This window comes from Chlorocebus sabaeus, chromosome 26 (assembly GCF_047675955.1).
Source record: "Chlorocebus sabaeus isolate Y175 chromosome 26, mChlSab1.0.hap1, whole genome shotgun sequence".
In the NCBI taxonomy this organism is placed as follows: Eukaryota; Metazoa; Chordata; class Mammalia; order Primates; family Cercopithecidae; genus Chlorocebus; species Chlorocebus sabaeus.
Window position 1 is genome coordinate 54,659,627 of NC_132929.1, and position 142,466 is coordinate 54,802,092.

At 45.9% G+C, this 142,466-nt stretch overlaps 3 protein-coding genes and 2 pseudogenes across 12 annotated transcripts; 1 reads left to right on the plus strand and 4 right to left on the minus strand.

The window, feature by feature from the left end:
• The first annotated feature begins 353 nt into the window (after window positions 1-353).
• Window positions 354-28,195, plus strand: CHRNA5 (cholinergic receptor nicotinic alpha 5 subunit). Of its 6 annotated transcripts, none has more exons than XM_008015703.3 (6): window positions 354-693; window positions 16,573-16,730; window positions 20,641-20,685; window positions 22,426-22,535; window positions 23,928-24,759; window positions 27,520-28,195. In XM_008015703.3, the coding sequence occupies exons 1-6, from the start codon at window positions 588-590 to the stop codon at window positions 27,679-27,681; spliced, it is 1,413 nt and encodes a 470-aa protein (XP_008013894.2). In that variant the 5' UTR covers window positions 354-587; the 3' UTR covers window positions 27,682-28,195. The 6 variants fall into 6 exon arrangements, with proteins under 6 accessions (XP_008013894.2, XP_008013895.2, XP_008013896.1 ...); XM_008015704.3 differs by having other exon boundaries at window positions 16,573-16,724; XM_008015705.3 differs by having other exon boundaries at window positions 356-693; window positions 23,928-24,174.
• A 1,557-nt stretch (window positions 28,196-29,752) lies between these two features.
• Window positions 29,753-56,575, minus strand: CHRNA3 (cholinergic receptor nicotinic alpha 3 subunit). Of its 4 annotated transcripts, XM_073012370.1 has the most exons (7): window positions 56,230-56,575; window positions 54,264-54,418; window positions 54,105-54,149; window positions 52,530-52,639; window positions 43,794-44,029; window positions 43,018-43,553; window positions 29,753-31,190 (listed from the first exon to the last, which is right to left on the minus strand). In XM_073012370.1, the coding sequence occupies exons 1-7, from the start codon at window positions 56,291-56,293 to the stop codon at window positions 31,062-31,064; spliced, it is 1,275 nt and encodes a 424-aa protein (XP_072868471.1). In that variant the 5' UTR covers window positions 56,294-56,575; the 3' UTR covers window positions 29,753-31,061. The 4 variants fall into 4 exon arrangements, with proteins under 4 accessions (XP_072868471.1, XP_072868469.1, XP_008013897.3 ...); XM_073012368.1 differs by having other exon boundaries at window positions 43,018-44,029; window positions 56,230-56,567; XM_008015706.3 differs by having other exon boundaries at window positions 43,018-44,029; window positions 54,264-54,403; window positions 56,230-56,565.
• Window positions 56,576-59,045: 2,470 nt separating this feature from the next.
• CHRNB4 (cholinergic receptor nicotinic beta 4 subunit) lies at window positions 59,046-76,925 on the minus strand. Of its 2 annotated transcripts, XM_008015701.3 has the most exons (6): window positions 76,464-76,924; window positions 71,111-71,259; window positions 67,030-67,074; window positions 66,818-66,927; window positions 64,710-65,670; window positions 59,046-61,000 (listed from the first exon to the last, which is right to left on the minus strand). In XM_008015701.3, exons 1-6 carry the CDS (start codon window positions 76,516-76,518, stop codon window positions 60,842-60,844), a joined length of 1,479 nt encoding a protein of 492 aa, XP_008013892.3. In that variant the 5' UTR covers window positions 76,519-76,924; the 3' UTR covers window positions 59,046-60,841. The 2 variants fall into 2 exon arrangements, with proteins under 2 accessions (XP_008013892.3, XP_008013893.3); XM_008015702.3 differs by lacking the exon at window positions 71,111-71,259 and having other exon boundaries at window positions 76,464-76,925.
• LOC140710351 (uncharacterized) lies at window positions 71,731-73,989 on the minus strand (annotated as a pseudogene).
• An 18,270-nt stretch (window positions 76,926-95,195) lies between the features above and the next one.
• LOC103245244 (large ribosomal subunit protein eL18 pseudogene) lies at window positions 95,196-95,946 on the minus strand (annotated as a pseudogene).
• Between the last annotated feature and the right edge of the window lie 46,520 nt (window positions 95,947-142,466).

Below are 142,466 nucleotides of genomic sequence, written 5' to 3' on the forward strand. Positions count from 1 at the left end.
GCACGGAGCAGACATCAATGAATAGCTGTTATCTTAAGGTGTGCAGTGACTTGGCCAAGGACACCCGGTTAGAGAAGGACGCGCCTGCGATGCCAGCCTAGAGTCCTTGCCTTCCTGGAACTCTGCTCCAGCACCTGCCAGAAGGAAGGCCTGGAGGCGGGGGCCAGGGCGATGGGGCGGGGCCAGGGGTGGAAAAGGAGGAGCTAGGAGCAGACAGGGTTGGGCCAGAGGCGGGGCCGGGGGGGAAAAGGCCCGGTGGGGATCGGAGGCGGGGCTATGAGTAGACCGGACAGGGCCAGAAGGAACAAGGCGGGGATTGGGCGGGGCAAGAGAAAACAGGGGCGGGGCCGAGGTGGTTCTGGGCGGGGTCAGGCGCCGCGAGCTTCTACACGCGTCCCGAGCCCGCCTGAAGCTGCTAGGCTGAGGCTGCTGTCCCGGCGGGATCTGAGGACCGGAGCGGCCCTTCTGCTGCGTCTGCCCTCGTTTTCTCTCACGACTCACACTAGGTGCTCCATCCCCCAAGAGTCCGCGTTCCCCGCACGGCGGTCGAGAGGCGGCTGCCCGCGGTCCCGCGCGGGCCCGGGGCGATGGCGGCGCGGGGGTCTGGGCCCCGCGCGCTCCGCCTGCTGCTCTTGGTCCAGCTGGTCGCGGGGTGCTGCGGTCTGGTGGGCGCGGCGGGCGGCACGCAGGGAGGTAAGTCCGGGCGGCAGAGGGGCGGGGCGGGGCGGGGCGGGGGGCCGCGGGCCAGAGCGGGGACTGGCCCGGCCCCCAACCGCGGTGCCCAGGAAGCCGCCAGGCCACGGCCGCCGGAAAACCTGGTTGCGAGGCGAGGTGGGTTTTTTTCTCCTGGGGGCTTGGAGTGAGGTTTCATTTTAAATGCCCAGATTTGCTCATTTAAATGCAGAGAAAAGGCCATTTGGGTGGGTTTTCGTTGTTGTTCCACGACCTGCATCGCTGGAGACTACAAGGCTGGCTTAGCGTGTACTTCCACACAACTTTTTCAGTAAAAGATGCCACTGTTGTCCAGTAGGGCTTTCCTGTCGTGGTGGCAGCCAGGCTTACCACTTTGTTGCCTATTCACGGGATATAGGGACTCTGGGTTTTATTCTAGGGGTTGGGACTTATCTTCCACCTCCTGCCCGCCTCTTCCCCAATTCCTGTCCCCCACCCACCGCAGCATTTGAAAACCTTTCCTTTCGCTGGAGATGAAAAGTGTGTGTTGTAGCGGGCTAGGCGGCCGACTTCCCTGGCTTCTGGGCTAATCGTTTGCATCCAAAGTTCCTCACTAGCTCCTTAGAGCACAGCTTTTTTCAGCCTGATGTTTTTCAAGAGGTTTTGGACAGGAATGGAAACAACAAAAGAAATCGCGTAGTCCTACATGTTTCAAGTGCCTGGGAAAGTTTTAGAGTCAGTTCTTTCAATACCTTGAAGAAAAATACGTTTGTGGAGCAGCTATGGTGTGATCTAAACATAGAAAAGCTAAGCATCCTTTAAGCAAGATATGATTGCAGAAGTTCAGTACGTCTGTATTTCAGGTTTTATGAGTGAGTTTCTTAAGTAGGGGAAATATTGCAAGAACCTTTTCTTGCCTTTCCTTTGTTAAGGTTTTTAATCTATGGCTCCTGATTTTAGGAAGTAATAAGACTAGAATAAGTCATTGCAGGATGTATTGCTTAGTGTAGACCGAAGAGAAATAAGATGGAGGGTGATTTAAACAAATTAAGAGAATCCTGGGCAGAGAGAGTTAAACAGAAAGAAAGGAATGTGATGTTGCAGCCAGGCATTTAAATTATGGCTCTGGTGCATCCTGCCTGGACAAACTTCTCTCAGCTCTTTTCCTTCTTTAAGAAATGGGGGGTAACCGTGCTTACCTCTCAGAGTTCTTTTGAGGATTAAATAATGCATATAAAATGCCAGGTACAGTGTCTGACATGCGAGAAAATGGTAGTTTTCTACCCCTTTTGATGAAACTGAATTTTAAAAATCTGTTTCATTTCTTTTAATATAAAACACTGTAGCCAAGCGTCAAATAGTGTAAATAGCTATCTCCCTTCATGCACGGTGTTCAGTAACAAAGTGAAATTGATTAGTTCCTACTTTCTGCCCCACTTAGTTAATATCTCTCTCATAATAACCATCTGGTTGTATTGCACTTATGTTTCCTCCTTGTTCCACGTGAGCTCCTTAAGAACTGTGATTCTTGTTTATCTTTGTATCCCCAACACCTACCTTACTGTAGGAGCCCAGTGAAGGTTTGCAGAAGGAGGGAGTGGAACAGTATTACCTCTCTGGATATTAGTTTCCCCATCTGGTGAGGGGCCATTAAAGGATTCCCCTTTCCACCTCGTAAATTGTAAGATTCTGTGTGCTCTTAGAAGTGATCATCTTGAAGAACAAAGTGATATTGAATGGATGATGTAATTGCACACTTGCTCTTAACTGTTAATGTGCATTTGTGTACAGCTGTCGTTGCATGTGGGTGGTTGAAAGTACTGTCTGGAAATAGGAGACCTGCCACTCACTGTCTGTGTTTCCTTGGATGTATTACTTGACCTTGCTAATTCTTTATTTCTCTCTCTTTAAAATGAAAGGGTGGTAGTAGATGTTTTTAAAGTCAACTTTAAGTTTTTTAAGTTCAAGTATAATTACCTTTATTTTTACAATTTATTGTTTTCATATTCGTCTTAGGTTCTTAATAGTAACCTTTCTCTATGGTTTTCTGTGAGCCAGTCCCCAGGTAAAGAGAATATCTAGACAGTCAGCAGCCATTATTTGACTGATGAACAGTCACAGAGCTGTGGAGAGTGGCTCAGGAGACAATTAAAGTATAATAAAGTATAATGAACTAGTACATTAAGATAATACAAGCATTTTAAACTGACCTGTGATTGGGACAGTGATTATGGAAGTTAGATAATCATTAACTATCTAATTATATTTCTTAGCTACGTGACATTTTAAAACTGATGGTCATATTTCTTAGCTGTGTGACATTTTATTTTTTAAATTTTTTTTAAATTTTACTTTAAGTTCTGGGATACATGTGCAGAACGTGCGGGTTTGTTACATAGGTATACATGTACCATGGTGGTTTGCGGCACCTACCAACCTGTCATCTAGGTTTTAAGCCCTGCATGCATTAGGTATTTGTCCTAATGCTCTACCTTCCCTTGCCCCCAACCTCCCGGCAGACCCCGGTATATGATATTCCCCTCCCTGTGTCCATGTATTCTCATTGTTCAACTCCCACTTATGAGTGAGAACATGCGGTGTTTGGTTTTCTGTTCCTGTCTTAGTTTGCTGAGAATGATGGTTTCCAGCTTCATCCGTGTCCCTGCAAAGGACATGAACTCATTCTTTTTTGTGACTGCACGCTATGTGACATTTTAAATGGTTGAAACTTAATTAGTATATGTAGTGGCTGAAAATAAAATAGGAAAATAAAATAATTCGTAGAAAATGAGAGCTATCAAAGATTTTTTTCCTCTCACTTTTAGTCATTTTCATTTACATTTTCAGAAGCTAACAGAAGTACACACATAGTGACTGTCAGTTTTACTTTTGTTATGTATGTCCTTACATAAACTTTATACACAATTTAATTTGCAATTTAAAATTATTTTGATTTCCAAGAAATACTAAATATGCTCTATGAACTAGACTGAGCAACTGGAGGGCAGGATTTCATTTGTCTGTGTATTTCCTGATACATTGCAGATGTACCTGTATTTATTTATTTATTTATTTTTATTTTATTTTATTTTTTTTTTGAGACAGAGTCTGGCTCTGTGGTCCAGACTGGAGTGCAGTGGTGTGACCTTGGCTCACTGCAAGCGCCGCCTCCTGGGTTCACACCATTCTCCACCATTCTCCTGCCTCAGCCTCCCGAGCAGCTGGGACTACAGGCGCCCGCCACCTCGCTCGGCTAATGTTTTGTACTTTTTAGTAGAGACGGGGTTTCACCGTGTTAGCCAGGATGGTCTTGATCTCCTGACCTCGTGATCCACCCGCCTCGGCCTCCCAAAGTGCTGGGATTACAGGCGTGAGCCACCGCGCCCGGCTGTACCTATATTTATTAATGTAGCATATGGGCTGAACTCTGAGGTTTTCAGTCAGTTGTAAGAATAGCTTTTTTTAAGGTTGAGTTCATGTCCTTTGTAGGAACATGGATGAAGCTAGAAACCATCATTCTGAGCAAACTATCGCAAAGATAGAAAACCAAACACCGCATGTTCTCACTCATAGGTGGGAATTGAACAATGAGAACACTTGGACACAGGGTGGCGAACATCACACACGGGGGCCTGTTGTGGGGTAGTGATGGGGAGGCATAGTATTAGGAGATATACCTAATGTAAATGATGGGTTAACAGGTGCAGCACACCAACATGGCACATGTATACATATGTAACAAACCTGCATGTTGTTTGTTATGCAGAACTTAAAGTATAATAATTAAAAAAAATAAAAAAGGAAAAATATCAGCATTGATATAAAGGAATTAATGCCCCAGATCATTAATTCTTGGGCTTCAGAGGGTTTCTGAAATAAAAATTTGCTTATAAAAAATAGCATTTTTTTCAACTTATAATCTACAAATTAGATCTAGCAAGTAATTTTTTATAATTAGGACTTGAAGTTTTAGTTCAGTAATTTCAGTACAGAACATTTTTTTCTAATAGCATTATTTTTCTTCTCAAAGCATTGGAATTAAATTATCAGATGATAGTTTAAGTTCACTCTTAAACAAGCATGTCTACTGTTAGAGTTGTTAAATACTGGAATTTTTTTTTTTTTTTTTTTTTTTGAGACAGAGTCTGACCCACCTGCCTCGGGCTCCCAAGTGCTGGGATTACAGATGTGAACCACTGCGCCCGGCCTGGAATTGTTTTTGCAAGAAGTTTGGAACTTGTTTCTTTAGACATCTGTTCCACAGAACAGCATGGGTATAGTGTTTTTTTTTTTTTTTTTTGGAGACGGAGTCTCGCTCTGTCACCCAGGCTGGAGTGCAGTGGCATGATCTCGTCTCACTGCAGTCTGTGCCTCTGGGTTCAAGTGATTCTCCTGCCTCAGCCTCCCAAGTAGCTGGGATTACAGGCATGTGCCACCATGCCTGGCTAATTTTTGTATTTTTAGTAGAGATGGGGTTTCTCCACTTTGGCCAGGTTGGTCTCGAACTCCTGACCTCTGGTGATCTGCCTGCCTCGACCTCCCAAAGTGTTGGGATTACAGGCGTGGGCCACTGCGCCTGGCCTGGCTATAGTTTTATAATGACAACATGATGGAAAGGATTATTTAAAATTATCCTTTTCTGTTCTATGATGAAAAATGTTAATTTAGATGTTTTGTTCTCCTTTTGAGGAAACATGATGTTGTTTGTCCTACTGTGTTTATTTATTTATCATTTTTACTGAGGCAGAGTCTTGCTCTGTCACCCAGGCTGGAGTGCAGTGGTGTGATCTTGGCTCACTGCAACCTCTGGCTCCTGGGTCCAAACGATTCTTGTGCCTCAGCCTCCCGAGTAGCTGAGATTACAGGTGTGTACCACCACACCCAGCTTGCTTATTTATTTATTTATTTATTTATTTATTTATTTATTTATTTATTTTAGTAAAGACAGGGTTTCAACATGTTGGCCAGGCTGGTCTTGAACTCCTGGCCTCAAATGATCCACCCACCTTGGCCTTGCAAAGTGCCAGGATTACAGGCATGAGCCACCACGTCCAGCCCCTCCTATTGTGTTTCATTCAGTGACTTCATGCTCTTCTCTTCCAAAGTGTGATTATAAAATATAGCCTTTTACCAGTAAAAATAGGAGTTAAATATGAATATTTGAATTCTGACAAAAAAGATGATATGAACTTTTAGGTTTTATTTTTCTCTGGTTTTATTTTCGTTTTTATTTTACAGTCAACTATATATATATGGAATTAGGCAAAACTCTTTCCTCTAGGTCAGGATTTCTCAACCTCTGAAATTTTGTACTGGATAATTCTTTGTTGTCAGGAGGGGGCATCCTGTGCCTTGTAGGATGTTTAGCAGCATACTGGTTTCTAGTCATGAGATGCCAGTAGCACCCACTGAAAAATGTCTCCAGACATTGTCAGATGTGCCCTGGGGGCAAAATTGTGCTTCACATTTGCTACCCCTTGAGAGCCACTTCTCTAGGTCTTGTTGACCAGGGCTTCTGAAACTTAGATGTACACAGGAATTCCCTGAGAATGCAGACGCTGATCCAGTAGGTCAGAAGCAGGGCCTGAGACTCTGCATTTCTAACAAGCTCCCAGGTGATGTGAATACTGTTGAGTCAGTGTATCACAATTAAATAACGAGGTTGTAGAAAATTCCACATTCATACCATTGGGAAAACTCTCAAGGGAAACTGATGACAGTAATTATGAAAATAGTGAATTTACAGTGAATTGTAGCCCAAACAATGTAAGGTTAATAAGAAGCTAAGAAAACAAGCATTATCCTGCTGTCTTAACAAAGCAGCTGTCTTCACTTTTCCATATTTTCTTCCAGTGCTTAGTATTCATTCATAATTGCATATCTCTAAGGGGGAAATTGGCAAGCGTCTTTTCAAGGTCATACAGGCAACCTCATGCACCATTAGGTGTTTTATTCCATAATACTGTAAATATACTAGCTCGTAATACATATTTATTGCCTGTTGAGAGATCTATAGCCCCAAGTTAAGATAATGAACTCTGCATTTACTTGATCTGATGATGCTCAGCGTTTTTTTTTTTTTTTTTAAAGTGTGCAAGTTGTCTCATCTCCTTGAGAACTATTGACTGCACCTAAATTAATACCACCTAAGGTCATTCATTTTCTTACTGCAAGTGTTCTGAGAGTCAGGGTAAGATATTAAGTTTACTAAAGCATAGCAGTTGCAGTGTAACTTTATCCTGTAATTCTGTGATAAAAATCAATATAAAATATAATGAAAATCCTAGAGTGAAAAAAAAATCCCTCTATATTTTATCTGTAATACTTAAAATAATGATTGGTAAGCATTCTTGTTTGTCACATGGAAGATGTTGAATATAGTACGCATTTCCCCTCGTTTACAAATGGTTATGTTCACTGCTTTATCTTGCTGTTGCTTAAAATAGCCCTCCTAGGACTGCTGCAAAGAGGATTTTTTTTTTCAAAAGAGTACAAGTCACTTTTTGCTAACTTATAAAAAAATACAAGGAGACTTCAGGGATAGATTAACTGCTCCAGGAATGCCTTGATTATTAATTGGGGAGGTATAATATACATCACTCTTCAAATCTTTTTTAGATATGTTACCTTATTTCCTTCTTATGGCAGCCTGTGAAGAAGAAAAGGAAGCTATTGGCAGCACCTAGCAAGATTTAAAATGTGCATCCCCTTGACTCAGCAGTTTTACTTCTGAGAATCATTGCTATAGAAATCTTTGCATCAGTATGGAAAAAGAGATTTGTTAATTATAGCATTTTTCCCGTTGTAGCATTATTAGAAATAACTAAAAACTGAAGAGTATAAATGCCAATCAGTGGTGAAATCTCAAATAAAGTCTGATGCACCTGTAATGAAGATCACTTTGCAGCTTATGAAGGAAGACTGGAGATGGTTGGACATCTACTGGTATATAATTTATACAGTTTTGTTTTGTTTTGTTTTGAGATGGAATTTTGCTCTTGTTTCCCAGGCTGGAGTGCAGTGGCATGATCTCGGCTCACCGCAACCTCTGCCTCCCGGGTTCAAGCGATTCTCCTGCCTCAGCCTCCCAAGTAGCTGGGATTACAGGCATGCATCACCAGTCTAGCTAATTTTGTATTTTTAGTGGAGACAGGGTTTCTCCACATTGGTCACGCTGGTCTCGAACTCCCGACCTCAGGTGATCCCCTGCCTCAGCCTCCCAAAGTGCTGGGATTGAGTACAGGCATGAACCACCACACCTGGCTGGTGTATAGTATTGAATGAAAAAAAACAAGTTGCAGAACTTAGAGAAAAACATGTTTCCATGTGTGAGTGAGCATGCATGTAATTTAAAATATCTACACATCAAAATTAACAATGGTTACCCTTGGAGGGAAGGGGAAGGAGAGGAGGAGAGGGAGAATTCTTACTGTTTTTTTTTTTTTTTTTTTGAGATGGAGTCTCGCTCTGTCACCCAGGCTGGAGTGCAGTGGTGGGATCTCAACTCACTACAAGCTCCGCCTCCCGGGTTCACGCCATTCTCCTGCCTCAGCCTCCCCAGTAGCTGGGACTACAGGCGCCCGCCTCCATGTCTGGCTAATTTTTGTGTTTTAAGTAGAGACAGGGTTTCACCTTGTTAGCCAGGATGGTCTCGATCTCCTGACCTCATGATTCACCCACCTCGGCCTCCCAAAGTGCTGGGATTACAGGCGTGAACCACCGCACCCAGCCAGAATTCTTACTCTTTATGAGCTTCTGGATTTGAATTTTGATAGTGATCACACATTACTTTTGCAATTATAGCATTATTTTGAGAAAAACCAAAATAAATCTGGGTCCGAGGTCTACTTCTGCTGCTTATTAGCTACTGGTGTTACAACAGTGGTTTGCAAAAAGGGTCAGTTTTGCTCCCCGCTCACCAACATTTGGCAATGTCTGGAGACACGATTGGTTGTCACGTGGGGCGGTGATATGTCTAGTGGGTAGAAGCCAGGGATGCTGCTAAACATACAGGGCACAAGACAGCCCTCCAAAACAAATAATTGTCCAGCCCAAAATGTCAGTAGTGCCAAGTTGAGAAATCCTGTGTTAGACTGCAGTGGTGTTGGAATATGCAGATGATGCACTGTGCAGTGGCAGGGGCGCCATTCTCACTGTGGGTTGTAGTTTGTATAGCCATAGAATTATAAGTATGATATAACAAGGTAAATAAATGTGCAAGTTTGTACCCCAGGAAGACAGCACCAGGTCTTTGTCTTCTGCTCTCCCTCCGGCATCTGGCACAGAGGTTGGCACAGTAAGCAGCTAATTTGACATTTGTTGAATTAATGAATGAATTGAACGAGATATCACATTAGGCTCTAGTGTGGCTAAGTTGTAGCAGATGCTAAATATTTAAGAATAATTTATGAGAAAACTTAAAATTATAGTTAATGTCTGTTTTTATCTGCAGGTTGGCTAAAGACTGCTAATATGCACATTTGGCTGCTGACCATGTTGGTTGACTTTTTTTTCCAAATCATTACCTTTTGATAAGAAAATCATGATTCTTCATGGAAAAATGCCAGAGCAAAGCACTATCAAATGTTCCTAGAATTTTTTTTTTTTTTTTTTTTTTTTTTGACAGTTTCACTCTGTCACCCAGGCTGGAGTGCAGTGGCAAAATCTCGGCTCACTGCAACCTCCACCTCCCAGGTTCAAGCGATTCTTCTGCCTCAGCCTCCTGAGTAGCTGGGACTACAGGTGTGTGCCACCACGCCTGGCTAATTTTTTTGCTTGTGTTTTTAGTAGAGACAGGGTTTCACCACGTTGACCAGGATGGTCGCAAACTCCAAACCTCGTGATCCGCTCACCTCGGCCCCTAAAGTGCTGGGATTACAGGTGTTGAGCCACCGCGCGGCCTAGAATTGGTTTTTTAAATCCTCAGGGGGAGGCCAAGGCAGGCGGATCACCTGAGGTTGGGAGTTCGAGACCAGCCTGACCAACATGGAAAAACCCCGTCTCTACTAAAAATACAAAATTAGCCGAGTATGGTGACTCATGCCTGTAGTCCCAGCTACTCAGTATACTGAGGCAGGAGAATTGCTTGAACCTGGGAGGCGGAGGTTGCGGTGGGCTGAGATTGCACCAATGCACTCCAGACTGGCCAACAGGAGCGAAACGCCGTCTCAAAAAAAAAAAAAAAAAAAAAAAAAAAAAAATCCTCAGGTATCTTTTTGGCTACATACTATATTTAGTGAAGAAGATTTTTAAAAAAACTTAAACTACTTAGACACTATCCAACACAGTAAGATAATGTACTTTATTTCATTTGATCCAGATGAGAGTGAAGCAGATAAGCAGACGTTCTCCTTTGTATTAATGTTTTATAATGGAAAAATAAAAATGTTCACAAGAATGGTCCAATGTAGTGAATTAAAAAGTTGTTGCCATACCCATTTAACAATTATTGACATATTGCTAACAGATATCCTTATTTTATATAGGCTAGAAAATTATGGGCCAGACGCGGTGGCTCACACTTGTAATCCCAGCACTTTGGGAGGCCGAGGCAGGTGGATTTGTTGAGCTCAGGAGTTCAAGACCAGCCTGAGCAATGTCTCTACAGAAAAATACAAAAAAATTAGCTGGGCACGGTGGTGGCAGGAGGATTGCTTGAGCCCAGGAGATCGAGGCTACAGTGAGCCAAGATCGTGTGCTGTACTCCAGCTTGGGCGACAGAGTAAGACCTTGTCTAAAAAAAAAAAAAAAAAAAAAAAAAAGGGGAAAAGAATAAAAAATGTGGGTTATGGAGGTTAACGGCTAATTAATGGTGCCAAGTATTCAAATTAAGGTTTTCAGCTTTGCAGTTCTGTGTCCTTTCCTTTCCACCATACTAAAACTAAGAAGCAAGGTTACATTTCTTTGAAAATAAATGTGGTTTCACCAAACGATTTGACTGTGATTTTTTTTTTTTTAAATGTCATTCTCCCAGTTCCTCAAACTTTAGGCAATGAATGATAGAGTTAAAATTGAATTTGTAAAACCAAAATATAAATATATAAAAGTGTTAGTGATATTACTCTATACACATTTATACCTTTGTTAGGTATTCAGCTTAGTTTTTCTCTTAGCAGCTGTACTTTTAACTACTTTAGAAGAATTATCCCATTAAATTTTTTTTTGTTCTTATCCTATTTTTAGTGTGCTTCACTGCTTGGTTTCCTTTGTTTTTCTGAGATATGTGGTTTATATGCTATTAGCAGGTTGTATTATAATTACTATTATTTGGTTTCAAGAATAGAGACTTGAGGAAAGCTTTATAGTGACCCATCACTGCACTGTGTTAAGAGTACCCAGTGCCACAAGCACATTCTTCCTTTGTAGTTTTGCAAAGTTCCTTTGGCTAGGACTGTCTGGAGACAATCTTTGTTGGTCTGTCGGTTACCGTTACTTTAGCAATCATTTATGGAAGAATAAGAACGACCCTGTGCTGGCACTTCTATCTACACTTTTAGCTAATCCTTACAATAACCTTATAAGGGAGGTACTTTTTTTATACCTATGTTACAGATGAAGAAAAGTCATCTGCAAAGTTGAGTAACTTATCTGTCGTTTTGGTTATAGCCAATCCTATTAGGTGTGAAGTGCTATTTCATTGTGGTATTGATTTGTGGTTTTCCTGATGGCTAAAGGTGTTGAGCATCTTTTCATATACTTACTGGCCTTTCATTGGAGAAATGTCTAAGTTAATTTAGATCTCTTGCCCTTTTAGAAATTGGATTATTGAATCTTTTTATTATTGATTTTTATAATAGTTCTTTATATATTTTAGATACAAGTCCCCTATCAGATATATGATTTGCAGATATTTTCTCTGGGTTGTATATCCTTTTGATGTAAGGGATCTTTTTAAATCAAGTTTTTTGTTTTGTTTGTTTTTTGTTGTTGTTGTTGTTGTTTTTGAGATAGGGTCTCTCTCTGTCTCACTGGCTGGAGTGCAGTGGCACAATCTTGACTCACTGCAACCTCTGCCTCCCGGGTTCAATAGATCCTCATACCTCAGCCTCCCTAGTAGCCAGGACCACAGGTGCGCACTACACGCCCAGCTCATTTTTGTGTTTTTAGTAGAGACAGGGTTTCGCCATGTTGGCCGGGCTGGTCTCGAACTCCTGGCCTCAAGTGATCCATTTGCCTCGGCCTCCCAAAGTGCTGGGATTACATGCGTGAGTCACTGCGCCTGGCCCCAGTCAACTTTTTTTTTTTTTTGAGATGGAGTCTCTCTGTGTCATCCAGGCTGGAGTGTGGTGGTGCAATCTTGGCTCACTGCAAGCTCCGCCTCCCAGGTTCAAGCGGTTCTCCTGCCTCAGCCTCCTGAGTAACTGGGACTACAGGCGCCCACCACCAGCCCGGCTAATTTTTTGTATTTTTAGTAGAGACAGGGTTTCACCGTGTTAGCCAGGATGGTCTCGATCTCCTGATCTCGTGATCTGCCTGCCTCAGCCTCCCAAAGTGCTAGGATTACAGGTGTGAGCCACGGCGCCCGCCCCAGTCAACAATTTTTAAGACAAGAAAGGGGAAGAAAACTAAAATGTAATAATGTAATAAGGCCGGGCGTGGTGAATCTTATAGCACTTTGGGAGATTAAGGCAGGAGGATCGCTTGAACCCAAGAGTTCAAGACCAGCCTAACCTGAGCTACAAAAAGAGACCCTGTCTCTACAAAAAATAAAGAAATTAGCTAGGTGTGGTAGAACATGCCTGTAGTTCCAGCTGTGTGGCAGCTTGAGATAGGAGGGAGGCTGAGGTGGGACGATTGCTTGAGTCCAGAAGTTCCAGGCTGCAGTGAGCCATGATGGCGCCACTGCACTCCAGTCTGGGTGACAGGGTGAGACCCAGTCTCAAAAAAAAAAAAAAAAAAAGCAATTACTGTCATCAGCCTATATGCAGTGCTATAGCGATGCCAGAAAAACGTTCATTTTGAATAGGATGAGCAAGTGTTAACTATTTAAAACAACTTCTAGAAAGAACTTTTCCATTTAATTCAGTTTATTTAGAATTTAGCGCACATATAGTGTCAGTCTTTCCTACTGGACTGTAAATGTCGATGTTGTCTGTTTTGTTTACCAGTGTGTTCCCAGTGCCTGTCTGATAAACGTTTGTTACATTAATGAATAAGTAAACATCAAAGTGGGCTAGAGCTATTGGGGGTGTGGCATTCATTAAGTTAATCTAGAAAGTTGTCACAAGATGGAAGATGTTATTGTGACAAGAGCATGAAGCCAAGGGTGCCCCTCAGAGCTCTGCAGTTAATGAGCTCTGTAGCAGCAACCCTTCTGGTCATACATATATCCTGATTTGTAAAATGAGGGGATGCATTGGATTGTCTCCTTTTTAACATGCTGAGGTTTGTGAACAGTGTAAACTTAAAACATTTAGAGCCAGATAAAAAAGCATGACCACTAAGAATTTAAGTGCACTATCAAAGTTTTATGCTAAAATACCTTTGACATTTGCACCAGACACTGCTATAAAGTGTCATAAGAAAATGGTATTTCTAGTATGGGATGTATTGTGAAGATATTCACAAAGCAGTATCTTGAAGATTCTCATTAGGTAGAATGTTGAGATTAATTTAGTATTTTATTTATACCCTGTCTACTTTCTTTCAAACAAGATTTGAGATAGCAATTGCAAGCTAATTTTTTCCCCACTCAGGCAAAAGTTCCTTAGATGCGATTGAAAGACATTTTAGGCTGGGTGCAGTGGCTCACACCTGTAATCCCAGCACTTTGGGAGGCTGAGGCAGGCAGATCGCTTGAGCTCAGGAGTTTAAGACCAGTCTGGGCAACATGGTGAAACCCCATCTCTACCAAAAATATAAAAAATTAGCCAGTTGTGGTGCATGCCTATGGTCCCAGTTACTCAGGAGGCTGAGGTGGAAGGATCGCTTGAGCCCAGGAGGTCGAGGGCTGCAGTGAGCCAAGATGGCACCATCGCACTCCAGCCTGAGTGACAGAGACCCCGTCTCCTAAAAAAAGAAAAAAAAAAAAAAGATTTTATTTATTAATACTTTTATCTTTTAACCCTTAAATTTTTGGTATTTCAGGAACTATAATTAGGATTAGAAGAAGAGAAATGGTTCAATAATGCTATTTTAACTTGAAGCTCTAAAATTAATGGCTTTTAAACAATAAGAATGACTCTAGTGTATAATTTTCTAAATGAGTCTAAATATCTTCAATGCTGTGCATTTCAGCATAAGGAGATTTACAGGTGTCACCACACAAACTCCATAGTATTTGTAGATTAAACTAGGTATCTTAAACTAGTTACTGCCCGGCGCAGTGGCTCACGCCTGTAATCCCAGCACTTTGGGAGGCTGAGGCAGGTGGAACACCTAAGGTCAGGACTTCAAGACCAGCCTGACCAGTATGGTGAAACCCATCTCTACTAAAAATACAAAAATTAGCCAGGCATGGTGGAGTGCACCTGTGGTCCCCGCTACTCGGGAGGCTGAGACAGAGAATCACTTGAACCCGGGAGGTGGAGGTTGCAGTGAGCCGAGATCACACCACTGCACTCCAGCCTGGGCGACAGAGTGAGATACCATCTCAAGATAAATAAATAAAAAATAAAATAAATATTTTTTAAAAATTAAACTAGTTATTCAGGGAAACAGGACACAAACTCTTGAGGAGTAGGTTATTTATGAAGAACTAGGCAGCAAAGGAGAACTGGGAAATAGGTTTCCTTGAGCTAGAGTACCCGGGTATTCGTTCATATCTCTGCGTGGAAAACATGGTCTGTCATCATAAAGAGAAGATTTTGTGAAAGTGTTAATTTCTCTCCAACCATTTCTTTTAGGTTGGAGAAGAACCTTCACTAGCTACTGTAATCCTCGTGCGTATATTTGCTGATTAATAAGCCAGTGACATTTTTGTTTCAAGTAAAAGTGTTTTTTTTCATAATATCATTAGTCTTAAGTAAATGTCATGCTTGCATTTTATGCATTTCACATTTCCTTAAGTGATCCCAGGCCAGACAACACTGAAAACTCATTTCTTCAGAGAGGCTTATTCGAGCTCTGTAGGAGTATAAACATAACTGTGATCCCCAAATCTAACCAGTCTTCGGCCATGGTATCCATTTTTATATTTTGACTTTTTTTTTTTTTTTTAAACAACTTAGGTCCTAAAATATATTTTTTTTTGAAGAAAAAAGTTTATTTTAGTATATTTAATGGCACATGTTTCCTGATTTTTGAACAGGAATTCCTCCTCTTCATTTTACATTGGGCCTTGTGAATTATTTAGCCAACCATGTTCACATTCACACACGAGCATACATACGTACATACATTTATTTATTTGTTTTTTGAGACAGAGTCTCGCTCTGTTGGCCATGCAGAGTGCAGTGGCATACTGTAGGCTCACTGCAACCTCTGTCTCCCGGACTCAACCTATTCTCCTGCCTCAGCCTCCTGAGTAGCTGAGATTACAGGCGTGTGCTGCCATGCCTGACTAATTTTTGTGTTTTTAGTAGAGACAGAGTTTCACCATGTTGGCCAGATTGGTCTCAAACTCCTTACCTCAGGTAATCTGTCTGCCTCGGCTTCCCAAAGGGCTGGGATTACAGACATGAGCCACCGCCTATTTATTTTCTTACTGATCTTGAAATAAACCTTTCTTGACTTTTTATCCTCAGTATCCCTATATCAGCGTAACTTTTGAAAGAGGTCATTCCTGTGTTTGCACTCTGTCTTAAACATACTCCAAGTCATGTCTCTTCTCTTCCCGTAGATGGCGTTTGTTAGATTCACCGTCGACCTCACTGTTGCTAATCCAGCACTCAGTTCTCAGCTGCCTCTCCATGGCTCACCAGTAGCATCAACAGATTGGGAGGCTCAACCCTTCTTGCTACATTTTCTTCATTTAGCTTCTAGGACAGCATGCTGTCTGCTATCTTTGAGTTCTTCCTTCCTTATTCCCTAAAAAGCAGTTTTATACAAATGTTTTATACAAATATAACAATATATTATACAAATATAGTAGCAAAGTATGTCAAAGCTAAATAAGTCACTCAATATTTATATATTTCATATTAAGATTATGCCAATAAGGTCAGGCACAGTGGCTCACATCTGTGATCCCAGCACTGTGGGAGACTGAGGTGGGCAGATCACTGAAGGTCGGGAGTTCAAGACCAGCCTGGCCAACATGATGGAACCTCGTCTCTACTGAAAATACAAAAGTTAGCCCGGCATGGTGTTGGATACCTGTAGTCCCAGCAACTCGGGAGGCTAAGGTGGGAGAATTGCCTGAATCCCAGTGGCAGAGGTGGTGATGAGCCAAGATCGCACCGCTGCACTCCAGCCTGGGAGACCAGGTGGGACTCCGTCTCAAAAAAAAAAGGTTATGCAAATTAAAGCCATTTTAACATTTATAATTGATAAATGAACTTTGCTTTAGTGTATCTGTTTTCTAGGTTTAGAATTTCAAGATAACTCCTGCCACCCTGGCAATTTAAAAGCTTTTATTATTTAGATTTGAAATTATTCTGTATTGAGTACTGAATGTTTCTTAAGGAACTCAGCATATTCCATAGTCAGCATAATGTAAGACATATCTGAGCCAGAGTGTCCCTTATTCGATCAGAAATACTTATATTAATACTTCATTTTAAAAGCTGCATTAATAATAGCCTAAGTTGTAGTTTGGTTCATTATTAATAATGCTGAACTTTTTTTTTCCTATTTTTTTTTTTTTGGAGACAGTCTCTCTCTGTGGCCCAGGTTGGAGTGCAGTGGCCCGATCTTGGCTTATGGCAACGTTTGCCTCCTGGGTTTGAACTTTTGTTTGAAAATATAGGGATCTGGTGGGAGAGAAGCCAGTACATTAACTTTTAGAAATTTGTTATACAGGATTATCTGAACCTTCTTCTATTGCAAAACATGAAGATAGTTTGCTTAAGGATTTATTTCAAGACTACGAAAGATGGGTTCGTCCTGTGGAACACCTGAATGACAAAATAAAAATAAAGTTTGGACTTGCAATATCTCAATTGGTGGATGTGGTAGGTGTGCGTATCCTTCTATACTCAATTTCTCACAGATTTAGTGAGAGCCTGGTGTGTGGCCAGGCACTGTGCTAGGCACCAAGGGTTACAAAGGTGATTGAGGCAGTCCTTTGCCTGAAGGAACTCACCAGGGAAAAGTAATGATTGTGTCACATACATGATAACACACTGTGTTTATATATTTTATAGTTTAGAAACTGTTTATCTCAATTTGGTAATTATAAGTCTATCTTTAACAAATTCAAAGATCTAAAACATTGTATATTTCTTAAATGTGTTAAAAATAGGTTCAAAAAGTTTAAGAGTAACTTGTTAGCTTGAAAGTAAGGAAAAGAAAAAAAAAAATTTTTATGTTTAAGAGAAGAAGTCCAAAAATAGAGTGGTAGATTCTTAGGACCTAGAAGTATCACAAGGGATCATTATCTTGGGCTCACACTTAAAACATTTCAGAAATTTTTCCATGTGACATTCATAAGTAGAATAAGTTCCCTTGATAAATTGTTCTTATTGCCAAGGGATTCTATCTATTTAAACTAAAACATTCATGCTAATTTTTAAACTAGTTTCTTCTTGTTCTGAACGTGTAAATCAATAATTATTTCCCTGTTGTGTTCCCAGAATAACCAAGTATATGTATACATACATATATATATGTATGTTTTAAAATAACATTTATAGATGTACTTTGTGTTCTGATTACAGAAGCAATGGGTGATTTTTGTAGAGAATTTGGAAAGGGCAAAAAATTACAAATGAGAAGTTAAAAATTGACTGTAATCGTACTACCCGGAGATGACTAATATTAATAATTAGTTGTGTTTCTTGCCAGACTTTCTTTGTGTGTATGTTACAAAATTGGAATAATATTTTAGAAATCATTTGATTACTGCTTTTTCTCTACTATGACATAATGAACATTTTCCTACGTCATTACATGCTCTTCAAATGTAATTTTTAATGGTTACATATTTCATCTATAATTTATTTAAGCATTCTCCCATTTTGAACAGAAACTTGTTTCCAGTTTTTCTTATTATAATTAACAATGATGAATATATTTGTATACAAATGCCTGAACATCTCCTTTCCTTAAGAAAGGCAGTTAGTGAACCAAAGGATATACCTTTTTCAAAGTCTATAGCTATGTCATCTTACTGCTTCCAGAAAGGTTAATGAATATATATGGACTGTGCACTCAACCTTTGGCTAGTCAATATGGGGAGATTTTAAATGAAAATAGGAAAGTGGAAAAGTAAGGTGGTGGCCAGGCACGGTGACTCATGCCTCTAATCCCAGCACTTTTAGAAGCCAAGGCGGGTGGATCACTTGAGGTTGGGAGTTTGAGACCAGCCTCGCCAATATAACAAAACCCGATTTCTACCAAAAATACAAAAATTAGCTGGGCGGTGGTCCGTGCCTGTAATCCCAGCTATTCAGGAGGCCGAGACAGGAGAATCGTTTAAACCCCGGCAGGCAGAGGTTGCAGTGAGCTGAGATTGTGCCACTGCACTCCAACCTGGGCAACAGAGCACGACTCTGTCTCAAACAAAAAACAAAAACAAAAACAAAAACAGGAAAAGAAGAGTAAGGTGGGTGGGGCTTGCTCTCAAAGATCTTTCTGGTTGAGGTCATTGGCACACAACTGGTGTAGAAAACTGTAGCACTAACTCATGATACCAGAAAGAGCTGGGAATTCAGATCTTGATGAATGACCTTATCAAAGAAGGTAGGGTAGATGAGGTGGCACCTGAGCTGGCTTTGTAGGAAGTGTAGGGTTTGACATGGCAGAGAGGAAAAGTATTTAAGTACAAAGGAACAATATAATCGTAGGTATGTATGATAACTGAGCCTTGCTATACAGCTGTTTAGATCAAAAGATGAATGTTGGGAGCCCTGGCATACAGGAGTGGTCTGACTGGATGGTGGAGAAGATGAGGAGGATCCCTGCATGCCACTTTGTCTTTGCTCCTGCCATGTTTACTTCTTGGGAGAGCTTTCCAGCCAGCACTAGCCATTTATGATTCAAGGCCACATTCATTTGTCAGACCCTTTGTGAAATCTTTCCAGACTGCATAAGACAGCCTCTCCTGTGTTCAAACTTTTTTTTTTGCACTTTAATATGGTGCCCATTACACTCACTGGTACTCATGTGCTCTGGCATTTCATCTTCAAAACTGGGTGAGCTTTATTCCTTGTATCTGTCCTAGAGCCTAGTACCGTGTCTGGTACATAGTAAATGCTGATTGAGTGAGAGACCTGATAGGCAACAGACATGATCAAAGCAGTACTTTCAGAAGATCAGTAAAACAGTAATGTACATGATTTTGAGGAGTGAAAGAGAGACTAGAAGATGAGAGGCAAGTTAGAAGACCACACAGAAGGAGCAGGACTTGACCACTGAATATGGAGGGAGGCATCACATTTTGAAGCCTAGGTGATTAGAGTGGAAGAGTAACACATTTGAAAAATACTGTTGGCCGGGCGTGGTGGCTCACGCCTGTAATCGCAGCACTTTGGGAGGCTGAGGCGGGCAGATCACGAGGTCAGGAGATCGAGACCATCCTGGCTAACATGGTGAAACCCTGTCTCTACTAAAAAATACAAAAAAATTAGCCAGGCATGGTGGCAGGTGCCTGCAGTCCCAGCTACTCGGGAGGCTGAGGCAGGAGAATGGCGTGAACCCGGGAGGTGGAGCTTGCAGTGAGCTGAGATCATGCCACTGCACTCCAGCCTGGGTGACAGAGTGAGACTCCATCTCAAAAAAAAAAAAAAAAAAAAAAAAGAAAAAGAATCTTCATTGTTATGGGAGTAGGGCAGAGAAGATGATGAGTTTGATTGTGGTTTGAGGTGTTAATTCCAAAGAAAATGTTCACTAGCTTTTGGGAAGTCAAGACTGGCTCTGAGATGACAGATGAGAACAAGGATGTCCATCTGGAATTGCTGGCTTGGAGGTGACTGTTGAAAACTTTGATGAGTTTTTTTGTTTTTGTTTTTGCCCTTGCCTCTCACCTCCCACTTTGATGAGTTTTTAAAGTTAGTGGGAAGAGCAGGAACCTGATCCTTGAGGAACATTTGTAGAAAGTGGTAGAAGGAAGGGCTAATCAAGCAGAGAAGTTGGAGAAGGGTTGCTTCTTGAGAGAAGAGCCCAGAAAATGAAATGTCAGTGACTACGAACATGGAAGAGGACTGGAGTCAGGGGAGATGAAGGGTGAGGGCCCTGGAGATGGAGAATGGAAAATTCACTGAATTGTGTCTGAGTTATTTTAGGTTCCTTTTATCGCTAAGCTCCCTGGAATCATATTTGGTGGATTCCTACCTTATTTCCCACATATTCTGTCTTTTTTTTTTTAAATCTCATTTTTGGCTTGTTTTGATTTTAAAGATACAATCTTTTTATAAATATGATTACCCCTGAAACTCTTCTGCTATGCTTACACTTGTAGTTAACATTTTTCCATTTATTAGTGGTTTCCTCCTGGGGATCATCCTACATTTGTCTGTCCGCATTTTAACACCTCTGAAATCATGATGTGTCTTATAATTCATGGCAGCTTGAAATTCATTGACAGCTTTTTTTCTCCTCAGTGCTAAGCACATAAAATAATACTGTGCTTATATCTTAGACTGCATCTTAAATTTGAGGAAATATAGTAGTTGAGATGATTAATGTTAAATGCAAAAATGCCAAAGGTATCTTTTAGTGTAGTTTATCTGAAATAGAGAGTATGTTGAAAGGAATAATGTGAAATTAGGCTGGAAGAAAGATCCTAGCTTTCTAGAGAACCAGACTGATGAATGAAATGTGGGTACTATGTGCAGAAGAGTGTTTATATAACAATATGAAATTTATTATTTAAAGAATTATTGTTTCTGTAATTGAAATCAACCTTATTTAAATTTTTGCTTTTTAAAGGATGAGAAAAATCAGTTAATGACAACGAACGTCTGGTTGAAACAGGTATGTATAAAATTCAAACAGGCACCCAATTAGTGACTGAGACACCTGTTTTTATTATATGTCTTGTAGCAGAAATACAAGAGGATGTATATTTGTGAATATGAATGAATACGTGAACATATGGCCTTGGTGGATTGGCAGGATACAGAAAGATGAGGGTAGATGGAGTTCTTGTATTTATTCAGCTAGTATTTTTGGAGTGCCTATTATGTGCCAGACAGTGTTATGTGGAAACAGCAGTGAACAAAACAGACAAAAAACCCTGTGGTATTAGTCTGTCTTCACCCTGCTATAAGGACATACCCAAGGCTGGGTAATTTATAAAGGGAAGAGGTTTAATGGATTCATAGTTCAGCATAGCTGGGGAGGCTTCACAATGATGATGGAAGGCGAAGGAGGAGCAAAGGCATGTCTTACATGGCAGCCGGCAAGAGAGCGTGTGCAGGGGAACTGCCCTTTATAAAACCATCAGATCTCATGAGACTTATTCACTATCACAAGAACAGCACAGGAAAAACCGTCTCCCTTGATTCAGTTACCTTTCACTGGGTCCCTCCTACAACATGTGGGGATTATGGGAGCTACAATTCAAGATGAGATTTGAGTGGGGACACAGCCAAACTACATCACCTGCCCTCATGGAACTTCATTCTAGTGGGGGAAAAATAACAAGTAAGTTGTATAGTACCTTAGAAACTGATAAGCTTGGGGAAAAACACTGGAAAAGAAGATAGGGAATATTGGGGGGGGGTGTACTTATAAAAATGGTGGTCAGAGAAAACAGCATTAAGAAGACAATGTCTGAACAAAGTCTTGGCAGAGAGGAAGCAAGCCATGTGTATATCTGGGGAGGAGTGTTCCAGGCAGCAGGACCTGCAAGTGCAAAGGTTTCTGAGGCTGGTGTGTGCCTAGTGTGTTTAAACAGTTGCAAAGAGGCTGGTGTGGCTAGTGGTGAGAGAACCATTGGGGAGAGGGGGTGTAGGAGATGGGGTCAGATAAGCAAGAAGAGGCTGGTGGAGTAGCAGCTGCTTATAGTCCACTGCAAGGATTCTGACTCTCTGAGGTGGAAATGGGCAAGAATGAAATGAATTTTTTTTTTTTGTAAATAGTCTCTTTTATATAAAGGACTTTTGTTTTTTTCTGGACCACCATGCATATATCCTAACTGCTGTTGGATGCTTCCTTTTGTTTTCCTTTATCCCTAATTTTTATACCTACTATTTGTTTCCTAACCCCAAACTCCTGAAAGGCATATATGCTTTTCTCAGGCTGCAGCTCCTAACTTGATCACATAATTGTAACTGCATGGAGGGTAGGGCAAGGTGTTGAAATATGCAGAATGTGCAATAAATCCAACTCCCTTTTGCATGGACCAGAACAGCCAAATTGGGTGACAATACATCTGGAAAAAAAAAATGTTTCCCTTGAACCTGGGTATTAAGCGTGTGTGGCTTCAAGTACTGGATGTAGTCAGTCAGTTGATGGGAGAAGAGCTGCTGAGCAGAGCCATGAACACATCTAGCTCTGGTTCTCACCTGTGTCTCACAGGGACCATGGTGAGAACCACCACACAAGGGGACAGGGTTATCTGGTGCCCATAATAAGAAAGATAGGGAGGTGTTCTCTATTGGGGGTAGAGGTGATCTCATGTCTAAAATCTGGTGTGACGAAAAAGTATAGTATTCACTGTTTTTGACTATTAGTTTTATTGAAATTGAGGCAGATTTCTTTGTTTTAAAGGAATGGATAGATGTAAAATTAAGATGGAACCCTGATGACTATGGTGGAATAAAAGTTATACGTGTTCCTTCAGACTCTGTCTGGACACCAGATATCGTTTTGTTTGATAAGTAAGTTGTATTCTAAATATAGTTTCATATTTCCAAAAGAAAACATTTGTGTTTCTATTAGGCACTAATAATTTTTCTCCCTTTTGAAAATTGTTTAGGTATAAAAATCAAATGACATGACTGCATGTATTGGGTGTGATTACATGTTTTATAGATGAGGAAACAGAGGCTTAGGGTGGTGGTTCACAGAGCTATCACGTGGCAGATCACAGAGCTATCACGTGGCAGGGTAGGGGGGTCACACCAGGGGGACTGATACTTCCATTTACCCTTTGATTTACTAGACTATATATTTGGCAGACTTCCAGATTTTTTAAATATGTTTTTTACATCGTTGAGGTCATATTTTATGTTGAATTGTACATCCTTCTAATTGCGTTTAAATACTGTATTGTCATTTTCCCACAATGAAGAATGCTGGGTTAATTATTAATTCATCTTTAGAGCCATCCTACCTAGGTGTGTTTTGAGGATTTTTTTTTTTTTTTTTAAACTTAGGGGAGAGGATAATTCTGGCTACCAGTTTTATTTTTTTCTAAGACCACTCCTGGGCAAATCTGGGAATTTGTGCTTATCTTAAAGCACTTTATCTAACTTGAAAGAAGGCCATTTGGCATGAGGACAGGGCAACTGCTATGCAAAAATATCTTTAATCTTTTGACACCTTTTACCTCCATGCTTCTTAAGAAGTGAACAAAGCTTGTAAGGACACATGATGCAGCTTCCTGGAGCATCATTTTATTTTCAGTAATTGGAAACATTTTTATATTAAACATGGATATATTACAGAATAGTGTGCAAAAGCCACATTAATTTGAAGACAAAGAGCAACATTTTAAAGAAATCTTACGCTGGTGGTGTGCTTTCCTGCTAGACTTTTCTAGTATATGAATTCACTTGGTGGGAGAGCTTGAGAGGCACAGCTGCTTTTCAGGGTCATGCCCAGCTTGGTGTTGATGGTCTTTCCCCATCAAAGTAAAAAACGGCCAGTATTTGTGATGAAGGAAGAAGAGCACTGTGCAGGGAGTCTAGGAATGTGGATTCAGGTTCTGGCTGTATGCGTGCCCATTGTGTAAATAGCCTGAGTCTGTTTTGTGTGTAAGGTGAGGTCTTTTCAATCATTAGAATCTCAGGCTTCTGTGAAATAGAGATTTGTCAGTTCTGGAGTAGATGCAGAAGAAGGGGTTCAGTTCTCATAGAGTTAGATATTTAAGGAATATATTCCTGGAACAGGAATATCTGTGTAGCAGGTATATCTTATCTGAAGTATAGTAATTTAAAAATTATTTCATGCAATCAGTGATAGGCCTGCATTTATATTAAGCTTATATTAATACAATTCATGTGCATTGTTTAATTTCTGCATTGTTATTGTCTATGTGTGTATTTTAGTGCAGATGGACGTTTTGAAGGGACCAGTACGAAAACAGTCGTCAGGTACAATGGCACTGTCACCTGGACTCCACCAGCAAACTACAAAAGTTCCTGTACCATAGATGTCACGTTTTTCCCATTTGACCTGCAGAACTGTTCCATGAAATTTGGTTCTTGGACTTACGATGGATCACAGGTTGATATAATTCTAGAGGACCAAGATGTAGACAAGAGAGATTTTTTTGACAATGGAGAATGGGAAATTGTGAGTGCAACGGGGAGCAAAGGAAACAGAACCGACAGCTGTTGCTGGTATCCATATGTCACTTACTCATTTGTAATCAAGCGCCTGCCTCTCTTTTATACCTTGTTCCTTATAATACCCTGTATTGGGCTATCATTTTTAACTGTACTTGTCTTCTATCTTCCTTCAAATGAAGGTGAAAAGATTTGTCTCTGCACTTCAGTACTTGTGTCTTTGACTGTCTTCCTTCTGGTTATTGAAGAGATCATACCCTCATCTTCAAAAGTCATACCTCTGATTGGAGAGTATCTGGTATTTACCATGATTTTTGTGACACTGTCAATTATGGTAACCGTCTTCGCTATCAACATTCATCATCGTTCTTCCTCAACACATAATGCCATGGCGCCTTGGGTCCGCAAGATATTTCTTCACAAGCTTCCCAAACTGCTTTGCATGAGAAGTCATGTAGATAGGTACTTCACTCAGAAAGAGGAAACTGAGAGTGGTAGTGGACCAGAATCTTCTAGAAACACATTGGAAACTGCGCTCGATTCTATTCGCTACATTACAAGACACATAATGAAGGAAAATGATATCCGTGAGGTCTGTGATGTGTATTTACAAACGCAGATCTGCTTCCATTCTAAGTTCAGAAGTTACTTTCATTAATTTTGGCAGAGTAAACAGCATGACCCTTAAGTAAGACTAAGCATAGATTGAGGGCCAGAATGGTTGACATAATTTTCTATAAAAGATCTTTACTAAGGCTTGTTTCAGTTAAAACACCTGCAAAATGGGGCATCTACACAAATCGCACTTCTCCACTTCCGCCATCAGCATCTTGGATAACTCGAAAGAAAATTTAGTGTTATATATTCTAAGGAATAATAATCCTGCCATATTTCTTGGCTCTGACATGATGAATTTTTTTAATTTCTTGGGGTGAGGGCAGTGGGTGAGCTGTTTTAATTTTGTCTTCAGTAACTTTGTTTCTAAATTGTGACAATCTGAAGGCAGAACTCGATTATAACAGTTAATGGAGTTATCAAAAGTTATTTTAGGCTGGGCGCAGTGTCTTCACACCTGTAATCCCAGCACTTTGGGAAGCTGAGGCGGGTGGATCATTTGAGGTCAGGAGTTCGAGATCAGCCTGGCCAACATGGTGAAACCCCGTCTCTACTAAAAATACAAAAATTAGCCAGGTATGGTGGCACATGCCAGTAGTCCCAGCTACTCGGGAGGCTGAGGCAGGAGAATCGCTTGAACCTGGGAGGCGGAGGTTGCAGTGAGCCGAGATCACACCATTGTACTCCAGCCTGGGCGACAGAGCAAGACTCCGTCTCAAAAAAAAAAAAAAAAAAAAAAAGTTATTATAAAGAATGAGCCTAATGTGGAATTTATAAATATAGCCAATATATTTTTCTAAAACAAATCTTTTTGTTCATTTATAAGAGAATGTTAGGAAAATTAAAAGAAGTAAGGTGTTCTTTTGTGTTGTTATATATCAGAGGATTCATTGAAACTTAGTGTTTACTGTGCTTAATTTGCCTAAAATCAAAAATTTGCTTAAAACTTTTTTTATAGAAAAATTGCTCTGTCTCCTTAAGGTTAATATTTAAAATTCAAGAATTGAACATGAATACATTTTAATTTTATTAATGCGATCACATTGGCCTGCATTTTCTTTCAAAATGTGTAAGATTTCAGTTTTGTCACGGTTATTTCTTCTATTGTGTATTATTTTAAATCTATGACTATAGTAATATTTTCATAATTGAATGCACATTAAAATTATGTGAATTATAATTTGTAGAGCTATTTTAAATGGAAAATCTTCCATCAAGTATGAGGAGACAGAATAAATCTGGCAAAATAATAGCCTTTACCCCAAAAGGGACATTTGATGCATATTTTTTTAAAACTTTTTTTCATATTTGAATGATTTAATTTTAATAAGACTTTCCTTATTTATTAATTTCAATAGGTTTTTGGGGAGCATGTGTTTGGTCACATGCATAAGTTCTTTCATGCTGATTTCTGAGACTTTGGGCAACCAACATAAAAACTTTTTAATGCTTGTGGGTTTGTGAAGTATCTATTTGGTGGTAGCATAATTAAATTAGTTTATAAGGTTTAGAGCTATGAATGGAGTTTTCAAAAGTACATTATATTTATTAGATAATGGTTTAGACTGAGATGGAATTTAATAAATGTCTGCAAAGTATTGTGCAAAAGGGCCATGGCTCATACTACTAGGATCAGGAAGGTTGGCTTTATTTTCAGAGGAAAACTTAGAAGCAGAGGTGGCCAGGTGTGGTGGCTCATGCCCTGTAATCCTAGAACTTTGGGAGGCCAAGGCAGGTGGATCATGAGGTCAGAAGTTTGAGACCAGCCTGGCCAATATGGTGAAACCCTGTCTCTACTAAAAATAGAAAAATTAGCTGGGTGTGGTGGTGTGCGCCTGTAGTCCCAGCCACTTGGGAGGCTGAGGCAGGAGAATCACTTAAACTTGGGAGGCAGAGGTTGCAGTGAGCTGAGATTGCACCACTGCACTCCAGCCTGGGGGACGGAGTGAGACTCCGTCTCAAAATAAAAGAAGCAGAGAAGTAACAGAGTGTTTACAATGCCCTAAATTCTAAATTATCCTACACCTTGGAGGCATAGTTCCTATAGAGGAACTATATAGACACCATCCTTCATAGACGCTCAGGGCCAGGGAAGCCCCTGGTCAAGGAAATGGCCTGGTAGAAAGGGCTGCTCAGTGGCTGGGCTCATCCTTCTCTTTCCTTGTGGTGGCTCTGAGCTGTTCAGCCAGCTCCCTACTAAAGCTGGCTCCAGGGAGGACCGTTCTGTGCTCATGAAATTAGACTGAAGTGGTCCCTAGGAAATCCAAAAATAAATAAAGTGTGTATGTGGGGAAGATGAACAGCTTTCTAACATGTATTATTCCGAACTAACTTTTAATTTGGCATGAAATTAATCTCAGGCTAGAGTCTCTCAAAATATTAAAATAAGTAAACACTGCTGGGCAAGAATAAATAGCAAGAATAACTACATAGTAAGAGTAACTTTTAGTTTATTGTAAAATATCCAAGTAGTCTATTTTAATCTATCAAAGTAAACCACATGTAATATAAGTTGATGTGTAAATGAACATATTTTGTAGTGTCTTTTAAAGCTTATATCTATAACAGACCATCAGGCTAGTGTCTGTCCCTGAGCTGAGTATAGGGTCAGTTACTGTTTACAGGCAGCAACGGGCGGCAGAAATTGATTTGGCTTCTAACTCAGTGTGTTTGTTATATGTTAAAATATGTACACAATTTACAATTATTTAATGCATTTTTATTTTTTTCATCACAGGTTGTTGAAGATTGGAAATTCATAGCCCAGGTTCTTGATCGGATGTTTCTGTGGACTTTTCTTTTCGTTTCAATTGTTGGATCTCTTGGGCTTTTTGTTCCTGTTATTTATAAATGGGCAAATATATTAATACCAGTTCATATTGGGAATGCAAATAAGTGAAGCCTCCCAAGGGACCGAAGTATACCTTTAGTTAACACATATATATCTTATGGCACTTAAAAAATTATGAAAATGTAAGTTATGTGTTAAATTTGGTGCGAGCTTTAACAGACTAACAGTTGCTAACCTCAACTTATGTTAACAGATGATCCATTTGAACAGTTGGCTGTATGACTGAAGTAGTAACTGATGAGATAACATTTGATCTTCTAAAAATAGCAGCAAAATATTATCTGAACTGTACTAGTGAAAAATCTAGTATTTGTATCCTGGCAAATAATACTAATTTATAATCCACAGTAAAAGTTCATCCTTTGTGCTAGAGAATTCCAGTTGTATTTGAAGACTGATTTTAAAACTTTTCTGCATTTGGTAAAGGTATATAAACTTTCCTGTACTCACTGAGTAACAGCTAATCTTTAATATATTATACTGCTATATTTAAAAAGCTGACTACTTGATATAATTACTTAATGTGATGCTTGATATAATAATTACTTAATGTGGCCGGGCACGGTGGCTCACACCTGTAATCCCAGCAGTTTGGGAGGCCAAGGCAGGCGGATCACCTGAGGTCAGGAGTTCAAGACCAGCCTGACCAACATGGAGAAACCCCGTCTCTATTAAAAATACAAAATTAGCCGGGGTGGTGGTGCACACCTGTAATCCCAGCTATTTGGGAGGCTGAGGCAGGGGAATCGCTTGAACCCAGGTGGTGGTTGCGGTGAGCTGAGATCACGCCATTGCACTCCAGCCTGGGCAACAAGAGCGAAACTCTGTCTCAAATAACAACAACAACAACAACAACAACAACTTAATGTGATGCTGCTTTTTCATAACCAACGTTTTTAAAATAAATGAAAAACAGGAATTGGGAACTCCTTTAAGGCTTACTTTATTCTTTAGATGCTTAAACTTAATAATTATTGTGTTAACTATTTCTGTAGCTTACCTTCCACTGTAAAGTCATATAGTAGACAACTCCTGTGGACACGCAGTAGCATATCCTTAACATTAATTTCAATCCTGTTGTCCACATTTCCCACAATTCATAGAACCATCTTCTATGTAAATTGTGGTAGTATCTCTTTATCCTTGATCTTAGAAGTCAGTCCACTACAGTCACATGAACCCCACTTAAAAAACATATTTAGGGCCAGGGGCAGTGGCTCACATCTGTAATCCAAGCACTTTGGGAGGCTGAGGCGGGTGGATCACTTGAGGTTAGGAGTTTGAGACTAGCCTGGCCAACATGGTGAAGCCCCGTCTCTATTAAAAATACAAAAGATTAGTTGGGCATGGTAGTAGGTGCCTGTAGTCCCAGCTACTCAAGAGGCTGAGGCAGGAGAATCGCTTGAACCTGGGAGGTGGAGGTTGCAGTGAGCCGAGACTGCACCATTGCACTCCAGCCTGGGCAACAAGAACAAAACTCTGTCTCAAAAAATAAATAATAAAAAACACATTTAGGTCTAACTCATTCTGTGAGAAAAGTCTTCTAATATTAAAAATAGTATTCTAATTTGGTATAAGCACACTGTTACATACTTGTAATATTTCAACTTTCTCTCCTTCATTCTAACAATTACAATAACAGAATCTTAGAGTTGCAAGGGCCTTTAGATGTAATCTTAGTCTATTAGTACAGCATAAATGATTTAGTACAGTATAATGTATCAAGGATAAAAGTTACATTTCATTTCTAAAGGTCACCACTTCAGGTGTGACCAGGTAGCAAACGCTGACAAAAACCCTGCGTTCAATTTAGGACTCTTAGCTGTTGAGATCACAAACACCTCATTTATTTATAATAAGTAACCTATCTAAGTTCAAGCTAATGCTCTTTGGAAGACAGAGGAGACCCTGTCTAATTTGCATTTAATTGTAGGCAGGTGTTTAATGCCATTTAATGAGTGAAAGCCTGGTGTGATGAATTTAAACTGCCTGTTAGCTACCTTAGCTTGTATACATCCCTGATCTCTCTTATACTGCCATTACTGTTACGATTTTTATATGTAAATAAATTTTGTTGACACCTTTCTTTTGACTTATTGAAACATGAGTCACAGCAGGCTGCAATTCTGTCCATTTTATTTTTGCATAGGAAAAACAGCTAGTGAGACAAGATTCAAACAGTCTCTGAATCATCCGTCAGTGATGATGATCATGTTAAGATTCAGAAGTGTAGTACATGATACTCTTTCTTAACAATTTGTCTAAAGCAATGTTTCTCAACCAGGGGCAGTTTTGCTCCTAAGGGGACATTTAACAATGGAGACATTCTTGGTTATTGTAACTGGTGAAGAAGCAGGGTATGTCATTGGTATCTAGTGAGTTGAGCCCAGGGTACTGCTAAAGATCCTACAATGCATAGGATACCCCCACTCTGTCCCAACACATACTTATCCAGCCCAAAATGTCCATAGTGCTAAGGCTGAGAAACCCTGTTCTAAAGGTTCATGCTATGGTCGGAATGTGTCCTCCCCAAATTCATATGTTGAAACCTAATCCCAGTGTGATTGTCTTAGAAGGAGGGGGCCTTGGAGAGGTGATTAGGCCATGGGGGCTCTGCTCTCATGAATGGGGTTAGTGCCCTTATAAAATAGACCCCACAGAGGTAGCTAGTCCCTTCAGTCATGTGAGGAAACAGCTAGAAGGCACCGTTTGAAGAAGAGGACCCTCACCAGACACCAGATTTGCTGGTGCCTTGACCTTGGACCTCCTTCAAAACTGAGAAATAAATTTCTGTTGTTTATAATCCACCCAGTTTATGGTGTACTAGGGCAGTTTATTAACAATGAAGAACTAGGTATGATTTCTCATGGTATAATTTAGAATTATGCAAGAGAATTAGTTGAAGCTCTCTGAAATGGAGGCACAGCCCTTTAGACCCAATAAAGAATGAGAAATGCATGGTAAGAAAATGGGTAACAGTAGGAGATTGCTGAATTAGTATAAACCTGCAAAGAGATTATGGGCTAAATAAGAAAAACCACTGGGAGATCTGCAGTGATACTGAACTGAATGACTTTTCATATTTCTCAACAGCATTTTTCTATCCAGTTTTGTCTTAAAAGGAAACATTTTTACACGTATATTCCATAGCACAGCACACTACTTATCACATAGAAGAATCACATTTTGACATCTCTTTACCATGCCAAAAAGGCTAGTTAAATGTTCATTTATCCATAATAAATATTCTACTTTTTTTCGCATGATTCTTTTTTTGACAAAAACCAAGATAACTGGAAAATAAGTAAACCTCGAAATGCCAAACACAAAGCTGGTAGCTTGATAACAGAAAGTACGTTCCTACTAAGAAGCAGCCTCCTCCTGCCCTGACACACGGAAGTCTCCCAGGCAGGCACACAGCTTAGTGCCTATGCATCTTCCCTGGCCATCAGGGGTTGCAGAAACAATCCTGCCGTCCCTAGAATACACACCAGGGTGAAAACCCACAGAAAAATACGATCAATCACCATGGCAACATACTTCCAATCATCTTGAATCTGCAAAACAAAATGATAAAAGAGAAAAAAAAACACGGAGAGAAAGGCAAAATGAATACATTTTCAATACTGAAGATTTAATAAATACATTGCAGTAGAAGCCATTTTGTCTCTAATATGCAAGAAGCCCTTTTTTTTCCCTAGGATGTAGTCTGAGGAAATCTACCATTCTCAAGTTTCTCTTGATGCAGGAGAGAAACAGGTGTAAAAGATTTGTCATGTTAGAGCTGTTTCAAATCAGAAGTTTCCTAATATATGCATAACCTAGTTTTTCTAAATTGAATGCCAATTTTATAAAGTTAGTGAAACCAGTTTGGACTTCCACGGAAGGATTCTGGGCCTTGGTTAGAATGCCTAATATAGTCCAACATAATCGACCAGTGCTTCAAAGTACTCCTTATCCAGTTTTAGATATAAATTTCTGGCTGGGTGCAGTGGCTCACGCCTGTAATCCCAGCACTTTGGGAGGCTGAGACCACCTGAGATCAGGAGTTTGAGACTAGCCTGGCCAACATGGTGAAACCCCGTCTCTACAAAAAATTAAAAAAATGGCCAGGAGTGGTGGTGCATGCCTGTAATCCCAGCTACTTGGGAGGCAGAGGCATGAGAATTTCTTGAACCCAGGAGGCGGAGGTTGTAGTGAGCTAAGATTGCACCACTGCACTCCAGCCTGGGTAACAGAGCGAGACCCTGTCTCAAAAACAAAATAAATTTCCTTTTAACATCTGTTCCAAAAATGAGCACACACATCAGGGCAAGTCCATCCTCATCAGCCTTTCCCTCCCCACTGCCCTTTCCACGATGCCCAGCTGATCAAAAGTAATTTTTAGTGTAAGGCCAAAGTATCATGGAATACTGTGCAGTTGGAGAGCAGGTTGAACATCAGAAATAATTGCTGACAATAAAGTAAAAGATGGGAGAAAAAGCAAGACCAATTGTATATCATACAGCTTCAATTTGGGCTTGAAACAGGAAGGAAAATTGTAGGGTAATTATACTCCTAGACAATTCAGAAAGCAAAGAAGCCATAATTGAATTGAGAGAGAGAACCTATGAATCAGCTGATTTTAAAGCAATAATCAAAGAGGCAGCATGTAATTTATTAATTTAAGTATACTGAAATGGCCCTGGGAGACGAAGATTTTACATCACTATTGTGAGCTTGAGTAAATGTGTCCTCTTGGTGACACTACTGTCATAGGTAAAATTAGAATTATGATGCCATATTTGCCATAAGGTACTTTATTTGAATTCCTAAGACTGGTTTGTGTGTGCTTCAGATACACCTTGAGATGTGAGATTCCTACCCACCCCCTACCAGCCACGTCCTAAGGCTCTAGGAGGCCAGAGGGGTGGAAAAGCAGAGACTTGGAGACGAACTGATTAGAATCCCAGCTCTGCTCCTTTCGACCTGTGAGAATCTGGGTAAATTCCATGACCGCTCTTAGCCTCATTTTCCTCATCTATAAAATGGGGATAAGAACAGTGCCTCCCTCAGAAGGTTGTTTCAGAAGAGTCCTTAATGAATAGAGCCTAGTGATACTAATGTTGATTTATAAAATGACCCTTCCTTAAGCCTCATGAAGAAAGATGACACTTGGGTCTTACACATGAATATAAATAGTGGTGCAAAAAGAGCTGGCTGGACGGAAATTTTTTATCTTTTTTTTTTTTTTTTGAGATGGGGTCTTGCTTTGTTGCCCAGGCTGGAGTGCAGGGGTACGATGATGGCTCACTGCAGCCTCGACTTCCTGGGCTCAAGTAATCTGCACTCAGCTTCCCGAGTAGCTGGAACTACAGGTGTGTGTCACTACACACAGGTGACTTTTTTGTTTTTTGAGACACCCAGGCTTTTGTTGCCCAGGCTGGAGTGCAATGGCATGACCTCGGCTCACTACAACCTCTGCCTCCCAGGTTCAAGTGATTCTCCTGCCTCAGCCTCCTGAGTAGCTGGGATTACAGGTGCCTACCACCATGCCCAGCTAATTTTTGTACTTTTAGTAGAGATGGGGTTTCATGTTGGCCAGGCTGGTCTCAAACTCCCAACTTCAGGTGATCCACCTGCCCCGGCCTCCCAAAGTGCTGGGATTGCAGGTGTGAGCCATCTGCAATTTTTCTTTTTTTTTTTTTGAGATGGAGTCTCATCCTGTCACCTAGGCTGCAGTGCAGTGGCACGATCTTGGCTCACTGCAACCTCTGCCTCCTAGGTTCAAGCAAGTCTCGTGCCTCAGCCTCCGATGAGTAGCTGAGATTACAGGCTCATGCTACCACCCCCAGGCTAATTTACTGTATTTTTAGTAGAGATGGAGTTTCATCATGTTAGCCAGGCTGGTCTTGAACTCCCAACCTCAGGTGATCTACCCGCCTCGGCCTCCCAAAGTGCTGGGATTACAGGCGTGAGTCACTGCACCTGGCCTGATTTTTAATTTTTTTGTAGAGACAGAGTTTCCCTGCGTGGCCCAGGATGGTTTTAAACTCCTGGGCTCAAGTGATCCTCCTTCCTTAGCCTCCCAAAGTGTTGGATTACAGGCATGAGTCACTGTGCTGGACTTATATCTAACTCCTAAAGTCTTTAAAGCACTTGATATTGGCTATTTTCTGATGAGTCACAGATAGATGAGTGTTAGGCAAAATGGTGAACTAGCCTAAACTGACAGCTGGCCCAGAAGCAAGAGAAGACTACTTTAAAGGCCCAGAAACTGGGGAGGTGTGGCCGGGGACTGGGGATGGCAGCCCTGGGCAGGAGGAGGGGCTTGGTGGAGGGGAGGGCTAGGGAGAGTTCTTTTTTCTCTCGCCTCTTTGCCTCTTTAGCTTGCCACTCCCAGCCCAGAGATGCAGGTTCAGGGGGTCCCTTCGCAAGCCCAGCGGAGCCTGGCTGAAGGGAAGTGCAGAGAACTGAGCTGCCCATTGACTGGTAGAGCCCAAGGCTTTCCTCCTCCCACTTGTAGCCCCCGGATTTGTTTCTCTTCTTATTGGCATGCTTTCTCAAGAATGTTTATGGATAAATGTTCTTCTAAGGACTCAAAGGGCCAGGTGTGGTGGATCACACCTTTAATCTTAGCACTTTGGGAGGCCAAGGCAGGAGAAATGCTTTAGTCCAGGAGCTCAAGACCAGCCTGGGCAACACAGTGAGACCCCTGCCTCTTCAAATTAAAAAAAAAAATTAGCATTTGGGAGGCTGAGGTTGGAGGATTGCTTGAGCTTAAGATTTAGAGGCTACAGTGAGCTACGATGGCTCCACTACACTCCAAAGTGGATGACAGAGCAAGACCTCAAAACAAAAACAAAAACAAAAAAACAAGAAGGCTAAAAATTTTATTGCAGCCTCACTTTTATTTATTTATTTATTTTGGTAGAGATAGGTTTTCCCCATGTTGCTCAGGCTGGTCTTGAACTCCTGGGCTCAAGTGATCTACCCATCTCAGCCTCCCAAAGTGCTAGGATTACAGGCATGAGCCACGGTGCCCATCCCCTTTTATTTTATTATTTATTATCTTTTAAGACATGAGGTCTCATTGTATTGCCCAGGCTGGTCTCTAGCTCCTGGCCTCAAGCAATCTTCCTGCTTTGGCCTTGCAAAGTGCTGGGATTACAGGTGTGAGCCACTGTGTCTGGCCATTGCCTCACTTCAGAGAGAGTAGCTGGATACAAAACTCTTCAGCTAAGACTGAAGTTCCACACATCAAGGACCAAACAGCTTCAGTCCAGCAGGAGGTACTTGGAGGAGATCAGAGTCAGGGAGATAATGAGACATTCTTTGAGGGACAAGGTCATCTGGAGGGGATGACCTTGAAAGGTGATCTAGCAGAGTTTGTGGCTGTGTGGACCCTCAACATTCTGAAAGCCTGGATTTCAGCCCCTTCCCAAACACAATTCAGAAAGGATGACTGACACCCCCAGGAAAAATGAGTTTACAGGCCCCAAATATACCAACTCAATTATTTGAAAGAAAATTCATAGATTTAAAATAAACACGAGATAAGGGACCACTGGAAACTAAGGAACCTGCAGTTTTACAGAAGAACCAAGTGGAAATAACAGGTGTGAGAAATAGAAAAGTTACAATCAAGAACTCAGGGGATGGAGTAACTGGCAGGATAGATGCCACTCAGGAAAGAAGCAGAGAGGTGGGAGGAGAGACTGTGGAAAGCTCCTGGGAGCAGCCAGAAGTAATGACGAGATGGGAAGCGTACAGCATAAGAGATGGGGAGGCTGGACGCTGACATGTCGCTGCAACAGGAGCTCAGGAAAAGAGAAAAGGAAGGGGGTGGGAAGGAGTCTTTACAGAAATCAGAAGCGGAATCTCTCAGAATTAAAGACAGCAACTTCAGAATGAAATGGCTCATAACCAGTGCCAAACAGAGTAGGAGAGACCCTACTCAGACACATTCTCTACAAATTCTAATAGCTCCTAGGCAGAATCCAGTATTCACAAAGGACCAACACTCAGACTCACTTACAACCTTTTTTTTTTTTTTTTTTTTTGAGACAGAGTCTTGGTCTTGTCTCCTGGGAGTGCAATGGCACAATCTTGGCTCACTGCAACCTCCACCTCCTGGATTCAAGTGATTTTCCTGCCTCAGCCTCCCGAGTAGCTGGGATTACAGGTGCCCGCCATCATGCCCAGCTAAATTTTTTATTTTTAGTTGAGATGAGGTTTTGCCATGTTGGCCAGGCAGGTCTCGAACTCCTGATCTTAGGTGATTGGCCTCCCAAAGTGCTGGGATTACAGGCATGAGCCACCGCGCCCGATCCACTTAAAACTTTTCAAAAGTGACACAGGTGAAAAAGACCGTGGAGCAATATTTAAGTATTTACAGAAGAGAATTTCAACCCTAGCTGAAGTATCCAACCTTAGCTGAAGAGTTTTGTAGCCAGCTAAACTCCCTCTTTAAAGTGAGGCTATAATAAATTTTTTAGCCTGCCAGGCCCCAGAAGGTTTACCCTTAAACACTCTTGAGAAGGCATGCCTGTAAGAGAAGGAATTGGCTGGGCATGGTGGCTCACACCTGTAATCCCAGCACTTTGGAAGTCTGAGGCAGGAGGATCACTTGATCACAGGAGTTCAAGACCAGCCTGGGCAATATAGTGAGATCCCATCTCTACAAAAAATTAAAAAATTAGCCAGACATGGTGGCGTCTACCTGTAGTCCCAGCCACATGGAAGGCTAAGGTGGGAGGATCACTTGAACCCAGGAGGTTGAGGCTGTAGTGAGCCGTGATCGTGCCACTGCACTCCAGTGTGGGAGACAGAGCAAGACAGCGTTTCAAAGAATTTTTTTTTTTTTTTAAAGAAGAGAAATAAATCCAGGGGGACACCATGCAATGTATGTGAAGGATAAGTAAACTTGGCAAAGTTCATTGTAGACTAAAAAAAGGAATGGCAAAAATGAAAATGTACATTCATAAAAATCCAGAACTAGGAATAACTGGGGTGGCTAAAGGCAGTTCCCTTTATTCTATGGGAAGGTAAGAGGGGAAGGAGAGTGGATGGGTATAAGATACAGATATTGAGACATATAAGAGACTGATCGAGATGGAAAGGGAACTGGGGGATGGGTTTAAATCAGGAATAGCTACAGGAGAATAAATATAAAACACACGTGGCACATTACCTGTTCGATATCAAAAAAAGAGTAAATAGAAAATGTGACATAACAAATGTAATCCTGATAAAGCAGTAATTACAACACATGCAAATTAATAAACAATTGATCAAAGGCCAGGTTCCAACTGGAATGAAATTATATCTATACCTATATCTTTCTGTACCAAATAGAAAAAAAAAGTCTCAGAATTATCAGCTCAAAATATCGTAGCTGGGTTGCTCACGTCCATAATCCCAACACTTTGGTAGGCCGAGGAGGGCGATCACTTGAGGTTAGGAGTTTGAGACCAGCCTGGCCAACATGGTGAAACCCTGTCTCTACTAAAAATACAAAAAGTATCCAGGCATGGTGGCTTGTGTGTGGTCCCAGCTACTCAGGAGGCTGAGGCAGGAGAACCGCTTAAGCCCAGGAGATGGAGATAGCAGTGAATGGAGATCATGCCACTGCAATCTGGCCTGGGGGACAGAGTGAGACTCTGTCTCAAAAATTTAGCTGGGATCGGTGGCCCCTCTAAGATCTAGGAAGCAACTCCTACAGTGTGCCAATCACTGAGGGATCAGCCATCAAAACAACTGTCAACAAAGTGCTTCCATGCTACCACAAACCAGCTCCCTAACTAGTTTTCTAATTTGATAATCCAATCCTAGTCGTAACTCTAAAATTACAGTATTATTGCTAATTAAATTCCTTACTAATAAGACCAAGTATGAGCCTATGGAGATGACCAATGTGAACTTTTTTTTTTTTTTTTTTTTTTTGCAGAGCTAGCTGAGGTTTTATTTTTGGGGGCGGGGGAGGGAAAGCAATTGAATTGTTTTGTAGCTGGAGGCATGGGCAAGAGGGGTGCCTAGGCAGTGAACTCCCCTGCGGGTGGGCTGAGGGCTGGGGGAGCCTCAGGTGGGTCTTCCGTTCCCTGTGCCCCTCTGCACATGGGCCTCCCTCCCAGGCTCTGGGGCAGCCACAGAAAGGGCAGGTTGGGAGGGGCTGCTGTGGCTGTTCACTTCGGCAGGGTGTCAGAGGACTTGGACACCAGCTTCTCATAGTCTTGATCTTCTTCACAAGAAGAAGTTGACTGTGACAGCACTGATGCCTCCCATACTGCTGGTCCCGCCACAGCCTCCGCCCAGGCCACCCCAGAAGCTGCTGCTACCCACGGGAAAAACTCAAAGAGCTGATGTGGGCACTGGGCCCACTTGTGTAGGAGTGGCTGCTGAAGGCGTGGGGGGCAGAGGTGGACACCTTGGACGTCTGGGTCACCCTGATGGACATGGTGGAGGCAGGAATGGAGGCAGGCAGGCTGAACTAGGCGGAGATTCAAGAAGGAGCAGAGAAGCTGCTGCTTGGTGTGAACAATTTTTTTAAAAAGAACAGCCAGGGAAGGCTGGACACTTCCCCTACCTTAGGAGCCCATGAATGTGTCCAGGGATCGGCATTCACAGGCTCGCAGCACCCTCAGGAGATGGCTCTGGGAAAACAGCCTAGGCTTCAGTCTAGGCTCCTTAGAACCAAGGACAGTTAAAACCAGCCAAGCTGGAGCCAGAGATGTAGGAAATTAAAATATCTCTGAAAAATTCTGTGTAAACAGCAGAGCGTCAGTCACTCAGGGAAAGAAGGAATCCTTCAGACAGCTCAACTTTCTCCTCCAAGCACTGAATTGGCACCTTTACTCTAACACTCGCTACTTTCTCATAGACAATCTGGTGGCTTGCTGGCCAGATTTCTGCCTTCTCTGAAAAAAGCAGGAAGATCTAGCAACAATGGGCTCACAAGCCCATGTGGAGACATGACCAGAGGTGAGCAGTGGCTGCCTCTTGAGATGGACTATGTGTCACTAGTTTGCCACAGACCACACCACTCCCTATCGCTGCATTCAGGCCATTTCACCAATCTACCTGCCTTGTATTTAAGTTTGTGACCCCTTTTAATTACAAGTTTTTTATATGTCTGTCTCCATGCCTTAGGCCCTTCTAACACCTTGTATGGTATCTAATAAATAACTCTAACACCTTGTATGGTATCTAATAAATAAGTTTTAGAATAAAAGTAATTTCTAATAGCCTAACAAAAGCTAGAGTATGGGTACTTAGATCTCGACCTTTAGTAAAGAAATAATTATTTTTAAAGTGGGTAAAGGATAGAAGATGTCTGCAAAAGTTATCAGTATTAGACAAATAGATTTTCACTGATCATTTGCTTTTTTTTTTTTTTTTTTTTGAGACGGAGTCTCGCTCTGTCGCCCAGGCTGGAGTGCAGTGGCCGGATCTCAGTTCACTGCAAGTTCCGCCTCCCGGGTTTACGCCATTCTCCTGCCTCAGCCTCCCGAGTCACTGGGACTACAGGCGCCCGCCACCTTGCCCGGCTAGTTTTTTGTATTTTTTTAGTAGAGACGGGGTTTCACCGTGTTAGCCAGGATGGTCTCGATCTCCTGACCTCGTGATCCGCCCGTCTCGGCCTCCCAAAGTGCTGGGATTACAGGCTTGAGCCACCGCGCCCGGCCCCTTTTTTTTTTTTGATGTGGAGTTTTGCTCTTGTTGCCCAGGCTGGAGTGCAATGGCGCTCTAGCTTGGCTCACTGCAACCTCTGCCTCCTGGGTTCAAGTGATTCTCCTGCCTCAGCCTCCCAAGTAACTGGGATTATAGGCATGTGCCACTATGCCCAGCTAATTTTGTATTTTTAGTAAAGACGGGGTTTCTCCGTGTTGTTCAGGCTGGTCTCAAACTCCTGACCTCAGGTGATGCACCCGCCTCGGCCTCCCAAAGTGCTGGGATTACAGGCATGAGCCACTGCGCCCGGCCCTGTTCATTTGTTCACTTCTAATTACTCATGGTGTCCAACAACTGCTTCAACTGAATTTAAAGGAGTGCCTGACTCTTCAGCTAAATTACTGGGTCAGCTGGAGGTTTTGCACCATTATGGTCACAAGACATACTCATAGTTGCTCAGATGGGTGGGGGTGAGGGGATGAGGGCAGCTGTGGCTGTCTCCCTCCTGTCCCATCCACTTTGGTATGCCACTCACAGCTGAATAAAAGAGGCTCCAGACATACCTTATCAATATTAATTACCTACAGTGGGTCAAGAGATGAAGTTATCTGGTAATTACCTCTTTGCTGATAAACAACTTAAGGCAGATCCACTTAATTTTAAAGCAGAACTTCTCATAAAGTCATTAAGTGTGATCCTGGTAACCTTGGTGGTATACAGTCATGGAATGACCAGGCACATGACATTATTTACAGTAAGTCTTTCCTATTCTTATTACTTGACATAAGTTCCCAGTTCTTAAGTTCAAGCATAAGATTTTTGGAGAAAACAGAGCTAAGTTCACTCAATTAAAAAAATGGGCTGGGCATGGTGGCTCACGTCTGTAATAACCCCAGCACTTTGGGAGGCCGAGGTGAGTGGATCATCTGAGGCAAGGAGTTTGAGACCAGCCTGACCAACATAGTGAAACCCCGCCTCTGCTAAAAATACGAAATTGGCTAGGTGTGGTGGCATATGCCTGTAACCCCAGCTACTTGGGAGGCTAAGGCAGGCGAATCACTTGAACCAAGGAGGCAGAGGTTGCAGTGAACTGAGATCACATCCTTGCATTCCAGCCTGGGCAACAAGAGTGAAACTCCATCTAAAATAATAATAATAATAATAAGACAAATTAAAAAATGGGCAAGAACTGGGTGTGGTAGTACCTGTAGTCCCAGCATGCAACTTGGGAGGCTGATGCAGGAGAATCGTTTGAGCCCGGGAGTTTTGAGACCAGCTAGGGCAACATAGCAACGCCCCATCTCAAAAAAACGGGCAAAAGAATGTGAATAGATACTTCACTAAAGAAGATATCCAAATGACCAATAAGTATATGACAAAGAGCCCTAATAATTACTCAATGAGAAAATGCTAATTAAATCCACAGTAAAATGCCACATCACACACGTTAGTGAGGGTGTGAAGCAAATGGAACGCTGAAACATCGCTAGGGCAGTGTCAAATGATTCCATCACTTTGGAAACCTTACAGTATGCACTGAAGTTAAAGACATCTCTCCAATGATCCAGCAATTCCACTGCTAGGTATACATCCAGGAGAAATGAGCGCATACATTCACCAAAAGACATAAATGTTTGTAGCAGTTTTATTCATAATAGCCTCAATCTGGAAATAACCAAATGTCCAACAAATGTAAAACAAATAAACAGAAGGCAGTATTATAGTCATATTATGGAATATTACACACTAATAAGAAAGAAACAGCAACAAAGATAAACCTCAAAGACATTATGTTGAATGAAAGGAGTCAGACATGGGAGAGTTTATATACTATGTGATTCCATTTATATGAAACTCAAGAATAGGTAAAACTGGCTGGGCATGGTGGCTAACACCTGTAATCCCAGCACTTTGGGAGGCCAAGGCAGGCGGATCACCTGAGGTCGGGAGTTCGAGACAAGTCTGGCCAACATGGCCAAATCTCGTCTCTACTAAAAATACAAAAAATTAGCCAGGCATGGTAGCAGGCAGGCACCTGTAGTCCCAGACACTCTGGAGGCTGAGGCATGTGAATCACTTGAACCTGGGAAGCAGAGGTTGCTTGCAGTGAGCCGAGATTGTACCACTGCACTTCAGCCTAGGTGACAGAGCAAGACTCCACCTCAAAAAAAAAAAAAAAAAAAAAAAAAAAAAGGTAAAACAGATCAATTATCAAATAAATCAGTATAATGGTTATTTTTTAAAAATTAATTAATTAATTTAAGAAAGGACTTCACCCTGTCACCCAGGCTGGAGTGCACTGGCATGATCATGGCTCATTGCAGCCTAGACTTCCTGGGCTCATGATCCTCTCACCTCAGCCTCCTGAGTAGCTAGGACAACAGGCACATGCCACCATGCCTGGCTAATTTTTGTATTTCTGTTAGAGACAGGGTTTCGCTATGTTTCCCAGGCTGGTCTCAAACTCCTGATCTCAAGCCATCCACCTGCCTCAGCTGCCTAAAGTGCTAGGATTACAGGTGTGAGCCACTGCGCCTAAGCCAGGATGGTGAGTATCAAGCAGGGAAGGAGACACTGACTGGCAAGGGCATTGGGGAACTTTCTGGGGCACTGGGAGTGTTCTACATCTTTACCTGGATATTGGTTACATGGTTCTATACATGATGTAAACATTCATTGAGATGTACACTGAAGAGGTGTGCACTTTACTCCACATAAATTCTTCCTCAGTGAAAACACATATATAATTAGAAAGTAAAAATAAAGGCCAGGTGCAGTGGCTCACGCCTGTAGTCCCAGCATTTTGGGAGACTGAGGTGAGCAGATCGTTTGACTCGAGGAGCCTGAAACCAGCCTGGACAACATGGCAAAACTCCACTGCTACAAAAAAATGTCAAAAATTGCCGGGCGCAGTGGCTCATACCTGTAATCCCAGCACTTTGGGAGGCCGAGGCAGGTGGATCACAAGGTCAGGAGATCGGGACCATCCTGGCTAACACGGTGAAACCCCATCTCTACTAAAAATACAAAAAATTAGCCAGGTGTGGTGGCAGGCGCCTGTAGTCCCAGCTGCTGGGGAGGCTGAGGCAGAAGAATGGCATGAACCTGGGAGGCAGAGCTTGCAGTGAGCCGAGATTGCACCACTGCACTCCAGCCCGGGTGACAGAGCGAGACTCCGTCTCAAAAAAAAAAGTAAAAAATTAGGGCATGATGGCAGCGCACCTGCAGTTCAAGCTACTCAGGAAACTGAGATGGGAGAATCGCTTGCGCCAGGAGGTGGAAGTTGCAGTGAGCCAAGATTGAGCCACTGTACTCCAGCCTGGGCGACAGAGCAGGACCCTGTCTCAAAAAAATAATTAAAAATAAAGTAAAAATAAAAATATAACCTCAGTTAACCAATTCCAACTTGAGATCATCTGGCCCCATGCCCTTTTCCAGCCTACATCCTAATCTACTCTATTGGCATCAAGTGTTTTCATGGTCCAGCCTGCTGGCAGCCTGGTGGCTAGCTTCTGGGTACCACATACTACATGCTTGATCATCCCATTTTACAGATGAGAAAACATGCTCCGAGAGGTGAGGTAACATACCCAAGGACATATAACTGGTCTTAACACAGGCCACTGACTCCAGAGTATAATTTCTTAACCCCTACCCTATGCCTTGCCCCACAAGGAATCTGTAAATGTTTGTTGAATGAATGAATGATCAATATAATAAGAGCCATATCCTTACCTCTTTGGCTTCATTTTGTGCTTTCATATTTTCAGCAATATACTTGACACTTTGGATGGCTTCTTTGATTTCTGGTGACAAAGCAGAGAGGGACAGCACAGCATCAACAGATTCAGAACTAGAGCTTCTCGTGAGGTTAGCACTGAAATTGGAGATTTTTATCCTGCGGTGGTGGCAGTAACCACACATCCTGTCCTGGCAGGGGTAGCCCTCCTTGCAGCCTTTGGACTCTGCATGGCTGAAGCAATTCAGATTTGAGAGCTCGGCACCAGAGAGGGGCCTCGGCTTCTGAGCGCTGCCCTCATTGCTTGTTGGCCTGGTCATGAACATGACCCTGGGGAGCAGGTTCAAGAATACGGTCTTCACCCATGAGGGCATTGTGTGTGTAGTTGGGGTTCTGTAGTGCACGTTGAGCACGAAGACAGTGATGACGATGGACAGGGTTACGAAAATCATGGTGAACAGGAGGTACTCTCCAATCAGGGGGATGACTAGCGAGGTGGAAGGGATGGTCTCAGTGATCACCAGGAGAAACACTGTCAGGGAAAGGAGGACGGAAATGCACAGGGTCACCTTCTCACCGCAGTCAGAGGGCAGGTAGAAGACGAGCACAGTGAGGAAGGAGATGAGCAGGCAGGGGATGATGAGGTTGATGGTGTAGAATAAGGGCAGGCGCCGGATGTACAGCGAGTATGTGATGTCGGGGTAGATCTCCTCGCAGCAGTTGTACTTGATGTCATGTTTGTAGCCTGGGGCTTTGATGATGGCCCACTCACCGCTCTCCCAGTAGTCCTTGAGGTTCATGGAGGAGCCGATCAGGACCAGATCGATTTTTGCCTTGTCGTAGGACCAGGAACCGAACTTCATGGTGCAGTTTTGGTAATCAAACGGGAAGTAGGTAACATCAATTTTGCAGGAGCTCTTAAAGATGGCAGGAGGTATCCAAGTCACCTCCCCAGTGTACTTGAGTAAGGCTTTGGTCTTGTCATCCACCTGGAAATCCCCAACAGCACTGCAAAGACAGATGGGGGGCACAGTAACACATGGTCATTAACACTGGGTCATATAGTGGTCATCTCGACCAGCTTCTCACAGTAATGATTTGGAAGGCAGCGGAAGATGAGAGCTGAAAGTGCCATAAAGTCACCTGATTCCCAGCCCCATTTACCAACGGGGATTCTGAGGCCCAAAATCCCTCCCCAACAACAATCTGAGATGTTGAACACGCCCCAGGGCATGCCACCAGTTCATCCCACAACACAGGTCCCAAACTGATAGACTCCCAAATGCCTGGATTGTTCCCCCTTTAATTAAAGAAATGGGAGGAAGATCATCCTCCTGGAGCCAGGTGCTGAAGCAGCCTTTGGGATTATTTGCCACCCAGGGTCCCTGAGGCTTGGCCCTCTCATTCAGTCTGCACTGGGAGCCTAATGTGTGTGTGAAACCTGACTGTGGAGCTGGAAGGGGCCGCACAGACCACACAGGGGAGTCCACCCCCATTAAACAGAACCTCATCAGATGGGTTTATTTCCAAACCCTATCTCTGGATCCTGATTTGACCATTCCCTGTACCCTCCCCACCCCCATTCTTCCCAGTACTGTTTTATAATAATCATGTTTTTGCTTCCTTGTCTTTTGAATTCAGCATAACAGATTTCTTCACTTTCTGTGTCCCTGTCTCCATTTTCTCCCCATGTTTCTTCTCCCTTCCTTTTCACTATGTACATCCTGACTTTATTTTCACACAGAAATATGTTTTTCTTTTCTTTTTGAGCAGGCTAGCATGCAGTAGCTCACTACAATCTCTGTCTCCCAGGGTTCAAGTGAGTCTCCTGCCTCAGCCTCCTGAGTAGCTGGAATTACAGGCATGTGCCACAACGCCTGGCTACTTTTTGTATTTTTAGTAGGGATGGAGTTTTGCCATGTTGGCTGGGCTGGTCTCAAACTCCTGACCTCAAGTGATCCACCCACCTCGGCCTCCCAAAGTGCTGAGAATACAGGCTTGAGCCACTGCCCGGCCTTAGAAATGTACATTTTTCTAGGAATAGTCTTGTTGGTTTGCTCGACAGAAAATCAGTTGATGATCCCTGTTGAGTCTCCCATTGGGCATTCCATTCATGATGGCCAGATGGTCCATCTGAGAGCAAGGCCGGTTGCTTCCACAATGGGCCTGCCCAGGAAGGTTCTTAAAAATTCCTCAGATCAGCCCTGTTAAGTTTCTTAACCTTGTGAAGGCATTTACATCCTTCAAAGGGAGCAACCGCCACACTCCTTTGCCTTGTAAACAAAGAGCTGAAAAACCTAAACATCTAGCGATATCTTTGTGCTGCTGTAATTGGATGAGAACCTGTGAAAACAGAAGGGGAATGTTCTGGTGCGTGTCCTTCTTCCTTGCTAGTTTCTCCTGGGTCTCGGCTGAGGAGGATAATCATTACCCATGAAGGTTAAATGCCAAAGCCACTACCTGTCTTTCCTCTGGTTGGCTGGTTTGCCCCCAAAGGTGCCCTGCTGAGTTTATACATTCTTTGCCCCCACTTCACTCCCACCATGCCCTTAATTTCCTACAAGAGTATTCCTGCCTCTGGCTGCAGCAAAAAGGGAGAGGTAGGAGGGTGGGGGTGGAGGTGAATATCCACACAGTCTCCAAGTGGACTCAGCCCATGTTCAGCACTGAGGGGCCCTGGAGAGGGCTGGGCTAAGCAGAAGGTTGAAAAGACCCTTGGGAAGGAGAGGCCTCCTGAACCAATTCCTCGCAGAATCCTGGATCAACAAAATGTCAGAGCAGCAAGGAAGCTTCAGAGCCCAAGGTCTGGACCAGGGATTGGCAAGTTGCGGTCCTATTTCTGTAAATAAAATCTGGGGGGAATAGTGCCACTGCCTTTTGTGGTCTATTATCTGTGGCTACTTTTGAGTTCCAAGGGCAGAGATGAATAGCTGCGACCGTGACTGTACGTACGACCCACAACGCCTAAAATATTTATTCTCTGGCCCTTTAGAGAAAACATTCGCTAGCCCCTGCTCTAGTCCAAAGGCTTCATTTTGCTGATGAGAAAACTGAGGGTCAAAGGACAGGAATGATTTGCTGGAGACCCCAGAGAGTTCATGGCAGAGGTTAGCTGAGCTGGGCTGATGGCTCATTTCTGGGGATCCCTGGTCACTGCTGCTGCTGCCCACGGCACCCCTGGGGTGTGTCTGCCCAGATCAGAAGGACTGTGTGCTGCCTGGGGCAGTGTCAACAGTTATCTCTCTGCTAGGAGGAGACACAACATGCAGACCCAGCTGGAGACTGGGGTCTGGCACAGCACCAGCCTCATAAAGGGCACTCAGTAAATATTTGTTCACCTAACGAATGACCAAAAAATAAAGGAAAGCTGGGCGCGGTGGCTCATGCCTGTGATCCTAATACTTTGGGAGGCCGAGGTGGGCGGATCACCTGAGGTCAGGAGTTTTGAGACCAGCCTGGTCAACATGATGAAACCCCGTCTCTACTGAAAATACGAAAATTAGCTGGGTGTGGTGGCGCACACCTGTAATCCCAGCTACTCGAGAGGCTGAGGTAGAATTGCTTGAACCCAGGAGGTGGAAGTTGTAGTGAGCTGAGATGGCACCACTGCACTCCAGCCTGGATGACAGAGTGAGATTCTGTCTCAATCAATCAATCAAACAATCAATAAACATCACACCCAGAGATGGCTGGCAGCAAGGGACAGCAGAGGTGGGAGGGGTCTGAGCAACATACTGCCAAACCATGTGAGGCAATTAAAAAAGAAAAGGTAGTATGGGTGCAAATGATCAGCCAAGGTAGCACTATCATACAGATATTTTAGAACAGAAGTGGGGTGGGGTGGTGAGGGCTATGAGAACGATCATGATGGCATGGGTTTTTAAAATCTCTCTAAATTTCTTCAGAAAAATAGGGCAACTAGGATGACAGAAAAATAACAAACCTTCTGATCACATCGTCAACAAAGTTAGGTTACGCAGCACCTCAGGATATGAGAGTGTGGGGTCAGACCACCACCACCAGCAGGACCTGTGGGACCCCCATGCGATTAGCTGCTGGGTAGAGGCAGCCAGGGGAAAAGAAAGATGGGTTCTCATGTCCTAAGATCCTAAAAGTGCCAGACACAGAAATCTCCAAGAAGTGGCTGCCCCTCAAAAGACGAGGACGCCACTCTGCGCTGAATCCTCGGCAAGAGGAACAATGGAGCAGAGAGGGCTCCACAGGTTCCGATTTGTGGGCAAGAACAACAAAAAACCCCACGGGAACCCACTTGGGGTCTGCAGAGGTCAGTCGGCTGGCGTGGGCTCCTGAGGATGTCAGAAATGCCTCCCAAAACCTCCCTGCCAGAAGGACAGAGAACCACTCAGAGAAAAAGCAGCTTATGGTAGGATCCAAACTCAATGGGGTAAAAAGTGGGGTTGAGAAGAGAAAGAAGGTTCAGAAACTGAAGTCAGCATCCAGAGACAGCAGCTCATGGAGGTGCCATGACTGTGGCATGTGGTGTGGTGTCATGACATGTCATGGCTGTGGTGTCATGGCTGTGGAGACTGTGGAGGTGTCCATGCAGAGAGACAAGTGTTACCTCAAGGTAACCACCTGTTTTCTCCTATTCCCTCCAGCAACTTGCCCTAAAAGTACAGCAAGGCCATCTATTTAAACAAGAGCAACAGAGCCTTATGAAAACATACTGTAAGAAAAACACAAACTGGGTGCAGCAGCTCATGCCTATAATCCCAGCACTTTGGGAGGCTGAGGCAGGCGGATCACCTGAGGTCAGCAGTTTGAGACCAGCCTGGCCAACATGGTGAAACCCCGTCTCTACCGAAAATACAAAAAAAAAATTTTAGCTGGGCGTGCTGGCAGTCGCCTGTAGTCCCAGCTACTCGGGAGGCTGAGGCAGAAGAATTGCTTGAATCCGGGAGGCAGAATTTGCAGTGAGCCAAGATCATGCCATTACACTCTGGCCTAGACAAGTAACTGAATTAACACACACGCAGATTAACGGCAACTACAAAAACAGAGTCACCAAGCAGATGAAGCTGATGATAATCTGATATTACAAATTAAGTGAAAAGAAACTAAGAAATTTTTAGAAACTGTGAAACAACAACAGAAATCAGAAAAGACAAGGGATAATTTGGTTAAACAGAATGTATAAAGAATTAGTAGAATTAAGGCCGGACGCGGTGGCTCAAGCCTGTAATCCCAGCACTTTGGGAGGCCGAGACGGGCGGATCACGAGGTCAGGAGATCGAGACCATCCTGGCTAACACAGTGAAACCCCGTCTCTACTAAAAACACAAAAAACTAGCCGGGCGAGGTGGCGGGCGCCTGTAGTCCCCGCTACTCGGGAGGCTGAGGCAGGAGAATGGCGTAAACCCGGGAGGCGGAGCTTGCAGTGAGCTGAGATCCGGCCACTGCACTCCAACCCGGGCGACAGAGCAAGACTCCGTCTCAAAAAAAAAAAAAAAAAAAAAAAAAAAAAAAGAATTAGTAGAATTTAGGAAAGAATTAGGAAAAAGAAAAAAATCATTCTAGAAATAAAACCAGATGAGGCCAGGTGCCGTGGCTCATGCCTGTAATCCCAGCACTTTGGGAGACTGAGGCGGGCGGATCACGAGGTCAAGAGATTGAGATCAACCTGGCTAACATGGTGAAACCCCATCTCTATTAAAAATACAAAAAACAGGCGTGGTGGTGGGTGCCTGTAGTCCCAGCTACTTGAGAGGCTGAGGCAGGAGAATGGCGTGAACCTGGGAGGCAGAGCTTGCAGTGAGCTGAGATTGTGCCACTGCACTCCAGTCTGGGCAACAGAGTGAGACTCGGTCTCCAGAAAAAAAAAATATATATATATATATATGTGTGTGTGTGTGTGTGTGTGTGTGTGTGTGTATATATATTTAAATTTCACTTAATTTTGTGTGTGTGTATATATATAAATACATATATATACACATACACACACACATATATATATACACACACACAAATTAGCCGGATGTGGTGGCAGGCACCTCTAGTCCCAGCTACTTGGGAGGCTGACACAGGGGAATGGTGTGAACCTGGGAGGGGGAGCTTGCAGTGAGCCAAGATCGTGCCACTGCACTCCAGCCTGGGTGACAGAGCGAGACTCTGTCTCAAAAAACATAAATAAGTAAAACCAGAAGAAACATAAGAAAAAGCAGGCCAGGCATGGTGGCTCACACCTGTAACCCCAGCACTCTCGGAGGCTGAGGTGGGCGGATCACTTGAAGTCAGGAGTTTGAGACCAGCCTGGCCAACATGGTGAAACCCTGTCTCTACTAAAAATACAAAAAATTAGCTGGGCATAGTGGCACACACCTGTAATCCCAGCTACTCAGGAGGCTGAGGCAGAATAGCTGGAACCCAGGAGGCAGAGATTACAGTGAGCCGAGGCACTCCAGCCTGGCCAACACAGCAAGACTCTGTCTCAAAAAAAAAAAAAGATTTTCATGGAAGGTAAAAAGGAGCCAATGATTTTACACCCAGCCAAGTTACCTAAAAGTATTCTCTAAAAAGGTTACAATGAATTATGAACTTTCCAGAACACAGAGTTACAGTGTCCATGAACACTTGGAGGATTCTATCAGGGAATGAACTTTAGAAAACAAAATATCATAGGTGAAATTTTGGTATATGAAAACACATGTTCCTACTGTGTTAAAAAATGAAGAGAAATCCTTAACAGAGGGTCAATCCTGAGCAGTTGAAATTCTAACTAGGAGAAGAGAGAGAAAATGAGTTGGATGATTTTTTCTAAATGTTATTTTCAGCTTCAGATTTCAAGGAAATTCCTTATGATATTCGCTCCTCTCCACATCCAATTTGAAACATTTTGCTACGCCTCTCATTATTGCTAAAATCATACATCCTATAGTACTCCAGCTGTTCACTCAAGATTGCCAGCAAGAAAATGGTTATAAAACCCAAAACATAAAGATTAAACTTTCTGCTCATTTTCTTAATTCTAGCTTAGCAAAAATTCTCTACACCCTGCCCAGTTCCCTTAAGAGCATTTGAACTATGTGATTCCTATGACAACTCACAGTGAACAACAACAAAAAAAACCCTGTAAGCCTGTTAAGTTTATACTGTGTCCCAGTTCTTTGATGACCAGTTTACAAATACAAATTACATAGAAGAAACATTTATAAGTGCTATGTTTCCTTGGGAAAATAGTAAATAAAACATGGACTGTCTTCGGAGTGAGTCAAGACCCCCTTTTGTTTTTGCCAGAGTCCAGAAAGTGTGATTCAGTATAAAACCTAGCTTCTCTAGTTCTGACACTAACTGTAAAATCAACACTACTACTAAGAAAACATTATTTTGTACTAATATGGCATAAAAACCTAGACATATTTTTAGCGTTAAAATCAGAATAGACTAATTCTATATCAAGTGTTTTGCTGAAAATTGTTTAAATGTAAATGTAAAATGTTTAAATGTTAAAACATTTTAACTCCAAAGCACAGGTACAAAAATGATATTCTTCAATACCTACAGAACTAACGAGCATACTGTAAAATATCAACTAAAATTTATGTCAGTCCAATGAAAGAGCTTAAATGTGAAAAGTATTAGTTTTGAGTGGACTTAGAGAAAAGAGAGGGGTTTTGGAGGTGCCATGATGAGCAGGACCAGTCTGGCAGAGGAAGAACCTTTACAAGAGAGAAAGAGGAGAGGCCTCCCAAAACTGGTGGCAAGATGCGCATTCTGGATCCAGAGGAGACTGGAAGTAGCCCATTGTGAAGGACCGGCCCAAGAGCAGCTTCTTTGGAAGGCAGTAGCCAGGGATGTCTTTTTAGTCCTAGACTCACCCTTCTCAACCATGATCTGGATGTAGCCACCCAGACAGGCTGGGAGCACGGGGCCCAGAAAGCTCACGCTACTCTGTACATGGGAAGCTCGCTTCACATACTTGGGGGAGCATCAATCCTTTCTCCAAGGCCCAGACCTTTTCCCAGTGGGAGGAGTTCTGAAGGGTACACCGTGTAGCAGGGTAACTGTCTGACGGCAGGTTTGCTGCTGAGACAGTAGAGGTTTGGGGACACAGGCAGAGACAGGCTGGGGTGTCCAGCTCAGCCCCTGATCACAGCATCAGCCTCCTGCATCCACTGCCCACAGTGGCCCGAAAGCCACAGCAGATGGCTGAGACTACCCCAGGCCCGGCTGTGCCACACATCTACTCTGGGCCTCAGTCCTTATCTGTGAAATGTCAGGGATGGGCCAGATCAGGGATCCTCAAAACAAGCTGGTCACACAAGTCCCCAGAACAGCTTTGTGACAACACCCATTCCTAGGCCTACCCAGAGCCACTGACTCAGTGTTTCTGTGGGGCAGGACCTGGGGATAGGTATAGAGATTTTTTTGATAACGTAATACATATTAACTTTAGAAAAGACAGTGAAGAACAAAGAAGAAAATATTTTGAATGCAGGCACCTGTATTTTTTTGTTTGTTTGTTTTGAGATGGAGTCTCACTGTCACCCAGGCTGGAGTGTAGTGGTGCGATCTTAGCTCACTGCAGCCTCCACCTCCCAGGTTCAAGTGATTCTCCTGCTTCAGCCTCTGGAATAACTGGGATTACAGGCACACGCCACCATGCCTGGCTTTCTTTTTTTTTGTATTTTTAGTAGAGATAGGGTTTTGATACGTTGGCCAGGCTGGTCTCGAACTCCTGGCCTCCAATGATCTGCCTGCCTCAGCCTCCTAAAATGCTGGGATTATAGGCATGAGCCACCATGGCTGGCCAAGACCTGTATTTTTAAAAAGCTCATCGGGGCTGGGTACGGTGGCTCATGCCTGTAATCCCAGCACTTTGGGAGGCCAAGGCAGACAGATTGCTTGAGGTCAGGAGTTTAAGACACCAGCCTGGCCAACATGGCAAAAATCCATCTCTACTAAAAAATACAAAAATTAGCCAGGCGGGGCCCACCCAGCTATGATCTCCAACACTCTCATTCTCTTTCAAAGAAAAGGTGAGGAGGGACCATTTACTCCATTCCTGTCTGTTTGCACAGAGCTGCTAACAGATGCTACATTCCAGGTGCCCCCAGCATCTGAGCCTTCCCCCTCCACACATGGGTTTGTCCTTGGCCCATGGATCTTTCCATCCTTATGTCCCACAGTCCAGCCAATGAGGTCACCTTGGCTGCCCATGACATACTCTCCTGCCTCCCCAGGCCCTCGTCTGCTCCATGTCCTGAGATCCTGCACAATCTTCAGGACTCACTTCAAATGCCAATTCTTCCCCGAAGCTTTCCTCCACCCACCCATGCCTGTTTTGAAGCCATTCAGCAAACTGTTGCTATCCACGGCTTTCCAACATCTCTGGTCCCTGGTATACAGCGGTTGCTGAATATGTACCTGTGGAATAAACAAATGAATGAAGCCCTCTTGGAAAAGGCCAAGTTTTAAGCACAGTGGGCCAAAAACCCAGAGCCCAGGCTGACAGCCCTGAGAGGGCATGGGCCCCCCAGCACCTTACTTGTTATACAGCACAATGTCTGGCTTCCAGATCTTCTGTGCAGGGACACGCATGAACTCTGTCCCACCATAGTCAGAGGGGTTCCACTTCAGCTTGTAGTCATTCCAGATCTCGGGGAAGGAAGCAGGGAGGGAGAAGGAGACAGTAAAAGAATCAGCCTGGTTTTACTTCTCTTGGCACCACCCATCTTGGTGAGTCCTCACCCGTGCTGCATGTGACGGAGCCACATCCATGCCATGATCATATAGTCCAACTTCTCCTGTGGGTGCAGTGGGGAGACAGCACAGGGCTGGATCTGCAGGCCGCCTCCTGGCACTAGGGAAGCCACTGCCCACATAACCGTGAGCAAGCCCAGCCCCTCATTAACCAAACAGGGTCTACTGGTGCTTTCTCTGGTCACTTCTAGTGCCAGGCGGAGCCTCCTGGACTTCTTGCACCATGTCCAGGTCCATGTGCCTGCTGTTTACAGCCCCTGAATGGTTCTCCAGGGGTGTTTTCCAATACAGACTCTCTTTCACCCCAAGGTTAAGCAAGGCTGGCCTCTGAAAGGTTCTGGGGGAAGAAGCCATGATCCCCGCAGGGCCCAGGAAGTGTCTGGGAGGTCTGAGTCCTGAGCACCAGAGGAGAGAGGGGTGAGGCTGCGGCCACAGAGGGAATGTGTGCATCAAGTACTGGGTGGGGCACTGTGCCCATCTGGCTTTCCAGCCTCCTGGGGATGAAGGCTGTGTGTGCTGAGTGCTCAGCTGGCAAGGCTGGCAGAAGGGTCACCAGCAGGCCAATGGGCCATTACGTCTCCTGGCAAGTCTTGACAAAGCCTCCCTGGGGAGGACATGTGGAAGCCAATTTCTTGGCCTCAATGTGAACAGAAAAATCTACTCCCACGCTACCAACAACAGCAGCATCTGATTCTGACTTAAGAACGAGTTTCTGGGCTAGGTGCAGTGGCTCATGCCTGTAACCCCAGCACTTTGGGAGGCCGAGGTGGGTGGATTGCTTGAGCTCAGACATTCGAGACCAGTCTGGGCAACATGGTGAAACCCTGTCTCTATAAAAAATACAAAAATTAGCCGGACGTGGTGGTGCATGCCTGTGGACCCAGCTACTTGGGAGGCTGAGGCAGGAGAATTGCTTGAACCCTGCTGGTGGAGATTGCAGTGAGCTGAGATGGCACCACAGCACTCCAGCCTGGGTGACACAGCGAGATCCTGTCTGGAAAAAAAAATTGAGTTTTTAGCAAGGAGAGAAGGAGGTGTCTCAGGCACCACCCTACGGTTTGGGGGCAGGGCTTCAGTCTCAGGTTCATACTGTTCTGTTGTTTGAACATGGAGAATGTCTTTCACCAGGCTGCAACCTGTCCAACTGGGACTTGAGGGGTTGGGCCCTACAGTCCTTCCAGGAGGACTGTTGGCCAGTGCACGTGACCTCAAGCCTTAGAAGAGATAGATCTGCCAGTCAGTCCAATCTGGGTTCTACAGAAGTAAATGAAGTCTGGTCGTTGGGCCCTTCTTGGTTCACCTGAAGCAAATAAAGCAGTCACCACCAGGGAGCAGCAGTGCCTAGGGTCTGGTCACTTACTTGCTTGAGCCACAGGTTGGTCTCCATGATCTGGTTTACTTCATCCTAGAAAGAGGGATTAAAGTAGACAGGAGAATTACATAAACAAGGCTCACTCTGGGAAAGGCTCCTTCAGAAGCTCCGGTCCCCATAGCCACGGCTCGTGGCTCCAGCACTCACCACCTTCACCAGCTGAGACATGGACACCTCGAAATGGATGATGACTGGGTCGGACACGTTGGCCACAGGCCGGATGATCTCATTGTAATCTTCAAACAGCCGCTCAAATAGACGGTGCTCGGCCTCTGAGGCCCTGGCCACTGGGGGAAGCAGCCCTGTCAGTCCCGGGGAAATCATTACTTAACCTCCCCCACCCAGCCCACCAGAAACATCACCCATCTACAGCGTCCCCTCCACCTGTGGAGGGATTCTGTGGAACCCCAGACTTTCAGGCTAGTCTTATCCAGTGGGTTACAGAATGGGAAACTGAGGCCCAAGAGGGGCAGGATTCTACCAGGCCACACACATTCAGTGAGAAGCACAGTGGTTGCAAGCCTGGGTTCTGGAGTTGGACAGATCTGGTGCAAATCCTGACAAATCACTTGTGAGCTGTGTGAGCTTAGGCAAGTGGCTTAACCTCTCTGAACCTCAGTGTCTTTACCAGTCAAAATAAGGATTATAAACGTATCCACCTCAAAGGGTTGTTGTGAAGGAAGTGCACAGCTTGGTGCTGTGCTAAGAGCTCAAGAACTATTTGCAATCCTTTCCTGGGTTGTTACCGCAAGGCAGGGGTGTGGTGCAAATGCTGTCTGCCTAGATACAGCCACTTGCTGCTTCCACTATGGAAAGATGGCCAGTCCACCCCCAGGGGCAGGGACACCCACGGTCACCCAGGCCCAGGTCTTCTGCCTCCCAGCCTCTGGGAGAACGCAACCCAGGTCTGGGCCTCTCCTGCATTCCACCCTGTAGGGGTTTGGCCACCAACCCTCTTAGAAGCCAAGGCACTATGTGGCTCCCGTGATCTCGTGTGACCCCCAGCTCTTGTTGATGCTGCCTTCACATCCTGATCAAAGACTCTAACATCCCTGCAACCCTTGGGCACCCCTCTTTGTTCCTAAGCCACACCCCAGTACAGGTGAGGCATACAGGGGTCGGCTGTCTTCTGATTCCCACGTACAGATCCGGGGGCAGCTTGGGGAGGCGGGAGGGGAATCCTCCGGGAAGTTGAATCCAACTTCGTCAGGTCTTGAAATGAGATTTTTCCTGCTCCCCCCTCCCCTTCCCCAGAATGAAAGGAGGGTCCCAGGCAGGAGGTCGGTTGAGAGTGTATGGCCGTTCTGAATAGTAGAGGCCTTGGCACCGAGGGCAGAAAGCGCTCTGAGCGCACAATCGCACAACAGACCGCCCGCCCGGGCCCGCCGGAAATTCCCTGCAGCCCTGCCGGGTCCCGGACCCTCGCTATCCACCAGCCCTCCCAGGCACCCAAGAGCCTCCCAGCGGCTGGCCAGGGCCGGCTTCCCTCAGCAGGCTCCTCTGGAGAGCGGGAGGAAGACGGGAGGCACTCTCCCGGTGGAAGGTCCCACAGCGACACGGCCAGGAGCCCTGGGGGCTAGGACCGGAGGAGAGGCTGTCGCGCCGGCTCCAGCCCCAGTCCCGAAGCGACTCTCCTTTCCCCCAGGTGGCCTTGGCCGAGTCTTTAGCCACCTCTGGATACAGTTTCCCTATCTATCCGTCAAATGAGGAGGTGGGCGGGGTGCAGACGGTGGAGCGGGTGGCTTGGGCGTGCCAGCTTTGGAGCCAGTGCGCGGGGCAGGGCGACGGGCAGCGCTGGGACGCGAATCCCCAACTCCTGCGCCCAAGACGAAGGACCCAGTCTGGACCTCCCCATTACCCCGCGCCTACCAGCGCCCGCTCGGTGACTCCCAGGTTTGGTGGTGGCTAGGGGGAGGGGGCGAGCCGAAAGGGAAAAAGCCACCCCACCCAAGTCGCCGCCGGGCTGGAGCGAATTTGCGCGGGTTCCGAGTTCCCGGCTACGGCGCCAGCCTTCTCCGCTCGCCCGCGCGGTGCTCTCACCGGCAGCCCCTCCGGATCCCGCGCCTCCTCTCGGGCGCCCGTTCCTCCGGAGTCCTAACGCCCGTGAGCGTACCTGGCAGCAGAGACAGCAGCAGCAGCAGCCGCAGCCGCGGCGGCGACAGCGGGCGAGAGCCCATGGCTAGTGGCCGGGCTGGCCGCGGACCCGGACAGTCGGGAGAGGGCGCGGCGGGCGCAGCGACGGCCTCTGCCCGCGCGGCTCCAGAGCAGACCCCAGACCCGGAGTCCTACGGGCGGAGACGCGGGGGGCTCCTCTCTGCTTCGCAGCCGCCGCGTTTCCGGCGCCCTCGGACCTGCGGGAGGACAGGAGTGCAGCTGCGCCAGGCGAGGGCGTGCGTGGGGCGGGGCTGGGCGTACGTGCGGTAGGGGAAGGGGCTCCGCGTCGGAGTCCCCAGCGCTGGGCGGGCCCCTTCTGCACCGGGCGGGGCGCTCTGGACGGCAGCGCACAACAGATCCGAACAGGTGCTGTCACCATCGCCAGGAAGGAGAGGGACCCAATCTCTGTCCCTGGCTTCCTGAGCGTGTGTAGCTCCCGCAGGGGGTTGGGGCCACCGGGCTAGGTGGGCGCTGTAGGAGAGGCGCCAACACACTCAGAAAGGGGTTTCATGTATTTAATGCTATTAAGTAATTGTTAAGTGTTTTAGATATAACACTGGTATTTTTTTAAAAGTCTTTATAGTTTAGGGGTGGGTAGGAATTAGTTAAAACAATATTGGCCATGAGTTGATAATTGTCTAGGCAGGGTGATGGTACCTGGAGGTTATACTGCTCTTAACTTTAGATTATGTTTGGCTTGTTCCTTAATGAAAATTTGTTGGGGTGATCGGACCCAACACCAGGCCGTGGGGGCAACGAAGTCCAGCGGAGTCAAAGGAATGAGAAAAGGCAAGAGAGAAAGTGGGACCAGGGGGCCAACCCTAGTATGGAGGCTGGGAAGGCCCTGAGCGCAGGGAGCCCATGCTATTTATTGATGATCAAAGAAACAGGTGGTGAGGATGTGGGAGTTGAAAGGAAGTGATATATGAAGCGAATGAACTACAACTGTGATGGTTTGGCATTTTTCTTTGAAACATATGGCTACTTAAGATAATGGGAGTGCTAGAAGCAAGGAGCTGGCAAGTCTAGACACGTTTCAAAGGCCATGAGGGGTTTTACCCTGGACCCAGGACATGTTCCAAGCCCTGCCTCAGCTTCTCTCCCAACACAGCTTTTCTCCCAACAAAACTAAAGAAAGATAAGACAGAATTTAAAATGAGGCTTCATTTGTTCTTTTTCTTCTTCTTCTTCTGAGACAAGGTCTCACCCTGTCACCAAGGCTGCAGTGCGGTGGCTCCATCTCAGCTCATTGTAGTCCCCACATCCCCGACTCAAGCGACCCTCCCACCTCAACCTCTGAAGCAGCTGGGACCACAGGCAGGCACCACCGCGTCTGGTTAATTTTTTATTTTTGTGGAGAGGGTCTTCTCCCTGTGGTTGCCCAGACTGGTCTGGAACTCCCGGGCTCAGCGCTTCTCCTGCCTTGGCCTCCCAAAGTGCTGGGATTACAGGCATGAGCCACTGTGTCTGGCCTCATTTGCTCTTCTGATGGAGCAATCTGAGAGGGCATTGGGGTTCCCACCCTAGTCCCCCACAGAACCCCTCTGTCCCCTTCCCCACCACCATCTGCAACCCTAAGAATGTGCACTGATTGGCTAGGCAGTGTGCCCTGGAGCCTCCTGCCCTCTCTGACCACCCACCAGGGATGGGGGTGGTGCCTTGATGTTGGCTTCTTTGACATCCCTTTATCGCAGGAGGAAGTTCTGTCATAAACTCTCCTCCTGGCGTTCAGATGGTGAATTGCCTTTATTGTTTCCAGAATGTGCTGCTTACCCATATTAAAACCAAACAAAAGGAGACAGTTTGTGGAATGGAAGATGTTTGTAAGAATTGGGACCCACCTCTCAGGCCCCCAGTTATAGCATTCTCATCTCTTGGCAAATGTCCCCCATTGGGACAATACTGTAAGTCATATATCCAACAAAGGTCTTGTATCCAGAATGTATAAGGAACTCTCAAAACTCAACGGTAAGTATAGATGCATATGAAGGATCTTATTGGGTGATGCAGATGTTCTAAAACTGGATTCTGGTGATAAATGTATGAAAATTCATTGAATTGTACACTTAAAATGGGTGGATTTTATGGTATGTAAATTATACCTCAATAAAGTTTTCTAAAAATAAGTCTCAATGGTAAGGAAACGAACAATTAATTTTTTAAATGAGCAAGAGGTAAACAGACTCTTCACCAAAGAGGTATACAGAAGACAAAAAAAAAAAAAAAAAAAAAAGCACATGGAAGATGTTCAAATCACTAGCCATCAGGGACATGCAAATTAAAACCAGGGTGGAATCCAGTTGCTGAAAAACTGGATCTCTCATACTTTGGTGGGATTGCAAAATTGTACAGCCACTCCAGAAAACAGTTTGACAGTTTCTTTCTCTTTTTTTCATTCATGTTATTATTATTATTATTTTATTTATTTTTTTTTTGGCAGAGTCTCGCTCTGTCACCCAGGCTGGAGTACAGTGGCACAATCTTGACTCACTGCAGCCTCTGCCTCCCAGGTTCAAGCGATTCTCCTGCCTCAGCCTCCCGAGGAGCTGGGATTACAGACACACACCACCATGCCTGGCTGATTTTTGTATTTTTAGTAGAGACGGGGTTTTACCATGTTGGCCAACCTGGTCTTGAACTCCTGACCTTAGGTGATTCGCCGCCTCAGCCTCCCAAAGTGTTGGGATTACAGGCGTGAGCCACCATGCCTGGCCTCAACAGTTTCATATAAAGTTAAATATACACTTACCATATAACCTAGCAATCACCCTCCTGAGTGTTTAAATAAATGAAAACTTTTATTCATACACAATCCTATATGTGAATCTTTATATCAGTTGTATTCATAATTGCCAAAAACTGGAAACAGCCTAAACATGCGTCAACATCATACAACTGAACATTCCTCAGCAGTACAAAAAACCCCAGCTTGATTGAATCTTGAAGGCACTATGCTGAATGAAAGAAGCCGGTCTCCAAAGGTCACTACTGTATGATTCCATTTAAATGGCATTCTTGAAAAGACCCAACTGTAGTGATGGAGAAAAGATATGTGGTTGCCAGGGGCTAGGAGTGCAGGGAGTCAGGAGTCTAAAGGAATAGCAGCAGGGAGTTGTTTTGGATGACAGATCTTTCCTGTGTCCTGATTGTGATGGTGGTTATCTGTACACGTGTTACAATTCCTAGAACTATATATTTAAACGTCAATTTTATTGTATAGTAATTTTTAAAATAGAATTTTTTAGAACGCCCTCCTCCATTCCACCAATATTTTGAATGCCTACTACATGCCAGGCACTGTGCAAAAGATAATATGTGTGAGGAGTGAATCAGAGCATCGGTGTGGGAGACAGACCTGAACCCAGCCATGATAGAGAACTGCAAAATGACCAGCGCCGTAGAGTCATGGAGGAGCAAGCCATGCCTTTCAGATGGGGAAACTCGGGATGGCTGCTCAGAGGAGGGGCATTTGGATCTGAAGGAGGGGTAGGAGCCATTCATTCATTCAGCAAACATTTATTGAGCACCTACTGTGTGCCAGGCTCGTCCTAGGCCCTGGGGATGCCACCATGAATGTGAAGGAGCAGGTCCCTGTTCTCATGGAGCTCACACTCCAGTGGGTGAGTTGTGGATGACATATATGCCACCAGATAAAAGTGGCAGGTACCAAGGAGTGCTTGAGGAAGGAGGCAGGGTAATGTGATCATAGGGAGGCTGCTTTAGAATGATTGGGTGGTTAGGGAAGGCCTCTCAGAGGAGGTGACATTGAAGCAAAGAATAGATTGGAGCCATGCCCTGACTGATGTGGCTGTGGAAAGAGCTTGGGAAGCCTGGGGGAAGAGGAAGAAGGCTCAAGTAGAAGATAGGGAAGGCCAGGCATAGTGGCTCACACTTGTAATCCTAGCACTTTGGGAGGCCGAGGCAGGTGGATCATTTGAGGTCAGGAGTTCGAAACCAGCCTGGCCAACAAAAATATAAAAATTATCTGGGCGTGGTGGTAGCTCCCTGTAATCCCAGCTACTTGGGAGGCTGAGGCAGGAGAATCACTTGAACCTGGGAGGTGGAGGTTGCAGTGAGCCGAGATCGCGCCATTGCACTCCAGCCTGGGCGATAGAGCACGACTCCATTAAAAAAAAGAGAAAAAAAAAAAAGATGATATGGCAAATGCCAGGCCTCTGAGCTGGGAAGAAACTAGAAGTGTGTGAGGGACTGTACAAGGGGAAGTGGAGAGAGATGGCGATGGAGAGGCAGGCCGGCACCATGGCTGGCGCATAGTAGGTGCTGCTATGATATCATCTTTATCCCCATTGCCCGGTGCAGGGAAGGAAGACAGGCCAGAATTGAACTGTCTGAAGCTCCCTCCTGCTGGGGCTTCCTGGGATCCCTCCAAGGCATTCAGAGAGGACAGTCCAGGCCCCCATCCTTGCCTCTTCCATGGCTGTGGCTGGTTTGATGGGGTTGATGGCCAGTGGTCCAATTTATTTAGGGCCTCATCAGCCACAACCCAGAAGGAAGCAGCAAACTGCTCACCCGGCCACTCACATCCTGTCATCCCACAACCCAGGGGGCCCTCAGTCACGCTGGGCAGCGTAGGGCCCTTCCGAAGCTGTGTGGGTCTGGAAGAGGGGCGGTAGGAAGAGCCCAACAGTGCCCAGTACGCACACAAACACGAACACCCACAGGAACAGCCGGTCTACCACCATAGCCACGTACTTCCAGTCCTCAACGACCTGCAGGCAGAGAGAAGGTCTGGTCACAGGTGCCAAGTACTGGGGTCCCTCCTTTCCCCAAGTCAGGCCCTTCCTATCTGGCCAGGGACTCCACAGGCCACAGGTGTGGAACTGCGTACTAGTGGGGCAAGTTCTGAGTCCCAGACTGGCCTGTCAGCTGGGCAGCTCTGAGCCTCTCTGGCTGTTCTCCACCTCCACCCCTGCCTGTCCCCCACAGCACTTTAAGGCCACTGGGAACTTGGGCTATACAGAAAAGTTAGGAATGTGAGGACTTGTTAATACCACATACTGTGATTTGAAAACAAAATCTGGTTATAAATAGGAGATAGGGCCTGAGGATCTTGAAGCCCCATCTTCTCACTTTTACCCCAAACTCACTGCCTGAGCTGGTTCTAGCTAAAGAAAGAACTAGGTGGCTCTCACCTAGTTCAGTGGGAGCAGGGAAACGGGGGCTTACAGAACACCTGGAAATCCTACTGTTTAATTTGTTCAAGTCTGTTCACAGCAGCGTCTGTTCCCTGTAATTAAGACCCAGCCTCCTCCTGCTGCATCATCCAGGTCTCTGTGGTCTTCTTAGACCCTGCTGCAGGGTATAAGGTTGGCAGAGACCTGGCTGGCCTCCAGAGGGGCCACCACAGATCGGTCCTGTCTCCTTTGCACTGGGGGAGAGCCCAGAGAAACGCCCGTGTGCCCAGGATCCTGGCCTCCCTCCCCTATGCCTGCTTTCACACCCCTGGACTGGCTGGCTCACACTGCATTCATTCCCTGGCAGAGACGGGCTGGATCAGAAGGCTTGGGAAATCAGCAGAGGCTCTGGAGTTGGAAATGTGGGCAGCAACGGGCATGCTGACGTCAGTGACCCAATTTGTCAGGGCCCTGTCAACGGTGTATCTAATGTGCAGGATAATCCTGTGTCAAGCCAACCCCAACACCTGCAACCAAGCATGACTGGCACCTGTCCCCAAGACTCAGCAGGCACAGCACAGCTCTCTCCACAGAGCACTCCTTGGCTTTCCTGGGTTTCTTTTTAACAGCCCTAATTTCAAGCGGTGTGCGTGTGCGTATGTGTGTGCGCGCACATGCTTTCCCCCCTTTTAATATTTTTGTGCTATTTATAGTGACCAGTTAATCACCAGGGTGGGTGAAAGTACTGAAGATGAGAAGCAGCATGGGCTGGTTTAGGGGCAGGCATGCTCTGGAAGGGAAGAAAGCCTCTTTTCTCCAACTATCCATGAGAAAGTCAATCAACCAATAAGCCGGCCATGTGCTCAGTGCAGGGCAAGAAACTAGGAAGGGCAAGGGAGTTTAAGGATGTCAGGTAGATCTGGGTACAGAGCCTGGCACTGCCCTGGGCCAGCTGTGTGCCACTGGTCAAGTCAGTGAACCTCTCTGAGCTTTGCTTTGAAAGCTTCCTTATTGTAAAATGGGGGTTCTACTAAAAGCCACTTCACAGGATTCCAGGGAGGGTTAGCAGTAATGTATGTCAGTTCCTGGCAGAGCACCTGATGTGTGGCTGGAGCTTAATGAACACATTATAATAACAGTGGTCCTGCCTGGCTCCTTCCCTTAAGAGGCTTATAATTAATTGAGCTAGAAAGAGCAGAAGGTACGTGAGTGCCAAGGGGGTGGTGAGGTCTTTAGAAGGGAGTTCAGGGTGGGTGCCGGCTCAGCCAGGGACGCAGGAGACCAGTACTTCTCAATCTAGAATGTGCACATGAACCACTAGGAATTGGTTAAAAATGCAGGCTCCAATATGCCTCCCTGAGAGATCCTGGTTCAGTCAAGAAAGGGTGGTCCTACAGCATAGCCCATGTGGTTCTCACTTAGCCAGCAGGGCCCCAGGCTGCATATTAATGTTGGGAACCAATGAATTAGGTGATGCTGACCTACGGAATGGTTTAACCTAAGTAATAGCATGATCAAATTAACGTTTTAGAAAGTGAAATCTGAGAATCCTATAAAGCTGTGCTTCTCAAACTGCAATGGGCCTGGGAATCTCCTGGGGACCTGGTTAAAATGCAGGTTTGGAGCCAGCAGGTTTGGACTGGGGCCTGAGACTCTGCATTTCTGATAACCTCTCAGGTGATGCCAGTGCTGCTGGTCCAAGAACTACACCAGAAGAATATCTCATGTCCTATATTCCATTTGTTTGCATTTCTCTTCTTTTCTTGGCACAGTGTGATTCTGGAGCTGTTCCTGCTCTTTTCTCTGTGGGCTAACTAATGGAATGCTGGTGCTTCTCCTTGAGAATGCAGTGAGTGGAAAGCAATCTTGAAAAGATAAGAACGAGGAGATGTCCATTTTTGTCCATGCAGCTGCATAGGGGTAGACACCATGTTGTATAGTAAAAACCTGCCCAAAAAATCTGATCTGAAGGTGTTGATATGAGAACATTCACAAGAGTATGAAACTTGTTCTCCCTCCTGGTATGGAAATGGGTGTGAAAATTTCTGTCACCACCACATTCTGTGTTGTTACTATGACATTGTCCTTAGAAGTGTTATTTATTCAAAGGAGTCATGTGAAATACCCAGACTCCAGCACTCATTGCTTTGTCCTGTGAAAGTAAAGTAAACCTCTTTTTAAAAAATCTGTAATTCTAGGTCAGGTTCGGTGGCTCATGCCTCTAATCCCAGCACTTTGGGAGGCTGAGGTGGGCGGATCACCTGAAGTCAGGAGTTCAAGACCAGCCTGGCCAATATGGTGAAACCCTATCTCTATTAAAAATACAAAAATTAACCAGGTGTAATAGCCAGCACCTGTAATTCCAGCTACTTGGGAGGCTGAGGCAGGAGAAGCACTTGAACCTGGGAGGCAGAGGTTGTAGTGAGCCGAGATTGTGCCACTGCACTCCAGCCTGGGCAACAAGAGCAAAACTCTGTCTCAAATAAAAAAATAAATAAATAAAATAAAAAATCTGTAATTCTAGTTAGCACAATTGATTAATTCATTACCGTGGTAGTCATAGTATATTTACTGACGTTCCTAAAGCCCTGAAAGCTATAAGTGCTTGAATGGCTTCTTTGCAAGTCTGAAGAGGATAGGGCAGATGCGGTTGGTACCCCAGCCCACCTGTGTTCCCTAAAGCCTGCAGAGTCACTTCCCAGCCTTCCGTTTCTGGTGCCTGCATTTCCTCTCTCCTCTGCCTCAGGGCTTTCTCCAGCACCAGGGGCGCTTTCTCTGGCAGGCTGGCATTACCTGGAAGCGCAGGGGAGTTAATGTCCTGGGGCTACCCTCATCCTTTAGGGAATGGGGGCTGCTGGGTAAATACCTCAGCCTCCTTCCAGGGGGGTGATCCTGAGGCTTGTTCCCACGGGTCCTCAGAGGGTCTGCAAGGGTACTGAGTCCCGGGCACCCATGGCAGTATCCTGCTCATTCATTCTCCTTTCCCTGTCTCACTTTCCCTCCTTCCTCACTGTGCTTCCCGGGATCACATCCCAAGTAAACCACCTGTACCCAAGTCCCCATCTTAGGGTTTGCTTCTGGGACACCTAAAAAAAACAAACAAACAAAATCACTGGCACTTCCTTCCTCTCCCCGGATGCATGAAGCTATAATATTTAATACAAACTCATTTCAATTTTGGATTCCTTATTCAGAGTTTGAGAGTTCTTGTCTCCTGTGAATTAACTGCAGGAAGTGGGAAGCTGGTGCTACTATCTGAGCCCTTTCTGTTGGGCAGGTGGGCAGGGGCTGGCTAGCAACTTACACTCTGGTCTTCATTGTCATTCTTCATGTGCTGGGTGATGAAGCTGACACCTTCTAATGCCTCCTGCACATCCTGTCGGAACCTCCCAGAGGACCGCAGCCAGAAATCCCTGGAGCCGGCTGGAGACTTGGGAGCTGCAGAGGCAGGGTTCACAAAGTACATGGAGTTCCCATAGAGTTTGGAGGGGCTGGTGGAGGTGGTGGTGGCCTTGGGCTTGGTCACGTGTGACTTGCTGGGCGGGAAGGCTCTGGCCAGGCTGCTGTCAGGGCCAGGGCGCTTCATGAAGAGGAAGGTAGGCAGCTTGTGCAGGAAGCAGCGCTTGACCCAGGGTGCCATCGTGTGGGTGCTGGGTGAGCGGTGGTGCACATTGAGCACACAGACGCTGGTGACGATGGAGAAGGTGACCAGCACCATGGTGAACATGAGGTACTTGCCAATGAGAGGCACATCGAGGGAGGTGGGTGGCACGATCTTGGAGATGAGCAGCAGGAAGACTGTGAGCGCCAGCAGCACAGAGATGCACAGCGTCATCTTCTCGCCGCAGTCGGACGGCAGGTAGAAGACGAGGATGGCCAGCGAGGTGATGAGCACGCAGGGGATGATGAGGTTGATGGTGTAGAACAGAGGCTTGCGCTTGATGATGAAGTCGTAAGTCACGTCCACATAGCTGGGGTCCTGTGGGTTCACTGTCCTTCTCCCTGGGAGGGCCACTATGTCCCACTCACCACTGGGAGTAAAGTCATCCATGCTGGCTGTGGGTGTCATGAGGACCATGTCTATCTCTGTGTGGTCATAGGTCCAGGAGCGGAACTTGAGGGTGCAGTTCTGCTGGTCGAAGGGAAAGTACTTCACCTCAATCTTGCAGGCGCTCTTGTAGATGGCAGGGGGCAGCCACAGGACACTGCCGTTGGACCGGACTACCAAGTTGGTGTAGACAGACACCTCATAGGTCCCGTCAGCACTGGGCAGGGTCAGGGCATGAAGAACATCGTGAAACCCATACACAAGGCCTGGCCTGTTCTCAGAACTCACTGAAGAGCCCTTTGGGATTATTTCCCACTAGTCATCCTTCCACCCTTCCAGTCCCCCAGGCCCTCACTGAAAGGGGCCTGCTTTTGTTGGCAACTATGTCATGGAGAGAGCCCTACCATCAAAGCACCAAAGCATTCTTTTTTTTTTTTTTTTTTTTTTTTTTGAGACGGACTCTTACTCTGTTGCCCAGGCTGGAGTGCAATAGTGTGACATTGGCTCACCGCAACCTCCACCTCCCAGGTTCAAGCAATTCTCCTGTCTCAGCCTCCCGAGTAGCTGGGATTATAGGCATGCACCACCATGCCCGGCTAATTTTGTATTTTTGGTAGAGATGGGGTTTCTCCATGTGGATCAGGCTAGTCTCGAACTCCTGATCTCAGGTGATCCACCCGCTTCAGCCTCCCAAAGTCCTGGGATTACAGGCGTGAGCCACCATGCCCGGTCCGTCAAGCACTCTTAAGGCTTCCCATGGAATAGCTCATTTAAGCCTCTCAGTAGTCCAGTGAGGCAGGTTTTATTATTATCCCCATTCTACAGATGGGAAAGCCAAGGCCCAGAGAGGTTAAGTGACTTCTTCAAGGTCAGAAAAGTTGTAAGCAGGACAGCTGAGATTTGAACTCAGGTCTGTCTGACCCCAGACCACACACTCTTAGCCATTACATGCTACTGCTGGTATAATCATGACTCAGGGAGAGTCTCTTGGGCTTCCTCCACCTGCCTAAGATATCTATGCATAGTAAGTCAGTGGTACCAACACCAACACTGGCAAAGCAAGAGAGGCTCGAAAGGATAGTATGGAGCACAGAAAGGGCACTGGGCTTGAGGTCAGGACACTGCTCTGGTCCCAGCTGTGCTTCAGTGAATCAGACAAGGCCCCTCCCCTCCCTCAGCCTCGAACTCCCCATCTGTAACTGAGGGCTCTGCTCACCTCTGTTTCTCTTCTAGCTTGATGGCCTGGAAGGCTGGGTAAAGCAGAGATGGGGCTCAGGGTTGGGCTCAGGCCTGGATGACTCTTAGGGCTGGGCCTGCTGCCCTGGCCTGGCTGTCACCAGGCCTCCACCAACCCTGCCACTCACTTGTTGTAAAGCACGATGTCAGGCAACCAGATGCGCTTGGCGGGGATCCTCAGGATGTTCACACCCTCGTAGCGGGAGCTGTTCCAGGTCAGGCGGTAATCAGTCCATTCCTGGACAGACAGGCAAGGCCCTGTCACTTGTAGGTCCACTGCCACCAAAGGGCAGCCCTCAAGAAAAGATCTCTTGGGCTAGGGGCCCTTCAGGGCACTTACCTGTTTCAGCCAGACATTGGTGGTCATGATCTGCTCTCGCTCATTCTGGGGAGGGAAACAGGGCTATCAGTTAACCAGGAAGGGGGAGCCTCACAAATGGATTTCACTTTATTGTGCAAAAGGCTGTGAGCTCCAGGCCCATGTGACCAACTGCCACCCCAACATCTCTTGGATGGCCCAAAGGTATGTCACACTCAGCACCAACATCTCTTGTATGGCCCAAAGGTATGTCACACTCAGCATGTTTGACACAAAGCTCATGATCTTCCCTAAAACCTGATCCTCCTTTGGCTTCATTGTCTCAGTGAATGGCACCCCTAGCCATTCAGTTCCACAAGCCAGAAGCGTGGACATTGTCTCTGACACTTTGCTCTCTGATCCATCCATCACTTAAGACAAAAACTTAAGTCTTGTAAGTTATATCTCCTAAAGCATCTCATATTTGTCTGCTTCTCTCCACCGCCACCATCATCTGTCACTTAGACTACTGCAGTAGTTCCCTAACTGGGCTTCCTGCTCTGCCCTGGCCTGCCTTTAGTCTATTCTCTACATGGTAACCAGGGTGATCCCTTTACAATCTCAATCCCTTCGACTAATTGCTCTGCTGCTGCATCTCATTCAAAGTAAAAACCAAAGTTCTGCTTAGAGTCTACAAGGTGCTAATGATCTGCCTCCCCACCACCCCTCATCCCATTAGTTCTATGACCTCTTATCTCAACACTCTGCCATTTGCTCATTCCATTTCCACTGCACTGCCTCTTTGCTCCCACACAATGTTTCCTTTTCCTGGAAACCCACCGGGATGCTTCCACACTTTCTTCTGTTCTCAGAAATGTCATCCTATCCGAGAAGTCTTCCCTGACCTACATAAAATAGCATCTCTGTCCCTGCCCTGCCTTATTTTTCTTTCGTGTGTGTGTGTGTGTGTGTGTGTGTGTGTGTGTGTGTGCGTTTTTCTTGAGACAGGGTCTCACTCTGTCACCCAGGCTGGAGGGCAGTGGCGTGATCTTTGCTCACTGCAACCTCCACCTCCCAGGCTCAAGTGATCCGCCCACCTCAGGCTCCTGAGTAGCTCAGACCACAGGCACAGGCCACCATACCTGGCTAAATTTTAAAAATTTTTTGTGGAGATGGGGATTCATCATGATGCCCAGGCTGGTCTCAAATTCCTGAGCTAAAGTGATCCACACATCTCAGCCTCCCAAAGTGCTGGCATTACAGGTGCAAGCCACATCACCAGTCTTCTTATTTTTTTTCCATAGCATTTCTCATACCTAAACACCATCTATCTATCTATCTGTGTATTGTCTGCCACCTCCCACTAGAATCTAGTGGCTATGAGGAAATAAGGCAGCTAGAAGAGTATGTGACATGTTGGATACTCCATAAATCTTTTCTGAGTTAATACATGAATCCTACCATAATAAGCCAGGCCACCATCATCCACGTCTCACCTGGACCATGTAAGACCCTCCTAACTGGTCTATGTTCATTCTGTACACCGCCACCACACACACACACACACACACACATCTCTTCTTCCTATGCAGCCAGAATAAACCTTCCAAAGTTCCTGTCATTTCCTCCCTCAATTTTATCCCTATTTAGATTACTTTTTTGGCTTCCTTCACTTACAGAATAAAAATCTTGCTCCTTCACAGGGTCTACAGGGCCTTGCCAGGTTTCCCAGCCACACTTCACCTCTTTATGTCCCTCTGTTCTGTACTCCAGCCCCCTGGCCTTCTTTAGTACTTTGGATAAGTCTTGTGTTCTCAGTCTGTACTATTTTTGCTGCCTCTCCTTCATCAAGATAACTTCCAGCATACTGATGTCATTTTGGGAGACATTTCTCCAAGGAACCTACAACTATATAAGATTACCAGTAAGATAGGGTTTGGCTGCCAGTAACAGTGATCCAGAGTAACACAGGCTTAAATAAAGTAGAAATTCCTGTCCCTCTCATGTTAACACTTTAGACATATATGGCAGTTCTGCTCTACAAAGTTCTGATAGGTACCCAGATTCTTTCCTACTTTCTTCTCCACTATACCTACAGTGTGACCCTTGTAAGAATGGACCAAAATAACTGTTGGAGCTCCAACTATAAATTCCACATTCCAAGCTGTTGGTGGGGAAGGAGAAGGGAGAAGAAGAATGCATGGCAATTGTCTCATTTTGATTAGAATATTTAGGCCATTTACATTTAATGTAGTTACTGATATATTTGGGTTTAAACTTACCCCCTGAGCTTCCATAGCCTCAGATCTGCCCCCTGTATACCCCTGATCTCTTGCCAAGTGGTATTTGGGTCTTTATGTCATTTCCCTCACATGTCTGGGAGTAAAGGTGAGGTTCAGGGACTTGAGCTTATGTACGCTGGTGTTTTCTAGGAGAAAGTGTCAAGTACAGGGGAAATGGCTTGGAAATAGGGAGACTCAGAGGAGAGTCAAGGACCTGGAAACAGGCAAGCCAAGGAGCAGGAAAAGAGATGAGAGTGAGCAGAGGAAACAGTGCTGGAGCAGGGGAGCAGGTGGAAGGGTCAGGGAATAAGGAGGGCTAGAGAGGTGAGGGTGGGGATGCTGGTGAGGGAGCGCCTGGCTCGCCAGACTCAGAAGTCAATTACAAAACAGGTGCTTTGACAAGCCTGTTTGCCCTACCCAGCACTAAATCCCTACATGTTCTCTAAAGATTTCCATCTTTAAACTGGTTGTACCTATAACCCTCCCTCCTCAAATAAATAAACCCTGAAAAATAGGAGGAAAATACCCTCTCCTGGCCTGGCAACCCACAACCTAATATTTACTGTATACATAAGCTTTCAGAAATACAACTTGCATGCCTGGGGGCTGGTAGTTGCATCCCTTCCTCCTTCTGGTAGCCTCTATCACCCTATAGGGCCTGCAGAGCAGATCTGACCAGGCAGCCTGAGTCTGGAAGTGCGGCAGAGCCTCCCGCTTGTTCACCCTCACTAGGGCGGCAGCTGAACAGCAGCAGCTGGGCTCACCTCATTAAGCAAGAAACACTGGACTGGACAATAACACTCAGACACCAGCCTGAGCAAGCCTGGCTGAAAGCCCTCCTTTCCGGTCTGACTATGGAGGGAGAGGGGCAGAGAGTACACAGCTCTACAGCCCTCCCCATCCTGGGGCTGTGTGTCCTCCCAGGAGATGGAGCCAGTCATTAATTTAGCCAAAAGCTTCCTGAGGGCTGTAGGTCTGACAGGCTGGGTGTGTGTGGGCCAACCGTGTGAGAGAGAGAGTCTGGCATTTCAGAAGGCAGCCACCTGGCCAGAGGAGGGTCAGCCCCCTTAGTGATCTCTTTCCCCTGGCTGGATACAGCGCCCTGCACTCTCCCCTTGTGAATGATCCCCCAGAGCTGCTTCCAGGGACGGGGTTCTAGCCCTGTGGATGGGGACATGGGAAGGTTTACAATAGGCCATGGTTCCCTCTGACATCTTCAACTCAGAGGCAGCAGAGAGAAGAGAAATTCCCAGGCACCTCCTCTCTCAGCACCCCCGCCTCTGCCCCACATCCACATATGGAGAACCTGACAACAGTACCACTCCTCCTTTCCATGCCTGCAGCAGCCACGCCCACCGTCCAGACCCTCACCCACCCGGCTCTATAGGTACTGCACTGCCTCTGGTCCTGCCCCTACACCTGGGCCTCTGTATCCATCAGTTCCCCCAGTCTGGTTCTTATTTCTCCCAACAAGTAGGAAGCATATAAGGTTATCTGAGCAGGCTAGGGGAGAGAATAGGGTGAGGCTGTGAGGACAAGGAATAGAAGCTTATGGTCACACTGGAGACCCAGCTGAGCAGAGTCTATGGCAGGCCCATTGGCTGCCTACCCAATGTCACTCCACTCTTACCCTCATTTCTTCTTTGTTATAACAAAACCATGCCTTCATTAAATATTGGACACCTATGAACTTCATGGACCCCTCTGCAGCCTCCCCGACGTGTACTGGTAAGTCTAAGTCAACTATAGTAGTTTCATTCCTCTGGCCAATGATCACCTGGGGCTTGGGCATGAGCAGCCTCTCCACCTGAGCCTGAGCCACAGCTGCCCTCTGCACCTACCACGCTGATAAGCTGGGCCAGGGAGAGCTGCAGCTTGATGGAGATGAGCTGTGAGGAGCTGGTGGCTGGGCGGATCAGGTTATTGTAACGGGTTTTGTTCAGAAGGTCGTCCATCAGCTTTTCCTCTGCATTGGCCATGCGGCAGTCCCCTGCGAAAACACACAGTCAGACCTGCTGGGCCCTTGTGCACCTGACCCCCACTGCAGCCCGTGGCAGCGAAGGGGAGAGCTGAGAGGGAACACAGGTGCCCTTAGGGCTGGCTGAAGCAGCGAAGGTGTTGGCAGGCCTGTCTCTCCTTGGGGACTTCACATTAAGTACACTCAACACAGAGCTCCACTGTCTCCTCCCATGCCATACCTCTTCCTCCTCCTCTTCCTTCTAGCAATGAATGGTATCCCACACTCTACATATCTGGCACAAAAATTGGGTGTCTCTTCTTGACCTCTCCCTTGGTTCATCGAAGTGGCCATTTAGTCCTGCCTTTTTTTTTTTTTTTTTTTTTTTTGAGACAGAGTCTCACTCTGTCGCTCAGGCTGGAGTGCAGTGGTGTGATCTTGGCTCACTGCAACCTCTGCCGCCTGAGTTTAAGCAATTCTCCTGTCTCAGCCTCCAGAGTAGCTGGGATTACAGGCCTACGCCACCCCATCCGGCTAAGTTTTGTGTTTTAGTAGAGACGGGGTTTCACCATGTTGGCCAGGCTGCTCTAGAACTCCTGGCTTCAGGTGATCCGCCCACACTGGCCTCTCAAAGTGCTGGGATTACAGGTGTGAGCCGCCATGCCTAACCCTAGTCCTATCTTTTACCTTCCAAGTCCTTCAGTCTGTCCTCCTTATCTCTAATGCTACAGCCATGTCCCCACCTCCCCACCCCTGCCCTCCTTCTGGTCTCTCTACCCCCAGTCTGCCCCTGTTATCCATGTACCATACATTGCCAGAGTGGTCTTTCTACAGCAAACTGGTCTAGGGCACTTCCCACAACTCTCAGAGCTGTAGGTGGATTTAAAAATCAAATGTTTTGGCCCAGCTTTCAAGGCCCTTTCCCTGCTGACACTGGCTTATCTTTCTCAATCTGATTTTCTCCCACCTTTCTACCTCTACCCCAGATACTCAGATACTCTCTCTTCTGGCCGTAGCCTACTGTTTGCCTTTCCCCCTGTGACCTTCACTGTCTCACTTCCTTTTTTTTTTCTTTCTTTTAGAGACAGGGTCTTGCTATGTTGCCCAGGCTGGTTTCAAGCAATTCTTCCTGGATTCAAAGGATCCTCCCACCTCAGCCTCCTTAGTAGCTGGGACTATAGGTGTGCACCACCACACCCAGCTTGTCTCACTTCTTTGAACACACTCTTTCTTCTGCCAGGATTGCCCCCAGCCCACCAGTTATGAATTATCTGAGGGTCTGTCTTGTGCCAGGTACTTTACTACATTTTGAGGATAATAGCAAGCAAAAGCCAGAAATGGTTCCTGCCACCAGAGCACTTACAGTGCAGGGGAACAGCCCCATTACTCACATGTGAGTTTGGGTGCAGAAATGGGTATGAGGTGGTGCTTTCCCTAAGAAGAAACAGAGCTGAGACGGGGCAGGGGGGATTTTCCAGGTTCAGACTTAGACCTACAGAGTGTAAGGTCCCTCTGAGACACCAAACGGAGGGGTCCAACTGGCAGCTGGCTCATCGTCTGGAGTTTCCAGGAGAGGTCTTAGCTCAGAGCCACATTCAAGACCCAGCCTAAATGCCGCCTCCTGCAGGGAGCCCCCCTGAGCTTCCATAGCCTCAGATCTGCCCCTCTGCACACCCCCGATCTCTTGCAAAGTGGTGTTTGGGTCTTTATGTCATCTCCCTCACATGTCTGGGAGTAAAGGTGAGGTTCAGGGACTTGAGCTTGTGTACTCTGGTGGCTTCAGGGAGAATGTGTAAAACAGAGAGGAAGTGGCTTGGAAAAAGGGAGACTGAGGAGAATCAAGGACATCTGAGGAGGCAAGCCTGGGAGCAGGAAAAGAGATGAGAGTGAGCAGAGGAAACAGTGCTGGGACAGGGAAGCAGGTGGGAGGATCAGGGAATACGGCGAGCTGGAGAGGTGGGGGTGGGGATGCTGGCGAGGGGCTGCCTGGCTCGCCAGGCTCAGGAGTCAATTACATCTTCCCGCAAGGGCCATTTCACCTAGTTGCACCAAACCCCTCCCTCTGTGGGTAGGGCCAGAGGGCCCAGAGCACAGACCAACCCAATTAGGCAGGCCTGAGGTGGACTCAGGGGTGGGTGCTGGGCTGGACTCCTGGTTGTGGGGAGAACCGCCACCCTGCCTACTCCAACCACTTTCCAACTCGCTGCCTATCTGGAGCAGATGCAATATTTAGTGCCTTGTGAAAGATGCTCCTAGTGCACCTGCTGCCTGCTGCCCCTCCCCCAGGCTGCCCTGGGCTCTCCAGATGGGGGACCTATGGATGCTTGGCCTAGATTCTGAGCCCTGCCTCTTATACTCAGGACCCCTTTCCCAGAGGCCAGCTGCTTGAGTACCCTGGAAGCCAGTCTGTAGCCCCAGGCTAGAGCTGGGTCCCTCCCACAGCCCTTCTTTAGCATGTCTGTTTGGACCGACTTATTTCATAAAGAGGGGTGTGTCTGGCCCAAGCCCATCTGGCATGTCTGAGGCAGCTCTGGGGTCAGAATCTGCAGCTCCCATGCCCCAGCCCTGCAATACTAGGGGAGGCTGGAGCCCACATCTCTGAAGTCCCACTGGGCTGGTCCGACTGAGCTCCCAAGTCCAGGGCTGCTCTGTAGGCTGTTGGGCTCATGCTCCAGCTCCCAGCCCACCTGATGTGCTCAGGTGGCTCACCTTTGGGCCTGCCCTGCCTCTCAGACATTCAGCTGACCCAGAAGGACTCCCCATCTTGACCAACAGCTGTGGGCTCGAGTTAGAGGTTCCCGGAACCTTAGACCATCTGGCCCAACCCCCTGTTTCTCAGCTGGGGAAACTGAGACCAAAGAGGGGAAGAAACTTTCTCGAGTGCCCCCAGCAAGTCAGAGGAGGAGCCAGGTCTAGGAGCCTCTTTCCGACAGAGGTATTCCCTGACCCCTGTGCCTTCTTCAGTGCCTGATTAGCTTCCCTGTAAGGAGACTGCCCTGCAGGGGCTGGAAATGGTGCTGTCCCAGGCAGTGTGTGCCCATGACTGCGCCTGTGTTTGTACTTGTGAGTGTATGGTGGGGGGCGGGAGGGTCGGTGAAGGGTGGGAATAAACAACAGGGATACTGGCGGCTGGAATGCACCCCACTTGCCTCCCCAAAAGGGGGCGGTGGAGCCGAGCCCAGCACATGCTTAAATTTTCCAATGTACTGAATGCCTGTGAGGCTTGCTGGGCTCAAAAGACAAGTAACAGGCCTTTTGCCCCCAGATGGCAGAGATGGCCCCGGATGGGTGGAAGCTTCTGCAGCACGGTTAGGGGTCACATCCCAGCCCATGGGCTGACAGTTAAACAGAGAAGCCACCACTAGGCGTCAGTCACGATTCAATGATTCTGATTAGGAGTGGGCCCCCCTCAGCCTCTGTCCAGGGTTTTGTCTTCCAGGCCTTCTTGGGAAAAATTGTTCCCTCCCAGAAAGGGGCTAATAATCCGAGAGGAAGCCATAGCTGGACTTCTAAACTGTGTGAGTGTGTGTCCAGTTTGGAAAGGTATATCCAACCTAAAAATTTATATTGAAAAAATGGAAAGATACACCCATTGTTTTGGAATACAAGCTACAGAAAGTAACAGTTAACAGAATCTTATTGGAAAGATTAGATTCTGCATCTGGAAAGACAGAGTGATTTTTCAACTGGGGTGTATGTCCTTAACTGACGAAGGGAACATGATATTTATATTTATTAAAAGGCAGCTATGATTTTTTTTAAGTAAAGAATTTATCTTTTATAAAGAGCTTATAACATATTATTAGTGTTTCTTCAATCATGTGTATTAATCACCTGGATTCCTAGGCTTTATTCCCAGAGATTCTGATCCTGTGAGCCTAGGGTGGGGCCCAGAAATCTGTACAGGGTGATACAGACCACCCCAGAAGCACACCTAAGAAACACTGCAACTGGCCCTCACACACATCCAAGTCTCCAAATATGTAGGCAGGGCATATTATCTCCATAGAACAGATGGAGAAACTGAGGTCCAGGATGGTGAAAGAAATGGCACAGGGTCACCCAGCAAGTAGTAGCAGAGCCATGACACACGGACTGCCTGCAGACACCATCTTTGGTGAGAGCTCCTCTTCTTTATAGGAGTAGTACAAACTTACTTTCTGTAGTTTGTATTCCAAAATGATGGGGATATCTTTCCATATTTTTCAATATGAATTTTTAGATTGGATATGCTTTCCCAAACTGGACACACACTCACACAGTTTAGAATTCCAGCTATGGCTTCCTCTCAGACTATTAGCCCCTTATATATTCCCTGACTCCTACCTCCTTCCACCACTATGGTGGGTCTCTATCCAAGGAAGAGGTAGCCCTGGTCCTCTAGGCTGACTGGGGCTTGGAGGAAGAGCCTGGGTGAGTGTAGGAGCTAGGAGGGCCCTTGGAATTCAGGTGGGGAAACTGAGACCCTGAGAAGGCAGTCCTCATATTTGCACTCTACCTGGAGAAGGGCTGGGGTCTCCTTCCTGAGTGGCAGGCCTGACTTCACCAGCCTGGCACTCAGTCAAGCTGGCTGTCCAGGCCCGGCACACCTTGGGTGGGTGACCAGAGGCAGTGGTGCCAATAAAATGTGTTTCCTGGGAGATCTACCCGCAAAGCACACAACATTCCAGGGCTGGTGATTTGGGCAAGCCCCCTTCCCTCTTGGCCCAGTTTCCCCATCTCTACCACAGCTGTGTTGGAGGAGACTTCTCTCTAAGGCTGAGCAGCAGATTCACTCCCAAGTGCCTACACCGCCCAGGTGGCCGGCTCCTCTGAGCCCACGCTTCAAGAAAGTCACCTCTTAGGCAAGGAAGGAGCCTCGGCCCTGTTGGGAGTGGGAGTCGGTGCACTTTCAGCCTCCCAGACTACTGGGGATGACTCGCGGTGCCTGCAAAGCCGGTGTCATCCAGCCCCGCTGCCCAGCCCACAGACACACGCTCGGGAGGGTGGCCCTGGCCCTCGCAAGGGCTCCGAGAAGAGGCGGCCTCCACTCCAAACCTGGCAGACCCACCCACGCAGGCCCGCCCCCGCTGCTTCGGCGAGTGGGCTCAGCCCTGCCCACGCCCCCATCTGGCCGGGACAACCTCGGGCCACTCACCCGGGCGCAGGGCACCCTTCCTTCCCTCCCACCTGTGGCCAGTCCAGCCCCGTTCAGCCCAACCCAGGCACCCCTCCCTCCTTCCCCGAAAAGAACTCACCGCGCCCGCAAAGGGCGACCAGGAGGAAAAGGACCAGGGAAGGCGCATGCCTCATGGCTGGCAGGGCCGGGTGGCAGCCGCTGCGAGCTCCGCTATGGGGTCACAGGGCACCCGTGAGCCGCGCGGTCGAGTGAGCGCCGGTCCTGGCCCCGGAGCTTTGCTGGCGCAGCGGCGCTCACTAGGACCCCGCGGAGCGCCCCGCCGAACCCCGCCAAGCCCCGCGTGGGCAGCAGCTGGGAGTCCCGCCCACTCTGGGGATGAACTGGGCCCGCTGCTCCGCTTCGACGCCGGGGGTGGTCTGGACCCCACCCGCCACCTGGCTTCCCGATCTCCTCGGGCCTCGCAACCTTCCCCCAAGGAAGGCAGGCAGGACAGTGCGGGCACCCTTGGTACAGCTGGGGAGAGTGAGCCCTCGAGGGCAGCAGACGCTAGCGCAGGATCCCTCTACTGTTGGGGAAGGAGCATGTGCTTGAGCCGGGAGGTCCTTGGCCTTTGCCTTCCCTCACCTCGAAGAGGCTTTTAGGCAAATGAGTCATCTCAAGTTCATTCGCATGGGGTTTGCTGAAAGAAACGACACTGCGGGGTGAGCCGACACGAGGGAGCGCTGCTCTTTGCAGACTTCGCAGGGAGGGCGTTTAGGAAAAGTGAGTGGAATCTGGGAGGGTGAATAGCTCAGGGCCCCTCACCCAGCTTGGGGGCTGGGGAAGGAGCAGAGTTAAAAGGGAGGGGATGGGGCTGGAGTGGGCTGGCCTCATCCTCCCCCGTGGGCCTTCCAATCTGGGCTGAACAGAGGCCGCTCAGGTGATTCAAGGAAACAAGCACATCCCTCTCCTAGCCCTCTCCTTGACGCATTTTTGGAATCAGTACCATTCTCTTGCGGGTGGTGGGACAGTTGCCACCTCAGGACCTGGCTGGAACTGCTGCCTCAATTCTGGATCCAGAAGGGCCTCTGGCAGCATCTCCCTCTCCCTCTCAGTCCAGTCCTCCTACCTGCTCCCGTGTGGGCCCTAACAGGCAAATCTGACAACTGGAGGAACAAGGCAGGAAAGGGCAGGGTCTGAGGGAGTGACACCTGTAAAAAGGCAGCTTTGCCACCTTATCTCCAAGACTCTCAGTCTTGCTTTCATATTGCTCCCCCCACACCATGTTGCTATAATCTGACATGTTGTCATACAGTCTTCAAAAACAACACTGTTGAAGTGGAGCAGATTTCTCCCTTTGGGATGCTTTGGAGAAGTTAGGCTTGAGGGCATCCTCTCTTCTCCAAACTGCAGCAGTAATAAGTGAGATATATAAAGTAAATAAAAAAGACATGGCAAGGCTGGAAAATAAGATACTCATCTCCATGAATCAAAACCAGAAAAGAAATGCAAAGCAGTTGGAGGCTGAAGAGCCTGGAGCCTGTTGGGCTTTGGAAACCAAAGACAGTGGCAGGTCCTTTGGGATAGATGGGGACCAAAAGACTCTTGGCTAGAAGCCGGGAGCTTGGGTGTATGCCAGGACTTGAAAGGATGCTGGGAGCAGGGGACCTGCTGCTGATCTGTGTTCTGTATCCCTGGCTTTATAGGATGTGTACATCCCCAATATACCCAGGACAGGAGCTTGGAAAGGACATAAAATCTGGAGGCCATTGCAAAACTGTAAAAGTTAGGTTAGCAAAGGGGATAGGATGAAATAGGTTTTTATAGAAGTTTGACATGTGTTTTCTTTAAATAAAAAGAGCAGCTGTCTAATTATCTATTGAGAATAATATAATCTTGGTACAAAACTAGAACAAGGATGTACAAGGAAAGTACATCATAGAACAATCTGAATTATGAGTCTTTGTCACAGAGAGACAGCACAGAGCAGTGACCAGTGCATCGCTTCTGGAGCCAGGCATCCAGATTTGTATTCTGGTGCCACTACTTATCTTCTCTGTGACCTTAGGGAAAATGATTTGCCTTCACTGTGCCTTAACTTCCTCATATATAAAGGGGGAAAATAACCTTCACAATAAGCCTTCTAGGATAAAATGACATAATTCATGGAAAGTAACTTAATACCCAGAACCTAGAAAACCAAATAAATATTAGCTACTATTAACTTTTATGAACATGGATTCCAAAATTTTAAATAATACCAGGTTGAATATAGCAATGTACACACACACAAACAATGCATCATGATGAATTAGGTTTTATTACAATAACGCAAGGGCAGAGTCAACATCAGATAATTCACTATTAGCAAGCTAGCTTCTTTGTTTTTGAGACAGGGTTTCACTGTTGCCCGGGCCTGAGTGGAGTGGTGGGATTTTGGCTCACTGCAACCTCCACCTCCCAGGCCCAAGCGATCTTCCCATCTCAGCCTTCCAAAGTGCTGGGATTACAGGCATGCAACACCATGCCTGGCCCTATCTTTCTTAATGTGTAGTAATTATCATACTTAATGGTAAAACTTTAGAAGCAATTTCCATCAAAGTTAGGATGTAGACAAGGGTGTGTTCTATCACTGTTTCTATTGAACATGGCACTGGAGGTCCTAGGCAATGTGTTAGGCTAATACGTATGAAAATGCCATTTTTTAAAAGATTATGAGATGCCTAACATCAGAAATATATGTGATTCAACCTATAATAGAAATGAAGGAAATAAAGTTTTAAAATTGGAAAGAAAAAGAACTACCTGTATTTGCAGACAAGTATGATTGTCTATGCAGAAAATCCAAAAGAATATACAGATAAATTATTAAGACTAGTAAGAGAGTTAAGCAAGGTTGTTGAATTCAATATCATCTTTTAAAAAAACCTATTAGCATTCCTAGACATCAGTAATAACAAATTAGAAAATGTAATAGAAAAAGAGATTCTAGGCCCGGTGCGGTGGCTCACGCCTGTAATCTCAGCACTTTGGGAGGCCGAGGCAGGTGGATCATGAGGTCAGGAGATCGAGACCATCCTGGTTGACATGGTGAAATCCCGTCTCTACTAAAAATACAAAAAAAAAAAAAAAAAAAAAATTAGCCAGGCGTGGTGGCGGGCGCCTGTAGTCCCAGCTACTCTGGAGGCTGAGGCAGGAGAATGGTGTGAACCCAGGAGATAGAGCTTGCAGATCACGCCACTGCACTCCAGCCTGGGTGACAGAGCAAAACTCTGTCCCCCCCAAAAAAAAGAAAAAAAAAAAAAGAGATTCCATTCACAATAGCAACAAAAACCTGAGAATATATCTAGCAAAATATACGTAAGGCCTTTCATGAAGAGTATTGCTATGGTCTGAATGTGTCTCCCAAACATATTTGTTAAAACTTAATTGCCAAGATAATATTAAGAGGTAGGGCCTTTAAGGAGTGATTAAGTCATAATGGCAAGTCCTCATGGATGAGATTAGTGTCTTATAAAAGGGCTTGTGTGGGAGGTTTATCTGTTCCTTCTGCTGCATGAGAACATAGCATTTGTCCCCTCCAGAGAAGCCAGCATTCAAGGCACTGTCTTGGAAGCAGAGACCAGGCCCTCACTAGTCACAGTACCTGCTGGTGCCTTGCTCTTGGACTTCCCAACCTCCAGAACTGAGAAAATAAACTTCTGCTGTCTGTAAATTACCCAATCTCAGGTATTTTGTTATAGTACTACAAAGACAAATACAAAAATTACTCAGGAAGAACTGACTAAATTGAAATATAGACCATATATATTATGAATGGGAGAACTCAGTGCTATAAACATATTACTTCTCACCAATTAATCTATAAATTCAAGCAATTCCCAAATCCAAATAGATTTTTTTATGGAACTTGACAGACTGATTCTAAAATTCATATAGTAATTGAGGGGTCAAGAACAGTGTCCATACACTGCTGGTACCCTCTCCATACCCCTTGGCATTGCCAACCGCATACATGCCAGGGAGCTGATGCTTTTAAGAGTACCCTCAGTGTATTCATCGTGCCTTTTCATTTCCTGATGTTTTGACAGCTGAGGCCTTGCTGATTCTGGAGAGACTGTTCCTCCCAGGGCTAGCCAATTCCCCGAGACAGTAAGGGACTCACCTGCAAATGCACCTTCCATATGCAAACCAGCTAATCCATAGCCCATACCCCCAGCCACCTCCTTCATCCGACTCTTACACTGGGCCACTGTCCATCTGCCCTCATCATCCCAGGGCCATGAACCAGACAACTAGGGACAGCCCTATGCCCCAGAGTCAAGTGAAATTATTTAAACTATTAATAGCTAATCTTGTGCCTGCTTACCCTGGCTTGACTTGCCTTTCTCTTGGATGCCACAAATAAAACTCTTGCCCACGTTTCCCCCCAGCTCCCTTTACTTATTCACCAACCCTGGTGCTTCCCCATGTATCCCTGCCTGGTATGCCCTGTCTCTTGTTTCTAGGGACCTCTGAATATAAAAAACTCTTTCTTTCAAAACAGTCATTTCCATATCTGTGTGTCTTGCCATGTCTGATGAAAATCTTGAGTGCATTTTAAAACAGTCATGAGGAAAGGGAGTTGGTGGATAAATACCACAGCTTCCCCACCCCTCAATTGGAATAACTGAAGGGCTCAGTGAGACTGAACCCCAGTTACCTTTTGTGGCAACCTGCTCATTCATGCACCATCTATTGGCTTTCTTCCCTTCCCTATGTCACTTCTCACCCTCTTACCTTGCTTCCTGGAATCATCTTCTAAAAACATGCTGGCACCCAAATCCTTGACTCAGGCTCTCCTTCAAGCAGAACCCAAATGAATACATTTTTAAAGAATAAGAATGACAAAGGCTGGGTGTGGTGGCTCACGCCTATAATCCCAGCACTTTGGGAGGCCAGGGCAGGCGGATAATGAGGTCAAGAGATCGACACCATGCTGGCCAACATGGTAAAACCCGTTCTCTACTAAAAATACAAATAAATTAGCTGGGCATGGTGGCACATACCTGTAGTCCCTGCTACTTGGGAGGCTGGGGCAGGAGAATAATTTGAACCTGGGAGGTAGCGATTGCAGTGAGCTAAGATCACGCCACTGCACTCCAGCCTGGGTGACAGAGTGAGACTGTCTCCAAAAAAAAAAAAAAAAAAAAAAAAAAAAAAACCAAAAACAAAAAAAGGAATGACATAGAGGTCAGTAGGTAATGGAATGTTTAAGATTTGTGTACATATAATAATGTCATAGGAATCAGGACAGTTAAATGTTGTTGAGGGGGATGTACAAATTGACCACTGGAAGAGAACAGGAACCCAGCAAAAGATCCATGACACGTAGAAACTTGAAATAAGACAGAAGTTGCCTTGTAGATCATTGGGGAAAGGATGGAATATTCTAAAAATGATGTTGGCACAATTGATTATCCATATGGAAAGTAAATACAACTAGATCCCTAGTTCACACCCTACCAAAAATAAAATCCAGGTTCATTAAAGATCTAGTTTGAAAAATGAACTTTGAAAGCATTTAGAAGCAAATATAGGGGGATATCATTATGACTGGAGTAGTGTCTTAGTGTGGGCTGCTCTAACAAAATGCCATAGACTGGGTTTCAGAAATCAACAAACATTGATTTCTCCCAGTTCTGGAGGCTAGATGTCCAAGATCAGGGTGCCAGCATGGTTGGCTCTTGGTGAGGGCCCACCTCCTGGTTCACAGAGGGTCATCTTCTTGTATCCTCACATGGCAGAGAGCAAGACAGACAGGAAGCAACTCTCCTGCATCTCTTCTTTTAAAGGTGCTGATCCCATCGTGAGAGCTCCACCCTCCTGACCTAATTACTTTTTAAAGGCCCCACCTCTTAACACCAGGATATTGGAGGCCAGAATTTCAACATATAAATTTAGAGGGGACACAAACATTCAATCCACAACAAGAAGAAAGTAATTTCCTAAACAAAATACTAAAAGTGGCTGGGTATGGTGGTTCATACCTGTAATACCAGCATTTTGGGAGGCTGAAGCAGGAGGATTGCTTGAGCCCAGGAGTTCCAGACCAGCCTGGGTGACATAACAAGACCCCATCTCCTCTCTATGTATAAAAAATTAGCTGAGTGTGCTGGTACGTGCCTGTAGTCCTGGCTACTTAGGAGACTGAGGCAGGAGGATTACTGGAACCCAGGAGTTTGAGGCTGCAGTGAGTTGTGATTGAGCCACTGCACTCCTGCCTGGGCAACAAAGTGGGACTGTCTCAGGAGAAAAAAATATTAAAAGCATAAGCTCAAACGAAAAATGGTAATAGACTTGACTTCACTAAAGTATTTAAACTTCGATTCAACCAAACATACCACAAGCGAAGTTTAAAGAGAAACCGTAGATTACAAGATATTTGCAATTCACATAATCAACAAAGGATATATATCTAGAATATTTAAGGAATTCCTATAAATATCAATATTTTTAAAAGTCAACCAACCAAAAGAAAAGTGGACAAACAATATGAACATGTAATTCATAGAAAAGAAAACTTGAATGACCTGCAAACATAGGAAGAGGTTTAATATGGATAGAAATGAGGGGAATGGACATAGAGATGACCATGAGATACTAGCATTCCTATATATCAATAATAACAGGTTAGAAAATGTATTAGAAAAAGAGATTTGGCCAGGCACAGTGGCTCACACCTGTAATCCCAGCACTTTGGGAGGCCGAGGTGGGTGGATCATAAGGTCAGGAGATCGAGACCATCCTGGCTAGCACAGTAAAACCCCATCTCTATTAAAAATACAAAAAAAAAAAAAAAAAAAAAGAGAAAGAAAAAGAAAAAGAAAAAAGAAAAATTAGCCAGGCGTGGTGGCAGGCACCTGTAGTCCCAGCTACTTGGGAGGCTGAGGTGGGTGGATCACAAGGTCAGGAGTTTGAGGCCAGACTGGCCAACATAGTGAAACCCCATCTCCACTAAAAATACAAAAATTAGCCAGGCGTTGTGGTGGATGCCTGTAATTCAAGCTACTCAGGAGGCTGAGGCAGGAGAATTGCTTGAACCCAGGAGGCGGAGGTTGCAGTGAGCTGAGATCATGCCACTACACTCCAGCCTGGGCAACAGACAGACTCCATCTCAAAAAAAAAAAAAAAAAAAAAAAAGAAAAAAAAAGAATATATTCTTATTGTTATTTTGAGACAGGGTCTCACTCTGTTGCCCAGGTTGGAATACAGTGGCATGATCACTCATGACTGCAGCATCAACCTCCTGGGCTCAAGTGATTCTCCCACCTCAGCCTGCCAGGTAGCTGGGACCACAGACATGCCACTACACCTGACTAATTTTGTTTTTGTTTTTGTTTTTTTTGTAGAGACCGGGTCCCACTTTGTTGCCCAGGCTGGTCTCAAACTGGAGGGCTCAAGCAGTCCTCCTGCCTCAGCTTCCCAAAGTGCTGGGATTACAAGTGTGAGCCACTACTCCTGGCAGTTCATATTATTTTGAAAGCCCTATAACAGCAAGCGCCATAAGGATGTGGAACAGCAGGAGCACTCGTCAACTGCTGCTGGTGATGTAAACTGGGTCTGCCAGTTTGGAGAGAAATTGATAATGTATTGTAAAGTCAAAGATGCTTGTGTCCAATGCCTAGCCCTTCCACTTCTTGGTGTGCACACCAGAGAGACTCACACATTTATATGATAATGTTCATAGTCACCCTTGTGTAGTGAAAATTGGAAACCCCTTAGATGTCCATCAACAAGAACATGGAGGAATGAACAGTGGGATACTCGCACAATACAATACGATCTGGAGCAGCGGCCAGCAAACTACTGCCCATCTGCCAAATCTGGAGCTAAGAAGAATGGTTTTTATAATATTAAAGCATTATAAAAACAAAACAACACAACACAACAATGAATGCAAAGCAAAGACTGCAACGGAGACATATGTTGCCTGCAAAGCCTAAAATACGTTACTATCTGGCATTTTACACAAAAAGTTTGCTGACCCTTGATCTAGACTCACATGTATTAACAAAAATAAATCTTTAAAAAATGTTAAAGTTTTGAATATGTACAAATCACACATAACATACGTGGACATATACACATTAGCTAACATTTAAAAACATATTTAAAGATACCCACGTACGTAGCAGAACTATAAAATTTCACACGAGTGATAAACTCTAAGTTCAGAAAAGTGGTTACCTCTGGGGACGGGAAGAAAAATAAGTGTGGGGGGAGGTTCTGGGAGTTTTATTTCATAAATAAATTTGCTTTAGTTCATAAAATGAGAAAAGAAGGTCTGAAGCAAATATGACTATATATGAGTATATTCTAACAACCCCGGATAATGGTTCCCAGTGTTTGTTATATGGGTTCCTATAGATTTATGTATGTTTGAAATATTTAATAAATTTTGTTTTTTTAAAGGAATGCCTTTTGGTGAGTGTGCCCAGGAGGAAGATGGCTGTGGACATGGGCAGGCGCCCTTCCTGCTATATACCCGGCCCCTTGTCTGGTCTAGCCAGGCCCCAGCTGCAGGCTGAGCAATTGTCCACAGGCCAGAGAGACTGACGTTCTGGCCCGGGGCTCTGCCCATGACTGTCGCATGCCCTTCTTACAGTTGCCTTGGCAGTGAGTGAGCCTAGTTGGCTCCACCAGCTGAGGCCCAGGCTGCAGTGGTGCTGGCCAGAGAAGACAGAGTTAGCAGCCTGGGACCTGCCACAAATGACAGCAGGAGTCAAAGCCCAACTTCCCCATCTGTGGAGTGAGATGGTGGATCTCATAGCGTCCAAGGATTCGATCAGCTCTGTTTTCCTGGGCCCAGGGTTAGTCCTGAGACCTGTGGCTGATGCCCTGGGCTCCAGCCTCTCTAAGGGAGTAAGGGCCAAGCAGAAGTTGGTCTTCACATTCCTGGCTTTTCACTCCCCAACCTGAACTGCCTTTCTCTGGCTTCCCCATCAGTGCTGGTGCCCCTTGAGGAGGAGCCTTCCAGAGGAAGAGTTGGCCAAAAGGGGCATTTTTGTGTGATTTGTAAGGCAGAAGGAAAGAGGCAGCCATTGCTGCCTGAAGGTGGCCATAAGTGGTGTCACTGGCCAGGTCTAGGTCCATTCTGCCTGTGCACAGCAAATCAATCACTGTGACACAGGTCTTGATTTATGCACAAGGCCACCAAACAAGAAGGGGGAGAACAGCTCTCAAATCCACCTCCACAGAGATAAGGCTTAGGGTTGCTCATGGGCTGGAGAAGTGTGATGGTCTAAGATGTGAAAAGAGAGGTGATTGGCAGCAGGGAAAAATGAAGTCATAGGTTCATTTCGTGCAAGTGTAGTCAGGCTTTGTGGCATTTCACAGGACGTAAGTGCAGAAAATGATGGCATTAGCATGATCTGAAGGTGGAGTATTTGGCCCTCTGACATCAAAATGGACCTTTTCTTGGGCATTAGCACAGGTCCAGTTGAAGGGTCAGTGGTCTCAACTGGTTTGAACTGGACAAGAGCTGGCCCAAATTCCTGAAAAACAGCTGAAGCAACCATGACCATAGCAACCTATGACTGTGATCTATAAAGCAGCCAGTGAAGGTTGAGGTGCAGCCTTCCGTGGACCATGGCCTCAGGGTTCATGGAAAAAACAAAAACAAAACAAAAAGCAAGCGGCCAAAAGCAAGCAGGGCGGCAGGCAGACCTGATCAAATTCACCCCTCGGTTTCAGTAGTGATGGATGTAGTGGTGCTGGCAGGTACCAGCTTATCCTCACTCTGCCCTGAGTCCACCTCTTCTCCCCGATTGCTGACCATATGACCTGCACTGACCCTAAGCCCACCACAGGCACTTTGTGCAGACCCACAGATGTGGGAGCTCTGCAAGGCACAGCTGCCCAGAGACCTCTCCAGGGCCTTGCCCTTGGTGGTTCCACCAGAAGCTGGACATGTTTCAGCTTCTCAGATTGACCATTTGGTGGACCCTTTCTCTGACTCTCCAGATCCCTCCCCACACCTCTACTTCCCAGCCCCTCCACAATCATGTAAGGTCTAATTGTGCAATAAATCTCTTAGCCCATAACTCACATGGTTCTGCTTCTTCCCTGACTGAATCCTGACACTTCCATCAAGGAGGGTTTAAGCAGCAAGTGCTCTCTGAGCACTGGGAACACAAGTGAAACAGGACGCCCCCACCCTGGGTAGCCATCCTTTCTTGGTAGCTCCAGAGGGAGGCCTGCTTCCTTCAGCCCCTTAATAGAACTTGTTTTTGAAAAGGGTCACATCTGCCCCACACTAGCCCAAAAGGGCTGCAGGGACAGGGCAGCGTCTTGGATCCTCATCTCTTAGGACAGGTGATGAGGAAGCCACAATATGCCTGGTAGCTACTTGGTGCTGGATACTTCATCATTTTATCCTCACAAGAAGCTACTGCCCCATATTCCAGGGAGAAAGCTGATAGGGAAGGAGTCTGGTGAAGCTGGAGTTTGAACCTACGATTACCAAGCAGCAAAGCCCACAGGTCCTTCACTTGTAACTTGCCCACAGCTGCAGCAGGAGGTAGAGCAGTGATTCCTGACTGTATCTGGCTTCTGCTGGGTCATAAGGCCATAGTCTCCCAGGCCCAGCTGTTCTCTGCTCTTCTCCTTTTCCACCTGTGTGCCTCTGTGTCTGAGGCACACAGCAGCTGAGGCCACAGAGTCAGTAGCATTGGTGGCTCTGCCAGTGTGGCCTGAAGATATGGGTCAGAGTTGACTCAGACGTGAGGCCTTGTGGAGTGTAGTCACTCAACCCGAAGGCCTTGAGACAAGGAACAGCTGGTTCCCACCCCTCTGGCCAGCACCATCTGAGGCCTCATCATCTGGGCTGGTGGCATCTCAGTGCCTGCTGCTGGCCTGAAACCTTGCTCAGTCTCAGAGAAGCCTCTCATCATGCAGCAGATTGGAATGAGTTTCCTCCACGGCCCTTCCAGCCTGGTGACTCTATGACTTTCCATTTGTAGATGGTAATGAAGGTAGTGAGGTCAACAGACAAGGGTACCCATTCTGGTTCTGCCATTTTGGAGCTCCATGACCCTGGACCAGCTACTTTCTCCTTTTCCTCATCTGTAAGGGCTGTCCTGATGTTTCAACAAGGTAACGTGGGTAGAGCATGTTGCACAGTGATTTGGTACTCAACAAGTGCTCAGAAATGATGGTGGCACTAGGGATAGTGGTGGAAGGGGAGAAATTACAAAAACTTACGGTTGGATTGACTTGGCTTCAAATCCGTTTGGTCACTTAGCAGCTGTGGTGGGCAAGTGATCTCACATTTTTGGGCTTGGTTTTTCCATCTGTAAAAAGAGGGTGATAACTGTCATCCCGCTCATAGGGTTGGTCTGAGGCTTAAATGGGATGATGAACATGAAAGCCTCAGCAGATAGCACACCACCCCTTCCTTCTCCTTCCTCCCGTCTCCTTTACAACAGATGGGAATTCAGTAGGTGCTTAACAGTTGCATGATCCTTTTACACTGTAACCCTGCCTGTTGCTTCCTCAATCAGTCATAACTAATGATGTGTACTTCCATCTGAAAGTTCTAAGGGATGCAGGACATTAAGCTCTTTCAAATGCTGGCTTTAAATCTAAAGGGTTCACTCTACCTTGTCCTGAATCACCTCCTCCCTCCTTCCTGCTGATCAGAAGCATCTGGGCTTTCAGGACTCCTCTTGGAAAAGCCGGCCCTGATTCCTTCCAATCTTTATGGTCTCCTCATTGAAGGACCTCCTTACTCCATATTTGATTCTCCATAGCTTGCCTCACCTGGCTCCCCAGCTGTCTGTTAACAGCCAGGCAAAGGTTAGCGGTGCTGGCAGAAAACCTGCTGGGTGTTTTCCTTCCCTTTTGTGACTGTGACCACTGCAGAGATGTTCAAATCTCCCAGCTGCAAGAATGCAGTTAGCTGCCTGCCTCCAGTGGCTAGCATCTTCAGGCTCCACCTCAGCTTTTGAGTAAAGGTCACACTTTTCCTGGGTAGCCTCCAAACAAACTACTGAGCACAGTGAGAGTCCTAGGGCCTGCCATTTTTGCTCAACTCAAACTCCAAGTCCTCCTGTTGCAGGGGCTGAAACTGTTAGATCTGCATGGCAGTCTGAAGTCCTCCCCTGCCCAATCCAGCTACCTCCCCCTATCTTTCACAGTAATTACTGGTCCCCACTGAATGCTCTTTCATTCTTTACTGCATCTCAGCATCTGCTGTCCAGAGCACTTACCATCTCCAGCCCCATGGAAGGCATGGGCTGCAATGGGCTCTAGGATGAAAGGCTGTGCAAAGGAAGCTCAACGGCTTCAAGGACTCCAGACCCTCAGGGGCTAAAAAGGGACCTGAGAACCTGTCCATTCCAATTCCCCCTTTCACTTGTTCACATAGCATAAAGACCCAGATCTGTGCCAGGCCATGTGCTTCAGGGATGGATGAAGCCAGGATCCCTGCTCTCGATGAACTTATAGCAGAGACAAGAAGCCTAATGCTCTGTACCAGGGTTTTGGCACATTGCTGGGAAAGCCTAATACTCAAAGAGGATTGAGGTAACATTGCTGGGTGCTCCACTTAAGGGCAGATGATGATTTTTAAGTCTGCCCTGATGGAGCCTGATTTCCTTCTGTTTCCTTTGCTGGAAGCATTTTCAATGGAGACACCTTAAACAATAACAATGACAGCAAAGAACATGCATTCGGTGCTTTCCCATCTGCTGGGCACTGTGCTAAGTGTATCAGGTAAAGCCTGGATTAGGAGAGACTGCAGAGGTGAGTCATAGCATCACGTGTCCTGGGCTTGCACTCTGCAGCTTCCTAGTTGTGTAACCCTGGGCAAACTCTTTAACGCCTCATATTTTTCATCTGTTAAACAGGGAGATTAAGAGCATCTTCCTTACGCGTACGGTGAAAAATAGGCAACGTGAAATCCAGACAGGCAGATTCCGGAGTCCAGATCATACCGATACTATCTGTAACTACAGCACTCATCTAAGGCCTGGTGAAAGAGCTTTTCTAAAGAAACTTTTAATTGAGATATATGTATAGAAAAGTTCACAAATAAACGTTCAACTCAATGAATTTTCACAAACTGAACACACCTGTGTAACCAGCATCCAGCTCAAGACACATTACAAGCACCCCAAAAGACCCCGTGTACTTCCTCCAGGTCCCCACCCTCCCAAATGGAGCCACTATTCTAATTTCTAATGGTATAGATTCATTTCACCTGGTTTTCAGAGTTCCCCCTACCCCAACTTTATGGATGGATAACTGCAGTACAATAAACTGCACATTTTTAAGATGTACGACTTGATTAGTGTTGATGTTTGTGTTCACTCATGAAGCCAAAATTCAGACAGCAAACATTTCCATAATCCCCCAAAGTTTTCTCATGCCCCTTTGTCATCCGTCGCTCCCTCTAATCCTGTCCCAGACAACTGCTGATCTGCTGTCTCTATAGATTAGTTTGCAGTTTCTAGAATTTTGTATGAACAAAATTGTACAGTACATACATTTATATTTTTTGAGAATGAGACTTGCTCTGTCACCTAGACTGGAGAGTAGTGGCGTGATCATGGCTCACAGCAGCCTCAATCCCCCAGGCTCAAGCGATCCTCCCACCGCAGCCTCCCTATCCTAGTAGCTGGGACTGCAGCTGCACACCACCACACCTGGCTAGTTTAGTGTATATATACATTACATATCTATATATATATTTATATATATCTCACATATAATTACATATGTATATAAAATAGAAAAAAATTAGCTGGGTGTGGTGGCACATACCTGTTGGTCCCAGCTACTTGGGAGGCTGAGGTAGGAGGATCGTTTGATCCAGGGGACGTCAAGGCTGTAGTGAGCCATGATGGTGCTACTGCACTCCAGCTTGAGCAACAGAGTGAGACCCTGTTTCAAAAACAAAACAAAAATTGTTTTAGTTACTCTAGGTCCTCTACATTTCCATATGCATTTTAAAACCAACTGTTCAAATTCTGAGAAAAACAAAATGACAACGCCTGCTGAACATTTTGATTGGAATTACATTGAGTATATAGATAAATTGGGAAAGAATTATATTGAGGAATTTTGTATCTCCCAATCCAAAACATGGCATATCTCTCCATTAATTTAGTTCCTCTTCAATTTCACAATGTTTTATGGTGTTCAGTGTAGAGGTTTGATAGATTTATTTTTAGGTATTTTATAAAATTTTTGGTACCACTCTAAATGAGATTTTCAAAATTTCACCTTCAAACTGTTTGCTCCGACATACAATTAGAAGGAATAAATTCAAGGCTGGGTGTGATAACCCACACCTGTAATCCCAGCACTTTGGGAGCCTGAGGCAGGCGGATCATCTGAGGTCAGCAGTTCGAGACCAGCCTGGCCAACATGGTGAAACCCCATCTCTACTAAAAATACAAAATTATCTGGGCATGGTGGCAGGTACCTGTAGTCCCAGCTACTTGGGAGGCTGAGGCAGGAGAATTGCTTGAACCTGGGAGGTGGAGGTTGCAGTGAGCTGATGTTGCAGTGAGCTGAGATCGCACCACTGCACTCCAGCCTGGGCAAGAGAGTAAGCCTGTCTCAAAACAAAACAAAAAAGCAAACAAAAAAAGAAGGAATAAACTCAGTGATTGATAGCATAGTAGGATGACTAGGGTTAAACAAAAATGTACTGCACTCATGAGATGGACAGCCTAAATACTGACTTAATCACTATGCATTATATACATGTAGCAAAATTTCACACATGCCCCATAAATTTGTGCAAATAAAAATAAAAATCACTTGTAGAATAAAGTAACACTAAGCAAAAAAAACAAAAAAACAAAAAAACAAAAAAAATTTGCTGCTAAAAACTTTTATGATGGACTCTCCTTCCTTTCACAACAGGGATGTTGGGAGCACTCAGATATACGAAGAATTCCTGCAGCACTCATTGGCAAATGCTGCAGAAGATATCAAAAGGCTGAAAGTAGAAGAGCAAAATGACTAATAAGACTCCAGAGAAGGGCATAACAACCTCCCTTCTTCTGATTCCCTTAATTATACCTCTCACTTTCCATTATGGGGTGTGGGTTGTTCTGTGGTGAGAGTTGGGGGGATCCTGCAGTGGAAAAAGATCGAAGGTCCTGGGCCCTGTTATTCTACATTCTCTCCCTAGCACACCTGCATGCATAGTTTACAATATCTTCTGTACATTGGAGGCCAGGCATCTTCCCTAAGTTCTAGGCATGTATCTCTCATAGGCCCTTAAACTCAGCTTCTCCAGCATGAAACTCACAATATTCTCTCAAATTTTTCTTTTTTTTTTTTTTTTTGAGACAGTTTCTGTCACGCAGGCAGTGGTATGACCTTGGCTCACTGTAACCTACACCTCCCAGGTTCAAGCGATTCTCCTCCCTCAGCCTCCTGAGTAGCTGGGATTACAGGCACATGCCCCCACAACTGGCTAATTTTTGTATTTTTAGTGGAGACCATGTTGGTCAGGCTGGTCTCAAAGTCCTGACTTCAAGTGATCTGCCTCCCTTGGCCTCCCAAAGTGCTGGAATTACAGGCGTGAGCCACCGCGGCCAGCCTCAAACCTGTTTCTTAGCCAATGTTTCCTTTACTGCAAATGGCAACCTCCTCCACAAGCTGCACAACATCCAATAGGAATAGTAGTGAATATCTAGTAAATATTTGTTGTATGGATGAGTGAATGAAGATTGGTAGCATAGAAAGTGAATTTATTCTATATAAGTTTTGAAGAAAGTTAACTCCTTTGAGCTGGCTTGGGATGTCTCATGCCTGGTCCCATAATGCTAGAGGCATCATGATTTAAATAAAGTTCCATCAGACTCTGTATCAGAGCAGGTCCTTTCTCCTGTGTTGCTCTGGGGCCTTACTGAGACCACAGCTACAGGCAGGGAGAGGGTGGGGCACTTTTGATTCTGGGGACACATCTATCATTATTCCTTACAATGATTGTTGTTGTTGTTGTTGTTTTTTTTTTGAGATGGAGTTTCACTGTTGCCCAGACTGGAGTGCAGTGGTGTGATCTTGGCTCACTGCAATCTCCGCCTCCTGGGTTCAAGAGATTTTCCTGCCTCAGCCTCCCAAGTAGCTGAGATTACAGATGCCTGCTACCATGCCCGGCTAATTTTTGTATTTTTAGTAGAGATGGGGTTTCACCATGTTGGCCAGGCTGGTCTTGAACTCCTGACCTCAGGTGATCCACTCACCTCGGCCTCCCCCAAGTGATGGGATTACAGGTGTGAGCCACCATGCCTAGCCTCTTATTTTTATATCACCTGGACCTTGGCTCAGTCCTAGTATGCAGAGATAATAAATGTTTGAATGAATGAATGAATGAATGAATAAATGAACGAATGAAACAACTCCATTGTCTAAGTACTACTTGTCCCTTTTTACAGATAAGAAATCTGGGGCTCAGAGACTGCCCTCCCTAGGAAGCAGCAACAACTGGGGGACAAACCCAGTTCTCTCGGTTCCCAGATCAGTGATTCCTCTACTGCATCAAGAAAGTTGTAATTACTTGCCCTTGGTATCTTGGGAAAAAGAGAAAAAAGAAAGTTGTAATAACTAAGTACAGATTTCATTTCATCTTCTTTCCAACTCATAGTTCTTAAGTGCTTCCTGCATACCAGGATGAAGCTATCAACGTCCTCTCGAAAGCACAGTCAGCCACAATATTTTGAAGAGGGGGGAAAAAAAAGGCTGTCTGCTAGGCCCTGACCTGAACCAATTCTTGGTTATCTAAAGCAGTGGCCTCCAAATAAAAATTCCCAGCACACTCCCCCAGAAATTCTAATTCATGCATCTGAAGGAGAGGAGATGCCTGAAAACTGCCATTATAAACACTGCTCTGGGCTGATGTGGTATATAGCCAGCCACTGCACACAGTTCAGAAGGAAGGTAGCAGAAAGGAGGGTGAAGAGTAAGCATCTTTATTACTTTATTCACATACGTTAACTGAGCACATAATATGTCCCAGTCACCATTCTAAGTCCTAGATATACAGTAGTGGACAAAACAAAATCCTTATTATCCCTCATTCTATGGATGGTGGGGGTGTGAGATGGGGAGACAATGACCAGGTAAGGAAATAGGGCCAGGTGCGGATGGCTCATGCCTGGAGTCCCAGCACTTTGGGAGCCTGAGGCAGGTGGGTCATTTCAGCCCAGGAGTTTGAGACCAGCCTGGGCAACATGGTTAAACCCCATCTCTACTAAAACAAACAAACAAACAAACAAACAAACAAACAAACAAACAAAAGTTAGCCGGGTATGATGGTTCATGCCTGTAGTCCCAGCTACTCAGAAGGCTGAGGTGGGAGGATCACTTGAGCCTGGGAGACAGAGGTGAGCTGAGGTCACGCCACTGCACTCCGGCCTGGGCAACAGAGCAAGACCCTGTCTCAAAAAGAAAGAAAAAGAAATAAACATACAGGGTAAGCACTGCTTGTGGTGGTGAGGACTCTAGAGAAAACACAACAGAGTGATATGATGCAGGGTGACAGAGAAGGGGTACCCTAGCTTTCTGAGGAGGTGACATTTGAGTTGAGACCTGAATTACCAGAAGGAACCAACCCCACTCTGGGAGAAGATTATAGGCAAACAGAGTAGGAGATGGCAAAGTTACAGAGGGACGGGCTCGGCATGTGAGGCTAATATAGTGTGAACAAGGAGAAGACCAGCCTAAAATATGGTTAGATAGAGATAGTGAGATAGGATTCATCATTTAAGGTCTTCAAATTAGGAAATGGGTTTAGAGTTTCTTCTGGAGAGTTTTAAGCAGGGAGTGATGTGACATGATTGCTTTAATTGGCTTGTTTTAGCTGCTGGATGAAGACAAGAATCTAGGGGTTCAATGTGAGAGAAGGGAACCAGTGAGGAGGCTCACAGGAGTCCAAGCTAGAGATGATGGTGGGTGCGGTGGCTCATGCCTGTAATCTCGGCACTTTGGGAGGCTGAGGCAGGTGGATCACTTGAGGCCAGGAGTTCAAGACCAGCCTGGCCAACATGGTGAAACCTCGTCTCCACTAAAAATAAAAAAAATTAGCCGGGCATGGTGGCATGCACCTGCAATCCCAGCTACTCAGGAGGCTAAGGCAGAAAACTGCTTGAACCTGGGAGGCAGAAGCTGTAGTGAGTCCAGGCTGCACTTCAGCCTGGGCAACAGAGCAAGACTCCATCTCAAAAAAAAAAAAAAAAAGTGGATATAAATATGACTACAAAACTGTGCTATTCTTGGCACACTGCCTGTGGGGTAGGCCTGTCCCACAAGGAGCAGTCACTCTGCTGTTGCAGTACACTGCAGCTTCAGTAAAAGTTGCTGTCTAACACCACTGGCTCACCCTTAAATTCCTTCCTGAGAGAAGCCAAAAACCCTCCAGGCTAAGTCCCAATTCTGGGGTTCACCTGCCCTGCGTTCATATTATCCTTTGTAGTAAACACCCACTATGATGTGGCACTCTCCTGGACATTTGATAAACTTACCTCTGTTTTCCCATCAGGTCTGTGAGGCGGTACAGTTCTTGCCACTTGACAGGTAAGTCGGCTGAGGCTCATAGAGGGCCCCATGTCACAACCCCTGTAAGGGTCAGTGCGACAACTGGAACCCAAGTGTGTGTCACACTGACCTCATGCTTGATCATCACTCCACACAGCCCTCGATGCAGGAAATAGGCTGGTTTCTGATGCACCTGGTGTCTGAGAGAAGCTTTGGTTCTTTCACTTTTCAGCTTTGCCCAGGCCCTACTCCTGAGGTCAGGCTTGTCCCAAGAGAGGCGGGGCCAGGGTGGGTGATTATCTCAGCGGTTGCTGTGAGCTCCATCCAGCTCAGGTGAGTCTCGGGATCCTAGCTTCTGAAACTTTCACGTGCACACAATTGCCTGGGGATTTGATTGAAACGCAGTTTCTGACTCAGCAGGACAAGGGTGGGGTCCACATTTCTTTCCTCCTCTTCTTTCTTTCCTTTTCTCTTTCTCTCTTCATCCAAAATCTTTTTAATAAGAGGGTAGGCTCCAGGGTTAGTTTTTGTGGTCTCGGCTGGCCCGTTGGCCTCTGGTGCGCTGGAACTTCCGGCCCCGGAGCGGACGTAAGGTTTGGGGTGGCTGTGCGGGGTTCCCGGAGCCCTACCGAAATGCCGGTACACCTCTTGGCTCTTGAGAGAACCAGAGAGCAGGATGGTGCCGCTGCCCTTGGGGGAGTCCGGGGCCAGCTGGTCAAAAGTGAGGATCTTGCCCCCTGCCCTGCCGTGAGGATGCGGCGGCGGCCCGGCTGGTCACGCGCAGCGCGCACACCTTCAGTCTGAGTACCTCCTGAACCCGCGCATCGTCCATTACGGCCCCCACGACCACGGCCGTTTGTTTTCCCGGCCAGGAAGCTTCATCTTCCGGATCATCTGGGCAGCAGAGTGACCGGTTGGTGTGACTCATAAACAACCTCTTCAGTACAGCCTGGTTGAATACGGAGTTGATTTGTCTGGCCAGAAACCTGTACAGCTTGACCAACAGCCTTAGGTAGATATCCTGGCTTCTGGGCTCCTTGCGCGGAACCTTGTTGGTCCTTGTTGGGGCGGATGTCAACTCCCATGATGGCGCCTCCTGCTCGGCCAGGTCCGGAAAGCCACATTTCTAATTTCTAACAAGCCCCGGGTGGTGGTGTTACCAAGGTCCATCTGCCACAGTTTATAGAGGGCCGTGGAGGTGGGAGTGGGGTGGGGTAGGCAGAGGAGGGAAACAGGAGGCTGCAGTTGGGACAGCCGTGCTCATCCTCACTTGTAATTGACTCCTGTAAATTGTCATTAGTAAACCTCAACACCCACCCTCCTCCCTCATCAATATGATAAAGAACATCAGAACATCTGTGTTCCTGGTCTCCCAGGGAAGCCCACCCAGTCAGGACCCCAGGATGTGGCAGGCAAGTCCCTCCCTCTCCCTGAAGCCTCAGTGACTCCAACTCTTAAGTGCTTATGTTGGGGTCGGGGCAGGGCATGGTGAATCTGCAGCTGCTCCCCGCATTGTTGGGGGAAGTGCATGGTATGTGGGGAGAGGACTTTCCTCTTCCTAGAACTTCTGGTCTGGTCCCCAGGGCACAGGTGTTAATGAAGATGGAGGAGTGGCCTCTTCCTAATGGGCCTTTCAAGGCCTGCCAGAGCCAGCAGGGTGGGCAGGGGACAGGGAGGAACTTGTGCTTCCCGGCAGGGACAGGAACCTGCTGGATGCTCCGATTTGACCTTGGCTCATTGTAAACATGCTCTAATGTGGGGCGTTGAAGCCAAGAGATGGGACAATTATCATTGCAAGGGAAGTTATCTTAAAGTTAATTTATAAATTCCAGTCAAGGTCCTAAAGGAATTGTTTGGAGGGAGGGTGGTAGTGAACTTGATAAATTCATTTTAAAATCACTGGTAAATGGGAGAGAAAAATCAAGTAAATAAAGAAAAAAAGAATGTAGGGGGCTATAACAGTTATAAAAGATACACCAATGTCATGTAGTAGAAAGCCCAGAAGTCCCAAGTATACTTTAACTATTTAGAAAATGACACATTTGGCATTTCGAAATGGAGAGGAAATAAATATGGCTGAAAAAATTAAGGATTTGATTTTTCTTCAAACCACATGCTAACATAAATTCCAAATGGGATAGAGTTAAATGTAAACAAGGATACCAAACAAATAATAGAATGAAATAGAGGAAAACATTTATGTAATGTCAATGTGAGGGAGGCCATCCTAAGTTTAACATGGAAATAGAAACCATAAAGGAAAGATTGGAAACGTGACTGCAAAAAGATTTGTTTATGATACAAAAATATCATAAAATTAATAAGCAAATGATAAATTGGGATAATTAAATGTATATCACACAGGGAGTTAATATCGGTACAAATCAATAGGAAAAAGACATATTCCCAATAGCAGTGGGCACAGGGCATGGATATATAGTTTAAAAATAAGTAGATATGGCTGGGCGCAGTGGCTCATGCCTGTAATCCCAGCACTTTGGGAGGCTGAAGTGGGTGGATCACCTGAGGTCAGGAGTTCAAGGCCAGCCTGGCCAACATGGTGAAAACCTATCTCTACTAAAAATACAAAAATTAGCTAGGCATGGTGGCAGGCATCTGTAGTCCCAGCTACTCGGGAGGCTGAGACAGGACAATCTCTTGAACCTGGGAGGCGGAGGTTGCAGTGAGCTGAGATCACGCCACTGCACTCCAGCCTGGGAGACAGAGCAATACTCCATCTCAAAAAATAAAAAAGTAGAAATGACCCGTAAATATATGAAACAACTGTAACCATGAGAATAATAAAAGAAATGTGGCCAAACGCAGTGACTCACGCCTATAATCCCAGCACTTTGGGAGACCGAGGTATGAGGATTGCTTGAAGCTAGCAGTCCAACACCAGCTTGGGCGGCAAAGTGAAACCCCATACCCACAAAATGAGACAGTTTCACTCTATCACCCAGGCTGGAGTCCAGTGCTGTGATCATGGCTCACTGAAGCCTCTGCCTCCCAGGCTCAAACGATCCTCCTGCCTCAGCCTCCCAAGTAACAGGGACTACAGGTGCACACCACCACACAACCAGCTGATTTTTGTGTTTTGTGTATTCACTATGTTGTTCATGCTGGTCTTAAAGTTCTGGACTTAAGCAGGCTGTCTGCCTCAGCCTTTCAAAGGGCTTGGATTACAGGCATGAGCCACCACCACAACCAGCCCTCTGTAAGTTTTTTTTTTTTTAATTAGCTGGTCATGGGGGTGCACACCTGTAGTTCCAGCTACTCCAGAGACTGAGGCAGAAAGATTGCCTGAGTCCAGGCTTCAGTGAGCTATGATTGAGACACTGCATTCCAGCCTGGGTGACCAAGTGAGACCCTGTCTTAAAAAGGGAGGAGGAGGAGAAAGAGGACTAAAACCACAAGATACCTCTTTTTTCCTGCTGAATTGGCAGAGATTAGAAAGATACAGTAATAATGACAGCTGGACAGGGGAGAGTTTGAGTAAACAGACACTCATCCACTGCTGGGGCTGTAAACTGGAACAACTGCTCTGTAGGGCCAAAGCCCTAAAAATGCCCCATCTGTTTGTACCAGAAATTTTATTTCTGGAAATAGATCCTAAAGAAATAATCAGATGTGCAAAATGAATGCATCAATATGCATCACAGTTGCACTCAAACATGGAATATTGAAACTGCTTAAATGTATACCCATGAATCCAAACAACTTTCCTCTTGCTCACCCATCAGTCACCCAAGTCCTTCAGTCAAGTTTTAAAAACCAAAGCGCCATGATTTAGCCTAAGGAGCTTTGCCCCCCTTGTGCTGCATGGGACAGGGGCAGACTGAGCTCTTCGCAGTGGAGTAGGAAGTCCCATCCAGCACTAGAGAAGTAAGTAGCTGCAGAGGATTTAACTTGTGCTTTGTTTCTTGGTGTCCAGAAGGAATAGAAAGCATTTTCTGTCTCCCTAGGGACCTGTTTTTGTCTCTAAAAGTTGGCTTCTTATCACTCTTGGGCCCTCAAAGTCTGACATGGTTGGATCTACTCCTCACCTCCTCCACCGCTCACCACCTAGGAAGCCTCTTCTTAGTTCCAGCCATGGAGTTGTTCTTTCAACTCTTCGAACTCATCATGCCCTCTCTGGCCACACAGTCTTTACACATGCTGTTCCCTTTGCCAAAAACTCCTCCCATTCTCTCCTGCCTGGTTGCTTCTGAGCTTGAACGTCCCTGTGTTAGGGGGCTCTGCCTTGGCCTAAGTTTTTATAGGTTCCTTTGCACTCGGCATTCTAGCTGCAATTTTACATTAATTTATGCAACTGTTTGGTTTCTGTCTCTCTCTCCCAAGATTCTCAGTACCATGTGGCAGGAATGTGTGGCAATTGTATGTAGCTCCAGTACCCACAAGGTGCATGACACATGGCTGGGCTTCAACACGGTTAACTCATGGCTCTAGGAAATTTTCTTTTATTATTTCTTCGGTAACCCCTTGCCCTTGCCCTTTGTTGTCTCTGTTCTCTTTCTGGAGTGTCAACTGGTTGAATGTTGAACTTCAAGTCCTTGACGTATTTTATTTCTCGTCTTGTATTTTTTTGTCTTTTTGATGTTTTGTCCGCATTCCAGACATTCCATCAATTTTATTTTCCAAGCCATCTAGCAAGTTTTATTTTGTTAACCATATTTTCAATTGTAAAAAGTTACTTCTTTTTTGAGATGGAGTCTCCCTCTGTTGCCCAGGCTGGAGTGCAGTGGCGTGATCTTGGCTCACTGCAATCTCCACCTCCCAGGTCCAAGCAATTCTTGTGCCTCAGCCTCCCATGTAGCTGGGATTGTAGGCATGCGCCACTGCATCTGGCTAATTTTTGCATTTTTAGCAGAGACAGAGTTTCACCATGTTGGCCAGGCTGGTCTCGAACTCCTGACCTCAGGTGATCTGCTTGCCTCAGTCTCCCAAAGTGCTGGGATTACAGGTGTGAGCCACTGTGCCCGGCCAAAAAATTACTTCTTTTATTATGTTTGCACACACATGTTCACAGCAGTATTATTCACAATAGCCAAAAGGTGGAAACAACTCGAGTGTCCACAGACAGATGAATGGATAAACAAAATTTGGTATATCCATACCAAATGGACTATGATTCAGCTTTAAAAAGGAAGGTAATTCTGACACATGCTATGTTAGTGAAACTTGAAGACATTATGCATGTGAAGTAAGCCAGTAACAAAGGACAATTATTATGTGATTTCACTTATATGAGACACTTAGAGTAGTCAAATTCATGGAGACAGAAAGTAGAATGGTGGTTGCCAGGATCAGGGCCAGCTGAGGATGGGGAGTTATTGCTTCATGGGTACAGAGTTTCAGTTTTGCAAGATAAAAAGAGTGGAGATGGTTGTTGATGACAGTTTTAGAACAATGTGAATATCCTTAATGCCACTGATGTGGTTAGACTTTGTGTCCCCACCTCATCTTATCCTGAATTGTAATACCCAGGTGTTTAGGAAAAGACCTGGTGGGAAGTGATTGGAGTATGGGGGCAGTTTTCCCCATGCTGTTCTCGTAATAGTGAATGACTTCTCACCTGATCTGATGGTTTTATAACTGGTAGTTTTTCCTGCACTGACGCATACTGTCTTCTGCCGTCATGTGAAGAAGGTTCTTGCTTCCCCTTCGCCTTCTGCCGTGATTGTAAGTTTCTTGAGGCCTCCCCAGCCATGTGGAACTGTGAGTCAATTAAACCTCTTTCCTTTGCAAATTACCTAGTCTCGGGTAGTATCTTTATAGCAGTGTGAAAACAGACTAATACAGCCACTGAATTGTACATTTAAAAATCGTTAAAATGGTGAATTTTATATTATGTATTTGCCACAATCTTTAAAAAGATAATTGTTTCTCTAATTGTTCCTTTTTTTCTTAACATCTTGTGTGTGTTTTTTAAGTTGTATTTCCTTGAGCTTCCCTGAGAATACACATTTTCTTTATTTCTTTTTAATATTTTATTCTCTGAAGGTTCTCTAAGGACTTCTTTGGCTCTTTTTCCTTCACTTTGGAAGCTTTTCTAAAATATATGGGGCTACCTGGTGTCCTTCCATATCTAAAGGAATTTTGTGCACAGGCCAAAGGGGGTTATGTGCATGTGGGCAGAGCTTAGAGTGGGAACCAGTCATTACACTTATGGACCCCTAAATGCCATAGTAAGGAGGGCTTCCTCAAGGGTGCCGACCCTTATACTAGCAGCACCTATCTCACCAGGCAGTGTACACAGTTCTTATTTATTTATTTATTTATTTTTTGAGAGGAAATCTCGCTGTGTCGCCAGGCTGGAGTGCAGTGGCGCGATCTCGGCTCACTGCAAGCTCTGCCTCCTGGGTTTACTTATGCCATTCTCCTGCCTCAGCCTCCTGAGTAGCTGGGACTACAGGTGCCTGCCACCGCGCCGGGCTAATTTTTTGTGTTTTTAGTAGCAACGGGGTTTCACCATGTTAGCTAGGATGGTCTCGATCTCCTGACCTTGTGATCCACCCACCTGGGCCTCCCAAAGCACTGGGATTACAGGCGTGAGCTGCCGCGTCCAGCCGAGTCTGATTTTTTTACCTTGGCGTAAGTGCTTGGTTGAACTCATGACTTGGGGGAAGGGGCATTAACTGTCCATACCTGGATCTTCATTTATTCTGCCTGTTCCAGCCCCATTTTCACTTTGCTCTCTGTGATACCTGCACTGGAGCCTAGAGGCTCCCTCAGGTTCTCACAGGCAGATAGCTGAGCCCTGCTGTGCTCCAGCCCCTCTAATTTACCCCACAGGTCTCTAACTCCTTTTCATCTTCCAGATGAAATCACTTGTCTGCTAATGACTAACGACATCCTTCCATCCTCTTTCTTTCTTTCTTTTTTCTTTTTTTTTTTTGAGGCAGAGTCTCGCTGTGTCACCTAGGCTGGAGTGCAGTGGTGCAATATCTGCTCACTGTAACCTCTGCCTCCCAGGTTCAAGCAATTCTCCTGTCTCAGCCTCCAGAGTAGATGGGATTACAGGCGCACACCACCATGCCCAGCTAATTCTTGTATTTTTAGTAGAGATGGAGTTTCGCCATATTGGTCAGGCTGGTCTCAAACTCCTGACCTCAGGTGATTTGCTCACCTAGGCCTCCCAAAGTGCTGGGATTACAGGTGTGAGCCACCACATTCAACCTGTCATGTTTGTTGTTGTGGCTTAGCCTTTTTAAAACACTGGTCCATCAGATGAAGGGAAGGAGAGGATATAAATGTGCCTTCTCAGTCACCATCTTGAATCCCATTCATTCCCACAGCTGCTGCCCTAACTCAGCCTCATTCTCCTGCCTGGGATCATTGTGGCTGTGCCACCTTCAGCCCCTTCATCCCCAGCACATGCTGCCACAGCCAGGGTGACCTTCCAAAAGCAGGAATCTGAGCATAGATCCCTGTTTGAACTCCTCAGTTGACCTTTAGAGTCAGCAGGATCAAATCTGCCATGACATTCAAGGCCTTTTGTGAGCTGGACTCTGCCTGTATCTCTAGCCTCATCTCTTTGTGGTTTCTCAGTGAGCTGTGCTCTTAGATGCCTCCTGGTGTTAGCTCATGCTGGCTCCTGGTCTGGAACACTTCTTTCCCCCTTCTGTTCTTAGATGGCTTGAATCCATCTGCTGGGGGAAGGATTACTTATGCTCCCACTCTTGTTTTTTCCTTCTCTGTAGAGGGAAATCATCAGGGTAACTCTCCTGGACTCCCATTTCCATACCGCCCACCTCCCTGCAGGAGCTCCAGTATTGCCTCCTCCAGGCAGCCCTGTGTGATTGTCCAGTCTGGTGTAGGTTCCTCTTCTATCCTTTAGAGTCTCCGACACACTTATCACACTAATAATGGCCAGGGCCTGAAGAGAGGCAGAGCAGAACAAGCTCATGTTTGGTGGCTCCTGTCTGCATAGTCCACATCCACGTCTCTGGGCACACCAGGAATCTAAGCCCCTCTGGCCAAGCTGCTCCCATGCTATTCAGCATGGAGGCAGCAGTGCCTGTCACCAGGCAGGAGCTAAGTTCTGCATCCTCTTGGCTTACTCCCTCCCTCCTCTACTTGTTTTGGTTACCAGCCTCCCTCTCAGGTTAGCTTTTGTCCCCAATCCAGATGCCTATTGAGTCATATCACCATGGGAGGGGGCTCCCTGATTCCCCATAACTGACCCTGCTCTAGAAGCCACGTGAATTGTGCAATATGAGTCCTGAAGCTCCTTTTGAGTTCACCCTCCAACTACATGTCTTTTTTAGAGAATGGTTTTTGTGACCTTGTCTGTGAGCTCTGGAGGTGTACACATGCCTGATAGAAAGGTGCACACAACTAATTTGTATAGAAGCTTAAGAAGAAAAGAACCGGGCTGGGCACGGTGGCTCATGCCTGTAATCCCGGCACTCTGGGAGGCCAAGAGGGGTGGATCACAGGAGTTCGAGACCAACCTGGCCAACGTGGTGAAACCCCGTCTCTACTTAAAATACAAAAATTAGCGAGGCATGGCAGTGGGCGCCTGTAGTCCCAGCTATTTGCGAGGCTGAGGCAGGAGAATCACCTGAACCCAGGAAGTGGAGATTGCAGTGAGCCAAGATTGTGCCCCTGCACTCTAGTCTGGGTGACAGAGCAAGGCTCTATCTCAAAAAAACAAAAAGAAGAAAAGGACCTAAAAAATACATCAAGAGGCGGCCGGGCATGGTGGCTCATGCCTGTAATCCCAGCACTTTGGGAGGCCCAGGCGGATGGATCATGAGGTCAGGAGATTGAGACCATCTTGGCTAACGGTGAAACCCCATCTCTACTAAAAATAGAAAAATTAGCTGGGCGTGGTGGCAGGCGCCTGTAGTCCCAGCTACTTGGGAGGCTGAGCCAGGAGAATGGCGTGAACCCGAGAGGCAGAGCTTGCAGTAAGCCGAGATTGTGCCACTGCACTCCAGCCTGGGCAACAGAGTGAGACTCCATCTCTTAAAAAAAAGAAAAAAAAGAAAAAGATACCAAGAGGCATATTGAACAGCATGCCCCTGATTTTGGTGATCCATGTTTGAAATAAGTCTACCACAGACTGATAAATTTAAAGTGAAACAAAACTCAGTGTGCCAAGTGTGGTACAATGCAGTCCTACAGGTAAATTGGGTGGCCCCACTTCCCCCACCCCAGAGATGTAGATGAGGTATGAAGGGGAGCAGAGCTGGTCTGGGAGGGAGAGGGGAGGAGGAGGAGATGGGGATAGTCTGCTCTGTTCCCTTAGGTAGTTGATTCATAAATTGTTACAGAAGTGGCTCAGAAAGCATGCTCTGAGGAACATTAACTTATAAGCCCCTGCTACCAGCCCTGAAAAAGCATTCTAAACCAAATAGGTTTGGGAACCCAGAGCACCCAATGCCTCTCCTGGGGAGTCCCATTTTACACTGGCATATTAAAGGCTCTGAGAAGTCCCACAGTAAATCAGCTTGTATAATTTTGATAATCCAGTTCTTCCCAAATGTTTTTAAATTTGCTAACATTCTATGAAAATATTTTAAGAAATGTTGTGTACTTTAGGATCTTTCTACTCAAAATTTGGTTCCCAGCCAGGCACAGCGGCTCAGGCCTATAATCCTGGCACTTTGGGAGATTAAGGTGGATGGATCACTTGAGCCCAGGAGTTCAAGACCAGCCTAGGCAACATGGTGAAACCCTCTCTCTACAAAAAATAAAAGATATAAATGCAAAACAAATAATTTGTTTGCTGGGCCTGCACCATCAGCATCACCTGCAAGCTTGTTAGAAATGCAGAATCATAGATCCCATCTCAGAACTACAGATTCAGAATTCTGGGGCTAGGGCCTAAGAATCGGCATATTAATCAGCCTTCCAGGTGACCTTTATGTATCCTGGGGTTGGATGATCCCTGCTTTAGGGCAGTGGTTTTCAAAGTGTGGCCCGTGAAATTCTGGAGGTCCCCAAAGTCTTTTTAGAGGATCTACAAGGTCAAAGTTATTTTCATAATAGATTATGATGTTAGCCTTTTGCATTGATTATGCAAAAGCAATGGGGAGTAAAACTGCCAGTGCCCTAACCCACATCAAGGCAGTGGCACCAAACTATTCTGGTGGTCATAGTTTTCTTCACCATCACACACTTACAGCAAGTGGAACTTGGCATTTCATTCCTGACTGCCCGGGATAAAGCAAATATATATGTATTAATTTTGTTAAATCTCAACCTCTGGGTTCACATCTTTTAAATCATTTGTGTGAACAAATGAGAGGTAGACATAAAGCACTTCTGTTTTATAGCAAAATATAAATGTCTAGATGAAAAACATTTGTGCAGTCTTTGAGTTGCAAGTTGAACTAGTTGCATTTTTCATGAAACGCCATTTTTGCTTGAATGGATGGTGGACAAACCAGTTATTCAGAGATGGATGTTGTCTAGAAAATGAACAAAGTAAGCTTGCCACTTCAAGGAAAACTGACACTACTTACAGGCAATGATAACATTTGAGCTTTCAAGTGAAGATGAGAATTTTGGAAAACTTGTATTTGTTACCACAAGCTTAACATCTTCCCAATACTTACAGACTTTTCTTTTCTTTCTTTCTTTTTTTTTTTTTTTTTTTGAGACAGAGTTTTGCTCTTGTTGCCCAGGCTGGAGTGCAGTGGCACAATCTCGGCTCACTGCAACCTCTGTCTTTTGGGTTCAAGTGATTCTTCTGCCTCAGCCTCCCGAGTAGCTGGGATTATAGCCACCTGCCACCATGCTTGTCTAATTTTTGTATCTTTACTAGAAATGGGGTTTCACCATGTTGGCCAGGCTGATCTCGAACTCCTGACCTTGTGATCCGCCTGCCTCAGCCTCCCAAAGTGCTGGGATTACAGGCGTGAGCCACCGTGCCCGGCCACTTACAGACTTTTCTAATGAGATTGTGGTAATAATAATATGATTTTTAAAAATACTATATGGTAAAATGCATCAACATCTGAAAGATCTGAGTAACTCAGAAAACCAATATTTTCCAAATGACCAATGCATGATGTTATAAAATCATGCATAGGTAAAAAATCCATCTGAAGTGCAAGATAGATCAATGGATTTTAGAGTCACAAAGTACTGAAATTTCATCGATACGGTTTCCAAATCCACATTGCAATTAACCTTTAAGAAGTACCACTTGTTGAGTTTTGGTGTAGTATTTAAGAAAATTATCCACAATTTTCTGAAAAGACTGTTAAAATATTCCTCCCTTTTCCCACATGGGCATTTACTATATCTGAGCTTGCTTCTCTGGGCTCCGTAAAATAGGACTAAATGCTGAGGACCAGCAGTTGGGGGGTACAGTCTGCTCTCTGGAGTCAGCAGATAAAATGCAAGGTGTCTGGGGCACCCAGAGCTCTCATATTTAATACTCATCAGCTTCCACTGCAGCTGACATAAAGACGCACTTAGCAAGGGGTGTGTGCTGCTCCAGGGAGAAAATGAGAGTAATTGAAATTAACTTGGCTCCTGCCGTTTTTTCCTCCTTTCCTAATCACCGGGAAATCTGCTGCTAGCTGAGCAGGAGGGCCTGAGGGCCAATGCTCCAGGGAGTCCGGGGCTCAATTAAGCTTCAGTAAATTGGATTTCTGGCCGTGAGGCCATGGGGCTGGGGTTGGCATTGAGGCATGAGCTGCCAGACAGTATTAGGCCAAGGGCTGACCAGATGGGCCCAGCAGCTAATTCAATCTGGTTTCCCAGAAACAAGACTTGGAAGGCCAGAGCTATGGTCCTGGAGAGCTGTGACTCCAGCTGGGAGGGCAAGATCTTATGTGGCACTGGGCCCACCCTGTGGCTCATCTCAGGGAGTCCTGTGCCTGGCACCTGGCCTCGGCCAGCTGTGCACTAACAATCCTGATAACCAGTGATAGGTGGCAGTTTAGTGCTAGGGAAAAAGCCCAGCCTGGGGATTGGGGGCCAGGGCTGTGGGCCTCACACAGGTATCAGCTTGCTCTAGGTTCAGGAATGAATTTAGGTAAGTCTCATTCTCTCTCTAGGACTAACATTCTTACTTCTATGGGCTGCCATAGTCTTAAAAAGAAAAAATTAAAAAAATAAGAAGGAGTCAGAAAACTCAGAATGGGAGAGAGAAAGGCTGAAACAAAGAAAGGGATTGTAAGATACATGGATGGGCTTTGGTCTAGGAATAGGCCAAGGTGGATATCCAGGCCAGCATGACTCAGCGAGTTTGGTGCACAAGTGTTATATAACCCGTTTGCGTAAGTTCATACTTGGCTCTAAGTTACTATTGTCTGTAAAAGGTGTAACTGTCCTGCTGATGTTGTGCATGGGGCTTGGCTCTTGGGGGCTCAGCTTGGCTCAACATGGCTCGACATGGCAGGTGTGCAGTTACCCAAAGAGGGAGAGTCAAAGCTGTCCATCTTGCAGATGGACAGGAGGAGCCAGGACACAACTTGGCTTGCTCGTGCCCAGAGAGAGAAAGAGTTAAGCTGCTGACTCTGAAGGCAAGGGAGAGCTGGCTGCGTAGCTGTGGATGGGGGCAGCCAGCTCAAGCAGCCGAGACAGGGTGAACAGTGTGTGAGTAAGCTGTTGATGAGAAAACCAATTTAAATAAGCTGTGTAAGAGAGCTGCTGCTGAATAAACCATAGTCACCTGCCTGTGGCCCCCGAAGTGTTCTTTCTGCTCATCCACCCACTCCCCTTGGACTTCAGCATGGGCTGGACCCGGACCCCGGGATCTGACAGAGATCATAGGAGATAAAGATAGAATGAGATAGAGAGAGGCAGAGTGAGTCAGATACACAGAGAGAGGCAGAAAAAGATACAACAGGGAGAAGGAGAGACATCTAGACAGAGCAAGACAAAGAGAGATACAGTTGGCTTAGAGAGCAGAGAAAAAAAGGAAGAGAGAGACTGAAGCCAAAGTTTCACTACAAAATGAATGTTCTAAGTGGGGCTGGCAGGGCCTTTTTTTTTTTTTTTTTTTCCCTTAATCAAGAATAGTTCCTAACCTGGTCTTAAAATCCCAGTTCCCAAATGGTCAGAGAAGGCCACATTCTCATTCTTGGAAAAGAGGAGAAGGTGGGTTTTTCTCTCTGCTTCTCCTGGTTGCTTTCTCCAACCAGGGCACAGAATCCCAGATTTGGGGCAACCCCAGCAGCCTGAGCTATCTGGTCAGTTGGCCGCAGCCAAGTCTGCACCAAAAATCTTCCCAAACCTCACACAGAGTCCTCACACCAGCCCCTTTCTGGGCCTTAGACCACCCCAGCTGTCAGAGCTACAATGGAAAGGTCAGGGCCAGGCCAGCACAGTGTCCCTGCATTCTGATTGGCATGAATCCTCCATCATTTCCTGCCCAGTCCTTCTTCCCAGATGTCACACCGTGGGAGTTTCTGTGTCCTGCTGTGTCCCATTTTCTGACACCCAAAACTCACCATGCGTCATTCCTTCAGGCCTTTTCTCTCTTGGACTGGGCCTGCCAGAGACTGAACTCACATCAGGGGGCTCTGGCAGGCTGGCCAGCCACTCCCACTCCTGCCAGGGACTTGTTTCCCATTTTCTGTCCCTCCCCAACCCGTGCTGCAGCCCCAGGTGTCCCTCATCTGCGCCAAGTCAGGCCCATCTCTTGGCTATCCAGTAACTACTGGGAGTCAGAGCCTCAGCTTCCCTACTGGACATGGTGAGCCAGGGAGAGAATGGACAGACTTGAGCAGCGGTTCTTGGCTTGGACCACACACTGGAGTCACCTGGGAGCTGTCAAAGCCACCCATGTGCCAGGATTCCACCCCCGAGAGACTCTGCTGTAATTGGCCTGGGGAGTGGCCTGGACATTGGGATTTTGAAAAGCTCCCAGGGGATCCTGATATGCATCCAGGGTTAAGAACCAGTGTCATCAACCCAGGCCTGCGCCAAGAAGAGTCCACCCCAGACCTCACCTGACAGAGGCTCAGAGACAGCCAGACCCTGGCTCAGGGTAACACAGCTGGAAGGGGCAGAGTGGTGCTGGCCAGAGTTCCTCCATCACCTTCCTCAGCTCCTCACCCCCTTCAACTCCAGTGACGAGAGCTCTGTATCTTACTTTGGTCTCTGTCCACTCTGAACTCTGGGATCCCAAGAGTTGGGTTCTGTATTCATCTGTTACCAGCAATATGTTCCTCTATGACCCTCGTCTCCTCGACTATAGTTTAGGGAGAATAGTAACCACTTCACAGGGTTGCAGTGACAATTAAATGAGTTAATATGTTAAGGGCTTATCATGGTGCCTGGCACTTAGTAAGCACTAAATATATGTTATCTGTTAGTATTGTTGTTGCTGTTATTGTTACCACAAAGCATGAACAAATGGCAGAGTCTGGCTGGCAATTTGGGGGAGCGGGGCAATCCAATGGTATATGTTATGAGTTGAACAGTGGACTCCCAAAAAGATATGTCCATTTCCTAACCCCCATACCCTGTGAATATGGCGTTATTGGGAAACAGGGTCTTTGTAGGTATAATAAAGGATTTCAAGATGAGATCATCTGAGCAGGGCCTAAATCCAGTAAGTGTCCTTATAGGAGACAGAAAAGGAAAGGCACAAAAAAGACCATGGGAAGACAGAGGCAGAGGCTGGAGTGATGCAGCCATGAGTTAAAGAATGTCTGGGTCCTCCAGGAGCTGGAAGAGGCAAGGAGGGACTCTGCCATAGCACATTCCAAGGGAACATGGCCCTGCCAGCACCTTGATGTCAGACTTCTGGCCTCTAGAACTGTGAGCAAATTTCTGGGATTTTAAGCCAACCATTTGGTTTTAATTTGTTACAGCAGCTGCAGGAAAGCCACCTTCAGAGCGAAATGTTGCTGGCTAGAAACATCCCTGGAGCAGGCCAGTTGACCCATTAGCCCCACCTTATGGAGGTGGGATAGGGGGGTAGTGGTTCAACACTGCCCTGTGTTGGTGCTACAGGGGGCTCAGGCCTGAGGACCTTCTGATGCAAGCACTGGAGGTGCCCCCTTCACAGTGGAGGCCTCAGCAAGTGCCTTCCCCTCTATAGGCCTCACCTACCCCCCTTCCTGGCGTTTGGCGTGTCTCCGTGAGTCTCGGGGAGAAAACACCCCCATGTGATCAACTCCTCTGAGGTCAGGCCTGGCAAGGCCAGGAGCAGCCTCTGGGGTGAAGTAGATGCCCACCTGCCTCTCCCTGCGCTGCCCAGGACTTCAGGGCCCAGACCTCCAGAGCTAATGGCTAATGCAACTAGAAAATGAGCCCTCTCACTCTACGGCCCCCTCTCCCCAAATGGACTTGAGGAGAATGAGCTCTAATGAAGTCTTTTCTATGGGATAGTTCCAAAGCTTCCCTGTGGTCAGCCGAGGGGCACCATGAGGAAGCATGTGTCTGGGCAACAGGCCCCTGTGTGTTGCCAGGCAAGCCTAAGGGGGTCCTTGGAGGGCTTTGTGTCCAGGGGCTCTCGGTGGTGACACCAGCAGGGCCAGCAGTTTCTGAGGGGGCTACCCACCCACACCTCCTCATTCCCACTCTAACCATGAGGTGTGTGTGTGGGTGGGGCTGGGGGAGGCAGGAGCAGCTGCTTGAGGGACACCAAGGACAACTTGGTGAACACTGACACTAAAAGGAAAGCCAAGTGCATTGGAGTCCAGTGGTCTCATCATACAGCTGGGAATACCGAGGCCCAGAGAGAGGAGGGACTAAGGTCATACCTTGATCAGCAGCTAAGCTGATGTGGGAGCCCAGATTCCCTGTCTGCCCCTGAGAAGTATGTGTTTACAAAGCACATGCTTGGGATAAGGCTGCTGTATGTGTGAGTTGAAGGGTTGGGGTGAGCACATTCATTCATGCAGCAGTCTGTGGCTGACAGGCCTAGGTGCCCATTTAGATTGCGCCCTGTGGGAAGATGTTCAACTTGATGGCTTCCTTGAGCACTCCATGCAAGGGGGAAAGTCAAACACAAGAGGCAGGGGCCCAGCATAGTGCTCAGGCCCTTACGGAAGGAGGAGGTGGAGGAAGAGAAACAGGAGGGATGGGCAAGGAGAAGTTTGCAGCTGAGCAGGGTCAGAAAAGGACCCCGGAGCACTGTTCCTCAGTGGATGGGCAAGCTCTGTTCTCTTGTGGGGACTTTTATTTCTTCCCCTTGGGAAACCATTCTGGGCTCCTGACATGCCTCAGACCACAGATCTAACACACACTTGCAAGAGCACTCCAAGGAGAGTGGGCATCAACTCCCTCCCACCCCAGTGAGCGCTGCCAGCTCGGCACTGTGGGGCAAGTGCTCTGAGTGCAACACCAGGTGAAGAACCAGCGTCTGCCGGACGATGGACTCACTGTGTGCAGAACACGGTGCGAGGCCCTGTAGGAGTTCAGTGAGAGGATTAAGGAAGAAATAACTTACTATTTCAATGTGTTGAGATTCCAACCCTGTGGGAAACTGCCTGATAGGAAAACCTTTACAGAAAGCAGGTAAATGTATGCAGATCTTCACGGCCTAAGTAATTTTCTAATAAGGTGTGAAAATATAGCGAGTGGTTTGGGTGAGGAAGGAGGAGGCAGGCTTGAAGTAGGGCTTTCAGGGAGGGGAGGGGCAATGCCTGACATTAAAGACAGGGAGGGTTGTGGCTAGGAAGTACAGTGGTGAGTGCAAGAGGCCCAGGCCCTGGAACCCCCAGCCTGTTTCACAGTCTGTGATCTCCCTTGGAGCTGAGAAAGGCTTTTTTGGTCTCCACAGTGAGCCAGCTTTTTAGAAATGGGCACATTGTAATTGTACATATTTATGGGTACAATCTGATGTGTCAGTACAGATATGTGCCATAATGATGAACTCAGAGAGGTAGCACAACCATCCCCTCATGCATGTATCATTTCTTATATGCAATGGAGTGCTATTCAGCCATAAAAAGAATAAAATCCTATCATTTGGAACAACACGGATGAACCTGGAGGATACCATGTTAAGTGAAAAAAGCCAGGCACAGACCGGCAAATAGCACTTGATCTCACTCACATGTGGAATCTAAAAATAAGTGGATTCAGGGTCCGGCCCAGTGGCCTGTAATCCCAGCACTTTGGGAGACCGAAGTGGGCAGATCACCCGAGGTCAGGAGTTTGAGACCAGCCTGGCCAACATGGGCAAACCCCATCTCTATGAAAAATACAAAAATTAGCCGGGTGTGGTGGTGGGCACCTGTAATCCCAGCTACTCTGGAGGCTAAGAAAGGAGAATCGCGGCTGGGCGCGGTGGCTCAAGCCTGTAATCCCAGCACTTTGGGAGGCCGAGACGGGCGGATCACGAGGTCAGGAGATCGAGACCATCCTGGCTAACACAGTGAAACCCCGTCTTTACTAAAAAAAAATACAAAAAACTAGCCGGGCGAGGTGGCGGGCGCCTGTAGTCCCAGCTACTCGGGAGGCTGAGGCAGGAGAATGGCGTAAACCCGGGAGGCGGAGCTTGCAGTGAGCTGAGATCTGGCCACTGCACTCCAGCCTGGGCCACAGAGCGAGACTCCGCCTCAAAAAAAAAAAAAAAAGAAAGGAGAATCGCTTGAACCAGGAGGTACAGGTTGCAGTGAGCGGAGATTGTGCCATTGCACTCCAGCCTGGTCCACAGACTCCATCTAAAAAAAAAATAAAATTAATTTTAAAATGTGCACTCAGGAACCACCCAAGCATTCGGTGGTGTCCAGTGGAGTCATGTGTCTGTCACAGATCCCTTCCCCTCTGGCTTGATCTTTGCTACTTCCCCTCATTCCTAGATGTGTTTGCAGGAACAACAACTTTTATCGTTTGGTTCTGTCTTGTTTCTCAGTATGGTGTCCTTGAGTGGAGTCTCAGTCACTCTCTCCACTGTGTGTCGCTCCCCTCTTAGACAGGGAATGCTTTCAGCAGAGGTCTGCTGAAAGAGGGACAGAAGAGAGAAGGGAAGAAGCAAAACAAACTCCCAGTGGTGAGACCTTTCCTCAATACAGGTCTTATGGATTTGAGTCAAGGAGATTTCTCTTTTTTTTTTTTTTTTTTTTCTGAGACAGAGTCTCGCTCTGTTGCCCAGGCTGGAGTGCAGTGGCCAGATCTCAGCTCACTGCAAGCTCCGCCTCCCGGGTTTACGCCATTCTCCTGCCTCAGCTTCCCGAGTAGCTGGGACTACAGGCGCCCGCCACCTCGCCCGGCTAGTTTTTTGTATTTTTTAGTAGAGACGGGGTTTCACCGTGTTAGCCAGGATGGTCTCGATCTTGTGACCTCGTGATCCGCCCGTCTCGGCCTCCCAAAGTGCTGGGATTACAGGCTTGAGCCACCGCGCCCGGCCGAGATTTCTCTTTTAATTGTGGGGAAATACATGAAACAAAACACCGCTTCAACCATTTTCAAGTGTATGATTCGGCGGCATTAAGTACACTCACAGTGCTGTGTAACTATCATCACTAATCACTGCAGAACCTTTTCATCACTCTAGAAGGAATCCCGTACCCATGAAGCAGTCACTTCCAATTCTGCCCCTTCCCCTAGACGCTGGTTGCCACTAATCTGCTTTCTGTCTCTGTGGATTTGCCTCTGTGTCAAGGAGATGTTTTGATATTTGTGTTCCACTTACAATGCAAATAACCATGGGAGAACCCATAATCTACACTTTCAGTTCCATTAATTTCAACAATACCTACCCTCCACCCACCTCCATAGTTGAGAAATTATTGTTTTAGAGACAGGGTCTTGCTCTGTCACCCAGGCTGGAGTGCAGTGGCTCAGTCACAGCTCACTGCAGCCTTGAAGTCCTGGGCTCAAACAATCCTCCTGCCTCAGCCTCCCAAGTATCTGGGACTACAGATGCACATCACCATGCCTGGCTATTTTTTTATTTTTTATAGAGACAGGGTCTCAAATTGCTACCAGGCTGGTCTCAAGCTCCTGGTCTCAAGCAATCCTCCCACCTCAGCCTCTGAAAGTGTTTGGATTACAGGCATGAACCAATAAGCCCAGCTAGGAATGATGTAATCCCTATATACTATGGGGAAAACACTAGCCTAGAGGTTCAGAGACCAGGGTTCTAGCTCGTTCTGTCCAAAGTTATGTGATCTCTTGTGGATGAGGGTCCCTGATTGTCTTTAGGCCTTAACAATCCCCATCCTGAGGCATGGGAAGTCGACCTGACTAATAAATTCCAGGGCCCTCTGTACCTTTGACCCTCCAGTGCCATAGCAGAAGTCCATTGACCTGGCAGAGCACAGGGTGGGTGGGATCTGGGTGACTGGGTGCCAGGAGGAAGCCAGGCCTGGGGATAGGGGGAACACTGGTGAGGGCTCAGACTTGGCCTGCCTTACCCACCACTGGGCTCGGGGCAGCCCTGTCCACATTAGCTTCCTGGCTGGTCCAAAGCCGCAGGCAGAGTCTGCAGGTGGGATGTGCCAGTCCCCGTCATAATGCCTGCTCTGGGGTGAGCCTCCTGGAGGCCTCAAGCAGTGGCCTTCCTGGGCAGGCTGAGGCAGGCCAGGGCAGGGCAGGCCTGGGGGACCGGGAAGGGGCAGAGGTCAGAGGTCAGGGCAGGGTGGCTGCAGAGAGGGATGCAAGGTCCTCAACCCAGAGGCTCCCTGGGCCCTACTTTCCCCGGCTCGTGAGAGCCTGGATTCTGAGATCTGCCAGGTCTGGGGCTCGGCACTGCCCATGGAAACAGGTGTGGCAGGGAAAAAAATTATAACCAAATATTTGTCGTCACCTCTCTTCTCCCTTCTGAAAAGGGAGGATCCCTTGTTTGTAGACTCTTGGCCTCCTGGACATTATTGCATAGTGAAGGGAGAAAGGTTGAGATGCAGAGTTAAAGAAACTAAGAGGGGCCAAACTGGTCCACTTGAGGAAAGATGGGGGAACCCCAGGAGGGGAGGAGGGGATGCCCTGGGGAAGTGGGGGGCTTTCCAGAGGGGCCAAGAAGGGAGGGCAGGATGCAGAAAGTCAGAGCACAGTTCTGAGTTTTGGAGACAGCAAGAAAAGAGAGGGAGGGATTTAGATAACTAAAGGACAGGGCTTGTGGAGAGAAATGTTTGGAGATTTGGGAGATAGTGTATCGTGCGATGTATTGTGAAAACCCCTTCTTCATATCCCCAGAAAACTACCACTGACGATTTATGGTACAATTCGGTGCTTTTGCAGAGAGATTGGTATCTTTTTTTTTTTTTTTTTTTAAATAATGCATTGGCTTGGCTCCATTTGAATTAGACATCTTCAGCAGGTTTTATTCATGTTCCATTAGCTAAATATTGGGTTTCCTATATTGTGGGTTGCCTGAAACCACTTTGTAGGCCCTTCCACAGTGGGAGGCACCTCAGAAATCACCTCTTTGGCCTGCAGCTCCATCTCCCCAAGCTCTGGGGTTTCTTGAATGAGTGGCCTCGTTTAGAAGATAATACAGCATCCCTAATCTGAAAATCCAAAATTAGAAATGGTTCAAAATCCCAAACTATTTGAGTGCCGACATGATGCTCAAAGGCCAGGTTCAAAGGAAATGCTCATTGGAGCATTTTGGATTTCAGATTTTCGAATTTCAAAATCTGAAAAAAAAAAAAAAAAAAATCTAAAATCCAAAATACTTCTCTAATTGTAACCTGGAATTGCAATTGGGTCCTGACCTGCCAGCTAAGGCAGTGAGCAGTCAACAGAGGTTCTCCACACACTCCTCCCGCCCCTCACCCTCCCATGGGCTCTCTGCTGGCTGGACTTGTGCATCAGCCCCCAGCCTCCCCTTGCACCTGCTGGAAAGCGGGCATGATGCTCCTGCCCTGTCTTCCTGGATCTTGGACCACTGTGACAATTGCAGGATTCCAGCCAGGGAAAGTGCTACAGGGTAGAAGTAGTTGGTACACAAAGTTCCTCCAAAGAGGAGGTTCCAACAATGGCACAGCAGCCCCGGGAGGGTCTGTGACTGTGTCTACGCCTCCAGCTCTGGCCCCTGCCTCTTGGGGCGCTGCTCAACATCACCCTCAGAGTGAGAGGAAGTGGGTATCAAGTTCAGACCTGCTCCTCCTTCCTCATGGCCTTCCTGTGGCCTCTGACCCATCTGTGAAATGAGGGCAGTAGTGTCTTCAGTGCGCTGCTGGGAGGTCAAAGAGAATGGATGCAGAGTGCTGAACATAAAACCCCAGCACTGGGAGGTGCTCCCTCAATGGCACCTTGAATCCCAGTCCAGAATGCAGTGCACGAGAAATTTGATCTTAAATTTCTTGATCTTAAATGCAACACTTGTGTTTCTGAAGTCAAGCTCCCTTTCCTGGGCAGTCAGGTATGCCTTAACGCTCTCGTCCTATGTGAAGTCAGGGGGCTTGGTGTGCAGAGAGATACCTGTCCTCTGTCATCCTTCCACCTTGGTTGCCACTGAGACATCCATTTTTCTCTCCATCGTTTCTGTTCTGTGGCAGGCCCAGGATCACCCCAGACACACCACACTATTGCTGGGGGTAGCAGGAAATGCTATGCAAGAGGGTCAGGGGTCCCCCTGCCTCCTGCCTCCCTCCCTTCCTCTCTCCACTCTACCATATCCAACCCCGCAGCAGTGAAGTTTAGAGCTGCCGCTGGCTAGAATGAGGGGGAAGGCAGGGAGGAGAAAACCTGTTAATATCTCAAAACTTGCTTCCATCCTAGTGACCTATATGTCTGAATATAAATGTTTCTTTGAGCCATCCTCCTGCCCCACCACAGCAGCGAGGCCACGGGAGAGAGGGAAGACATTTAGGAACAGATGAGTTCACAGAGGGGAGCGAAAGATGAGGGAGCTCTCAGAGGTTGTCTGATGGTGTACTTTCCATTCCCCCATAAGAACACATGTATGGTCTCCTTCCTAATTATTTTGCGTGCTTTAAAGCCAATTAGCTGAGAGCACTAATGGGATTTCACAGAGGGGCTCCCTGACCATATGGCTCAGGGCCTCCCTGGGTGCACCTGGGATGGCATTTGGGAAGCTCAGGGAGTGACAGATGGGTTTGGTGACATTCAGGAAATTATGCAGACCTGCTCAGTCGTGGGCCTGGGGCCCTGATTCATCATAGGCCTTGGGAAGTCAGGGGCCGGGGAGGGAGCACAAATGTGAATTAGTGATCACAGGAGTGTGTTCCGCCAGCCCCCTTTGGAACTCAAGGGCCGTTTAAATAAAGCAGAGTACAGATGGGTTTCCCGAGGGTTCTCCCACCCCGGGGCTGCCTTGTTCAGGGAGGTGGAGGAGGAACTTCCCCAGACTCCATAGAGAATATGCAGAGTGGAACCTGCTCTGTCACTTGCTTGGGCAAATCACTTCTGCTTTCTGAGCCTTAGATTCCTGTCTGTGAAACAGGATAAACCACCTCTCCTAAAAGTGTGGATTCAATGAGATCATGGGTGGAAATTTACCTGGCCATGCTTGATACAATATAAATGCTGAATACAGCTAGCAGGCCACTGTCCTCACTGCCCTGGGCCAAATGAAAAGCATGCTGAAATAGAGACCCCAGCGTAGGGGCAGTGGCAGGAAGGAGAAAACAGTCACCCACCCCTGACCCCACACACTCAGGGAGGTGCCTGCAGGAGGAGGCATTGAAACAGGAGTATGGAAAATAAGAAAGACTTCAGAAGGAAGAGAAAGGGCGAAGGCAGGCCCCATGTCCAGAGGGGCACAAGCAAAGGCTCTGAGACAGGAAAGCATCCCCTGGTTCTGAGGACAAGGCTCCTTATGCATTGGAAATGACAATAGAATGACAAGTGGTGGGTCTTGGGTGTTCCATGAAAACATAGGCTTTATTTTGTAGGCCATGGGGAGCCCTGAAAATATTTGAGGAAGTGAATAGCAGGATATGACCTGTGTATTGGAAGCACAGACTGGAGGGGCAAGACTGGAGCCAGAAAGGCCAACTCAGGCGAGAGGGGATGGGAAGGGCTGGGAGTCAAGAGAGGCCATGGGTGTTGTGATGATGGACTCAACAGGTCTTGGTAAGTAATGGCCATGCAGGTGGGGGTGGGGGGTCTAGGACGATGCGCAGCAGCTTGATAGGAAGTCTTGGGGGCTGAAGGGGCTGTTACAGAGATTGGAGTCAGGATTAGGGGAGCAGCAGGCATGAGCGGGGTGATGAGTTTGTGTTTGGATGTGGTGAATTGGAGGAGGCCATCCAGGCCATTACCAGCAACTGTGTGGGACTGAATCCCAGGGATCTGTGAGAGTTATTTGCTTGCAGTTCCCTATCCTCCCCAAGATTGCAGCACTGTTGAGTGGGCATCCCATACCTGGGTGTTGGCCGTGGAGGTTCTGGGCAGACCCGGCTGAATGCTGTGTGACCCAGCTTCATTGCCTCCCTCACCTCCCATGCTGTGTGCTCCAGTGGGCCCAGGACAGGGGTTCTCTGAAGTGTGGGGCTCAGCTGCTCCACCTCCTCTGCCACACCCCAGGGGTCTGTGTCCCTCTTCATGGGCACCATGGCTCTGCTCCCCCTAGACTTTGGGTTTTTTTGGAGATAGTCTCACTGTTGCCCAGGCTGGAGTGCAGTGGTGGGATCTCGGCTCTCTGCGACCTCTGCCTTCAGGTTCAAGGGATTCCCGTGCCTCTACCTCCCAAGTGGCTGGAATTGCAGGCATGTGCCACCACATCCAGCTAAGTTTTGTATTTTTAGTAGAGACAGGGTTTTGCCATGTTGGCCAGGCTGGTCTCAAACTCCTGGCCTCAAGTGATCTGCCTGCCCTGGCCTCCCAAAGTGCTAGGATTACAGGCAGGAGCCACTGCACCTGGCCAACTACCCCAGATTTTGTAACTTCACCTTGTCGAGATCTCCAGGTCAGCTGCAGAGAACATCCCTCAGGATGGCTACCTGGGGATTGCCTCCCCACATACTCTGATTAAAAAAAAAAAAAGGCCCAGCACGGTGGCTCACACCTGTAATCCCAGCACTTTGGGAGGCCGAGGCAGGTGGATCACCTGAGCTCAGGAGTTTGAGGCCAGCCTGGTCAACATGGTGAAATCCCGTCTCTACTAAAAATACAAAAAATTAGCCAGGCGTAGTGGCAGGCACCTGTAATCCCAGCTACTCGAGAGGCTGAGGCAGGAGAATCATTTGAACCTGGAAGGTGGAGGTTGCAGTGAGCTGAGATTGAGCCATTGCACTCCAGCCTGGGTGACAAGAGCAAAACTCTGTGTCAAAAAAAAAAAAAAAAAAAAAAAAAAAAAAAGATAAATTTAATCTCCCTTATTGGACTCAGTAATTAAAAATGGAATTGGATTTTTGACTTATGCTTCCTGGCTTGAGTGAGCTGTGCAGAGGCAGCAGGGGCAGCAGCAGCAGCTTTCAGACAGCTCATGAGGCCTGGCAAGGGGATGTATTTAGGCTTTCCCGGGTGTTACCAGGAGAAGCAAGCTGCTGTCTGAGAAAGGGCAAAGGTCAACATTTGCAACCTGGGATTTCATTGAAAGGAATATCTGGGAAATTACCACTAACTAAGCAACTGATTGAGAGAATGATGAGATGTTCTAACCACACACACACTTATTCTCTCCTTAGATTTTTATAATCCTCATTCGATGAGCATCATTCATCCAATAAGCTCTTACTGAGCATCTTCTTGTGTGTCAAATGTTGTGTCAGGCTTTGGAGACACAGATGTGAAGACAGGATTGTACATGGAGGAGCCTGGACTTTGGGGTACCTCAGGGTACAGAGTGTAATCCCACCCCTTTATCACCTATGCCAAGCCAATCATGGAATAGTATGCCCCCAGCCTCAATGATGGCTTCCAAAGTGGGAACTTGACCTTAAGTGTTCTGATCAGAGAAAAATCCAGGACTTTTGTCCCATGGCAAAGGAAAAACAGCTTTCTTCTTCTAGATGCTGCAGAAGGTAGATGTGATACCTGGCGCAGCTGCAGTCGTTTTATGACGATGAGGAATCCTGGAGGACAGAAAAGGAAACAATTAGAAGAGAGAAGAGTCCTGATCCAATTCTGCCTACACATGGCAGGTTGCCAGACTCTACAGTTTGGCCAGCCTACATGTTCCTTTTAAATAAAAGGAAGTGATTTAAATAAATCAATCTGTAGCCAAGAGCTCTAACTGAAATGGGCATGTATTATGTGCCTGCCATTTACATGACAAATTTAATTGAGTCCTCACAACAGCTTTTTAATGTAGAGATTGACAACCTCATTTTACAAATGAAAATATCAAACCCGGTGGTGAAGTGACTTTCTGAGGTCGCCCCATTACATAAGTGAAGGATTTGGGTTCTAGAAGTTCAACTCCAACACCTGTTTGCTGCAATACAAAGTTGCTTACTGTGTTGGCATGGGAAACTTCATCAGATTCTCTCTCTCTCTCTCTCTCTCTCTCTCTCTCTCTCTCTCTCTCTCTCTCTCTCTGTCTGTGTCTCTCTTCTCAATCTTCCTGGGATTGTTTTTCCTGTTTTTGTTTTTGAAACTAGAGAATGGATCAAGTTTCATTGCTGGGTTGACAAGGGCATGCAGGGGCACAGTCCATGTGAGGCATGATGCCAGTCCCCAGGCCCTTGCAAAGAGTTTGGGGAAGCCTTCAGGAGGTGTGGAATTGCAGAGGCAGGACCACAATTAGCTAGATCTGAAGAGGCAGGGGACCCAACTGTCATCTGGACTCTGAGTAGAAAAAGAGAAATCAGAGCCTTATAGAAAAGACATCTGTACCTTGTTCTGCAGACAGACTTCCTGCTATGATACACCTTATTTTTTGCGTACAGAACAGGCTTGAGATTTATGTAGATTGATTCCAACTTAGCATTTTGACCAAAGGAGCTATTAACCCTTTCCCTCCTGTCCTGGGGGAAAAACGGCTTGTGGGGCCTGACCCACAAGTGGCCCCATCAGGCTGTTCCGGCCTTTTTCCGGCTTAGTCTCTGGCTGGAAATGAATGGCTTCTTTATGACCCTGAGGAGGCATGGCCAACAGGAAGCACATTCGCTCTCTCCTGAGCTCATTTTTCATCCTGGCTGCTTTTGGTGGAGAAGCAATCAAAGCTAAATCTCAATTTTGGGGGCAGGAGGGGCAGCTGGTGGCAGTCATCTGCACCTGGGCTGTTAGATAAAACCTCCACACAGTCTTTGGAAGCCACGCTCGAGGTTTAAAGGGGAAGAGCTTTACTGTGTTGACAATTGCTTTACAATTCACTTAATAACACTCCAGGTCTTCGTACAGAGGTATGCACCTTCACTCTGCTGCTCCATCTGGACCTAGTTACATCCCTAAAAGGGGATAGGCATGTGTCAGGATCCTCTTTTCACTCCAAGGATACTGAAGCCCAGAGAGGTCAAGCCAGTTGCCCTACTTTGCACAGCTGTTCAGTGGTCAAGTCGGTGGTTTTAGTCTCTGACAATTCAGTGCCCTTTCTATTACACTGCACTGCCTTTTATGCAGGTTTAAAGGGAACAGGAAGAATCTGTGCTCCAGTGCACTGTCTCCCCACAGGACTGTGAGCTGCTCAAGGCAGGGTGGTAATGGAGTCACATCTGGGCAGCATGATGTGGAGCACCACTGATATTTGGGAGTCCATTTGGGACTGGATAATTTTTTGCTTTACAGACATTTCAATGAGTCTGCATTTAGCATTCCTGGACCCTGGCCGCTAAACTCCAGCAGTGCCTCCTCATTCTTATAAAACCCTCTTCCCCACAAAAAAAAAAAAAAAAAAAAAGAGCCCCAGACATTTCCAAATCTTCCAGGATGGAGGGAACAGGGTGGAGTAGAAGTGGGCAGTACCACCCTTGGTTGAGAACCCAGTCTTTGGAATAAGATGGCTGAGGTTTCAAACCTTGTCTCTGCTTTCCCTAGCAGGGTGACCTCAGAGGTCTGGCTTCCTGATTCAGAACATTTACCCCAGAGAGTAATCAGGAAGATGAAACGAGCTAATGGACCCAAAGCACAAAGCTCCGTGCCAACATGAGATGTTTTGATTAAGTAACTAATAAAAATAACAAATGAAATCCTGTCACATTAAGAGTTGGCCCTACTGTGTTTACAGTAGGTGCTCCATAAATGTGGCTTCCTTCTGCGTTCTCTGCATCTAGCTCAACAACAACATCAACAAAAATAAACATTTATTGGCTTACTTTTTACACATAAAGCATTTAGCAAAGAATTTGACACATTGCCCCATTTATTCCCACAAGAGCCCTATGAGGTAGCTATATTATTGTCCCTATCTTACAAATGTGGGAACTGAGAGCAGAGATTGACTAACCATAGCCTGTGGGCCAAATCCAGCCACTGCCCGTTGTTACTGGAACACAGCCTCGTTCATTCATTCATGTGTTGTCTATGGTTGCTGCTTTTACACTGAGTAGTTGCTTGCAGCAGAAACCATGTATGGCCTGCATAACCTAAAATATTCAGTGTCTAACCCTTTATAAGAAGAGTTTACTGACCTCTACTCTAGTAGGTTAATTTAGAAGGTGACAAAACTAGTTATGGTGGAGGCATGAGTCCAACTCAGTTCAGTTTGATTCCAAAGCTCAGGCTCTTAGACGTCACACACTCCCACTGGAGGTGGTGGCTTTTCATTAAGTGGTTGTTAGACGCTGAAATTGTAAAACATTTATTTTAAAATAGACTATATTATATATTTGGTTTTTGTTGCGGTAAAATATCTGTAATGTAAAACATACCATTTAACCACTTTTAAATGTACAGTTCACTGCCGTTAAGTGTATTCACAATGCTGTACAACCATCACCATTATCCATTTCCAGAACTTTTTCATCATCCCAGACAGAAACACCGTACCCATTCAACAGTAACTCCCCATTCCCTGTCTCCCAGCCCCTAATAGTCACTATTCTACTTTTTGTCTCTATGAATTTGCCTATTTTAGGTACCGCATATAAGTGAAATCATACAGATTTGTCTTTTTGTCTCTTATTCCATTTAGCATGTTTTCCAGGTTCATCCATGTTGTAAGATGTATCAGAATTTTATTCCTTTTTAAGGCAGAATAATGTCCCATTGTGTGTACTCTCAGATGTTCCTCCATTTACAATGGAGTTACATCCAATAAACCCACTGTAAATGAAAAATATTGTAAGTCACAAATGCAATCAATACACCTAACTTACTGAACATCATAGCTTAGCCCAGCTCATGTTAAACGTGCTCAGAACACTTCCATTAGCCTACAGCTGGGCAATATCATCTAACACAAAGCCTATTTTATAATCAAATGTTGACTATCTCATGTAATTTATTGAATACTGAAAGTGAAAATCAGAATGGTTATATGGGTACTTGAAGTACAGTTCCTGTTGAATGTGTATCACTTTTGTACCATTGTAAAGTCAAAAAATATTAATTCAAACCATTGTGGGGCCAGGCACGTTGGCTCACGCCTGTAATTCCAGCACTTTGGGAGGCCAAGGCAGGTGGGTCACCTGAGGTCAGGAGTTCAAGACTAGCCTGACCAATGTGGTGAAACCCCATCTCTACTAAATACAAAAAATTAGCCATGGGTGGTGGCACATGCCTGTAATCCCAGCTACTTGGGAGGCTGAGGCAGGAGAATCACTTGAACCTGGGAGGCAGAGATTGCATTGAGCCAAGATTGTGCCATTTACTCCAGCCTGAACAACAAGAGCAAAACTTCGTCTCAAAAAATTATAATAAAAAAATAAAAATACAACATCATAAACTGGGGACCGTCTGTGTTTGTTTTTGAATAGATAGTCCATGCATAGAGTACAAAATTCAAAAGATGCAAAGGACCTAGAGTGAAGAGTGAATCTCTCTCCTGTCCCTTCCCCCTGCAGGCCCCAGCTCCCCTCCCAAGAGACAACCAGTGTTACTGCATTCTTGGGTATCTTTTCTGAGAGGATTTTATGCACACTCAGCATCTAGGTTTCAATAGTATTTTTAAATTTATTTTCACACAAGTATTACTACACCTGGCATATTGTTCCTGCATCTTTCTGATAACCTTTTTCTTTCTTGAGACAGGGTCTTGCTCTGTCACCAAGGCTGGAGTGTAGTGACACAGTAATATCTCACTGCAGCCTCTACCTCACCTACTCAAGCAATCCTCCCACCTCGGCCTCCCAAGTAGCTGAGAACACAAGCGTGTGCCATCACACCCGACTATTTTTTTGTTTTTGTAGAGATGTGGTCTCACTGTTGCCCAGGCTGGTTTCAAACTCCTGAGCTCAAGCCATCTTTCTGTCTGAGCTTCCCAAAGTGCTGCGATTGCAGGTGCCTGGTGGCTCACACATTAAGTATTCTTAATAATATGTCTTGTAGATTGTTTCATATCATTATATCTAGAGCTATCTCACTCTTTCAACAACTGCATATAATCCCACTGCATGAATGTATCATGATTTATTTATCTGGTCATTATAAATAGACATTTAGGTTTTTTAAAAATCTTTTTCAGTTATGAACAGTTCTACAATGAATGTTCTTTTCATTTTTTTGTTGTTTGTTTTTGAGATGGAGTCTCACTCTGTCGCCCAGGCTGGGGTGCAGTGGCGCGATCTCAGCTCACTACAACCTCCACCTCCCGGGTTCAAGTGATTCTCCTGCCTCAGCCTCCTGAGTAGCTGGGACTACACGTGCATGCCACCACTCCCAGCTAATTTTTTATCTTTAGTAGAGATGGGGTTTCACCATGTTGGCCAGGCTGGTCTGGAACTTCTGACCGCAGGTGATCCGCCCACCTTGGCCTCCCAAAGTGCTGGGATTACAGTCGTGAGCCACTGTGCCTGGCCTCTTGTCATGTTTTTAAGATGAGTTTTTAAAGCCAATGTAGTAGAAGATGAAGCATGTTTCTCACCCACTCCATGTTGGACTGCATTTTTTAGGGAAATTGTGCTATCTGGAGAACCATATTTGGCTCAGAGGTTCAGGAGTGCTTGGATCCTACCCTGGTCTAACTCCTCCCTCCCCCACATCTGGGCCAGTGAGAGATGGAGGAAAAAAGCAAGGAACAACTCATTCTTACAGGAGCTGAAAGCCTAAGGCCATACTCACTGGAGGACAACCCTTCCTCTAACCCAGGGTTTCTCTTTGACTTTTTTCTTTTCTTTTCTTTTCTTTTCTTTTCTTTTCTTTTCTTTTCCTTTCTGAGACTTAACTCTTGCTCTGTCACCCAGGCTGGAGTGCAGTGGTGCAATCTCAGCTCACTGCAATCTCCAGCTCTCGGAGTCAACTGATTCTTGTGCCTCAGCTTCCTAAGTAGCTGGGACTACAGGCACCTGCCACCACACTTGGCTAATTTTTGTATTTTTAGTAGAGACAGGGTTTTATCATGTTGGCCAGGCTGGTCTCAAACTCTTGACCTCAGGTGATCTGCCTGCCTCAGCCTCCCAAAGTGCTGGGATTACAGGCATGAGCCACTGCACCCAGCCTCTCTGACATTTTGGACTAGATAGACCCTTTTTCTATCTAGTTATTTACCTCAATGTAAAGGTCACAATGTCAGGCTAAGGCTTTCTAATAAAGCTCCTGGTTTTCATGTCGTGGGAGACAGGAGAGCTGAAATCAGTATTGTGAGAAGTGGCTGAAATGTCTGCTGTAGCTCCAGGTGAGAGAGGCCCAAGACCTAGCATGGGAATAAAACCTCCCAAGATCTGGCAAGCCAAGCAAGCTTCTGCTTTCTTGATGTTCCTCTCTGATGCATTAAGATCACAGCTTTTGCCAGCCAAGGTGACTCATGCCTGTAATACCAGTACTTTGGGAGGCCGAGGCAGGAGGATTGCTTGAGCCCAGGAGTTTTGGACCAACCTGGGCAACATGGCGAGACCCCATCTCTACAATAAAAAATACAAAAATTAGCCAGGCATGATGGCATGGCATGAGGCTGAGGTGGAAGGATTGCTTGATCCTGGGAGGCAGAAGTTGCGGTGAGCTGAGATCACACCACTGCACTCCAGCCTGGGAGACGGAGTGAGACCCTGTCTCAACAAAACAAAACAAAACAAAATCAGCTTTGAAAAGAGATGAGGTAACAAAGATCACAGAACAAAGAGTTAAAAAAAAAAAAACAGATTGTTTTTTAATTAAGAACAACCAGGGCTGGGCAGAATTGAAGCTGTTTCCCCTGCGAGATGATTGGATGCCTCACCTTTTAGGGGCAGGGTCTGGGTGGGAGTGGGGGAAAAGCTTCCTTCAAAACCAACTTTCAGAGAGTTGGATACTTTTTGGAGAGGACTGAATTTGGATTAGGCATTCACATTTATTTCTGCCCTTTGCAGTCATGTCGTGGAAGCTAAATCGTTTCTCAAAACCAATATTATTTTCACCCCTTCCAAAAAGAGATTTATCATGTAAACTGAGTGCCTGCAATCCAATCCTGTAATGACTTGATTAGTCCTGGGAAAGCTCCTACCTTTAATCATTTTCTCCCTCATCTCCTGGTGGCCCCCACAGGACCCTCCCAGGTCTGGAGGTGTTCCCCACTGTCACTCTCTCCTCCCCCCGTCACCTGCTGGCCCCTGAGGCCTTCTGAGTGATGGGGAGGGTTTGACGAGATCCTTATGGGGAGGAAGCCAGGAGATGCTTCCCTAGGTCAATCCCTGGGCAGGCCCCACTTCCTTCATTTCCTCATTTGTTCATCCAGTTAACACATGCTTAGTGCTTCTCATATGCCAGACACTGTGCTCTGCACTTCACTCTGTGAGCTCTGATAATAGAGACTAGTATTAGTTTTCATTTATGGATGAGGAAATTAAGGCTCAGAGGGGTTAAGTCACTTGCCTGAGACCACATGGTTAATGAGTGGCTTTGCTGTACTGGGACCTAGGTCTGAATCCAGCCAAGTGACTTCCAATACCAAGCTCATACCAGATCCACACTCAGAGCAGAGGAGGCCACAGTGCAGTGGAAAACAAGGGCTTCCTGGAAGTGGTATGTGGCCTGAGGCCAGGAAGGACCAGGCTGGGAGAGGGCTACTGACTGCTTACTGTAATCAGCTTCAGATTTTCAGCATCAGCAAGACAGAACCCCAGTGAGACAGGCCAGGGTGGCAGGAGGCTCTTTGGTGATCCTGGATGGGCTCTGCTCATGGGAATTTGATCCCACCATTAGTTTTTGAGCTCTTGCCACATGCCAGGCACAGGCCCTGCCCTAGGAATCCCACATATTGTCATGTGCCATGGCCTAGGTCTCTGCTATGGCTTCAGTAGCTCACGTTCCCCTCTTCCTGGACACCCATCTTGGATGATCCTAGAGCCTCAGGCCAAGGCATCCCTAGAATTCCCCTCAAGCTTCTGGGCCTCTACCTGGCAAGACTGATGCTGATCACAGTCCTGCCCCCTCCCCCTGCTCCCAGTCCAGGCTGGGGATGGCTTCTATTTACCTGGGTCTCCCCAGAGCTCAGCTGAGCTCCAGCTCATGGTGAGTCACATGTTGGGAATCAGCGGAGAGCTGGCCCTGAAGATCCCTGAATAATGCATGAAAGCCCTTCTCCCCTGCAGAACCATTAGGGTAGGGGTGAGGTGGATAATGCAGAGGAGTCAGTGTGTTCCCCACCCCAGGAAGAATACTAGGGCTCCAAAGGCCTTTGCCCTGGTGTGCATGGGCTTGAGACTCAAAGATCCACAGGGCTGGGTGACCCAGTACATAAGTAAACAAAGGCAGGTTTCAGATGACTACAAAACCAGTACATCCTCCAAAAGAGGGCAAAGGAGGTTCAGCTTCCAAATACTCAGACTTTTGCCATTGGAAACTTTAAGAAAAAAAAAAAAAAAACATTTCATTTTAACATCCATATAAAAGTTGTGTTGTATGGTTTATGGTTTTGTCTTTATTTTGGATTTTCTCCCCTGTGGAGAAGCACCAAAGCATGTTCAGTGCTAAGACCTGGAAAAGTCGAAGTCCCTCCTGGAGGGGGTCCAGTCACAACCACAGGAAAGCAGAGCTGGGGGTGCCTGCTGAGGTCACTCCATCCACCCCACCCCACTCCCAGAACCATACAGGCTGAGCAGTCCAGGCCAATTTAGACACCCCCTTCTGGCTCTATGAAGAAAGTCTAGGAAGGGAGTGGAGAGCTGCAGAGGAGAAAGAGGGAGGGGATCAGAAGGAGGAGGAGGATGAGGAGGAAGGGGAGTGGGAGGGGGAAGAGAGTGCCAGATTCACAGAAATTTTTGCTCCTCCTGGCACCCTGTCCCCACCTTGGACCTAACTGAGCCTTCCCAGGTGCTATGCACTGAATGTTTGTATCCTGCATGATGAAATTAATGCCCTTATAGGAAGAAACATGAGCAAGCAGGTCTTCTCTCCCTCTCTTTGCCGTGTGAGGATATAGCAAGGAGGTTCCATAGGAGAAACCAAGGAAAGAGTCCTCACTGAACCCAAACCATGCTGGCAGCCTGATCTCCGACTTCCCAGCCTCTAGAACTATGAAAAATAAATGACTGTCTAAGCCACCTAGTAATTTGTTATAGTAGCCCGAGCTGACTAAGGCACCAGGTCACTATGTGACTTGAAGGCCTACTCTCTTCTCTCTCTTTGCTGTCCAGACTCTGGGGACCCTGGTTCCCTGCCCTTTCTCTGGCCACTCCTTCTCTGTGTGCCATCCTTCCCACAGTCTGCAGCCTTTGCTGATCCTTAGTCCACTGCTCTTGGCCATCTCTTCCACCTGTGACCACTCTCTCCTTATTCCCTGTGGGATGAGCTCACTCCCTCCTTTGGTACCAATTACTATCTATGGCAGTGGGTCTTGACCTTGGATAGACCCTCCAGAGACTCTGAGTGATTGGTCTGGGTGCAGCCTGGCCATAGAGCATTCTGAAAGCTCCCCAGGCCATTCTAATGTAGACCACTGGACAGTAAAGGGTTAGTTTGCTCAGCAGCCTTGGGTCACTCCAACCCTGCACATTCCAAAAAAAGGACTGGTCCTTGACCACTCTGGGGAGATAACCTTAGAATATTCTGCCTTATTTTTTTTTTTTTTTTTTTTTTTTTGAGGTGGAGTCCCACTCTGTTGCCCAGGCTGGAGTGCAATGGCGCCATCTCGGCTCACTGCAACCTCCGCCTCCTGGGTTCAAGCAATTCTCCTGTCTCAGGCTCCCGAGTAGCTGGGATTACAGGCACCCGCCACCAGGCCTGGCTATTTTTTTTCTATTTTTAGTAGAGATGGGGTTTTGCCATGTTGCCCAGGCTAGTCTCAAACTCCTGACCTCAGTTGATCCGCCCGCCTCGGCCTCCCAAAGTGTTGGGATTACAGGCGTGAGCCACTGCGCCTGGCTGAATATCCTGCCTTCTAATAATGTTTTTGTATGCCTGAGACTTTGAGCCTTGGTGTGTCAATATGACTTCTCTAGAGACCGAAGCCTGAGTAGCTGGGGTCCATCACCCAGGAGCTGCATGCCTGCGTGACTGACCCCCAAGAAAAACCCTGAACACTAAGCCTTGCCTGGGTGGGCTTCCCTGGTAGACAACACTTAGCATGTGCTGTCACACATCATTGCTGGGAGAATTAACCACTGTCTGTGCAACTCCACTGGAAAGGATAACTGGAAACTGGTGCCTGGTTTCTCCTAGACTTTGTCCCTTTTCCCTTTGCTGATTCTAATCTGTATCTTTTCCCTGTAATGAACCGTGACCAAGGGTATAATAGCTTTTCTAAGTCCTTTGAGTCCTTATGACATATCATTGAGCCCATGGCTGGTCTTAGGGATTCTCTACACAACCGCCAAGACCAGGAACACTGAGCTACAGTATGCACATTGCTGGGTCCCTCTCCAGAGATTCTGATTCAGTGCACCTCGGGTGGGCTTAGGAACCTGTGTGGTTAGCAAGTTCCCCAACACTCTGCTCTGCTCCCATTCAGTGAATACAGGCTGCATGGCTGCCTGTCCCCTCTCTCTACCCTTAAAGGCCAGTCACCCAGTCCTCTTAACCAACTCCAGAGTCTCATCTCTTCCTTCTTCTCCTCCTCGTTGCTTCATCCCCCAGTTTCATTCCACTAGGCCACACTGTAGCCAAATTAAAATCTGAGTCTGGCATTTCCCTTTGGGAAGGTGCTCAGTGGCTTTCTATGTACCTGTGGTCCAAACTCTTGGTAGCATTCAGGGTCTTTCTTGGCCTTTCCAGCCTCCCCTCTAACCACAACACATACTATCCGTTCCAGCCATGGGAAATTCCTTGCAGCCACAGAATAGGAGGCCTCCCTCCGTCTGCAATGCCCTTTGCCCCGCTCTCTACATCCTCTCTTAGGCTACTCACCAGCCTGCATTTCAATTGCTCATTTGCTTTCCTGACCCTCTCTCTATGCCAGAACCTGGCAGCTTCATACAAGTCCCTTAATAACTGTATTTTCAATGAATGAATGACTGAATGAATGAATGAGAGTCTTGTTCATCTGAGTTCCCAGGACCCAGCATGGTGCTTGCCACATGGTAGGTTCAAATAAGATGAATGAACAGCTTTTGCACCCCACCCCCAAGCCCACCTCCCTTCCTTTGTGTCCCCTCCTTTCTGTCATTCTCCTTTATCACTGAGGATCCTTTTTTGGTTAGACTCTGATTCTGCTACCCAGGGGCACTTCTGTGGAAAGCCTCAGCTGCCTCCTGGTTGGTACTTTTACCTCCAGCCCCAGCAGATAAGGAACTGAGAGCTTGCAGGGGGCAGTTGAGGAAGACTGCAAATCTATGTCAAATATCTATGCAGAGCTGAACTTGATTTGAACCTCCCATAAGCCCAGGGAGGGTGGTGATATTCTCCTCAATTTACAGATGAGGAAACTGAGGTTCAGAGAGGGTGAGTGTTTGCACGTAGTAGCTTGATAGCAGAGGTGGGATGGGAGCACGGACCTTCAGCCACACATCTTTGTGCTCTCCCTTTTAGCCAGACACCAGGGGCCTTGAAGGCCACAAAAAAGTATTTTGGCCTTTGGATAGTTCAGGGCTACATTCCCTTTGCCAGCCTTTTCTTCTTAAATTGCTGCTCTTGATGCTGACTGATCTCCAGCTCCAGGTAAAATACACACAATTTTGTCACTATGTCAAGCAGAAACAGGTTCAGTGCTGGGGAAGGAAATCAAACTCTCCTTGGAAAAAGTCAGATGGGATGTACCACTTTTAGGCCCAGCTGGGTGTGCAAGGAGAGAGCCCCCAGACCCCTGCCACAGGCACCAGCTTCCTCACCAGCAGGATGCACCGATGTTTCTCCTTCTTCCCAGAGACCTTCCTCGGCCTGATAAAGCTCCAGCTCTTGGCAGGCACTCAAGGCCTTCTCTGATCTCACTGTGACTGCAGGTCTGACACATTCTAGATCGACAGAATACTGCCCATGGGGCTGAAACTCACAAAATACCTTCAGTGTTTGCCAGAGGAACTATGGGGTTTGGGTTGGCCCATCTCATTGGGAACAGCTGAACTGAGAAATGCAAACCACCTTCTTGGCTGCCCCGGGTAGGAGGAATCAGCATTGTGCACGGGCAGCACATCTCGCAGGACTCCAGATTCAAGTGCTGCCTTTGCCTCTGTCTGGCAGCCTTCCTTTCTCTTGGTCTCTGTTTCTCCTTCTGCCAAATAAGAGAGTTTGACCAGATCATTTTTAAGAGCCCTTCCTTCTCCAGCATGCACAAGTGAGTACACATCTCTCTTAGACACTGTTCTATTAGTTACAGTGGCTCGGCACCATCACTTTTCAACCCAAGGCTTTACCTTCAAGGGGCCAGCCCTGGACCTTTCATTGTAAAAACCTGATGTTTACCATTTGGTTTTGAACCATTTTGAAAGGTCATCAAGTCCATCCCCCTCCCTTTAGGACCAGCAGTACCAAATCTTTCTCTCCAGTTTGCAAATATGACCATTTCCTGTCTCTCTGGGAGAACCTCTGCTCTGACCAGACTGCATCTTCATTGTCCCCAATAGGCCTTTATGGTCCCACTTCTGAGATCTTTCTGTCTCCCTCCTCTGCCTGTCCAGATCCTCCCTGTCCTTCAAAGACCTCTCATAAAAGCCATCCCTGATGATGACTTCCAGGAGTAAGTCCTCTCCTCGGATTTCCCATAGTGTTTATTATCTGTTTTACTTCATTTATTCATTCCTGTATCTACTCAAGTTATTGAGTACCTGTATTAGTCTGTTCTGACACTGCTATAAAGAAATACCTGAAACTGGGTAATTTTTAAAGAAAAGAGGTTTAATTGGATCATGATTCTGCAGGCTGTACAGGAAACATGGCTGGGGAGGCCTAAGGAAACTTACAATCACAGCAGAAGGGGAAGAAGAAGCCAGCATGTCTTACATGGCTGGAGCAAAAGGAAGAGAGAGCAAAGGGGAAGGTGCCACACACTTTACAACAACCAGATCTCGTGATAACCCTGTCACAAGAACAGCAAGGAAGTCTGCCTCCATGATTCAATCACCTCCCATCAGGCCCCTCCTCCAATGCTGGGAATTACAATTCAACATGAGATTTGGGTGGGGGCACAGAGCCAAACCATATCACTCCACCCCGGCCCCTCCCAAATCTCATGTCCTTCTCACCTTTCAAAACACAATCATCCCTTCCCAACAGTCCCCCAAAGTCTTAACTCATTCCAGCATTAACTCAAAAGTCCAAGTTCAAAGTCTCATCAGAGACAAGGCAAGTCCCTTCCACCTATGAGCCTGTAATATAAAAAACAAGTTAGTTAATTCCAAGATACAATAGGGGTACAGGCATTGGGTAAATACTGTCTTTCCAAAAGGGAGAAGTTGCCCAAAACAAAAGGGCTGCAGGCCACACACAAGTCTGAAATTCAACAGGGCAGTCATTAAGTCTTAAAACTCCAAAATAATTTCCTTTGACTTCACGTCTTACATCCAAGACATGCTCATGCAAGGGATGGGCTCCCAAGGCCTTGGGCAGCTCTACTCCCATGGCTTTGCAGGATACAGCCCCCTCAGCTGCTTGTGTGGACTGAAATTGAGTGTCTGCAGCTTTTCTGGGTGCACAGCACAAGCTGTCGGTGGATCTACCGTTCTGGGGTCTGGAGGATGTTGGCCCTCTTCTCACAGCTCCACTAGAGAGTGCCTCAGTGGGGACTCCATGTGGGGCCTTCTACCTCACATTTCCTCTCTGCACTGCCCTAGTAGAGGTTCTTCATAAGGGCTTTATCCTTGAAGTGGGCTTCTGCCTGAACATCCAGGCATTTCCATACATTCTCTGAAATCTAGGCAGAGGCTCCCAAGTCTAAACTCTTGCCCTCTGCATACCTGCAGACAACACCACATGGAAGCCTTGATGGCTTCCAGCTTGCACGCTCTGGTGCAGTGGTCTGAAATATATCTAGATCCCTTTTAGCCATAGCTGGTGCTGGAGTGACTGGGATGCAGGGAGCCATGTCGCAAGGCTGCACAAAGCATCAGGGCCCTCGGTCTGACCTATGAAACCACTGTTCCCTCCTAGATCTCCAGACTTGTGATGGGAGGGACTGCCAAGGGAGGTCTCTGAAATACATTGGAGGTATTTTCCCTATTGTCTTGGCTATTATCATTCAGCTCCTCTTTATTTATGCAAATTTCTGCAGTCTTGAATTTCTCCCCAGAAAATGGGTTTTTCTTTTCTATCACATGATCAGGTTGCAAATTTTCTACATTTCTATGCTCTGTTTCCTTTTAAATTTAAGTTCCAGGTTCAGATAATCTCTTCGCTCATCTATATGAGCATATGCCATTAGAAGCAGCCAGGTCACACCTTGACCACTTTGCTGCTTAAAAATTTCTTCTGCCAGAAACCCTAAATCAAGTTTGATGTTCAACAGATCCCTAGAGCAGGGGCACAATGCCACTAGACTCTTTGTTAAAGCATAGCAAGAGTGACCTTTACTCTAGTTCCTAATAAGTTCCTCATCTCTATCTGAGACCTCATCAGCCTGGATTTCATTGTCCATATCACTATCAACATTTTGGTCATAACCATTCAACAAGTCTCTAGGAAGTTCCAAACTTTCCCTCATCTTCCTGTCTGCTTCTGAGTCCTCCAAACTGTTCCAACCTCTGCCTGTTACCCACTTCCAAAGTCACTTCCACATTTTCAGGTATCTTTATAGCAGTGCCCCACTCCAAGTACAAAAATCTGTATTAGTCAGGGTTTTCCAGAAGGACAGAACTAATAAGATATATGTATATATAAAATGGAGTTTATTAAAGATAATTGGCTCACATGATCACAAGGCAAAGTCCCACAATAGGCCTTCTGCAAGCTGGGGAAGAAAGAAGCCAGTAGTGGCTCAGTCCAAGTCTGAAGTGTCAAAAGCGGGGAAGCCAACAGTGCAGCCTTCAACCTGTGGGCAAAGGCCTGAGAGCCCCTGGCAAACCACTGGTGTAAGTCCAAGAGTGAAAAGTTAAAGAATCTGGAGTCTAATGTCCAAGGGCAGGAAGAATGGAAGGAAGCATCCAGCCCTGGAGGAAGATGAAAGCCAGAAGACTCAGCAAGCCATCTTACCCCACCTTCTTCCACCTGCTTTGTTCTAGCCATGCTGGTGGCCAGTTGGATGGTGGCCACCCACACTGAGGGTGGGTCTTCCTCTCCCAGTCTACTGGCTCACATGTCAACCTCCTCTGTCAATGCCCTCTCAGACACACCCAGAAACAATACCAGCTATCTAGGCATCCTTCAATTCAATCAAGTTGACACCTAATATTAACCATCACAGTACTTATGGTGTGCTGGGTGGTGTAAGGTTACACAGCCAAACAGACAAGGTCCCTGCCCTGAAGGAACTTCCAGTTTAGTTGATTGGAACTCTAATGCAACGTTTATTATAAAAAGTGTCCAAGGTAAGTCACATAAAGGACCAGTATGGATGGTGGGGGGTGATAGGGAAGAGAGAAAGAATCTTCTTTCTGGGAACCTAGTATTTAAGCAAGGTCCTTGAAGGATAGATATAGTTTGGTGTATCAGTCAGCTCAGGCTGCCATAACAAAATACCATAGACTGGGTGGCTGAAACTACAGAAATTTATTTTCTTACAGTTCTGAAAGCTGGAAAGTCCAAGATGAAGAAACCAGCAGGGTCAGTGTCTCATGAGGGCTCTTTTCTTGGGTTGCAGGTGGCCACTTTCTCATTTTATGCTCACATGACCTTTCCTTGGTACATGGACATTCTTATGAGGCCACTCATCCTATTAGATTTGGAGCCCATACTTATGACCTGACTTATTTTTTTTAATTTTTAATTTTTGTGGATACACAGTAGGTACATATACTTATAGGTTATATGAGGTATTTTGATACAGGCATGCAATGCATAATAATTACATCTGGTAAATGGGGTATCCATCACCTTAAGCATTTATCCTTTGTATACAAACAATCCACTTGCATTCTTTTAGCTATTTTGAAATGTATAAGTAAATTATTATTGACTGTATTCACCATGTTGTGCTATTAAATACTAGATCATATTCTTTCTAACTAATTTTTTTGTACCATTAACAACCCCCACTTCCTTACCATCTCCCCACTACCCTTCCCAGCCTCTGGGAACCATCCTTTTACTCTTTATCTCCATGAGTTCAATTATTTTAACTTAATTTCTGCAAATAAGTGAGAACATGTGAAGTTTGTTTTTCCGTGCCTGGCTTAGTTCACTTAACATAATGACCTCCAGTTCCATCCATGTTGTTTCAGTTGACACACAGACCAATGAAATAGAATAGAGAACCCAGAAATAAATTCATACATCTACAGTGAACTTATTTTTGACAAAAGTGCCAAGAATATACATTGTGGAAAGGACAGTCTCTTCAATAAATTGTTCTGGGAAAACTGGATATCCATATGCAGAAGAATGAAATCAAGCCCCTATCTCTTGCCATATTAAAAAATCCAATTTTCTCATCATCATTTATTGAAGAGACTGTTCTTTCCACAATGTGTATTCTTGGCATGTGTTTTTATGCCAGTACCATGTCATTTTGACTACTTAGCTCTCTAGTATAATTTGAAGTCAGGTAATCTGATCACTCTAGTTTTGTTCTTTTTGTTTAGGATAGCTTTGGCTATGCTGGGTCTGTTGTAGTTACTTATAAATTTTAGGATTTTTTTTCTATTTCTGTGAAGAATATCATTGATGTTTTGATAGACGTTGCATTGAATCTGTAGATTGCTTTGGGTAGTATGGACATTTTAACAATATTGATTCTTCCAATTCATGAACATAGAATATCTTTTCATTTCATTGGTGTCCTCTTCAATTTCTTGTATCAGTGTATAGGTTTCATTGTAGAGAACTTTTACTTCTTTGGTTAAGTTAATTCCTATGTATTTTATTTTATTTGTAGCTATTGTAAATGGAATTACTTTCTTGAATTCTCTTTCAGATTGTTCTCTGTTGACATATAGAAATGCCACCGAATTTTGCATGTTGATTTTGTATCCTGCAGCTTTACTGAATTGGTTTATCAGTTCTAACAGATTTTTGTGTGTGAGTCTTTAGGGTTTTCCAAATAAAAGATTATGACATCTGAAAATAAGAATAATTTGACTTCTTCCTTTCCAATTTGGATGCCCTTTATTTCTTTCTCTTGTCTGTTTGTTCTAGCTAGGATTTCCAAAACTATATTGATTAACAGTGATGAAAGTGGGTATCCTTGTTATGTTCCAGATCTTAGAGAAGAAGCTCTCAGTTTTCTCCCATTCAGTATGAAACTAGCTGTGGGTCTGTTGTATATGGCTTTTATTATGTTGAGGCATGTGCCTTCTATACTCAGTTTTTCAAGGGTTTTTAAAATCATGAATGGATGTGAAATTTTATCAAATGCTTTTCCAGCATTCATTGAAATGATCATGTAGTTTTGTCATTCATTCTGTTGACATGATGTATCACATTGATTGAATTGCATATGTTGAACTATCCTTCCAGGATGAATCCCACTTGGTCATGATGAATGATCTTTTTAATGTGTTTTGGAATTCAATTTGCTAATGTTTTGTTGAGGATTTTTGCATCTATATTCTTCAGTGATATTGGTCTGTAGTTTAATTTCTTTAATGTATCTTCAGTTTTGGTATCAGGATAATACTAGCATTGTAGAATGAGTTTGGAAGTATTCCCTCCTCTATTTTTGGAATAGTTTGGGTAAGGTTGGTATTAGTTCTTTAGATGTTTGGTAGAATTCAGCATTGAAGCCATCAGTTCCCAGGCTTTTCTTTGCTGGGATAATTTTTATTACTGCTTCGATCTCATTATTTGTTATTGGTCTGTTCAGGTTTTGGATTTCATCACGGTTCAATCTTGGCAGGCTGAATGTGTCTAGAAATTTATCCATTTTTAGTAGGTTTTCCTATTTCTTTGCATATAGTTGCTTATAATAGCCACTAGTTATCCTTTGAATTTTTGTGGTATCAGTTGTAATGCTTCCTTTTTCATCTTTGATTTTATTTTCTTGGGTCTTTTTTCTTTTTTTCTTAGTCTTAGTTAGGCTAAAAGTTTGTCAATGTTGTTTATCTTTTCAAAAAACCAACTTTTCATTTCATTGATGCTTTGTATAGTTTTCTTCATTTCAATTTCATTTATTTTTGCTCTGATCTTTATTATTTGTTTTCTTCTACTAATTTTGGGTTTGATTTGCCCTCACTTTTCTATTTCTTTAAAATGCATTGTTAGGTGATTTATTTGATGTTTTCTACTTTTAAAAAGTAGATGTTTATAGCTGTAAACTTTCCTCTTAGTACTGCTTTTGTAATATCCCTTAAGTTTTGGTGTGTTGTGTTTCCATTCTCATTTGTTTCAAGAAGTCTTTCAATTTCCTTCTTAATTTCTTCATTGACCCATAGCATATTATTTAATCTTCATATATTTGTATAGTTTCCAAATTTTCTCTTGTTATTAATTTCTAGTTTTATTCCATTGTGGCTAGAGAAGATGCTTGATATTATTTTAGTTATTTATTTTTTTGAGTGTTTTAAGACTCATTGTGTGACCTAAGATATGGTCTACCTTGAGAATGATCCATGTGCTGAGGAAAAGAATGTGTATTCTGTAGCCATTGGATAAAATGTTCTGTAAATATCTATTAAGTCCATTTATCTACAGTGAAGATGAAATTCAATGTTTCTGTATTGATTTTCTGTCCAGAAGATCTGTCCAGTGCTGAAAGTAGGGTTAAAGTCTCCAGCTGTTATTGTATTGGATCTCTCTCTCTCTTTAGCTCTAATAGACTTTGCTTTACATATGTGGGTGCTCTAGTGTTGGGTGCATATCTATTTAAAATTGTTATATCCTCCTGCTGAATTGATCTCTCTCTCTCTCTCTCTTTTTTAATGGAGTCTCATTCTGTCGCCCAGGCTAGAGTGCAGTGTTGTGATCTCAGCTTACTGCAACCTCCACCTCCCGGATTCAAGTAATTCTCCTGCCTCAGCCTCCCGAGTAGCTGGGACTACAGGCACACGTCACCACACCCAGGTAATTGTTTTGTATTTTTAGTAGAGACGAGGGTTCACCATGTTGGCTAGGATGGTCTCGATCTCCTGACCTCGTGATCTAATCACCTCGGCCTCCCAAAGTACTGGGTTTACAGGCATGAGTCACCACGCCCAGCCCTGAATCAATCCCTTTATCATTATATAATGACCTTCTTTGTTTCTTCTTACAGTTTTTGTCTTGAAATTTATTTAGTCTGTTATAAGTATAGCCACTCCTGCTCTTTATCAGTTTCATTGGCATGTAATATCTTTTTCCATCCCTTTATTTTCAGTCTATGTGTATCTTTGTAGGTGTAGTGTGTTTCTTGCAGGCAATAAATCATTGGGTCTTTTTTAAAAAAAAATCCATTCAGCTACTCTGTCTTTGATTGGAGAGTTTAGTCCATTAACATTCAATATTATTATTGATCAGGATTTTGTTATTTGTTTTCTAGTTGTTATGGTCTTCTCTTCTTTCCTTCCTTCCTTTCTTCCTTTGGGTGAAGGTGATTTTCTCTGGATGTAAAATTTAATTTCTTGTTTTTGGTGTGTGTGTATTCATTGTATGTCTTTTGATTTGAGGTTACCAGGAGGCTTGCAAATACTATCTTATAACCCATTATTTTAAACTGATGACACCTTTATATTGCTTGCATAAAGAAGCAAACAAGCAAAAAGAAAACACAAAAACTTTACACTTTCACTTTGTCCCTCAGCCTTTTAACTTTTTGTTGTTTCTATTTACATCTTATTGAGCTGTGTATGTCTTGAAAATTTGTTGTAGTTATTATTTTTGTTTGGTTTATCTTTTAGTCTTTCTACTTAAGAATCATTTACACACAATAATTACAGTGTTATCATATTCTGTGTTTTTCTGGGTACTTACTACTACCAGTGAGTTTTGTACCTTCAGATGATGTCTTATTGCTCACTAATATCCTTTTGTTTCTGATTGAAGACCTTCCTTTAGCATTTCTTGTAGGATAGATCTGACGTTGATGAAATCCTGCAACTTTCGTTTGTCTGGGAAAGTCTTTCTCTTTCAGGTTTGAAGGATATTTTCGCTGGATATATTATTCTAGGGTAAAATATTTTTTTTCTTCAGCACTTAAAATATGTCATGCCAGCCAGGCACAGTGGCTCAAACCTGTCATCCCACCACTTTGAGAGGCCGGGGCGGGCAGATTATGAGGTCAGGAGTTCAAGACCAGCCTGGCCAACATGGTGAAACCTCATCTCTACTAAAAATAGAAGCATTAGCCAGGTATGGTGGCGGGTACCTGTAATCCCAGCTATTCAGGAGGCTGAGGCAGGAGAATTGCTTGAACCCAGGAGGCAGAGGTTGCAGTGAGCTGAGATCGTGCCACTGTACTCCAGACTGGGTGACAGAGCAAGACTCAGTCTTGAAAAAAAAAAAAAAATCTATCTATCTATCTATCTATCTATCTATCTATCTATCTATCTATCATGCCACATTCTCCTGGCCTGTAAGGTTTCCACTGAAAGTCTGCTGCCAGATGTATTAGAGCTCCATTGTATGTTATTTGTTTCTTTTCTCTTGCTGCTTTACGATTCTTTCTTTATCCTTGACCTTTGGGAGTTTGAGTATTAAATGCCTTGAAGTAGTTTTCTTTAGGTTAAGTCTGCTTGGTGTCTATAACATTTTTGTACTTGATTATTTATATCTTTCTCTAGGTTTTGAAAGTTCTCTGTTATTATCCTTTTGAATAAACTTTCTACGTCTATCTATTTTTCTACTTCCTCTTTAAGGCCAATAACTCAGTTTTGCCCTTTTGAGGCTATTTTCTAGATCTCGTAGGCATGCTTCTTTTTTGTTTGTTTGTTTCCTCTGTGTATTTTCAAACAGCTTGTCTTCAAGCTCACTAACGTTTTCTTCTGCTTGATCAATTTTACTATTAAGAGACTCTGATGCATTCTTCATTATGTCATTTGCATTTTTCAACTACAGAATTTCTGCTTCTTTTTAATTATTTAATCTTGTTATTAAATTTATCTGATAGAATTTTGAATCCTTTCTCTGTGTTATCTTGAATTTAAGTTTCCTTAAAACCACTTTTTTTTTTTTTTTTTCTCGAGACAGTCTTGCTCTGTCACCCAGACTAGAGTGCAGTGGCAAGATCTCGGCTCACTGCAAGCTCCACCTCCTGGGTTCACGCCATTCTCCTACCTCAGCCTCCTGAGTTGCTGGGACTACAGGCTCCCGCTACCACACCTAGCTAATTTTTTGTATTTTTAGTAGAGATGGGGTTTCACCTTGTTAGTCAGAATGGTCTCAATCTCCTGACCTCATGATCTGCCTGCCTCGGCCTCCTAAAGTGCTGGGATTACAGTATTTTGAATTCTCTGTCTGGAAGGTTACATATCTCTGTTTCTCTAGGATTGGTCCCTGGTGCCTTAATTAGTTTGTTTGATGAGGTCATGTTTTCCTGGATGGTCCTGATGCTTGTGGATGTTCATCAGTGCCTGGGCATTGAAGAGTTAGGTATTTACTGTAGTCTTCTCAGTCTGGGCTTGTTTGTACTCATCCTTGGGAAGACTTTCCAGGTATTTGAAAGGATGTGGGTGTTATGATCTAAACTGTATCTGTATTAGGGGACACTCCAAACCCAGTTATGCTATGGTGCTTGAAGACTCATAGAGGTACTGCCTTGGTGGTCTTGGATAAGATCTGGAAGAATTCTCTGGACTACCAGGCAGACACTCTTATTCTCTATCTGTAATTTCTCCCAAACAGTCTCAGTCTCTCTTTCTCTCTCTCTCCCTCTCACTCTCTTGCTCTCTGCTGAGCCACTTGGAGCTGGGGGTGGGCTGACACAACATCCCTATGGCTACCACCGCTGGGACTGCCCTGGGTCAGACCTAAAGCCAGCAAAGCACTAGGTTTCACTCATGGCCTGCCGTCAACACTACCTGGCTATCGTCTATGTTCACTCGAGGCCCTGGGGCCCTACAGTCAGCAGGTGGCAAAGCCAGCCAGGCTTGTGTCCTTCCCTGCAGGGCAATGAGTTCCCTCAGGCCCTGGTGGGTCCAGAGATGCTTTCTGGGAGTCAGGGACTAGAGTCAAAAACCTTAGAAATTTACCTGGTGCTTTATTCTATGATGACTGAGCTGGCACTGAAAACCATGGGACAAAGTCCTTGCCGTTCTTCCTTCCCCATTCCACAGGCAGAGGAGCCTTGCCCTGTGGCCACCTCCACAGGCCCACAGGAGTACTACCAGGCTACTGTCAATGTTCACTTAGGGCCCAAGGGCTCTTCAGTCAGCTTGTGGAGAATGCTTCTAGGCCTGGGACTCACCTTTCAGAGCAGTGGCCTCCCCTCTGGCCCAGGGCAGGTCCAACAGCTTGTCTGGTCCAGGGCTGGTCTAATAGCCAAGGCCTAGAATCAGTAACCACAAGAGCCCGTTTAGTGCTGTATCCGACTGTGGCCAGGGAGGTACCTAAGCTGCAAGGCAAAGTCTCTTTTACCTTTCCTTCTGTTTTTCTCAAGCGGAAGTTTCTCACCACAACCACCATAGCTGGGAATATGCTGGGTCTCACCTGAAGCCAGCATGTCTCAGAGCCTTACTCCAGGCCCATCGCATATTACCTGGGTATCACTGTTGGCTATTCAGGGCCCAAGGGCTCTTAAGTCAGCAGGTGATAAACCCTGCCAGGACTGGGTTCTTTCCTTCAAGGCAGCAGATTCCCTTTTGGCCCAGGGTGTGTCTAGAAATGTCACTTCAGGAGCTAGGTTCTGGAACGGGGGCCTCTCTACTCTGACTGGTTCTCTATCCTGCTGTGGCTGAGCTGGTATCCAAGATGTAAGACAAAGTCCTCTTTACTCTTCCCCCTCCTCTCCTCAAGCAAAAGGAAGAAGTCACTTTTGTTGCTGCAAGATGCGCTGCCTGGGATTGGGGGAGGGGTGGTGCAACACTCCCTTGGCTGCCCTGGCTGGTGTCTCTTTAGGTCGTGTGCCCCCTGAGTCCACTGGCTCTGAGTAGCATGGCATTGAGACTTGACTAGGAGTTGAAGTCCTTATGGTCTAGACTGCCTTTCAAGTTTATTTAAGGCCCCAGGCATAATAGCCTGCCATGCCAAGGCTTGTCAAAACCCAAGCCTCAAGCCTTCTAACTACTTGGGATGGGCGAACCCCTATGGGTAGGGCTGGTCTGAATGCTCCCTCCATGGGCAGGTGTCACGTGAGTTCCACCTGGTTTCGCTTTCTGCTGTGACAGGGCAGCACTGAGTTCAAGGCAAAGTCCCACAGTTGCTGCCTTCTCCCTCCCCCAGGTGCACA

What these genes read in the sequence shown, in the direction of transcription:
- CHRNA5 (XM_008015703.3), top strand. Translation starts at nt 588, where the DNA reads ATGGCGGCGCGGGGGTCTGGGCCCCGCGCGCTCCGCCTGCTGCTCTTG. An exon ending in AATTGGTGGATGTGGTAGGT is followed by an intron (nt 16,731 to 20,640) that starts GTGCGTATCCTT and finishes TGCTTTTTAAAG; the next exon opens with GATGAGAAAAATCAGTTAAT. An exon ending in CGAACGTCTGGTTGAAACAG is followed by an intron (nt 20,686 to 22,425) that starts GTATGTATAAAA and finishes TTTGTTTTAAAG; the next exon opens with GAATGGATAGATGTAAAATT.
- CHRNA3 (XM_073012368.1), bottom strand. Translation starts at nt 56,293, where the DNA reads ATGGGCTCTCGCCCGCTGTCGCCGCCGCGGCTGCGGCTGCTGCTGCTG. An exon ending in TGTCTCAGCTGGTGAAGGTG is followed by an intron (nt 54,150 to 54,263) that starts GTGAGTGCTGGA and finishes CCCTCTTTCTAG; the next exon opens with GATGAAGTAAACCAGATCAT. An exon ending in GACATTGTGCTGTATAACAA is followed by an intron (nt 44,030 to 52,529) that starts GTAAGGTGCTGG and finishes CTGTCTTTGCAG; the next exon opens with TGCTGTTGGGGATTTCCAGG.
- CHRNB4 (XM_008015701.3), bottom strand. Translation starts at nt 76,518, where the DNA reads ATGAGGCATGCGCCTTCCCTGGTCCTTTTCCTCCTGGTCGCCCTTTGC. An exon ending in CCAATGTCTGGCTGAAACAG is followed by an intron (nt 66,928 to 67,029) that starts GTAAGTGCCCTG and finishes CTGTCTGTCCAG; the next exon opens with GAATGGACTGATTACCGCCT. An exon ending in GACATCGTGCTTTACAACAA is followed by an intron (nt 65,671 to 66,817) that starts GTGAGTGGCAGG and finishes GACCCTGCCCAG; the next exon opens with TGCTGACGGGACCTATGAGG.